Below are 115,857 nucleotides of genomic sequence, written 5' to 3'. Positions count from 1 at the left end.
GTAAAATTATCCTGATCCTTTCGATTCTCATATCAGAGCCTTCGATAATTGTATATTGATCGAAATATCAGAGCTCGACGCCATTTTGGTTCTGGTCTGGACTGAGTTAAAAAATTTTTTTGAAAAATCCAAATGTTGAATGTGTCAGGACAACTCTTAGATGATCAGGAGTGATGTGTCAAAGTTTCGGACAGTTTGGTCTAATACCCCTAAAAAAAAGTGTTGTATTCGAATCGACTGATTTTAAGGATGTTTCACTTCACCTTAAGGTGATATGAAAGTGGCATCGGAGATGTGAATTGATTTTCGAGATTTTTCCGCGATTTTGGGTTGACCGAACGTTTATAAATAAATTTAAAGAAAAGGTTAAATTTCACGAGGGTCGGGATCTTCTTTTGGGCCTCCGCGGGTAGGGGGTAAAACGTAAAGAGATGCGGTGCACCCAGTTCGGAGAAAAGTTTCGTAAACGAGACCGAAGAGTCTCTTTCGTGTCGCCATAACGTTGCGACTACTGCGGTTGGAAATAGAAATGCAGATTTGGGGGGGTTGGGGCATTTGGGGAATTTTGGGGGATTTTCGAGGGATCTTCTCCATGTCGAGGGGACAGAAGGACCCTGCATCGAGATCTTAACGACTCGACTGCGCGAGCCACGAAGAAGCGACAGTTTTACGGCTTGCCGTAAACGAGGCGGCCTCCTAATTAACGCTTGCGTTCTTTCCGCAGCGGACTGGCGAGTCTCCCCAGGTCCGCAAGTAAGTCACTTCCGCGAGGCATTTCCACGTTCCAGCGGGCCCCCGTGGCGCGGCAGCCGGACCGGCCGGATTCTGCCCGTTTCTCCGGCTTAATTGAAATGGCCCCTTTTTACGCGGTAATTAAGGAGGGTCGAGCAGGGAGCCCCCGCGAGGTGGCCGCCGCCACTTGGCAGTGGACCTGGCCCATCAGGTCCATCAGGCCCATCGGAAGACCCCCTTCATGCAAATCTCTCCCTGCTACATTTACCTCTTCTCGCGAGATGTCCGATCTCTCGGGTTAACGATGTATCGTTACATCCGTTCAAACGTCTATCGATGGCAACCGAATGTGGCATCGAATCCCGCTACACCGAAAAAAAAAAAAAAACTAGTTCATTCAACCAAAGAAATGTTCCGTTAATTCAAAGAATAATTATTTCACCCCAAATAAAATTGAATAACATTGGATATGACGTTTCCTAGGAATTGTGACTACTTATTCGAGCCATTAGTCTTTGAATTAAACGTATATTTCTTTGGTTCAATTAATGCCGTTTTCCATAGGGTATAAAACATTTCAATCGATTTTGATGCCAATTGAATCACAAATCTCGGGTGCATCCTCGTTTCCCGAGGAGCGGCCGTCGTTTCCGAGCCTTCTGCTCCACGTGTCGGGAATGAAGAGGAAGAGTGGATACCTGCACACGAGGCTCTACACCCTGCACATGCACGGTGCGCGTGCACTCGGTATTCGGTCCGAGGACCGAACCGAGGGTGCATCGTGCGGAGGAATGCATCCCGACTCCCGGGTAGCGCTCCTCCGTTCGCGGGGTTCGTGACCCGCACGTATAAGTATCCCCCGAAGCCCTCGGGATCGTCGGGATCTCACGACCCGAGCGAAGAGGGATCGCCCCCGCCCCCGCACAGCCCGCGTGCTCGAGATGAGACAAGAAGAGGAGGGGGAGCGCATCTCTTTCTCCCGATATTGACATTTCTTGATTTTCACAAATTTGACATTTTTTTTCCATTCTAACGTTTGTTGATTTTCTCAAGTTTAACATTTTTTATGTTTTGTGAGGTTAAAAGTGGGGTTTCGATTTTACGGAAATTACCTATATTTATATGACCCTGAAATTCATTTAAAGGCTATAATTAGAGATTCCGGTTAAATATTTTTACTTGAGTTTTCTATTTTTTCCATTTTTCTATTTTCCGCCTCTCGACCTGGCGTGCCGGGAATCGGGTGCATCTCCGGCTCTTCTCTCGTGCATGCACCGACGCGCTCCTTTTCCGCGATACCCTTCCTTTCCCTTTTTTTTTTTCTCCCCTTAACGAGTTCGCCAAGTTACGCACTTCTGACCGTGAAACGCCAAAGACACGCTACTTTGTGTTTATATCGCGTGAGAAGGAGCCGGATAGGTTTCAGCCTCGCGACGTTAATTAACGCGATTAACATCGCACTCTTTGACGTTCGACGCGACCACGCCTGGCTCGTCTTTGCTGCCTCGCGATGTTCTAAATTCCGGTCACGTCGGCCTTTCCCTTTTTTCTCGAATTTTCGGCTTCCAGCCTATTCGGTCTCGCGCTTATCGAAGAGGAGGATCGCCAATTTGAATTCCTATCGTGACTCTCGTGGACGAGCTCGAGGATTGGCGTGCCGAGTTCCGAATTGATCGTGCCAGGGTGTGCTTGGAATCGCTTCGAAATTCCTTCCTTAGTTTCGTTGTCCGCCATATTTCGGCGCTTTCGGCCCACTCCAAGAATTTAAATTGGCGATTTGGATTACGGAATTAGTCCACTGCACTTAAATGTCCCCTCTGGGATGATAATTTGACTATTGGAATTAATTCTTCGTGCTCGAAGAGGATTTCAAGGGTCAATTTCATCGAGGGAGTTAATTCTTTGTATTTGAATAGGGTTCCAAGTGTCAATTTGACTGACAGAATTAATTCAATGCATTTGAAGGGGATTTCGGGTGTCAATTTGACTGGCAGAATTAATTCATTGCATTTGAGGGGGGTTTCAGGTGTCAATTTGACTGGCGGAATTAATTCGTTGTACTCGAGTATCCCCTCCGAATAAACTATTCCACCAGAGGAAATGATCCTTTGCCGTGAAACGTCCCCTCTGGGATGTCAATTATACCGACGGAATTAAACCTCTGTCCTGAAACTTCCCCCCTAAGGTATCAATTCGATGAACGGAATGAAACCTTCGCCCTCGAACATCCCCTGAAGAAAAAATTCTTCCGGCTACGGCAAATGTCCAAGTGCAAGGAGGTTAGGCGACGAGTTCGCGGCCTTGCTCCGATTCGCTAAAGTCCGACGAAAGCGAGAAATGCCCGGTGCATTTATCCGGCCGTATCGGAGCCGCGAGTGCAATTGCGCCTAGGCAATTTGCGGAGGAATTCCTCGAGTTTCGCGGGCGTGTACCCGGAGCGCGCGGCCTACTTGTCGCGCACGTGGTGTACGTATTATGTACGCGGCTTGGTTACACCACCGAGTGCACTCGGCTCCTCGTAACGAGACAATGAGGTACCTACTAAGTGCGCCGCGGCCTCGCGCTCCCCTCGACGGCCCTTTGTCGCCGGCGCACTCGCGCGGGTGCGCTCGTCGCGAGGAAAAATTGCGCACCGAGTGCAAGGTATACGAGTAATCCCGAGAAAATGAAAAAAGTGTCATATCTCTCAGCGTGTCTTCAAAATATTTGTGAACCCTCGTATTTCGAGTGAAGTTGCCATTTGAATTATTTTATTCGTGTACGCGAAGTCGCAGTAATTTGCAACGGGTGCAGTCTTCCAGCATTCCCGAGCTGGCGAAATCGATTAGGTAATATCGAGTAATATCGAGAAATATTAAGAAATATCTAAAAAGAATGAAAAATATCGAAAGGTATGGAGAAATATGGAGGAATATCGAATTCGAGGGATCGAGTGTCAGTTTCGACGGACTTGGTTGCAAGGTCAAAGGGCGCGCCGGGACGTGGAAAAGAAATAGGGGTTGGCCAGGTCCCTCGGGAAAGGGTCGATTAGGGATGACCGGCGCACCCACGGGCGCGCCCTCGTCATCGGGCTCGGGCCGTGATTAGAGTCGCGGACAATGGCGCAACCTCCACGCGTAATTCAATTGCGCCGAGCCTGCGACCTCGTCCACCCTGTCTTTACCTTCGGTTCGTCCCTCCGTGTCGAGGATTCCCGAGGGACTCCCACGGCCTGGACGCGCCCGAGGTCGTGGAAGAAAATGGGGCGAGGTGTTGTGAGGTATTTCGAGATATTTTCGGTATTCTGAAGTATTTTAGGTATTTGGAAGTATCTACATATTTCGAGTTCTTTCTACGTATTTTGAGGTATTTTAAGATGTTTTGGGTATTTCGAGATATTTTAAGGTATTTCAACATATTTCGATTGAATTTCTTTTGTCTCCCCTCGGAAGGGGTCGTAAGGATACCGGGTCTCGTTTCCGAGTCCCGCGGGCTCCCGTCACCGAGTCATTGGCCGTGCGGGACGGAACGATTTCCGCGCATAATAAATTTCCCTCCCCCCTCGGGCGAATCTTTCTCCTCTTCTTTCTGCTCACGAGAGGCTCTGCTCGCCGAGGTATCGCGAAAGAATGCGAGGGCTGGACGCCGGGACCCGTTACGTCCTCTCCCGGAGGGAAGGAGGGAGCGAGAGAGCGCCATGCCCCGGAAGGCAGTCCAGAGAGAGACGAGGCGACACGCACACGCGTGTGCCCGAGAACCATGCAACGCCGAGGCTGAGATTTTCTCTCTTTCGACTCCTACGTCGAGAGGGATCCTTTCTTCTGGGGAGTCGAGACTTCGGAATCTCCTCGAGGAGCAAGAAGGATTCTTTTGAAATTTCACGTTCCGCGAATCGATGGAGAATCGCTTCCAAGGAATCGACGCCGATCTTTTCCATTTTTACCCGGGCCTTAATTAATTTCAAGGTTTATCATGGAGTTCTTTCTGAAGTCGTCCTTTTCTTCTTTTTTTTTAATTCTCCGGGAACGCTATTGTACTTGGCGAGGGGAAAGGAACATGATTAAGTAACGAAGAGAGAGGGATTTCTCTCTCTTTTTCACGGGAGATGAAACCGCGGATAATTTCGACGGAAGTCGTCCTCGATAAGGATAGAGTACTCGTTAGCTGTCTTCTCTCCTGTAAACAGGTGGAAGAAATAAAGGAGTCCTCTATCGCGTTGATTAATAATTTTTTACATATTAAAAAAAAAGTTCTTTCTTAGCGTTAAATTAGCCACGATGTATGTCGCTTCGATAGGCTGGTCATGCTGGTTAATAATATCTTACGGATTAAACAAAATTCTTTTAACGTGAAATAAGCCGCATTTCATGGCGCTTCGATGGGTGATCGGGAAGTCCTTAATTTGGGCCACTGGGTCACCGGTCCCAGGGGACCCGGAACTTGCCTCGGGAGTCCTGGAATCCCTTTCTGAATCTTTATTCCAGGTAGGGACTCATTGGTAAGGGGTATTGCCTCGGTACTTTTAAGGCGAGAAACGTTTAAGCGCCGATTGCTCGTCAAGGAGAATTCGATCTGTGCCCGGAGGGAATCAATTATCCCCGGGAAGATCACATCTTTGTTGGAAGGGGTTTCGGGAAAAACTCGGGAGCATGATCCGGTTCAAGTGCTCTCGTTACTCGCTATTACGACTTTTGTCGCCGCGATTCCTCTCGGGGTCCTCTTCTCGAGGGCGTCTTCGGGAGGTTCTCAGGACCGGCTCCGACTTTTTTCGCGGCTCCTACGGAAAGTTAATTTCGCCCGTCGACGGAAGGCAAGAGACCAGTTTCTTTCCTCCGGGCTTTATTTTCGGCGCATTCCCACGGGGCCCCCGGTAATCGTTACCGGGAACGGAGACGCGCCCTCTCCTAAGACCGGCGCCTCCACTTCGGGTTCTCACGACTCAGGGATCGAAGTCTAATCTCGGCAGAGTTTCTCTGAAATATTCGTGGATGTTCGATACCCTCTCTAAATTTCCCTGCTTACTTACTAATCGATCCATGAGTTGTGAAATATATACAGACATTTTTTGGGGGGGAACGCGCTCTCTCTTAAGACCGGCGCCTCCACTTCGCGTTCTCACGATTCGGAGATCGATCCTCAAATTTTCTCCGAAATTTCTAGAGCTGTCGGAAACCCCATCTAAAATTCCCTGCTTACTTACTAATCGACCCATGAGTTGTGAAAGATATATTAAAAAAAGTTCACGTGGAAAGTGCCGAGATAATTGTTTCTTCTTTTGCAATCATATATGATTCCGGCAACGATACATATTTGTTTCGGTTAACTAATTCTTTCTCTTAGCGTAGCTTTGCAGTCGTCACCAGTAAAGTGGGGTAAAAATGAGGCAAAAAAGATGAGGAAAAGTGCGGAGTCGCTTTCTTTCGCAGAAACGAGGGAGAGGTGTCTTCCCTCTCGTTACAGCCCGGCCTTTAACATCTCGGAAGAGTGGTCGCCTCCTTTAAGGCCATTACCTCTCGGCGAGGAGGCGCTATCGTCCGAATGTCAACGAAGGCGTCGTCGACAGCCTCGTAAAGTTGGCCTGGCTCTAACCCGGGTATAATCTGCGAGCACACGGGGACGCCCCGATTTTCCCCTCGCCATCGAGAGGGTCTCCCGTAATCGTAATCTTTACTGGCGGCCGCTTTAGAACGTCATAATTTCCCCCGGCGCTAAGCCAAGAGACATTCGACCACGGTAATGTCCTCGTTCCGAGGGATGGGGTCCCCTGCTGTTGGCCGCCGGCCCCCTCTCTTTCTCTCTACGTGCAGTAAATGCAATAATTGCGGGTTCATTGCTACCTGGGCTCTCTCGGCGGATCGTCGAAAGGTTACGCTCTCGCGAGACAAGCCGAGCGAGTCGTGCCCTGTGCAGGTGGGGCGAAAATCTAGGAAACTTTCGAGCCCGGAATTTTTTTTACAGATTTCGGATGTCCTGGCTCGATGTTAAAAACAGGGGAGTTTGGAGCCGTGGGATTTTTTTGGGGGGAAACTTTTTGGAGGTTATGTGTACGAGTGGCGTGGTAGTACTATAAATCGATTAATTTTGTTTTTATTTTGGAGGGAAGACCTTTTGCCACGGTTTTTATGGGTTTTTTTTTGAAAGCTTTAAATGGTGCCGTACATAAAAGTACAGGAAAATAAATCAAGGAATTTCTTGAGTTCGTTTCTTTTTTTTTTTTCCCCAAGACATGTCAAGTCCTTCGAGAGCTCTATTCAGGACCAACAAACAATCTCGATGGAAATTTAGAGCCGTGAGTTTTTTTCACGAGGTACTCTTTGGAGGTTGTACGGTATCGTACGGTACAGGGAGTTTATTCATTTGTTTAGATTTCGAAGGGGCAATTTTTTGGCACTCTTTTCTTCGGAGTTCCTTGAAAGGTGGAGGCGCGGGATTCGTGGCGAGTGGCTCCGAAAAATGCCGAGGAAGACCCCGGTGAACTCGCGCGGTAAAGAGAGTCACCTTCGAACTCTCTCAAAGAGGGAAAGCCGAGAGGGCAAACCGTTCATTCGTGTAGGTATATACGCGGCTTCGAGCGCCTGCTCCTGGAATTTACGAGGCAAAGTCGGAACGACGACAATCATTTTTCCACGTTCCACGCCTCGCACCTAACGCGCGTACAGTTACGTGAAAATTCTTATCCGTTCGTCGACCTTAGATTAGCCGGGTCGGCATGGCGACTCGCGGATCTGGGGAAATAATTCCGAACCACCAGATAAAGGACCGGTACTAAAGATCCGCCATTTTGAAATATCCTCCTTCAAGTTTCTCGATTTTTTCCACCCACTATTGCCTATCCTAAACGCTCCCAGGATACAGAATACAGAATTTCGAATCATGAATTTCGTTCCAGTTGACCGATGAGAATCTTAGTTTTAAAGAATGTTCATTGTCGGTGAAAACATTAATATGAAATAAAAAGGATGAACATGTATTAATAGGGGCTGTTATACTGACACTCATTTTTCTGCAAGAAGTGTGTAGCTGAGGAGGAATCATTTTTTCATCAATTTACGGAAGCCAAAGAGCGCTTTGGAGTAGTTTGTACTTCTTGCGAAGTTGAAACTCGGTTTAAATATTGCGCCATGTCGCTATCGGAGTCGGTGAAAAAATATCGGCGCATCCGACTTTCCGGGAAGGGTCGAGTAGAAGGGAAGATAAAAAAGGCGAGGAAACTCGGAATCCTTGTGCGCCGGGAACTGAAATTGCACCTATTAAGCCGTTACACACGGCGCCCGAGTGATAACGAGTCCCTCATTACGGGGAGATATATCGCGCATTGTATCTGGTTAACCACGTGGCGTGGTTTCGGAATGAAAAAGGCATACACCCGACATGCGACGGTAATGACTATTATCCACGGCCTTAACCAGTATTTGCATCATTGCCCGCGCCGCGCGCTGGGCAAGAAAAACCAGCGAAACCTATCGCGAAGCCCGGAAGCCTCCGCGTATCGAAATAAATCGATATCTTCGAAAATATTGACCCAGCGAAAAATCACTACTTACAGAAATCATAGGCAATAAAGGGAGCAATGGAACGCACCGAGCGCATTCTCCGAATTTTCAGGCGTTTAAAATTTCAGAGGGATGTTGTCATTTTTGGGGGCCGAGCAAGAAAGACCAGCGAAACCTATCGCCACGTTAGGGAGCCTCCGCGTATCGAAATAAATCGATATCTTCGAAAATATTGACGCAGCGAAAAATCACTTCTTACAGAAATTGTAGGCAATTAAGGATGCAATGGAACTCACCGCGCGCATTTTGCGAATTTTGAGGCGTTTAAGACGTGGGAGGGATATCGTCACTTTTGGGGGGATTTTGACCATGGAGTGAAGGTTGCATTTCTTTTTTCAAGGAGAACGAATGGTCTGATCGATTTATCGGGTATTATTCTCTATTTGGAGAATATCCAGGTCTCGGCCTATCCCACGGGATCGGTAGCTCGTTCCCAGGGAGTGAATCGGACCGACCTAGACTTTGCGATCGCGATCGGCCTTAAGTATAGAGGGTCGTCGTCGACCAGGAGAAAGAGCACGGGAAATCCGCGGGATTGCATTATCCGACCATATCTGAGCATGAATTATCCCCGCCTTCTTTCCTTGGGTACCCTTTGAACGTAGGCAGGGAATCGCGGGCCTCTTGCGCGGACAAATCGCGTGTCCGCCTTAGAACGCTCTCCTCGCCGCTTACGTGTCCGCCTTTAAGTCGATCCTTCCCAAGATCGACGTCCAGGCTCGACTGTCAACCTCTCGATCTGCTTCTATCCCTCTCCTCCAAGGAAACTCTACTATCGTTACGTTTACGCAGCGACCTTTCGTCGACGGCATTGCGAATAAACTGCTCGCTGAATAAAATCTTCGCAAATTTGATACAAATTAAAATTCATCTTCCGAAACAATGAATGGTAGATGTAATATTTTATATCTAAGGGTAAGGATTGAGTGCGGTCTCGAGAATTCGCAGGTTTATTTAGCGCGCATGTAACGTGAATTAAAATTCATCTTCCGAAACTAGGAGCAGTAGATATTTTCAATGAAGGGGTAAGGAGTGGCCTACAAAGCCGAGAAATCTCGGATAAGTTCTCCGTGGAATAAGTTCGTCACAAAAAAGTTCACATCTATGTGATTTGATAAAAAATTTCTTGAAATTTCTTGAAATCGAGGAGCAAATACGTAATCTACCAAGTGAGGAGTATACGCAGAAAAAATCTGGTTCATTGAACAAAGCCCGTTTAATCGCACTTGTCTAATCTCTATATCAATCATTTATTTTTTTGCGTGCATCGTTGGGTATGAATACCTTACGATTACAAATTGTTTATCGGAATATTTACAAGGAAGGCCTCGATCCAGCTAATCGGTTATTGTCTAATCTCTATATTAATCAGACATTTATATTTTTGCGTGCACCGTTGGGTATGAATACCTTCCGATTACAAATTGTTTATCGGAATATTTACAAGGAAGGCCTCGATCCAGCTAATCGGCTATTGTTTAATCTCTATATTAATCACACATTTATATTTTTGCGTGCACCGTTGGGTATGAATACCTTACGATTACAAATTGTTTATCGGAATATTTACAAGGAAGGCCTCGATCCAGCTAATCGGCTATTGTCTAATCTCTATATTAATCACACATTTATATTTTTGCGTGCACCGTTGGGTATGAATACCTTACGATTACAAATTGTTTATCGGAATATTTACAAGGAAGGCCTCGATCCAGCTAATCGGCTATTGTCTAATCTCTATATTAATCAGACATTTATATTTTTGCGTGCACCGTTGGGTATGAATACCTTCCGATTACAAATTGTGTATCGGAATATTTACAAGGAAGGCCTTGATCCAGCTAATCGGCTATCGACTCCCGATAATGGAGTCGGAAAACCTAATGGAACCGGGTAAACTTATCATTTACGCACCGCTGGTCTCTTGACAAAGACAATGGGGACGCGATAGCCGGCCGATTAGCTAACGGAAAGCGTGCAGATATATCGCGGCCGAGCGGTAACGAGACACGGCCCAATCGAGCTCGGATTTCGCGAGTGTCTCCCCTCTTCGTCCCTCTCTAGGGAGAGCGGTTACGGTGCGTCTTTTTTCCGCAGGATCTGTGGCAATTCGGCGCGGGTGTCACTTCGGCGGACGGTTTTTCGCCGCCCCCTCCACGAGCGGAATTTTCGGGGCGAAGAAGTGCACCTCACGGTACATCCAGTATTTTCCGGGATGGGGGGAGAAAAAAAGGCGACAGGTGGACGGATCGATCGGATTACGATCGCCGGCTTCTTTTTCTCCTTCCTCGAGAATAATTATGCCGCTCCTCCTTTTTCCCCTTTTCGGCGAACCGGATTCCTGCGCAACTCGCGTCTTAATTCTTGAGTCCACTTTTGCCCCCGTCGCCATCTCCCTGGCTTAATTCGTGAGAAATGGGGAGGGAGAGAAAATGAGAAGAGGAGGAAATGGATAGCTCGACTTGAAGAGGCGATGACCGGGACTCGATTATCGAGTTCAGAGGATTTTCTTCGCGTACGAATAGATTTGCACGAAAAATTTGGCATTGTTGCGTCAATTTTGATAAGCTGTTGTCAAAACTGTCAATTTTGTTTACGAGATTTGATCGTATGAACTCAAGAATCGGATCTCTGGTGTCGTCAGCGATTGTCCTGGACCAACAGGCATGATTGGATCTAGCTGTGATCGAAACGATCCTTGAAACGATCCTCCAAGGTCTTCCCAAATGGGGCGAAAAATCGAGGCCTTTGCCGAGACAGTTTTCCGAGGTCAGTCCGATTTTTCGATTGAGAAAACCCGACTCGTTGAGCTTTCTCCGCCGAGGCTCATTTGCTCTCGAAGCAGGACGACTCGACGTTCGGTAATTCCGGGGGATTTTTGTTTCTTAAAAATTATTTTCCAATTTTAATTGAAACTTCTTATGGAACGATAATAGGTATAAATTCGTAAGTTTCGATAAAGGGTCCGATCCAGAAAATAAAACGCTACATTGTCATTTTCCATTCATCTTCATGTGTTAGCATATCGAGACGATTGCGTGAACATCTTTGTTAGCACACTTCGAAAAAATATTCTTTTGACTAATACCAAAGAAGTATTTTGTCAATTCAAAGAATAATTATCTGGCTCAAATAAACTGGAATAAATTGGATGCTGCATTTCTTCGGAATGATGGCAACTTATTCGAGTTTATTTGAGTGAAATAATGATTCTTTGAATGAACAAACCATGTTCTTTGGTTCAATGAACTATTTTCTTTTTCTCATGGCATTGGTGCGTTATTCTCTCGATGGATGATTCTCATTCGAAGCGAGATGAAAATAAAAAAGGCGATTTACCTGTATAAAGGTCACGCACGTGTTTCGTTCGAGGGAACATTTCCGGAACATCGTTTTTCCGACAATTTAACGATACCTCGTTTTCTTGGGAAAGCTCTTTAACGAAGGCGCCGATCGCGAGAGGCGTTGGGTAACGCGATATTAATTCGTGTATGTATGTGCATACTTGTATATAAGTATCTGCATCTCTCTTTCTCCCCTGTTACAGATCGCTCGCGGACGACGGGGAGACGTGCGACGAGCACCAACAATATTATCGGTAAGCGATCGGCCGCACTTCCCAGACCTTCGACGAGTCATCGGCGGCTAATTAACATTTTCTCCGAGTCGATGGACGGCTGTTCGATCAGCTGATCGTGACGTAAGGCGGCGAGAAACGCGGCTCCGGAGGTTTCATCGGCCGATCGGGAAATCGGGGAGATATCTCGGGTATCGGGACGAGCATCCTCCGAGTCCTCGACTCGATCGGGATAAATCGGCCGATTTAAAAGGGGAGCTCCCTCGACGCGTGGCACGCCATTGTACGCGCGGTTCGATCGGTCCGATCGGTCCGATCGGTCCGATCGGTCCGACGTATATTATTGCTCATTGTTACACGAATAACGGTATTGGTTCCTGCTTGTCCCCGAGCGTCCTCCTCGGCACAATGCAAACCGAGCCCGGACAAAGCTCGATCCGAGCCTTACGGGATCGGCTCTTCCCGCCTTTGTGTCGCCATTTTGTTACTCCGTTTAATTCCTACGCGTCCAGTACGTGCCGATCCCGGGGCTCGGAGAAAGTAAGGGAACGTTACCCCGCGTGGGAATAACAATTAAACCATTACGCGGAGGCGCGATCGCCCGTAAATCAGGCGGTAATTTATGTGACTCAAATGGCGAAAAAAAAAAAAAAAATCGCGAATGGAAGATCCGAGGATAGAGTCGATGAATGGGGCCGCGATCCTTGAGTTGTCCGTGAGGGAATTTGGGTCGAGCTCGAGAAGGAATTTTTATCATACTTAGAATCTCCAATTGCCGACCTTAAATGGGTTTCGAGATTTTGTAAAGAAAGCGCCTGAGTAGAAATGATTAGCCTATTTAGAACCTTTAATTGTAGGCCTCGAATGGGACTTGAGATTTTATAAAGAAGGTATAGCTTCTATAGAATCGAGGTTCTACTTTGTACCTTAAGGCGATATGAAAGTGACGGCCGAGAGATCCCGTTTATGAAACTTTTCTCCGAACTGGATACACCAAATGGAAATTTTACCACTTGAATATGAATGTCTTAAACAAAGTTCCGACACCTGTAAAATTTCAGTATCTTTAAATTTGTCTACATTTTTATTTATTTATTACAAAAAGTAAATTTACATGGATAGTAGGATCCCTGTTAGGGTTTCCGTATTCACGTGGTAATAATTGAAACGACTCGATACACCCAGTTCGGAGAAAAGTATCACAAACGATCGAGCTTTCAGTCGCCACTTTCATATCGCGTTAAAAGTGGCAGATATTTCCACTTTTTCCACCTACAAATCTGGAGTGGGACTTAACTCGTATTAAACGGGACGTATAAGGTCGAAAGTAGGATTTCAAGAACTAATAGGACCAAAAGAGGAACTTGAGTTCCGCAGGTCGAAAGTAGGGCTGAAATTTCAACTCGGGTTCTACCTCTACCTTGCTGTGGGATTTTTTTTTAAAATTGTTTCAATGGTCCAATCGGTCCATTGAAATTATTCCTTTTCGGATGTACAGGTGGCGCCAAATTGTCACGGACTGTACGCCCGCTGGCGTACGTGTAGAAAGCATCGCCGATGAGAATATGACCCCGGCGTATCCGGCGAGTAAACTATAGGCGTTGTAGGGGACCCTCGGCGTGGTGGGAGTACCGCAAGGGTCAATCCTCGGTCCACCATTATATTCCTGCAGGAAGACACGAGCCTCCCGAGAGGCCGGGTTCACGGCGATCCTTAACCCTCGGGATTTTCGGTACAAGGCTCCCCGGGGAACCCCGTCTGAATAAATGGGATGCGACCTCACGTGCGTTTCCTCGGGATCCCCTCGACGTCTCCTCGACGGGTTTAACCTTTACCTCGCATTTTCCTCGCCCGTTCCCCTTTTCTCCTAGTCCTCCATATTTTCAAAGATTATCTTCGTGGAATTTTCTTCGTTAGAAATTTTGTTCGCAAACTAGACCAAAGGGGTGAAGGGGGGGTGTCTAAATTTCTGATCATCCTTGTTTCGGGGGCCATCCCACGGGGTACCTAAATTCGTGATCCAAATTATTCTCGGAACGTGGGACTTCACCTGGAGTGTCTAAATTCGTGATCTCAATAATTCTAGGTAGTTGGGGTGTTTAAGTTCCTGATCCTTATCGATCTAGTCAACAGCCTTGGAGTGCCTAAATTCGTGATTCGAATCGCTCTTATCATCAACTGGGTTGCCCAAATCGCGATCCCAATCGTTCTAGTAAAACACACCCGAGGTGTCTAAATTCACAATTCGGATCATCTTTGTTATCAGCTCGAGTTTCTAAATTCGCGGTCTTAATCGTTCCGGTTATCATAGTCGGTGTCTTAATCGATCCGGTTATCACAGCTGGTTGCCTAAATTCGTGATTCGGATCGACCTCGTCGTCACAGCCGAGGTGTCTAAATTCGTGATCGGGGTCGACCTCGTTCGTCATTCGAAGTGCCAAAATTCTCGATCCGGGTCGTTCTCGTTAAGCGGATCATCGGCTGGGGTCGCTGACGCGAGGTCGCCAATGAGGGGTCACGTCGCTCGCAGGGAACCAACGGGTACCTTTTTCCCCTCTTTCTCTCCGCGACTGGCTCGTTTAAAGGAGTGGTACACGGGGCCGATGAAGACACGCGAGTGCCGGCGTGTGTACCGTACCACGGGGAGAGTTCGCCGCATACTCGGCGATCCTTGCGTCGCGACAAGAGCGAACGGCGATTTATTGAAATTCTTAATGGCCGGGAGCGCGGCCGGGTGCATTCGTCCGACTGGTAACGTATCGCGAAGGTGTACCGTACCTCGGGTACCTTTCCGAGCGCCTTTCCTATCCTGATCCATCTTGGGTCGGGTCAGGGATGAGTCGCCCCCGCGTGTAGATTCTCGCGACATATATCTCGCCTTTCTCCGTGAGATTTAGGATTTAAAGAAAAAATCGCACACGTACCGTATAAATTATTTTTCGGTCAGGTCAGGGATGAACCGCCTCCACGTGCAGATTCTCGCGACATTTGTGTCGCCTCGTGCTCTTCTCTGTGAAAATTCGAATTTTGAAAAATAAAAAACGTACGTATACCGTATAAATTATTTTTGGATGAGGTCAGGGATGAGCCGCCTCCGTGTCCACATCCTCGCAACATTTATCTCGCCTCACACTTTTCACTTGGAAAATTCGAAATTTGAAAAAGCAAGTTTTATGAATCGTGAATTATATTTGGTAAAAATTTGAATTTTTAGGGAAAAAAGATCGTACAAATACCGTACCAATCGTACAAATACCGTTCTTGGGTCAGTTGAAGAACGAGCCGCCCCCGCGTGCAGATTCCCTCGACACTTATCTCGTCATGTCTTACCTCGTGGCTTGCGCAAGGTGAGAGACCCACTTTTCCCCGTTTTCCGTTAAAAAAAGGTTAACGAGTTTCGAGGCGGCGACTCTCGACGTCGCCGCCCAATTTAATCTGATTTTTTTTTTTCCAACCTCCTCGAACTTACGCAAGCCGTTCTCCGCGATGACTGTCCGATCGGACAGCTTTCCGCCTTCGCGGCGACGAGGCGGAAAAACGGGAAGAGGCTCGCAACTCTCATTTTTCTTGCCGCCCCCGACACCCCAGGCCGCGGACAGACTTCCGGTGAAATCCGGAGACCCTAGGAGTGATCCGGTAACCGAGATGACCCACTTCCGGTTCCTTTAGAGCTTCTTCGTCTTGCCTTGAGGCTGGTCCCCGGATTAGCAACGGCGAGGCAGCGGTCTTCATCTCGTTAACGGAAACCGTTTTAGCAACCGGCCGATGACTCGAGCCTATACATGTACAGGGGTACAGATACACCTGCGTTAACGCATGTTATCCTCGCGTATGTAGATCTCACTTTTTTTCAGCCTCGATGAAAGTTTTTGTGCACATACTTTTTTTCACCTTTTTTTTCCCTCCACTTACATTAGCCGAGACGAGCTCGCCGTTAAATTCTCCGCGAGATAGGCGATTCGAGGAGGGACCTCGTCCCGTTATCCGCGATCGTTACATCGCAGAGACAACGGTTCGACGGGCGGTAAAACACCCTCGTGATCCCTCGTAGCCGTGTCTTCTTAACGAGCCGAAATGTATCTTGTCATCTCGCGTGTTTCCGGACGAGTCCTCGTCCGAGGATGCGGTATCCTCTTCTCTACGAGACCGACGACTTCCGCGTTCGTCGCGATCGAAGTCCTCCTACGTCGTTTCGAGACAAAAAGGAGACCCGCTTTTAGATGGTATTGTTTGCGTTTGGCGGGAAAATTGAGGGAAAATTTTGGGAAAAAGGGACGAGTTGCGAGCCTTTTCTCTGGGAAATCAATTTTAGCGGTCAGAGATTCAAGGTCCTCCACCTGTTTCGCGATTTTGAGGCAGTGATCCTGCCTTTAGATGGTATCGTTCGCATTTCCGCAGGAAAATGTATGGAAAATTGTAGGAAAAAGGGACCAGTTGCGAGCCTTTTCTATGGGAAATCGATTTTAGCGGTCAGAGATTCAAGCTCCTCCACCTGTTTCACGATTTTGAGGCAGTAATCCTGCCTTTAGATGATACCGTTCGCGTTTCCGCAGGAAAATGCAGGGAAAATTTTGGTTAAAATGACGAATCGCTGATAATTAGTTACATAACCCTATCGCCTCTACGAGACAGACTCCCGCGTTCCTCGATTCGAGGTTTTCACCACCTTCTCGATTTAAGAGAAAATCCTGAATCCTCCTTTTGGCATTTTTGTAACACCACCACGCCTCGCGGGAAAATGGAGGAAAAACTAGGTGAAGAGTGCCAAATCGCGAACTAGTCAAACGGCGCTATCCTTTCTCCTATGAAACATACTTCCGGGTTTTCCGATTCGAGGTCCTCCACCTTCTCGACTTCGGTTCGAAAGGTGAATCCACCTTTCGGCGATTCCGTCTAGGCTTTCCCCGCGGGAAAACGTATAGAAAACTCGAGTCAAAATGACGAGTCGGGTAATTAGTCGTACGTGGGACACGCTCGTCCAGAGGAGGCGTGTCGAGTAACGGCGCCTCCGCTCGAAGGACTCGACGATTTCCGAAGGTCCCGTTGACTTCTCACGGAGATTCGGGATTTCGAAAAGCCGGGGATTTTTCGGGGCCCGAGGCGGCGCGATTCCGCGCCGATACGCCGGCGATTTGTCTCGTCTCGTAGCGGATTCGTCTTGGCACCATTAGTGCCCCCAAAGGGGCAGCCTTTATGGACTCTGACCGATCAGCGATCGGCACCGATTCTCCGGGGATCGACGTATCGATGGGCGCGGTGGAGGCCCTCGATCGACGCGTCGATCGCCGATCGATCGCCGGATCGGCGCCGATTTACCTGCACCCGGCGCGTCCCGTTAGCCTAATGGCTCGACACGCGTCTCACGATTTCGAAGGCTGATCGATTTCTCCCGGGGACGTTTCATCTCCTCTGCCACGAGTCAAGGCCCTTAACCCTTCCTCCCCCCATTAGTTATATATTCTCTCCCTACTTAGTATTATATTCAACATCTTTCCACACTATTTATTGCAATTATCACATCCAAAAGTCTATTTTATCAATCACTCCATAACACGCGTACTGCCTTGCGTATGTGGAATTTCCTTCTTTAGCTTAAGGGATGAAAAAGTGGCGTCAAAGAGGTCCCGTTTATGAAACTTTTCACTAAACTGGGTGTACCAAATTCTTCGAAACTTTGCAATGTGAATGTGCCGGCTGTAAAGAGGGTCTCAACACTCATGAAATTTCGCTGTTGTAATCTCTCTGATAAATAATGACATTTTTTGTATAAAGAATGGAAATAAATGATTGTCGAAACCTTCCTTAGGGCCTTCATATTCCCGTGGTAAAATTTCAAACGATTCGGTAAACTCAGTTCAGATAAAAGTTTCATAAACGATTGACCACTCCGATGCCGCTTTCACATTATCGTAATAAAAGTCCATCCCTCCTCTCTTGGCGATCGTTGCAGAATATAAAAGTAATTGAATAAGAATATAAAAAAGTGTACTATAACGATTATTAACAAAAATTCGACGCGATCGATCTCCTCGATCGCGTCGAATTTTTCGATCGCGCCTAATCATTCCTCGAATTAGTAGAATTCGGCTGCTGCAGTCGAATCCTGAGGAGGATTTCCTCCTCCTTTAAGTAGAAACCATCCTCCAGGACGCATCGACAGTCGCGACAGAAACGTTCTTGTCGATTGACCCGATCGGCGATCGATGCAGCATTAATAGAAATTCCTCGAGAATATAAAAACATGTATAATATCAAGGATTATTAATACAAATTCGACGAGATCTATCGAATCATCCGTGGAATTAGTAGAATTTGGGCTCGATGGTCGAAATCCCGAGGAGGATCTCCTCCTCCCTTAAGCAGAAACCATCCTCCAGGACGCATCGACAGTCGCGACAGAGACGTCCTTGTCGATTGACCCGATCGGCGATCGATGCAGAATTAATAGAAATTCCACGAGAATGCAAAAACATGTACAATATCAACGATTATTAATACAAATTCGACGAGATCTATCGAATCATCCGTGGAATTAATAGAATTTGGGCTCGTTGGTCGAGAATCCCGAGGAGGATCTCCTCCTCCCTTAAGTAGAAGCCATCCTCCAGGACGTATCGACAGTCGCGACAGAGACGTCCTTGTCGATCGGCTCGATCGGCGATCGATCCTCGCCGGCGACCTGGGATGACGTAATCGGCACCGATCGGCTGTAGGCAAAGAAGATCCCATTGTGATCGGAGTTGGTTCGCCTTGCCTCGGCATTGTAGCGCAGATTACATAGAATCTACGGTGTATTATACAGCCGACCGCATAGACCGTTAAACGGGCGGTCGGGGGGAGGGGCGGCGGCAGCCATGGAGTAGGCTGTACACCGCTAAAGCTCTTTAGCTACAACGCCGCCTCAGGGAACAATGGCCCTCGCCCCCGCTATAAGTGCATATACATATAATCGGAAGTAAGTCTCGTTAGCGCGACGCGTAACTGTACGCGGCGAACGGCTAATTTCGCTCGGGGCCCCTCATTAGGTATCGGCGGATTAAAATTTCAACCGCGCCCCGCCGTTACCGTTGCGACAGCCCGATAAAGGCTGCCTTGTCTCGGCACGATCGGGTAATAACGGTTGCAATGTCCGCTCGGAATTTACATTTTTTCCCTTCCTAAAGGTGATATGAAAGTGGCATCGGAAGGGTCAATTGTTCGTGAAACATTTCTATGAACCGGGTCTACCGAATCGATTAAGATTTTACAACATCAACATGAAGGCTACGAGGGAGGTTTCGCCACCCGTGACGTTTCATTTTTTATAACAAATTTTTGACATCTCTAGAAACAAATTTTTTGTTTGTAAAGTCTCTGTATTCGCCCTGTAAACGTTGAAACGATTCGGTGCATCCACTTTGGAGAAAAGTTTCATAAACGAGATTTCTTTTTACGCCACTTTCATATCATCTTAAAACTATCTATCAATGGGTTAAACTGCGTTATGAGGGTTACGAGAACGAGGATTTTTTCTCTCTCATGGTATCATAAATTGAAATTCCTCATCAGAGAAGCAGACGCCTGTAGGTGCCGGCGATGTGTCGTGGATGTTGGTCGGGTTCTCGGAGGGAATCGCCCTCACTTAGATGTATGTATTCTGTGTATGTACATGCGCGTGTAAAGTCTATTGATCTGTCTCACGTTACGCACCTCGCGCCTCGGCTTACCCGAGCCGAGTACGAGGTGGAAACTTAACGACCTCACAGTCTGCTCTCATGAGCCGATCTTCGGTGATTTTAATGCCCGCCAAGGTATACGCCCGTAGAAAAATAAATGTCCTTGAATTAATAAGATTTTTGTTGGTTCAATCATTGAATATTGTTATTAAATGGAGATACATCTGGTTGACACGACAAATTGTTTGGCTAATAAGTTTCAGTTGATCATGTGAAATATTATGGCAGATAAGAGACTATATACTCGGAAACAAGTGAAAATGGTTTCCTCCTTTGAAAATCGATGGCCTTTCATTTCAAATGATAAAGTACAATGTGATTCGGTAATGAGGGACGTTCGGTCTTAAAATCGGGATAATGTCTTGGCGGTTTCCAATAATTTCCGGGGATGTTTGCTTGCGATTTCTAGCTGATTTCCACGTGACTTCGGGCATCAAAATCCATGATTTCCTGAGTGAATAACCCCTCGGTGTTAAATCATATGAAATATTAATACATTAGTCACAGATTAGGGGAAGGGAAATGAATGAGATGGGATGATTTTTTGCGAGCTCATCTTTCGCGGTTCTGAGGAATATGAGATCGATATATTTTTTTCTTGTTGGCGAGATCGGTATTCAGAGGCGACGCGTTCTTCGGCCTTTTGCAAACCCGGGATTGGAGGAGCACCGATGTCAAGGCGGGCGTCTCTTGCGTAGCTTAGTACGTAGCGGCGTACCCGTACGTCTTGCGGGGCAGCATTGGCATTTAAATGTTACCAGCTCCGTCTGCCCCCTGATATTTCGCCGTCGAGGGATATCTGGCTCCGGCGTCTCTCGGAGCGACCGCTCTCTCGGATCCACCGCGGCGATCCGTTCGCGGACAATTTCGCAAAGTTAAATGTCAGGCCGAGAGCGACGTCTTCGGGGCCACGAGGGGCCGCGACTCCAGGGGGAGCCTAAAGTTTTACGGAGCGAAAATGAGGTAGGAGTTTCTTTCGTACACCTTCATTTCCGTGGTACAGGTAGAGAATAAGTTACACATCGTGGGTACGGGTCAGCGCTCCACCTTGCACTTGGCAATCGCGCATTCTTCCGCATCCGGAGTTCCCGCGGAATACAAGGTAGCCCCACGGGATTGCGGGTTCCGATCCGGGGGATAAATCGCGAGGAATCAGAGTCGATTCAGGAGTTATCCGAGAAACCCGGACGCCAGGGGGCAGTGTTGGGAGCCGTTTATCCCGCGGGGTATCCTCGTACGAGGGATCCTTTCGTGGGATTGCGCGGGCCCTGGGGGGAGCAGGTTGTACAATTAAACGAGACACGCACGAGCGTACAGCGTGTTAAGTTAGGAGGTAAGTCGAACCGCCCGGGAGATCCTTAGAAGGCGCGTCGTACAGGACGTAGGAGAGGAAGCGGGACTTACCTACACACGCGGCCACCCCTGCCGGTCTGGCGCGTCCTTACGCGGGTCCGCGTTTATATACCCGCGCCCGCATCTACGTGTTCGGGCGCGCGCAGCCACGTGACGCGCGACCGTGTGCGCGCGGAGCGCGCTTGTGGGGCTTATATATCGGGCCGCGCGCACGTATGCGTGCCATAAGGGACGCGGCCGTGCTAACGGTAGCTACCGAGTTAGTATGCGCGATCTGTTCCACCGACAGGAAACAGAATCCCTTCCATTACCGAGCTACTTGCATTGTTACGCGGACCCGGGGGATCGTCTTTCTCTCTCTCTCTCTTTCTCCCCTATTCTCCTCCCCGTGTCCCGACTATCTTATCGCGTCCCTAACCGCGGCCTAACCTCTGGGCCATAAAAGGCGCCACTGCGCCCGAGCGACGCGCTCCGGCCGCGGAAGTGGCGGAAGTCGAGCGTGCCTGACCGCGCGACGTGACCGGTGGAGGGAAAAATGAATGGCATTAAGAAAAAGGAAATAAAAGAAAAAAAAACCGGGCAATTCCACGACTCCGCGCTGGCGTGCTCCCTAACGGGAAGTCACCCATGTCGCGCACCCCGCGAGCCGCTTCAGACCGCTTTTACGGGCCGATTCGTAATTGAATTCTTGCGGGCGAGGAGGACGCCAGGCCATTTCCTCGCTGCCATGCAGCGTCGACGGCAATTCCGGGGCAAATGAAGTCGCGTACCGCGCACACGCTAGCGCAACCGCGCTGGACCCTCGTCGGCTATTTCGCTAAATCGAGTTCCTGCGAGTGAAACTCGCCAAAGGAACGGGAGCGCCGCGACAAACCGCGCACGCGCGCTGGCCAGAGAGAATTTCCGCGTCCGCGAGCGGAGCTTTCTTCGCGGCCGAGTCGAGTCGTTACACGGAGGCGAGAAAAAGCGACGTCTCTCTCTCGCTCTCTTCCTCGACCCCTGATACTCTTCGCGAGCGAGATTAGCCTCGAGGTGCGTACGCGCGCATGCGCGAGTGCGCTTCTCGCGCCCGGGGCTTCTTGCGAGTGCGCTTCTTGCGCTGCGGTTTTTGCCAACAATCGTGACAGCCTCCGTTCCGCCTTTCCTCGGTTCTTCCCCGCGAAAATTCAAAATCCTTAAGCAATATCTTGCAAATGTTGCGAGATATTGTCCTTCTCGATTTTACAGTCGATATGGTCGGATCGGGATTAATAAGCGTTTTCGTTTTTCTGGAATCGTGATAACCTCCGTTTGCCATTTCCTCGATTCTTCCCCGGTTCTCCGCTGCGGAAATTCGAAATCCTTGAAATCTATCTTGCAAATATCGTTCTTCTTGACTTTATTGTCGATACGGTCATTTTGCGCAGGTTTATCCTAATGATTTATCCTGTGCATCCTTGTGCCTTGCTCAACCGTTTTTCATCGTGACGAATCCCGTGTTACGCGTCTCCTCCAAGGCCGATTTAAATTCCAATCCCTTGACTAATGAAGTTTCATACGTTTTGCCAGTTTGAACAATTTTCGAGAAGCCTGAACTCGCAAATCGTAGTTCAAGAGGGGACGAAGAGAGTCATGGCGTCCGCCTCTCGTCTCAAGAGCTGTCATCGCAGCTGATCGGTCCTATCGGCTTCGCCGATCGGCGATTGCAAAACGTCGGGATCGCGCTAGCTCGCTCGCGCGATTGCGCGTTCGCGCTCGGCACATTCATAATGAAATTTGCCAATCGCGCGATGCACGCTGCACAGGGAGTCGGTGACAAAAGCGACGCCGTTACCCGAGCGCGTGGCGCAACGACCCGCCGGCATTTGCGCGTCCATCATTCTATCGAGAGCGAGAGAGAGGGCGGGAGGGGGGCCGCAGGCGAAACGAGCGAGAGGGCAGTATACGTGCCGGGAGCGCGATTTCGCCGCGTTTCGAGGGAGAGGAGAGCGAAAGAGAGGGACACCTTCAGGATGGATTATGGCATATCACGAGGCCGAGAGGGAAAGAGAGGAGCTAGTCTCTCGAAGAGGACTAGCTTTCTCCACAATGCTTCTCGCACGCGGCCTGGCCGCGCAAGTCACAAGTCACACCGCGGACCCGAGATTCATTGTCCTCATTGTCTGCCGTTGTAGTTTAGTAGGTTACTGGCGGAGGTTTCCTCTCCACGGATAATGCACGGCGCATCGCATGCTGGATGCACTGGATGCGTTGGATGCGCGTGTATGGGCACCCATGCATCGGGGGTAGTCGGGCCTATTATCTCGGAGGTGTTCTTCCATTCTCAACGACGCCTTCGTTCGACACGGTCTGGCGTTCCATATGGCGATGTCATTGGAAATCGCCACGAGACGATGACAATAATTTTCGACATTTTTCAAAGTTTCTGGGAATTTTTAGGAATTTTTCGGGAGATTTGTGGTCCCCTAAATAATCCGGGAAAATGATCATTGCCACGGTGAGAAGAAAGAAAATTAGTTGACTGAAACAAATATAAATTGTTGACTGAATAATACATAGTTGCATGAAAGAATTACCTTGTCGAGGAGCAAAATTGATGTCGATTTAAACGAAATTTCTTTACTCGATGTGACGTTTCTTTGGACGTATCTGATCGCTGGATTTTGTTGTCGCAATACTTCTTTCAGTCAACCAAATTTCTCTTTTTTCACTGCAGTATCAGATGTGAAATATACGCCAGTAGTTAATGGAAAATGATGTGTAAATGCAGAAAAGAAGAATATGTAATTATAAATGATCACTTCATAAATTGGTAAAAGTTATTTCTCCATTGAAGGTGTACATCGTACGATGAGAAACAAAATGTCATCGAATCCGAGAAATATTTCATTGAACAGTACCGAAGAAATATACCGTTAATTCAAAGAGTAATTATTCTACTCGAATAATTTGGATGCAACGTTTCTTCAGAATTACGACAATTTATATGGGTTCATTCGAGTCAAATAATTATTCTTCGAATAAACAAAAGGTTTCTTTGGTTCAACTAATTTTGTTTCTCGGTGTAATATATGAACCCTGTCATTTAGAAATACTATATCCCTTTCAGGGACCGACATTTGTTTCACAGTTTATAGTGGCGACGTCTACCGCCATTTTGACCAGAAAGTAATCTCGATGGTTCCTCATTGACATGCCGGTCGTCTCCTGCGATTCCCCGGGATCGATCTCGAGGATCAGCGGGTCGATTCGAGATATCGAGGCGGCCTTAATCGTGGCTCGCGAGCGGCGCACGACTGTACGGAGACTGCACGGAGACTGTACGAGGGACTGCACAGGGACGTTTAACGAAACCGTGGTGGTCTCTCGTGGCTCGCGATGTTATGCAAGCAGATCCCGATCCCAGATCTGGTCTGATCGCTGTTTACGAGCATCGTTTATGCCGCTTGGGTTTATCGATATCTCGGCCGGACGCGCCGGACTATCCGTATAACCCGGAAACCGGCGGAATATATCGCCAGAAAAATCGAAAGATCATCGTGATCCGAGATTACAATGGATGGTCCAAGATCGGCTCCAGATCGGGCACAGATCGGCCCGTGTATACACCAACGGGATAGCCTTTGACGCGTCGACCGATTGCATTTCCGCGATGCACTTCGGCGCTCGGATAATTAGGAGGGGATCTCGTGGCTGGGTTATAATGGGATCGATCGTGATCGAATCGATCGGGATTCGTAATTATCGGCAGAACGAGCCAGCGAAGTTCAATGGGAGGCACGGTGGAACTCCGTGAAGTTCTTCGCTTTTTTCTTTTTTTTTTCTATATTTTGTTCAAAAATGGTACGTCGAAAGAGTTCATACATTTCCGTTGTCATTTGTCAAGACTTTTATGGATGGATCGATGATTTATCGCGACTCGAGATCACAATGACCGCGATAAGGTCCGATCGAACGTGTATATCCGCGAGCGGCGGAACGGCGCTCGATGCGTCGACTAAAAGCGATTGCATTTCCGTGATGCACGCCGATCTATGTAATTAGGGTACATTACAGGGTATTTTGTGGCCACGGTAATAAGATCCACCATGGTTGAATCAATTGGGAAGTACGACCGTTAAATGGAGAAACAAGTCCAAGGGGAGGCAGCCCGGGTACGTACGTACCTGCGATCGCTCCGTGCGGCCGTAGTTTATTTTTCGAAAATCTGTACCTTTCTTGTTCTTTATTTTTCAACCTGTAAAATGGAAAAACTGTGAGAAAGAGAGATATATCGAAATTTCAAGTCGCGTTGCAATCCACTGGGAGGCAGCCCGGGTACGTTTTTACCTGAGATCGCTCCGTGCGACCGTAGTTTTGTAAAAACTCCGCCCCTTTCTAATCTTTTCATTTTTTTCAACCTATAAATCGTAAAAGCACCGTAAAAAAGAGAAGTTAGACGAAATTCGAGGTGGGATGATTACGAGGGGATTGAAAAGAAGGTCGGGATTAGAAAATTAATCCTGGTACCGGTGCAGCGAGATTCAATCATGCCCCGGTAGAAGCTGTAAAGTTTAATCGCCGCCCGTGATCGATGCCTGGAAATTTCGCTGGCAATCGTTAATCGTTGGGTTAATTAAATTTCACCGGGGGCCCAGCCTTTTACAAGGCGCCGGGGCACACCATACGGTATAACAGGTGCGAGTGTCGGCACTTAGACTTGAGCGTTGTCATTACGCCGAAGTATCCGAGCGCACGGGAAGTGATATTACCCGGATAGTATCGGGCGTACTCGCGTATTCACAACGCATGGTGAGTGCGCGTGCGCGCAGGGCGTAATTTTCCATGAATATGATAAATTTTATCGCGACGACAGTATAATGCCGAGATATTGCACGCGGTGCCGTGGACCTTACGGTACCCCGGCGCAGACGTTTCCGCCGCGTTTATCTCCCGCCGAATAATTCAACCTCTCGCCGGGACACCGCCGGTTAATAAAATTATATATCTATATACAGCCGGTATACGCCGGGGTTTTTACGAGCGAGCCATCGCGGCGAAACCGGCCGCAATATGCGGCATTGTCCCGCAGCGGTTTATGGCTCGTTATAGGCAACATACGTCACGCGGTCTCGCGGTACATTTATGATCGAGGGCCTCGCTGAGGTATCGGCCGTCGATAGGAGAAATCGGAGTGGATTCGATTATTTCCATCCTCCCTTGTCCGAATTTCAGTGCCTATTGAGCGGAGAGAAAGTTGCGTATTACCGGTTGGTTCATATTTTATTTTCCTAGGAAGGATACTAATTATTTTCCGCCCGCGTAAAGGAGACTACGAAAGGCTTTACCTCCTGAGGGAGGAAAGTAGTTACTTTCCGTTCGCATAAAGTGGACTACGTCACGCTTTACCTCCCGAGGGAGGAAAGTAGTCACTTTCCGCCCGCATAAAAGTGGAGTTCCTGGGAGGAAAAACATCGTTAGTCAGTCGGTGGTATATCGATCTCTTGGGATCGATGGGAAGGTGAGTGGGGCGTTTTTATTAACAAATGTATAGTACAACTAAATGGCATATAATTGTTTATAACAATTTTGTAATTAATTTAGAAATAAATTTTCATTTTTCGGTTCCTCCGCGATATTGTCAGCCCTTTCCATCACTCGACAGGCATTTAAAATCCGGACTTCCGGTTTGCGGGGAGGATGGAAAATAATATACCTATTTCTACTCGTAATTAGTACTCGTAGCTCCCTTGCTTATGTGGCAAATTCACCCTCGTCCGAAATCCCTTACTTTCCTCCCCGTTACGTAGTGCACTATTTCATCGGGGAAATTAAAGACAGAGTTTCCCTTGGAAAAAAAACCGCGATCCGCGAGGTTTTGGGCCGCAAAGTCCGAGAGAAGTCGCGAAAAGTGTACGGGAACTCGAGGATCGTTAATGGCCCCTCCGAGGAGTTCCCTCTAGCGCGAAGGTGCGGCCGGGCACGGAGGCGGTGCCTATATCCCCAGGGTGGTTATCCGCGGGCCGTCCGGCCGCATCCGGCGCGTCCGGTGCGTCCGGTGCGCCGCGCATCCGTCCGCGATATGCCCCCAGGCCCTTGCAAATCTAACGACCAAATCTCTGGCAACTCGGTGTAAAATGCAAAGTGACTTCCCCGAAGGATTCCACGATGCGTGGCGACCAAGGTGGAGGTCGGCCGCTCCGTCAATGCCCTCCTCTCCGTCCCCCGGCCTCTCCCGCTCCTCGTCCTGCCTCGACTCGCACGGCTCAACTCGCGAGTGTGCGTGAACCCGAGCGCCGCAGAAGCGAATGAACTCGCTCGCTTTGGACGTTTCCTTTTTCCCCTTTCCCTCTCTTTCCTCCTTTTCCTCCTTTTCCCCTTTTCCTTCCCTATCTCGTCTGCTCGACGCGCGGCTCCCTCGCCCGCCGCGCCGCCCGAACTGAGCCCGCATGACCCGGTCAGCTGCTTTTGACAGCTGATGCGGGCGCCCACGTGACCGACCACGTGGCCCCCAGACCGAGTGGTGGGAAATGAGGGTATTTAAACCCACCGCGTGGCCAGTTTCGGACAATTCGCACCCGCAGGTCGCCCTGTGCGGAGGTCCCTCTTTCCTTGTGCATTGTAACCTGCCTCCGAGTGCCCGGTTTCCTTCAGGGGAGTTCGCGGTTCGCCTTTCCTGCGAGCGATCGCGGTCGCCGGACTTCCGACGAGGTCGCGGCCGCCTCGATGGGCGCGTGTCGCGCCTCGAGTCTAATCGAGTCGCGCGCCGCCCGGACCGGCGCGGAACCATTACGAGCCATTATTGTCGTGCTGGTAATTGCCACTTAAGGCGCTCGTACGAGCCGTCTCTCGTACTGTTTCTCTGCCCCCCTTCCCCCTCCTCCTCCTCCCCCCTCCTCCTCCTCTTATTTCCTCCTCTCTCCTCGATGCGTCTGCTTCTGCCGAGAGCTCGATCCGCACTGAATCTCGGATGAGTTCGGATCATTATTATTATCTGGCTTATCGCTACCGGTCATACGTATTCCAAGGTTTAAACGTAGCGGGGCGGCGTAATGCGCCGTCGATCGCTGCGGCTGTCCAGTTTTTCCGCAGACCCCGTTAACGGAGACCCGCGCCACCCGTCGACTCACGGCCGCGGCCGTTCTCAGCCGAACTCCCCACTCGCAATCGACGAACCGCGCGGCACGCGTGACGTGATAAGCTATCGGCGCGAGGCGGACGCGTGGGAACCGCCGCGTGGTGATGCGCACCGGTGGCTGCGCGCGGAAATATCGACCGGAGTGCGTTTTACCGGTTACGCCGGATTTTTTGAGGTTCAGTTTTCGAACGATTTATTGCTTCTAATATAATACGCTGCGGAATATCGCGGCGGACTCTGCGTAATCGCTGGTCGTTGGTTGCCAGGTGCGATTGCTGGTTAGAGGAGTTTTAAGGGGATGTGAAAGGGGTGATCTGCAGGGCCAATGAAACTTTTCTATGAACTGGGTGTACCAAATCGTATGAAATTAAACAACAAGAATGTGGAGGCTATACGGAAGGTCCTGACACCCATGAAATTTCAATTTCGATAGATAATTGTTAAAGTGTTAAGGAACAAATATGGAAAAAAATTGAAATTTAATGAGTGTCAGGACCTTCCTTATAGCCTCCATATTCATATTGTGAAATTTAAAACGATGCGATACACCCGGTTCGGAGAAGAGTTCCATAAACGAGACCTCTTTGACGCCACTTTCACATCGCCTTAATGGCGCTTCGAGAGATCCAAAGTACTCCACGGTGGGAAGAGAGACCTTGTCGAGATTTCTTGCGAAAATTGTTTTATCCCTCCACATTGTCGAAAATGTTGTTCTTTTTTCGGGCACCCGGCTTGTTCAAGTACTTGACGACGTCGCGACGTCGCGCGTGGAATTGATAGCGCCGCCATTAGACGCATAAATCGCGTCCTGCTTTTAGTCCGACGTCTCCATAAAATGACAATGTAGTACGAGCAGCGAGACACGTAAAACGTTTAGATCCACGGCAGAAGATAACCTAACCTTCGTCATAGCTTACCGAGCACAACGCCGGTTCCCCTTGGCGCACATCCGCCTCGCGGAAACGTCGCCTCTTGGGCGTGAAATCCTCGCGGAAAATTCCTGAAAAATCGTTGAAAAATGCCTGGAAAATTCTTGGAGAACTGCACAATTTTGCCCGCGCAAGTGCCGGTACGGACGCGCCGGGAAAAATTATGGCCGCAAGTTTTCCCCCGAGGGAATATTCACTCGGAAATCAGTGAAACCGATTGCCTTTCATTTCATATGATAAACAACAGAGTAATTTATCAAATCGATAACAAGGGCCCTTCGGCTTTAAAATTGTGACAATCTATCGGTGATTTCCAACTATTTACTGCGATTTCCTGCTGATTGTCACGTGATTTCGAGCATTAAGGCTACATGAAAGTGCACAAAAAAAGCTTCGTTTATGAAAGTTTTCCCCGAACTGGGTGCACCGCAGCGTATAAAACTTTACAACCTGAACGTAGAGGCTATAAGGAAAGCCCTGACATCAATGAAATTTCAATTTTCTTTTTACTTTAAACTTTTGGAATTTATAATTTGAAATATGAAATTAGATTTTATAGAATTAAACAAAAAATGAAATTTCATGGGTGGCAGAACCTCCCTTATATCCTCCATATCTACGTAGTCAAATTTGAAACGATTCGGTGCGCCCAGTTCGGAGAAAAGTTTCATGAACGATTGACCCTTCGGATGCCACTTTCCCATCCCATTAAAACCCATGATTTCCTCAGTGAGTAACCCCTCATTTTCTTATCTTCGAGGGACGAATTGCGTGAGTTCTCTGCGATAAACAGAAAAATGCGATCGCTTATCGGCGTGCGTCTAAGGTAATATCGGGCAATTAATATCGTCCGGTTTCGATACAATATTCGTAATTGCACCGATTCGAGAACCAACCCCGGTAAGGACGCGCTCGTTAACGACACTTATTAATACCGGGGTTATTAACGAGCCCTCCCCCTATCGCGATCCGTAGGGGCAAAGAGACCACCTCCGCCATTAAACGTGATTAATCGAGGTGGGGGATTTTTCAATCGCCATCGAGCTCGCCGTAACGAGAAACGCGACCGAAACCGCGATGCACTCTTGGTGCACTATCTTGGGTGCATACCCGAGTATGCAAATCCACCGCAGACACGTCAGTTTTCGTATGTATGTAAATTCGGAGTCGGCGAATATTTTGCTGGAGCCGCGAAAGTCTGCGACAATTCTTCGATTTCTTTTTCCTCGGGGGGATTGACGTTCGCCTGTGAATTTGCAAATCTCGTAGATTTACAGTGTGTAAACATTTTTCACGGGAAACTACGCCCCTCGTAAACGGCGCAGCCGAGCGCTCAGGTTTACGAGTCGGTCGAGCATTGTTCGTCGTTTAGCTCGTTTACTCGGTTCCCGGCTTACTGGAACGCGGATTAATCGCCGTGCGAGCTGGTTTTTGGGACCGTAGGAGGAAAGAAGGAAGGGAAGAAGAGAAGGAACGCGCATAAATCGCCGGCTTCCTCCGCGCTGAGTAACGGAAAATCCGTTTCCGGGGATTTCGAGGCGGCATTTCGTAATTGGCGCGCGTTAATTGCAACGCCGTTGTATGCGCAACCCTCGAAGAGGGGCTAAAAGAAGACCGCCAAGACTCGCGGGGCCATTTTGCAGTTAACGACCGTTTCCCCATGAGATTTATGTTCTCACGACTGCGTCCGTACGCGGGAGGCCAAACCGCAGTGGCTTCTTAATTAGATTCTAAATTACACGGCGAACGATGATGTACTTAAATTGTAGCGCTCGTAACGCCTCTAACTGCAGCTAAGGGCCTGCATGACCCGTGCAAGCGAGTGCACCTAAGGGGTGCCGAAGTCCCCGTTTAAACTCGGCAATTCCTCCAAATTCTTCAACTTTACGCCCGAAAGATGATTACACCTTGTAATCAGTCTATGTAAACGTATCTGCGCATATTTAACTGACGGGTGGTTTGTGTATAAACGACTTTTAAGGCGACGTGAAAGGAGCATACAAATGGTTTCGTTAATACAAATTTCCTCTGAACCGAGCGTACCGAATCGCTTGAAATTTTACCTTGTGAATGCGGGCGCTTTAAGTAAGGTCCAGTGAAACTTGATATTTAAGAAGATGTTCATTATCACCGGTTGGTCAATTTGTATGCATAAGTTAAATTTCACCCATTTCGGGGGAAAGTGTCGAGAAGGATCCCCCTCGGACGCCCCCTTTCGCGAGACCTCATCTGCGCGGATTACATATCCGTCCCTTTTATCGGGGCCTGCAATGGGATATAAAGTCCATGAATTTCGCCAATTTAAATTGACCCGGGTTATCGAGACCCGGATGTAACTTGCATCTCGGATTATTCGAGAATTTGGAGAACTCGTAAATCGGCGACGTCGCTTCGGTCGAGGCGGAGGGCTCGGTTCGACAGTACGTCCATCAGGTGGTAACGCAGCCTCCCTGTAGGTGCGTCTGGCGAGCGAGAGAAAGAGAAGGAGGCAGCGATCCGAGGACTACGTGGCAAAGAGAGAGGGGAGTAGAGGAGACGAGTTCGTGCCACGGACGAGTAATCCTCTTAACCGCGACACCCGATTCCTCGGCATGCAAGGAGCATCGCTCCCCGCCAGTTCATGAACCGTCCTTCCGTGGGGCCGGGCTAAGAGAGGCGCGCCGGAGATGCACCGAAGATGCACCGAAGATGCACCGAGGATGTATCGGGCGCGTAGGTTCCGAGTGCCGGCTGAAATCGAGGACAATTCGCCCCCAAATCGAATGCATCTCGTATTGAAATTCAAATTCGAATTCAGGGCAAACGATCAAAGTCTAGCGCGACGGGTGACGCGAAGTCCATGGGGAGTGATGTCACAAAAATGGATGCAGTTTTGCGATTTTTTATATCTTTTATATCATCTATCCATGCACAACTGCGCTGAGAAAAAAAAGTGGAATTAAATAAAGAAATATTGTGCCGATTCAAAGAAGTGACTTAAACTCAAATTGGATGGAACATTTATTCGGAATCATGACAATTCATTCGAGTCAAATAATTATTCTTCGAATTAAAGCATTTTTTTTTTCTCAGTGGGCGCGGCAAATCGCGGATAGTTTGGCATGTAAAAGGCACGTCGCCAGGCGATGGTTCATGGACCGTCCTTTCGTGAGGCTGGGCTAAGAGAGGCGCGTCGAAGATGCACCAAGGATGCATCGAGCGCATAGGTCCCGAGTGCCGGCTAAAATCGAGGGCATCTCAAATTGAAATTAAAATTCGAATTCAGGGAAAGCGACCAAAGTCTAACGCAACGGTTGACGGGAGGTCCACGAGGACGTAACAAAAATGAATGCAGTTTTGCAACTTTTGCATAGCTTATGTATTTTATCCATGCACAACTACATACGTGGACTCGGGAATGCGCGGATAATTTGGCATGCAAGAGGCGTCGCCCGGCGATGGTTCATGGACCGTCCTTCCATGAGGCTGGGTTAAAAAAGATACAACGGACTGGTGGCCCGGGAGAAGAGATGCGAGTGCATCGGGTTCTCGATGGCGATGTCGGGTTCAAGGCTGGCCGAAAACGACGAAGGAAGAGGAAGGGAGTCGCACCGGTCCCCATTGCTTATATCATATGCTCGCTCGTGCATGGACGCCAAAATGACGTGCCACTCCGTAAGATTGTCCAAATACATCCCTCGACTTCCCTTTCTCTCCGAGTCCGTGAGGTGTGTCACCGCGAGTGCCATGGAATTCGAGGAGGAGGTATTTTTATTTCACATTTTCACTTTCATTATTTCTACTTTCTTTTTACGTGGAAAGTTCAGAGCGCGCATACGCAAATAAAGAATTCACAGTCGTAACGGAAAATTTTACCTGCACGTTCTTCTATAGCTACAGGAAATTGTAAATCACTCATTCGTTTGAACACGGGCAACAATATTTTATTGGCTCTTGCCAACGAATTCATTTGTTAATTTACCAAGCATTTTTTCTAAAGGAAGCACTCCATGGTTATATCCACGATTCGGTATAATTGGAAACATTTTTCTTGTCGGTACGATTGTTTCTACAGTAAGAAGAAGATTTTATCAACAATGCTGTCCTTTGCTGAAAGCGCGAATTTCCTATTTTTTTTTCTCTTTTCCAGGAAGAAAAAAGAAATTTCGCTAGGAATAGCGCGCTATCTTCGGGGCGAATTCCGGACCTCGATGTCGGTTGATGGTTTCTTACAATTTGTATGTCTTTTAAACTCTTTTGGGATTTCCTTTCGTCGTTGGCGGGGTCGAGGAGCCGCTCTTACACGTCTCGCGCCTAATTCTCAATAATTTCCTCCCGCCGCGGACGTCAAGCCGATGATTTTCGCGTCGCGGTAACCACTAGTCTCCTTACGACCGCCAGCGTCCCCGCGACTGGCGATTTTTCCGAGTCGACCAATTTGCCGGCCGGCGACTTTGTGCCAATCCCCGGCCCTTTAAAGATTAAAGCGCGGACACTCATCCACCTTCGAATCATTTTAATCGCCAGATGAACACACGGCTCTTTGCCGACCCGCGAGTGAGCCCCTCTGAAAACGTACGCCGCGATCCCGCGTGTGCAAATTACGTGGGGCGGTCTTCGGGGCCAGGGGACCAGGGTTGATAAAAATCATAATTTCTTGAACCAAAAAAAAAAATAAAAAGTTGCTGTTTTATACTCATGGTTCAAATCACGATTTTTTTCAATATTGACAACAATATCATTTAAAAAATAAAAAAAATGCGAATTTTTGTTACATCCCGGCTATAAACATGATTGTTTTAAATATTAAATGAAATTATAACTTTCAGAAAAAAAAAAATTGCTGATTTTTTTTATCGCGATAAAAATGACCATTTTTTTTACATTATCTTAATTTTTTAAATAAATTCATGTAAATGATTAGGTTAAATCGAAGTTACTCAAAGATCGTCGTAAGGAAAGTCAAAAGGAAAGATGGTACATTTCAATTTAATTTATGATTATCCGGTACTACGAAATTTTCGCGATTCACGAAATTCTTCCGTGTGTTTCTACAGGTTGGGGAAAAAGGATCCCTTTAAAACGGTTTAGGATCAAGAAACTCGATAGAGTTTCGCGCCAAGTACATGTATAAGCTCCCGTTCTGGTTTATAAAAGTTACCAACCAAGAGGAGAATTTTCTGTATTTTGTCTATGATAATTGATCTCTGTCGTTCTTTGACTATGTATTTAGAGAAGGTTATTTATATGCGATAAACCGAACTTTGTACGTGGACTTTTCTCCACCCTGTATAAGTTGGGCCTTACAGGCGTTATGCCGGTGACGTTATCGACTGGACATCGGCGATAGGCAGGGGTCTTTCGTTAGTTTTGGGGCCGGTTTCGCAGGCCCTTCGGTCCCCGCTCGATTCCTTTTTTTTTCGCGAGCGGGCGCGAGGGAGGGGACCGGTCGGATCGGACCCCGGATCGGGCCCCGCGATTTGGGGAGCGAGACCCGCCGAGGGGCCCGGGCCCTCGGGTTTCGGTAGCCCGCGGCCATTGGCGCGAGCAAAGCATTCGGCGAGGCGTCGTTTCTTGTCTATGTGGATTGCCGGGCCCATTCGAGTGGGCCTTAGGGCCCCGGATCAAAGGACGCGAGGACACGTCGAAGATCTCGAAGGTCTCGGGCGCACGTCTTGCGCAGCGAGGTCGTCAGACCGTGGATAAATGTACGTTTGCTCGTGCAATTTCGTTGTGCGGCCCCTGCCCCCCCGTCGACCATGTCGGGCCCCGCACTGGGAGGACGGCATATTAGAATCTCGAGATGGAAGAAGGCCCAGCAAGGTCCTTTCTCTTGTCTCCTCGTGCGAAAATTGGCGAGCCTAAACAAGGAAACACGAAAAACGTGAAAAATGGGGGGAGCAAGTGGGTCCAATGGCTTCACCGTCCCGCGATATCGGGGCCCAATGGGCGAGCGACTCGGTATTCCGGATTTCGAATCCGAGACAATAAGTTCCGCCCGAGTCTGGTCGAAGGATGCCCATCCGGGAGGGAAGGAAATCCCCCGGCTCGATCTCGGGGGCCCGACCGGGCCCATCGGGCCCTACGCCGCTGGTCGCGGCGGCGCACGAAAAAGAGTTGCCATCAGCGAACACTTTCCAACCGAGTTCCACGACCGCGTTTCGGGACAACAGCACGGCGGTACCGCTGGCGTCCTTGGTCCGTGTCAGTGGCATAGACCATACAGGGCCCGTTCAAGGTCGAGCCGAGCCCGCCCGACGGGGTCCGGAGCCGGCCGAGTCCGCCCGACCGAGCGGGCCCCGGACGAGGGGCCGGCGGGCACTGCCCCTCCCCCACCTCCGCCGCCGCCGCCGCCGCCGCCGCCGCTCCGGCCGCCCCCNCCCTCCCCTCCCCTCCCCATCCCATCCCATCGGCCACTGCCTGCCCGACGCCCCCTCCTGTCATCCTATACCCGTGGGCCCGCCGAGCTATTTCGCTTCTTCTTAACGCACATTAATACCGCGTTATGTACACATTGTACCGACCGCTCTTTCGCGGTTTTCGCTCCGCGCGATTTTTGCCGCGACGGGCTGCGGTCGCGTTTCGATTTCTGCCTCGCTGCCCAGGAACGGACGCTCCGCCGCGGCGGGTCCAGGAAGGGGCCCTCCCCTCGACCCGGCTTTCGGAGCTCAACGGGCCCCGACCGGGTGGTCGCCTCCGCTCATCTCGGAATTTCGTTAGACCGCGGATCGAGTGGGCCTGGCGACGGGACGGGGTGAGGCCCGAACCCCCAACGCGACAAGGCCCACTTGCCAGGCCCCATTTTTCACTTGAAACCCCTTAAGTCAGCGTCAGCTCGAAAGGGAAAAGTCACGAAAAGTACAGATGAAACTTTTCTACGTTTGTTATTATCGTTTACATTTAGTTTACTTTGTTAGTATTGGGCCCATTTGCGTATACGTCTGAGTATCGACATTTCTAGGGAGATGGAAATAAAGGAAGGAGTGTAACTTTTACGCTTTCGATTTTTACCGATACCGCGTGTCGAGCGACTTTTCGAATTTCTGACTTTTTTCAATTGGGCCCACCAAGGCAGCCCACTTCTAACGAGTCGTGCGCACGTCGGGCCCGACATTGTTCCGCGGGTTTCAGGCCAATTACGCGGCCCCCGTTAAGTTTTAAGCCCTGCATAAATTTCGGATCAACCGATCGGGCCCCGGGCCTGGCGGAGTTTAACCGCAACCGAGAGGCAAGTCTGCGAGTGGGCCCTAAACAGGCCCCGAGAGGTACGCTTACGCGTTACTTGGGGATGACAAAGGACGCGTCGAAGCCGCGAGGCTGATTTACGGGCCGCTTATGCGTGCGTGCGCATAAAAGAGGCTCAGTTTTGCTGCACGCATCCGGGCATGCGCTGCGCCGTGCGCGACCGAAGGAGACGAACAGGTGCCGGATCGCGACACGATTATTCTCGAGTTTGGCGGTGGCGGAAGATTTTTCAAAGGAATCCTCGAGCCACGATGGAGACGATACGGCTTTCTGCTGACGTATGGACGAACGAATAGAGATGTCCCCGACGAATATCAGCGACGTCTCTTTAGGGTCTCCAGAGCGAGCAATGAGCGAGCAATGACGAAAGAAATACCGTGAGCACCGGCGAATTATCACGACTGACTACACTGAGAAAAAGAAAATCATGGAAGCAAAGGGATATTCCTTTGAATGATACCAAGGAAATGTTTCGTTAATTCATGGGATAATTATCTGACCTAAATAAACTTGAACAAATTATCGTAATACCGAAGATACGATGCATCCAATTTATTCCAGTTAATTTGAGTTAAGTAATTATTCTTCGTATTAGGAAAAGATTCCTTTGGTACTGTTCAAAGAAATGTTTATCTGGTTCAATGAATCGTTTTCTAGGCGTACGCATCGCGAAATACTCCCTCGAATTATTCATTAATTGCCCCCGCAATTGTATTTAAATTTGAGTTCATCGCAACGGGTCGCACGACCTTCGACCGTCGAGATGCGTTATGCGGATAATGTTGCATAACGGCGCTCGACCGGGCGATAATGTTTATTTATAGTTATCAGTTTTGTCGGAAATTACTTGATGCACGTCGCGAGCGCGAAATCGGAGCGACGCGTCATGGGAGCGGATAATCGTTTGGTGCTAATTGCACCAATTGTTGAGCTCCGGCTGCTACTTTGAGTGGGCCCGATTGGGTCTGCTGGGATCGCGAATGACGTAACTTCGATCTTCGATCTGCTCGATCTGGTCGATCTCGATGGTTCAAGGACCCCGATCGTATCAGGCCCGGCGCGATCAAAGCGGACAATGCGCGGTTTCCGAGCTCGCGATATAGCGGGATTAGAGCGAATTGGGCTTTAGAATCAGGATTTGATTTACTCTCGCTGAAAGTCGATCCAGTGACTCCACGGGGTCAAGTTCGGGCCTTTATACGACGAATATGGGCGAGGGAGATGACGGAGCGCCGAACGATTCGCGGATATCGGAATGTCGCTCCGATTACCACTTTGATCGGCTCGACTCAGGACCTGATTAAGGGGGTTGACTCGCGGGCCCATTATGTAGATCGATTTGCCGTGACTCGGGATAACTCTCTGGAAACGAATGTCACGGTGGCTGGGCCTTGAAATTTGACTCACTTTCGCCAGGCCTGGAATCTAACGATTCCGCCGCTGCGGAATGACTCGATGGATCTCGGCGACAATGGACGCCGTTAGAATTGACTCACTTTTAAATCAGACCAATTTGACCAATTTAACCGATTTCCCGTGACTCGTGGAAGTCATACCATGGGTGGACTCCTTTGTATCGAAATCCGGCGTAGGACTTCGGGCTCGAGCGGCCTGTAAAGTCCCTTTTTAGAGGCAAAATGCGATCCTGTCGATGAGTGGATTGATTCGGAGCAGAGAGGAGTGACATCTCTCGGGGTCCGTTTGGGGCCTCCACCGGATGGGTTCGGGTTTTTATTGGGCCCCCAAGACGGAGGCCGTGTTCGCGCGTCCAAACTCGGACGCCGATCGCGCCGATATCGCGCGGGGCCTTAAGGCCCTTTCGAATTCCCGAGGGGAAATAAATTGACCGGCGAGCGTGCCGGCGCCTTAATTGCTATAATTGCCGCAATTGCAGCAATTGTCGCGTCCGCGGTGACAGGAAGCCGAGGCATTCGGGACTCAAGGCCCGCTGAAATTGCCGGCCCTTTTCTTCGGGGGGAAACTGGCTTAATGAATGTCAAGAGTGCTCTCCATGGAGTTAATAATTCATATACAAATATGTTGGAGGTCGCAAACGTCTTCCCGTCAATATGGCGCCGGCGTAATGCACGTATGGAGGCATTCCGTTCTGAAAAAAAAGTTGAGCAAAAAATTCGCAAAAATTCCGCAAGCTCGCCTCCACCTACCTCCGAGCAGCCTTGAATTTCCACCGCGGTAGGTACTTTGTGCTCGTTACGCTTTTCCTCTGACGAGGGCCCGGGCATAATTTCCCCATTAATTAGGAAACGGGAGAATCGACCGCCAGGCGAGTTAATACGTCCAAGGCCTCGAAAAGGTGATAATTTCATCGCAAACAGTCGTCCTTGCCCCGAAGAGCGCCGTTACTCCCGCGTTGATGAACCGCCATTTTTCCCTCTCGGTGCTGTGCCTTCGTTATGATTTTCACTGCTTTTCCCTCCTTTAGCTCGCAGCCGACCGGTAGTCGTGGAGGAGTCTCAGAATCCGCTACGGAATCGACCGCCAGGTGAATTAATACATTTGAGGCCTCGAAAAGGTGATCATTTCGCCGCAAACAGTCGTCCTTGCCCCGAAGAGTGTCGTTACTCCCGCAATTATGAACCGCAATTTTTCCCTCTCGATGTTTCGCCTTCTTTCCTGCCTTTCCTCCTTCCGTTCCCTTCAGCCGGATGAAAGTCGCGGAGACGTTGCGAACTCGACCGCCAGATCAATCAATTCAAGGACTCGAAAAGGCGATAATTGCTCCTAAGGACGCCGTTACTCCCGTGTTGATGAACCGCCATCTATTCCTCTCGGTGCTTTGCTTTCGTTACGATTTTCCCTCATTTTCCCACCTTTCGCTAGTAGCCGGCCGATAACCGCGGAGGAATCGCAGAATTCGCAGCGGAATCGACCACCAGGTGAATTAATATACGTTCAAGGACTCGAAAAGGCGATAATTGCTCCTAAGGACGCCGTTAACCCCGCGTTGATGAACCGTCATTTTTTTTTCCCAATGTTTTACCTTCCTTCTTGCTTTTCCTAAATTCGCCCCCATCAGCCGGATGAAAGTTGCGGAGACGTTGCGAAATCGACCGCCAGATGTATTAATATACGTTCAAGGACCGAAAAGGCGATAATTGCTCCTAAGGACGCCGTTAACCCCGCGTTGATGAACTGCCATTTTTCTTTCCCGATGTTTTGCCTTCGTTATGACTTTCCTCTCTTTCGCTCGTAGCTGGCCGAAAGTCGCGGAGAGGCCGCGGAATCCGCCGCGGCCACGGCCTCGACTCGCGTCTACAACGCGGACTGGCATTAATATTAATGGGATTTAGCGAATTAATAAGTGCGCTTTTTAAGATTCGTGTGAACATGACCTCGCGGAGCGTGCCGCTACCCGGCGCTCGTGCGGACGGGTCGCGGATTACGCGCGGCGGAATCGTCCGCGGGAAAAACTCGGATCGACGGGCTCGGACTGGAGGTAGCGGTACACCCGGCGCGGAACCGACGCGCGGGGAGTCATCGCGGCGGGTGCCATCGGAGTTCCATGGGATTCCTTACGCGGAACCGCAGGGAGTCCGCTTTAATTTCCACGTAACGACGGGCATGATGTACGCGATGCACCGCGTGTACGAGATGCGTGCGGTCTGCGTGCCCGTGGAAAAGTGCACGTGGCGTCGAGTGATTGAATTTAAACAACGCCGGCGGAAATTCGCGCAATGCCGAGTTCCCCTCTTAAGCGAAAACCATTCCTTAAGACTTTTTTTTTATTCCCGCCAGTTTATCAAAATTAATATCAAGCGCCCTCGGTTTCAATGAGACAGGTAGCTTGCGATCTTACCAACTCGCTTGGAAAAACTTCCCCCGATTACGTTAAATCAATTTGTATAAATAAATTCACTGGCGCTTTCCGTAACATTAAGCCTTAATCGAGCGTCACGGAGCGTCACCAAGCGTCACGAACCATCACGGAACGTCGCGTCATAACTCACGATAATTAATTTTCTTAAATTATCATAACGTTGCGACAAGTTGCCCGAATGTGAAACGATCCCCAAATGAACGAGAGGAACCGAATGCGATTTAACCTATCGGTATTGTCCGATGATCCAAATTTGTTTACACGGAGGAAATAAACGGAGGAAAGTTAATTTTCAAATTGCACAGGTCTCTCGGTAGCCCGAACGAGATACGTTCCCCAGAATGAATGAAACGAGCCCAATGCGATTTAACCGATCGGTCTTGTTCGACGAACTAAATTCTTTTTCCTCACGGAAGGAGTAAAAGGGGGAGAGTTCATTTTCACTTTTCGAACTGGACACGTTTTTCTGGGTCCTGTCTAGAAAAGGAGCGACTTGGGTCCGACGAGTCGTCTTGAAGATTTCGGACATTTCGAGGTCCTCTTAGAGCGCACAGCGTACGAGGCCCCCGGGAGTCCCTCGGCGTGCAAGGTCCTTGCAGAGTTTCTCGACGCGCAACCTCACTCGGAACCCATGGGATCCTGCATACGCAATCGGATTATAATCCTCGTAAGCCGAGTCGCCGGTTTTGGTCGCGGCGAGTCGCGCGCGGAAGTGCCGAGCCGCGCGTTGAATGATTCAGCGGGTGCGATTCCGCGCGTTCCCGCGCACTCTCCCTAATGGTATTGTAAACGAGCCGTTACCCCGAGGTTACAAGTGTTCGCGCGAGTTGTCGACCCCGCCGATCCACCGAACGCGTAGAATCGCGATAATTCACCGGAGGAAGGGGGAAGGAAGAAGTGGCGTTTTTATCGCGCGAGCTCGACGGGCATATCGTCTCAAGGAGCCAGGAACCAGAAGCCGAGGATTGATCGTCCTTCATACGGTTTTCGACGGTTACGCCGCCGCTCGTAAACCTGAGATTGCGTAATCCGTTAGCCAATCTCGAGCCGCAAAAGGGCGGTTCGTCATTCCGCTCGAAATCGCGTCCCCTGCGAGGTTTATCGCGAGATTATATCCCGGAGATATGGAACGGTCTCTCGATTGACATCAGTCTATAAAGACGAGCAACGAATTCTGAATATGAGCTTGGATTTTTCCTTGCACATCCAGTTAGATCGGTAGCGTTACTTACGATATAGCTTAAGGGGTTACACCACTCTGACCTACCCCACCCAAACATTACGGTTTTTCAAGAAGTTTTTTTTAAGAATTAAAACGTTTTTATCCAAATTAAAGTACAGTACGGTATTATACTACTATTAAACAACAAAATATTTTGTTTGTATTTTTTTATTTACAAAAATGGCGGCTGGAAAGGCGATTTACCGAAGCGCTGCGAAAATCCATTATCGTGCGGTGGGCACGATAACTCGGTCCAGGTTTAAGCTAGATCAATGAACGAAAAAGAATTAGTTTCTGTAGCCCAAAAGCTAGCGAAATACGTAACCGTTTTCAAAAATATGCATTTTTCACAAAATGGCATCGATTTGAAAGGAAAGATACGTATTTTGCCCTGAATTTTGTTAATTAATGTTGCATAAAAAACGCGAATATCAATACATTGAGAAACCCATACGTATTTCGCTAGATAAACGTATCACGAATAAAATAAAAAAGAATCAAGACAATTGATAGAAAATTGGCGGAGCTAGAGTGCCCACCGATTTTTAAAATGTAGTTTAAAAAAAAAACGCGTAAAATAAACGCGTAAAAATTTTTTTGATTTTTAGAAAATTTCAAAGTGGTATAACCCCTCAAGTTAGATAAGGATAGCCATATGGACGTAGTTACGTTATTTCGCGTTTAACCCCTTGCCTTCCGATTTAAATTCCAATAGCGCGTGCCATAAACAACAAAAATGTCGGTCATACATCGGGCATACATACATCGGGCCATTTCACGGTTTGGCTGAACGTTCAGTCTCACGCGTCTCTCATACGTTTTGTTTACGTTTGGCCCGATTGACATACCACGTCTCTCACACGTTTTGTTCACGTTTGGCCCAATTGATATGCCACGTCTCTCACGCGATATTGTAAGTGAAGGGATTAATAACAGCGCCTTTAACGCGACGCCGTGTAAAACGTGACGTCGAGTCGACGTACTCGTAATTCATGCTGTACAATATAAATCTATCCATCTGCATTCAGTACTAGGATTCGGAGTAAATACTCGACTCCCGTTTTCGCAACCTGTCTTTCCAGACCTGTCATTTCTATATCCTTCCATCTCGTTTCTCACTTTCTGCGTGCGTTTCCGTTATTGTACTTTATATATCCCCTGCCTCGCCCATGTGGAGTGTCACGTTCTCGGGCTACCTACAATATCTCGTAAATCCGAATGAATAAAATTCAATGAAATAACTAATGCAAAGGGTATTTCAAGTCATTGCGATAATATCTGAGAAATTTCAACGAATATAATTCAATACGAAGAATAATACAAAGAGTACTTCAAGTCGTCGCAATACCTGATATAAATGTAAATGAATAAAATTGAATAAAAACGATACAGCAAAGAGGAGTTCAACTTATTGAGATAATTGCGGGAGGTTTAACTTCAGCCGTGGGCGAGGAAGAGGATAGAAGGAGAAGCAGATCGAAAGGGTTGCATCTTGTCTCGTCGCGGTTAAGATGGCGGCGAGGACGGCGCCTCTGGTGGAGGAGCGAGGAGCGGGAAGTAGGCCAGGGGGTAGGAACAAAGGGTCCGGGTCCTCACCCTTTGACGCGGCGCCGCAAAGCGCGAAGGCGACCGCGCCGGGCCTCCGGCTTTACGGTGCCCGCGGCCGTTCCGCGGCGGCCGTCTCGCGGCCGTCTCACGGCCTCGCCTCGGCTCGCGCGCCATGTGGCAAAGGGGCCATAACTAAATCCCTCCGCGGTTCAGACTCTCCAAGGCCTCGGCGCGCTCGGCTCGTCTGCCACACATTTATTACGAGAGGAGCCCACGTGCATCACCGTCCGTGGATAATCGATTCGATCGTAAAATACGCTTCTTAGGGCTCCTTACCGTCCGATCGCGCGGCTGGTCCTTCTAAGCGTCGCTGGTCCCACTTTCCGTCTCGCTCTCGCTCCCTGCTGGTCGCCGCGCTCCGTCTCTCTCGCCGAGAGCGCCGCCCCAATCCCGGAACTCGCGTTTCGGTTCCCGGTCGCTCTACACCCCGATATACGGCGATATATATCCGGAGGTTCCAACGCGACGAAGGACGGCTCCTCCCCCGATGATCCGGGGATATAGCGCGAGTGGATGATATTCTGGAGTTGGACTTATCGTTAGAGGAGATTCTTTCTCGTCGACGACCAGGGACGACGGTTACTTCTATTCCCCTCTCTCTCGCGCACCCTCCTGGTCGCCGCGCTCCGTCTTTCTCGTCGAGAGCGCCGCCCCAATCACGGAACTAGCGTTCTTGGTTCCCAGTCGCTCTACATCCCGATATACGGCGATATATGTCCGAAGGTTCTAACGCGACGGAGGATGGCTCTTCCTCCACAGTTCCGGGAATATAGCGCGGGTGGATGATGCCCTGGGGTTGAATTTATCGTTGAAGGCGGTTCTTTCTCGCCGGGGACAAGGGTTGGCGGTGACTTCTATTCCCCTCTCTCTCGCGTACGCTTCTGGTCACTGCGCTCCGTCTTTCTCTCTCGAGGTTTCGATGCGAATCCGAGGATCTAGAGATCTAGCCTAGACGAAAGATGTCTGGCGGCTACATTTACGCGAAGTCTTTTGTTTCACTCCCCAGGGAACCATATATCCTGATATACGGTCTTCCGAAGGTTCTAACGTGACGGAGGCGATCCGGGGATGCAGCCTAGGCGGAAGATGTCCCGGAGTTATATTTAGATGTGGTCCTCTGGCTCACTCCTGGCGACTCGGGATAGCCAGGACTTCCTTGCCTTCTTTCTCCCTTTTTCTCTCGATATAGCCTCCCTCCATCTCCTGCTTTCTCTCTCTTGCTCGCTACATCCTTGCGCGGTCTCTCTCCCTTCCACGGCGATGCGGCGCGTCGCGGCGCACCGGCTCTCCGATATCGGCGCCGATCACGGGCCGCCCTAGACGGGACCTAGCGTCTCGGTTCGGCTCGTCTCGGCTCGGCTCGTCTCTGCTCATCTCGTCTCTGCTCATCTCCCGGTCTCGCGACCTCCCCTCTGTCCACGCCTCTCCGCGCCACCGTTCCCACGAGCGCGTCGCCTCTCCTCCGGTTCCGTTGCCGATGTCGATTAATGCCGCGCGCCTAATTAGCCCGCCGATCCTTACGCGACCGGTTGCGTAAGGGATCGGCGCCTCCGCTTCCTCCTTTTTGCTCATCCCTTCTCTGAGAGGGTCTCCTCTCTCGAGAAAAATTATTCCTCGCTAAATCGATGCCGATATCGCGTTGTACCCTGAGAAAAATATTCATCGAACCAATGAAATTTTGAATAGTATCTAAGACATATTTCGTTGATTCAAAGAATAATTATTTCACCGGAGAGAAAATTAGAGTAGCCAGGCCCCCTATTTCGTAACTATTGCGCGGTGCTGCCCTCGCGATAGCTGAGGCATCAAAAGGAGCGATACGTCGGTAAACGTAGAGTCCAGTCTGGTTTTGTTGAGCTAGCGCAGAGCCGAGAAGCAGTTACCTACTGACATTTTCCGACAGAAAGTCGTTACACACTAGATACAATCATACTCTAAAATACCGATTAGCACTGTAATTGAACGCAGATGCGGAGCGTTGGGCATGGCGGTGTCACGTACGGAATCTACGTGCAGCGAATTTGTGTGAGTGCGATCGCTCCTAGAAATATTCGAAATATTCGAAATATTCTCAACCAGCCAAGCGCCAAGCTACGATTCGAAGCGTGAGCATGCATGTATTCGACCCTCGCGCTCATAGCGAGCATGCGTGAGAGTCGAATGCTGCGAAAATCTCCCGACGCTTACCTAGTCGCGGATGTAAGCCAAGCCATGTCGCGTTTGATTTTACTTTTCCTTAGATAAGAATAAACAGATATTTCTTTTAGCATTTCATTTGGATGCATCTGTTGACAGTAGAGCAAATTTATTTTACCAATAGTTAAACAAATTATGAAGTATTAATAAAAAAACATCGTTTATAATATCAACTTCATGCCGTGACGTGCTGTGAGGTTCCGTAACGTACCGTGGGGTGCTGTAACGTTCCGTGGGGTGGTGAACGTGCCGTGACGTGCCGTGACGTGCCTTTGAGACGACGGGATCACCATTGGTGTTGCCTCAAAGGCACGTCACGGCACGTCGCGGCACGCTACGACACGTCATGGCACGTTACACCACCCCACTGAACGTTACAGCACCCCACGGTACTTTAGGGAACGTCACGGCACGTCATGGCACGTCACGGCACATCACGGCACGTTATGATACGCCACGGCCCGTTACGGCACGCCACGGCACGTCATGGCACACCATGGCACGTTACTGCACGTTACGACACGTCATGGCACACCACGACACGTCACGGCACGCTATGCCACGCCACGGAATGTTACAGCACCCCACTGTACGTTATGGCACGTCACGGCACGTCACGGCACGTCACGGCACGTTACGGCACGTTGTGGCACGTTACGGCACGTTACGGCACGTCACGGCACGTTACGGCACGTTACGGCACGCCACGGCTCGGCTCGGCGGGCTCTGCTCCTTGGGCGATCGAAATTCCGGGCTGTTCCCGCAGCTAGTACGCCGCGCGGCCGGAGAGGGCAGTAGGTCCGCGAGATAACCATCGATGGATGGCAGTGTACACTGCGCGCGTCGGGAGCGATTTTCGATCAAGCAACTCCTTCCTAGTTAAAAATGCATGCAAATTATGTCGTTGAATTTTTTTTTTTATACGGAAGTGATCAGTTATCAAATATCGTTTCCATATAAACACACGACATTTTTTCTTTAAATCGAGCCCTTGTTGAACGCGATCCATTGATAAATACGCTCGAAATCGTTGTCCTCGTGAGGCCCTGCAAAATCGACAGAGTGGTGAGCTTCTGCCTAAATCTACTGTTCTCCAATTTTATAGGAAAAATGTCACTTTCCAACGAATTGTACGATGGTAACTTTGATCGATGTCTTGGGTTTGTTACGGGGGGTTTTTCGAAAAATAATAAGGATCGATATAGTTTTTGTTTTAAATCGTAAAATCCGAAAGCCCGATAAACATTGGGAATTTCAATTAAAGAACATTAACCTGGGCAGATATACAATCTGAAAAATAAAGTATCCTTTTTTTAGCGTCGGTTGTTAGAGAGGTTAGATCATCGGCGCTGAGGGGTTATTCACCCTGTTGAAAATATTCATATACATTTAGTACATCAGGTTGCAATAAAATTATAAATTTGATGTCTTATTAGTGAATTAGTATACATTTATTATACAATTCTAAGTTCATTCATGATTTTATAACATCGTGTTGTAATTTTGTGAAAATGTCTAGAAAAATTATAAATTTGATATTTGAAAGTCATTTAATACGTGTTGTTTGCATATTTTTTAGATGAGTTTTTAATTTTATGATCGTTTGCATATGTTTATTTTTAAACAAAAATTTAATGGAAAGATGACAAGCTACTCTATTAATTTGCTACTGAGCTAAATTAATTTGGGCAGATAATATGCCAAAAGGATACTAACATCTCAATTCTTCGTGAAAAATGAAGTTAAAAGTTGAAAAAAAATAGTAAACGGTGACAAGATTTGAACACACGCCCCAGCAAGTACACAGTTGTTGTTCTAACTACTGTACCATCCTAGGTTAATGAATGCCATTTACTTTTAAGATACGTATGGTTCATATTGGATATCTATGAATTGAAAATGTTGACAATTCAAGCTATAAGGCCCGTTCGAACGAATGCTCGGACACGAGTCTTGTTATTTTGGCCTTAGATTAATATGTTTAAAGCTCATTAAAATTCCCAAACCGTTTGAAGTGACCTCCCCGGTGCTGTTGTCTTAATATATTGTGCTATTATTGACATGTTATAAATGGAATTATAGTCTATTTAGAGTATTAGTTACGGAATTTTCTTTTTACAAATATATTTTATTTCTGTAGGCGCCGTGGCGGTCTTGCTGCATCCCTAAATTAACGCTTCAAACTCTTAATACAATTCAAAGATGAGGCTACGGTTCGGTACTTCAGGTACTTGGTATAACTGGCAGATGGCGACGTATCACTTGTCTAATTCGATGCCTCAAGTAACCGGTTTGAAGCAGAGATGGCGCTTTAACCTTCGTCCTATTTTTTAAACGGTGCCTCGGGTACCAGAGGCATCCGCAGGAATAACGGCGCTCGTGTCGCAAAAATTTTATAGCTGTGTCCCCTTGAGCCTGGCTACTCTCATCTTCTCTCTGATTTCACTCAAATGAAAAGTTGTAGTAATTGCGAAGAAATGATGCATCCGATTTATTCGAGTTTATTCGAGTCAAATAATTCCTTGGATTATCAAAATATTTCTTTGGTACTACTCAAAGAAATCTTCCTCTGGGTCCATGACATTTTTTTTTCCCAGTGTTTCAATACGTAGTTGAGAATTTTTCTATTAATCGGAATCACGTCTCGGGTTATAGGATTAATCTCCCGTTCTTCCTTATGAATAATAAATTCTCCTTAAATCGGGACCTGATATTAGGTCGCAATATTAATCCCTTCCTTTTTTCTAAGAGAATTATTTTTCTTTAAATCGGGATATCAAGTTGCGGTATTAATTCCTCTCTTCTTAGTAGTGGAGACAAATTTCTCTCTGAATCGAGATCGGATGACAAATCGAAGTCCTTCTCTTTTTTTTTTAGGGGAGAAAAAATTCTCGATGTCAAGTCGAAGCACTGATATTTTTCCTCGAGGGAACAAAATTTCTCCGCAAATCGGCGGCGGTTATCGTAACCGATAACCTCGAGAAGAGAGGAATTCCTTCGCTGGAAGATCCTGGGACTCCCTCTCGGCAAAACTCCTGAAGGAATCCGACCGGTCGCGTTCCCGCGACATTGTGTCGGTGACGACCGCGCCGCGGTGCGTGCCGGTTCTTTTTCTTTTTTTTTTTTTCTTCCGCGGCGGAATTATGCGGCGCTTCGCTCCGCTCAATTAGACGACCGCGACGCGGAGGATCCGCGCGATTAACGAGCGGCGCCGGCCGAGTCGCCGCGGAAAACTTCCGACGTAGGCCGTCGAGATCTCCACCTCGCGAGGACTCGTACCAAAGTCATTTTAAATTCGATGACACATTTCATACCTGTTCCGGTATTATGAAAGGCTCATTCTATATATGTATATATCAAAACATCAAAATATTTATAAAACTTTTCTCCAAATTGAGTGCACCGAATCCTTTGAAACTTCAGCCATTTATGCGTGATTATTCCTACTCTAAGAAATAACGCGATGCTAGTGAAATTTCATTTTTCCAAAAAAAGAAAATATGTGTCCTTGGAACTAGTCTGGGATAATTGAAAAAATGTTTTAAAAATGAAATTTCACGAGCACTTCTTAGGGCCTTTATAATGACGTGCCGAAGTTCCACATGAGTCGGTGTACCTAGGATGAAGAAATGTTTGACACATATTTTGACGTTTCGATACATATAGAACGACCCTTTCATAACACCTTAATCTCGAATGAACGACAAATCGAATGAAATAAACAATCCCGACAATAATTCCTATTTAATTTCCCTAGTATTTCCGACCGATTAAATTTATCTCCGCCTAATCCTGCGGCGTAATAACACCTGCGGTACATAACCTCACATTTTCTCGCGTGAATTAACCGCGCCGTGTATTACACTCCAAACACGTCAATCGTAAACATTGGATATTTCTTATTGGCCCGCGAAAGTTCCCAGGGCGACCTCGCGGTGAAACTGGGTTTCTCCGGGTGCGGATTTCGAGTGAGCGCGGTTTCCCCACCGGAAGTTCGTCCGACCGGGCCGAATCTCTGCCGCCATCTTTTATGCGCCATCGGACGTCAAGTTTCCCGATCTCTAATCAACTTTTTTTTTTTCCGCAGGGCCGTTTATCCGGTGAGTCACGGTGGCCGCTCTAAAAATCGCCTAAGTGACCGGATGACATTTTTTTTTTCCCTCTCCCGTGGCTCCATTCCGTCGATAAAGCTCCGTTTGCTTAATTCAACCGCGACGAGTTTGGCTGGTCTAGCCGGAGTTTTTTGTCGCTCGTCTTCAAGTCCGCGCGTCGCGGTTATCGCCGATAGCGGAACAGCGTTTTCCACTCAGTAGCGGAACGCCTGCTGACGGTTTCGGCCGGTCCTCTCTCCTCAGTTCTGCGGACAAGTTTGTAAATTGAATTTCTGCCCGACAGCGGAAGGGCCGCTCCGTATTCCCGCCCGCAACGGCGTTCGCCGGTTTTTTGTGGCGCGACCGCAACGTCCGAGATGCAGTTATACAGCGAGGCTCTGCGGCTTTGTTATGAAATAGGACTTGAAAGCGAAATGCTCTCTCTGCTTACCGTCAGTTATCCCCTCCTCCCGTTAGTGATTAGCTTTTCTATCGCCTAATCAACACCGCAGGGACGTAAATTTCGATCGTAATCGTTTCTTGGAGCGATCGCTGCACCGTCATGCAGTCGCTGCTTGCAGCGGGAATTCTGTCGAGGATGAAGAAAATTTCCGATGGGTCACTTTTCCTCTGTATTAAGGTGGTACAAAAGTGGCAATCGACGGGTCGTTGGTTATCCAACTTTCCTCCGAACTGGGTGTACCGAATAGTTAGACATTTCTCCACGCGAATATGGGAGCCTTAATGAAGATCCTGACCCCCATGAAATTTCTAATTTTATGAGATATAACTATGTATACTTAAATTATAAATAATATGTAGACCTTAATGACGGTCCTGACCATCATGAAATTTCAATTTCTATAAAGAAATTTACAATGTCGTTTGTGAACTAGTTTAATAAATGTGAAATTTCATGTCTGGTCCTTCCTCAGGGCCCACATATTCAGGTGGTCAAATTTCTGACGTTTCGGTGCAGCCAGGAGAAAAGTTTCACGATTTCGCTTTCATGTCGCCTTAAATATGGATATGGAGAACGGTATTTTAGGGTGGAGGGGAGAGTATGGGAGTCGAGGTTTATCGCGAGGATTCTTTTTCGATGCAGTTTAGCCTCTAACTGCATCAGGTGCACCTCTGGCCGTGTCCCTCCCACTTGCGGGCCTGGCCGTGCAATTACATATTGCCGGGGTTATCGCGGGGATAATTTAGCCCGAGGCGAGTCGTGAGGCCGCGACGGAATGAATAGCGCGCGATTATCGTTTAGCCCGATAACGATAAGCGACGCATTAAGCCAAGCCCCTCGAAGACATACCCAGACCTGGCCGGTATCAAAGGAATTGCCTAGACCGGCAACAGGACTGTCCCCAGATAAAACGAACGCTGAGTCGACGAGTGGCGTTTGATTAAATAATTAAATAACTAATTAATTAATTAATTAAATCGCGACGCGAATGGCGTGAATTAAAGGCTTGTACTGTAACAAAATGGCCGAATTTATGGGGCGGCTCGCCATTTTGGATGGACCTTTGATAGGGCCCCGGTACGCGGAGGAAACGCCGCGGTCGGGCTGCATCTCGATTCCGCGGCGAGCCGGAGATCCCTTCGAGATTGCCGTCGTTAGATGCGAAAACGGAGCGAGACCGACTCGTACGCTCGATTTCACGTACTCACAGGGAGAGTGCCCTGGATTCGATCGGAATCCGATCGCACCTTGTCTTGGTGGAGGTGCTCACCTGGCGCGCAAGGCACTAAACTTTATTAGACATAAAAAAAATCAGTTAGGCAGAAAAGTTATTGGAAAGACTCGTAAACCGCAAGAAATGTATCCAGGGTTCATTTTTACTGCCAAATCTAATTGTTGAGTCTTGCCATAGTGGAGGTGCTTACATTGCGCTTAAAGCTTTTCGAGTTTTCAAATATTCCCGGTAAAAAAAGATTATTTGCAAAGAAAAGTTGTTAGAAAGACCTGTAAACCGCGAAAAATGTATGCAAGTCTCACTTTTACTGCCAAATCTGATCGTCGAGTCTTGCCTTGCCTTACTTGGCGCCACATACAAAAAGAAAAGTAAAACTAGAGACATGGAATCTTTTCATAATTCTTTAATTAACCACCCCTTAAAAATAGTCCTCAAACATGTCAACACAGTTCAAGCAACAATTTCTCGACACATCCGAAGTTAATCTCGAAAGCGTGTCTCACCTCGTTATCCGATACACGCTTATCCGTAACATCGCGAAGAGTAGCAGTAAGATAAACGGCGTGTAATCCAGATAGAATTTCACGTATACATAAAATTTTGTCCAAGGTCTTGACTCCGCGATTCGTTATGACACTAAGTCAATGGGGTGAGGACGAGGGGCGTTAATAATCCCCGTATCCTCGTTACTCAGCCGGCAACGAGAGGAAGACATCTTCCGAGGCAACGAGTCCTAGAGATATTCTAGATCATAATTTCTCGGCGGTGGAGGGGCGATAATCCGAAAGTTAGGAGAGGGTTTACGAGTGAAACCGGCTTTAAGGTCCGCCATGGCGCTCTCTAGGTGACGTCCGTGGCCGAGCTTTACGTTCTCATTAACGATCTCGTCCATGGGGACGTTTAGCGTGCTAATTAAGACCGGCGAGAGGAAGAGGGAATGCGGCATGCAAGATTTTCCCTCTTCCCTGGTTTTTGCCCTCGCGTTTACGCCTTTTTTTACCGCTCGACTCAGAGGCGGCCATTTTGTCGTTAATATAGATAAAGCTTGGGAACAAAGACCGTTGGGGGGCTCCTTTGGGAAAAATGGCCAGAATTCGAATTCCTGACCCGAGGCTGCTGGCAAAGCGTGTCCGGCGCGTGCATAGCAATGCGCGTTGCATAAAGTGCGGCGAGTGAGCGGCTGCAGTGGCGCCGGCTGCAACTTCGGGGCGCCTCGTAAATACTGTCATTATAATTCAATTTGATATTAATTCGCACCGGGACGAGCGGTGCTCATCGCGGCCTGGGTAATTCGAGACTCCGAGGAGTTTGTTCTTAATTCCCTGGGAGGTTTCCGGCATTTCGCAAATTTGTGGGGACTCGCGCATTTTCGGCCGCTTCTTGCACGTTTTTGAAAGGCTTGCCAATTTTTTGCCAACTCTTGCTAATTTTCAGCCGCTTGGGAACTTTCGAGGGATTTCCGAATTTTCGGACGGCTCTTGGGAATTTTCCGGCGCCTCTTGCACATTTTTAGAAGGTTCCCTGCGTTCCTCCGTGTACCATCTTTGTCTCTTTCGATTTCGTCCTTTCAACGTGCACTGTTAAAAATATTCATAAAATTCGTATGCCTTTAGTATATAAGGTTGTGATCAAATAATATGAAAGAAAGAAATGAATTAGTATACATTAAGGATAAACTTTGAAATGAACTTGTAATATCGTATTATAATTCTATGAAAGTGGGTAGAAAAACGAGTACATTAATATACCTGAATTAATAACATGTTAGAATAGTGGTTTGGGAATGCTGGAAAAAATATCGTTTTTCAAAACTGTTATTTTTGTTAAACGATATTTTTTTTTTTTAACAGGGTGCGGACGAAATTCATGGGTCCTTCTCGTATACAGTACAAAGATTCAATTAAGTCCGCCGGTGGACTCGACTGAGACCACCAAATGCTGAATACGTACATTGAGATAAAAATATCATTAAACCAAAGGAGCACTTCATTGAATAGTACCAAAGAAATATTTTGTTAATTCAATGAACAATTATTTGACTCAAATGAACCGAAATAAAGTGCCATAATTCCGAAGAAACGTTCCATCCAAATTCATTCGAGTCAAATTATTCTTTGAGTCGACAAAATATTTCTTTCATTGATTGACATTTTTATCTCAGTGTTGCACGATTAGAAAGGGGCGAAGAGACTGTAATAGTAAGAGAATTTATTTTCTCTTTTTCGAGAAAGAGAGAGTATTCCGGATTGAGTGATGCCTATCTCGAGGGAGTTCCCGTTGCAACAAAGGCGCCTCCACCGCTCGCGCTTTCTCCGGCTCCGAGGATCCGATCGATCGTCGATCGATCACATACGTGCCACCCGGGAGGGGGAGGGCCATTATTCCCTCTCGCTATCGAGCCGAGTCGCTAACTGCCCTCCGGAGGTTCCCGCGTGATAGCACCGATGGCATAACCCCGGGAGCCTCCCACTTGCCACCTCTTTCTGGAGATCATCGGCGATACTACCTAACCTAGGCGAGTCTGCGCGTAAGGGCGGGAGAAAGCGCTATCGGCATCCGATCGTCGATTTCAGGGTCGATATCGAGCCGCGTGTGTCCACCTACGAGCCGACAAACTGGTGGCGCAACCGATTTTGCCCAGTGATTTATAGATCGCGGCCAACGCCGGTCGAGGGGGCATATTATGCAGTCGGCTTTCACCGTGCGCTCGCGACCAACGGGGAATAACGGAGACAGTTTATTAGCTGCTCCTTAGAGGGATGAGAGGGGGCAAGAAGAAGAGTGGAGGGGGAGAAAGAACCTTATCGCGCGCCACTGTACGGTAGTCCTCCCCGCGACCTTATGAAAGCGTGCACCTGAAAGATCATTCGTAAGTGAAGCTTTCCTCCGAACTGGGTATACCGAATCGTTTTGAGCTTTACAACGCGAATATGGAGGCCGTAATTAAAGTACTGATACCCATATAAATTCAATTTTTTTTTTTTTCAAAATTTCTTCACAGTTTTTAAATGTTTTCATTAAACGTAAAATTGTATGGGTGTCAGAACCTTCCTTAGAGTCTTCGCATTCACGTTGTAAAGTTTGAAACGATTCGGTACGATCTATTCGGAGGAAAGTTTCACAAACGAGAGTTCTTTGATGCCACTTTCATGTCACCTTAAAGGTCGCCGTGGTGCGCAAAGTGGACGTCGACTCCGTAATTTTGTACCAATTCACGTGTTTCATCGCTCATTTTAAATAGGACCAAATTATCTGGGTACGTACCTGTTCCGAATCTTAGATTTCAGTGTTGGCTTCATGTTACGGCTATTCAATGTTGTTACACTTATGTATAACTGTAGCATCGAAGCAAACCTGAAAATCGAGTATTCGGGAGCGCTGCAGACTTGGATAATGTTGGTCCCTTTAAATTTGGCGGTTAAAAAGGGAAATCTGAGTAATATTAAGATTCTTAATATATTATTTCGTGAATTTGTAAGGAGTGGGCAAGCTCCTTAAGGCCAGGAGTTCTCAGACCCATGTTACGTGACGTGACGTCACTTGACGCTTTTTTAAGACGTTGGTCCTTGCCCTTTTATCCCTTTTTTTTAGGATCCATCGAGACCACGGATGTCTCGATGTCCCGGGGGCGCAAGGGAGCAAAAAGCCGGTAAAAATCGAGCCACGTAATCGAGAAACCGCGCGATCGAGAAACCGGCGAGAGTCGAACAATGGAGAGTCGAAGAGACCGGCGATCGTCGCCGGGACGAAGACCGATCGAGAAAGTGCATCTCGAGACCCGCCGACTCGCTCGCCGTTCCCGGGCCCATGGGCCATGCCCATCATAGGCCGACGTGGGAAACCACCGGGCTCGAGAATATAAATCGGGAAATTTATTACCCCGGCCCAGCGCACAGCTGGACATTTGAAATTCCGATCGCGAGCGAGGCCTCCGGGAAGCAACAGGTGGAACTCGAGGGGTCACCGCCTTCGGAGAGGCTGGACTCCTCGCATTTTCGGGAATTTCGCAAACCCTCGTTTATCACCCGAGGGGTTATTCGTTCACGCAATCATGGATTTTAAATCACGAAATCGTGTGGAAATCAGCTCGAAATCGCGAGCAGAAATCGCAGGAAATAGTTGATAATCTCCAAAACGTTGTCACGATTTTACGGCCGAACGTCCCCGTTACTTAATCGCATTGTTGTTTATCATGTGAAGTCAAAGGCAATCGATTCTCAAAGAAGGAAATCGGCTTCATTGATTTCCGAATGAACGGTTCCTCGAGTCACTCGGGCAATCGTGCATTCTAATGCTCGAAATCACCTGGACATCGCAAGCGGAAACGAATTTTCAAATGAAGTGCATAACATATGTTATAAATTTGGTACACAAGTACGTGAAATTGACAATTTTACTAGAACCTTCCGTGCTAAAAATGAATTTGCCGAATTTTTCTAACAGGGCATCCCACGGTGCCAAACCAGTACCGGTGCCCCTAATTGGTCTTGCCAGGAGTGACTCGCTTTTGCTCTCGGGAGCGGCGAAAGAAGTAATTAGCGAAAATAAAAGTGTCCGCGAAAACGTCCGGGCCCGGAGGAAAGCGACGATGGACTAGGATGACGGAAAGGATCCCCGGAGAGGCGAGTCCTTTCTCGTTACGCCGGGCTTTCGTCGTGTACCGATAACCTCCGTTGGTTGCACAACTTCGTCCTCCCCTTGCGCCTCTCTCTCTCTTTCTCGCTCCATTCTGGCCTCGATCTCGCGGCGGAACGAAAGCGCCATTAACGAAGAAACATAGACGTTGTAATTGCAGTTCACCCGATCCAAATCGTAACGCGTTCTTGCTACGGCGGCGTCGTGCCCCCGGGATATGAAAGTCCTCGTAGTTTAGAGTCGACTACGAACTCGGCGACGTTTCTAAAACCCAATTTCCACCTCGAGTTCGCGCCTTGTCGAAAACGATTGGCCGCTCGAAATAGAGCGGCGTAAAAGCTACTCAATGTTTTTCTATTTTTATTCGGACGAAAGGGGTGGAGCATACGTCGGCTTAGAAGAAAGATTTTTAGCTCGGTTTATGCAAATATCCCGTACAGGGTTCTCCGTGAAGGTAGTAAAAAGGTAGAAATACATTCGCAAATATCAAATATTTTTCCTTAATTTTATTCAAACATGAGGGTGAAATATGGATCGGTCTGAAATGACGGATCTTCGGGAAATTGTCGGCACGTGAAGATATTAATGACTCCGCGATCGGAGATCATTAATAGATAAGTCATTTCCCACGAGCGCTTACTAAATTCCTGAATATCAAATAAAATCATTTTTATTTCAACCCGTGCTAAGATGCAAAAAGTGAAGTACGCGTTGGTACATGCCGAATGATTTCCTGAAATCATCCGTAGATATATTTTCCTCGGGTGCGCATTAAATTCGTGAATATGAAAATTCGTAATTTTTTCGCAACCCTTATCAACCCTTTGCACTTCAAGCAATTTGGCTATACGCAGGTAGTCAACTCAAAGATCTGACTTTAGGACTGCAAAGGGTTAATATAGAAAAATTAAAGTACGAGTCGGGACAAACTTACCGATTTCCTGAAATCTCCGTACCACGAGGAGGTAGGAGTGGGTCCGCGATCGGAGGTCAGGAGTAGGTGAGGCATTTCCCTCGAGTGGAGTCCTCGGGTGCAATTTGCGGAGTGCGAGGGGGCAGCGGGGCGCATAAATAAGGGGGGACGGGGGCAGAGCGGCCTCGGCCCTTCCTCGTAGAGGCGCGCGCGCGCATCGTGGGTCTCCACGTGTACCCGCGTGTACTCGCGGGTACCCACGGGGACGCACGGGGACGCACGACACACGAGTGGCGCGCTCCGCACCGGGATCGCTTCTCTCTGTGCCGTTACGCGTGCGCGGCGCCCGCGAGGGGGAGAGAGAGGGCGCGCGCGGCGGCGCCCCGAGGGCGAGGGAGACGGCGCGAGGGAGAGAGGTCGCCACCGGGACCGGGAGAGCGGTGTGTCGAATGACTTCCTAGAGGCGCGCCTGTCACGACGCCTCGGGTCATTGGTCACCCGGTGCTTATCTCGGACCGACTGCGGGCCATCTCTCAGGGAGCTGCTACGGCGCCGAGACACAATGCGCCGCTTCCGTGGGTCGCGATCCGTCCGATCGGCCCCCTCCATCGTGATCTCTTTCCAGGCGAGAGGAATGAATTTCCCAAGGGTCACCCCCGATCTATTCCAGCCTCCCAAATCTTAGCGTCTTACAAATGTTTGGACATCTTGGAATTTTCACGCGGCCTTAGCGAATTTTTGAACGCCTTTGAACATTTTTGGGGCATTTGCGATATCGTGGGCGCCTCTGGTATATTTTTGGATTTGCGACTTTTCGGGCAACTCTTGTGGTTTCTTGGGTGTCTCTCGTGAGGTTTCGCCCTCGTTGCGAGAGCCGAGTCGGGATCCAGGTACTGACTCAGTTCGGCGTTCGGTTTCAGATGGGGCAGAGGAGAGGCCGGTCGTGGCATCCGTAGTCGGGAGGAGGAGATGGCCGCGACGGACGGGCAGATCGTGGTGGCGGCGGCGCGCTGGGCCGAGGAGGCGGCCTACCTGCGCGAGTTCGTCTCCAAGTGCCGGCTGCCGGCGGTGATCAAGATCACGAAGGGCCAGTACGGAGGACTGGGGGTGCCGACGCTACCGGCGCCGAGTCTGCAGAGCACGGCGCTGCTGGTCTCGGCGGGCCGTCGGCGGAAGATCGTCGCGCAGGCGGTGAAGATCAAGGAGGGTCGGCGAGTAGTAGGGGTGGGTCCTCGACTGGCGATCCCGGACACCTACGCGGGCTACTTCGAGATCCTGAGCGAGGAGGGGCGGGCGGTCCGAGGCATCGAGTCGGTCGGCGAGCTATCTCGGCGGTGCCCGGAAGAGGGGGCGTTGGTGCGCGAAACTCTGCGCGGCATCGCCTGCAAGGTCGAGGACTCGGGCCTGGTGGTGCCCGAGGGTACCCGCACCCTGGCCGCCGGGGAGACGATCAGCACCGCAGGGGAGGTGACGCTCCCGGGGCGCGGCAGGTTCCTGCGCTGTCTGGACTGCCGAGGGGACAGCGTGCTGCTAGCGCTGGAGCAGCGCGCCCGGTTCAGCGCGCTAGCGAGGGAGGATAACATCAGCGGCGCCCACACCGCCCGGGCGCTGCTCAGCAAGCGGCTGCCCCTGACCGTCCGCCTCGTCCATGGGCAGCCACCGCGTGGCCTCAAGTCCTCCTCGCACTTCCTCCCCGAGCTGCGTCTTCTGTCGACTTTCGAGGAGGAGCACGTGTTCGCGCTGCCCCTGCAGCGCGAGGCGGCCGCCGTGGCGCTGCCCCTTGCCGCGCCGCTTAAGCTCGTGCGGGCGCGCAACGAGGAGGCGCTGCGCGTGCTGCCGGAGTTCGCGCGGCTCGTCGAGCGCGCCTCGCGACTCGTGGCGGACGTGGCCGACCGGGCGCACGTGCTGGACGGGCGGCTGGGCGAGGGCAAGCCGCGCGCTGCCCGCGCCGGTCCCGCCGCGCCCGCGGCCGCCCCGGCCGGCTTCCTCCGGCGGTCGGCCAGCTCGGATGGCGCCGCCGCCTCCGCCTCGCCGAACGGCCACCACCGCCACGGCCACCACCACCACCACCATCACCACCACCACCACCACCAGCAGCCGGCGGCACCTCAGCACTACCACCACGGCCACTACCCCCGGGACGAGAACCGCGTGCCTCCTTCCTACACCGAGGTTTACGACGAGATCGACCAGATCTACGACTACGTCAGAGGATTTGCGCCCCTGCCCAAGAGCGCCCGCTCGCCCTATGAGCCCGCGCCCGCCGCCACCGCGCCCGTCTCCCAGCCGAGCCCACCCCTCACGCCCGCCGCCGTCCCGAGCGGGCCGCCTCTCGACGACCGACCCGAGCCTCCGCCCATCGAGACCATCCCCACCAAGAAGATCCAGGCCGAAAAGAGGACCCGCCGCGCCGTCAAGGAGGCTCCCCTGCCCAGGCTCGAGAAACCCCCACCTCTCGCCAAGCTTTACGTCAAGAACAGCGGCACTCAGCGAGGTCGCCCCCTCCTCAGGCAGAAGAGCGCCTCCCCTCTCAAGGAGACCCCGCCGGGATTCAAGGGCGGCTCGCCCCTCTTCAACATCCGGTACAAGAGCCTCACCAACCTGCAGCAGGCCATGGAACTGGATGGCACCCTCGATTCCAGCCATTCGGGGGGCAGGACCTCCGGGGACTCCGGGGCTGGCGCCAAGCTCCCGGAAAAGAGGTACGTCCACTTGCTCGGCCATTTAGGGGGAGGGTTAACCTTTTGCATTCTAGAGGCCACTCTTAGTCGGCACAGGTGACTCGAATGGCAGATGCACCGACTGCAAGGGGTCGAGATGATATGAAAGTGTCATATATATATATATAAAAGTCAAAATAATTGTACAACTTTTCTCCAGACGATCATGATCCTTTTGAAGGGCTCGATTTTTCCAAACAAATTTTGTTTATTCATCGCGGACAACTAAAAAAAAAATTAAATTTCTCGAGTTTCAAGACCTTTGTTAGGATCTCCATTGTCACGTATTAAAGTTTAAAATTATCTCCGGTTCGGAGAAAAGTTTTATAAATATTTGGACGTTTTGATATATAGGTATATATACATATATGTGACCCTTTCGTATTACCTTAAGGGCGTTAAATACCCTTAGGCTACATGACCGTCTCATACGGCGCAAGGGTAACAAGCTTGTAGTCAATTTTGCTGCACCGTAAGAATTGTTTGGAAAATACCACACGGTTTATTTAAATTGATATGAAGGTGGGCTTGATGGTGCCGGAGAATGTATTGTCGAGTAATGGTTCGTTTTGTCGATAAAGGTAAATTTTCGAACCTTTGTGATGTTCGTACTTACGTTCAATTTTTAGGGGATGATCCGATGTCGGTGAAACTTTGTCTTTTCAACAGATCTCGCCGACTCAGCAGACCACGCTCTCTTACGAACTTGGTGTGGGAGCTACGGGGCGGAAGCGGAGTCGGCTGTTCCGGGCCGGAAACGCCGCCCGCGTCTTCCGCGACGCCCCTGCCCCCTGCCAAGTGCGGGCCCCGCCTCGCCGTGACCGTTGTGGCGCCCAGACGCGTCGGGACGCTCTACCTCTGACTCGTAAGTAAGAAATTCGAGTTATTTCCGTGAACATATGAAGATATATACCTCAAATATCTATACCATTTATTTGAAATTCATTGCATGTAATTTCAATTTTTTTTTTTTAATTTCTTTGTACACGTAATATTTTCATATCACCTTAAGGTGATTACAACCTCAAATTTTAATTTCTAAAAAAATTTGTTCACAGACATATTTTAATTTTGTATAAAAAAAATGAAATTACACGGGGATCAGAACCTCCCTTAGAGTCTAGGCATTTACTTGGTAAAGTTTGAAACGATTCGGTTAACTCAGTTCGGAGAAAAGTTTCAGGAACGTTTGACTCTTCAGATGCTACTTTGGTGTCACCTTAAGGGCCGATTGTCCCAACGTTCAAGTAAAAAACCCTTAATCATGGATTATTTAACGCGTGATTAGAGTTAATCACCCGACATCGGATGGTTACCAAACAATGGATTTTAATCTTAGGTTAGCCTAATTTTCGTTGGTTTAACATGAATTGCAGTAATTCAATATTAATTAATCATAGTTAAGGAACTTCATCTTAATCACGGTTGGTGCAATCAACTTTAAGTGTTCATTATCTACGCGTTGTCGCGACGCGCTCCGTGCGACACCCGCCCTCGGTGGGACTCCGACCTTAATCGTGGATGAAATGGCGACTCGCTGGTGATTCGAGGCTTGAAAATAGCTGAGGATACCTGAGGATACCCTCAGGTATCGTAAGGCTCAGCGACACCCGCGGACCGGATCGGGCTCGGAGACTCGAGATCGGCCGTAAACGCGGACTCGTCTAGGACTCCCCGCATCGGGAGAAACCTCGGCCTCTCTTTCGCTCGCTCGGTATTATACGAGCCTGGTGGAAGGACGAGTTTGTCGAGTTATCGTCCTAGCAGGGTCCTTAACCTCCTCTCGCACCTTTCTTCGTTACCGCTCATTGGCTCGCGCCCGATGATCGACCGTTAACCCGACGCACCCACGCTCGCTCCCGGACTCTGGTGCAACTTCCAAAGTCGAGGCTGGGCATTGCAGCGAGGTGGATTCCTGAAAGTTGAAATTTCAGAACGTAGAGGTTCGTGCCGTGTTCTGGGAGCTGGTGGTTAGAAGGAGGTCCTGGCGAGTCGGGACTTGGAAGGACTCCCAGGCTCCAGGGTCTTGATCCTGACGGCCGATCCTTGCTCCTGCAGTTGCCAGAGAAAGGAGGCAGAGAGTCCATCCCTTGATTAGGCTTATTAGGGCCTTGTGTCGAACCAACGATCCCGACCACCTTCCCCGAGGTGGATCCTCGGGGAAAAAATGGCCGGCTCGACTCGTTCCCAGGCTGCGGAAATTAGTGAGGTCCGCGTAGGTTAACCCGTCCGGCCTAACCCCGGATCGTTTAAACCCGAGCGCATCGAACGCTCTGCCCTTGGGGGCATTATGACCCTAAAACGTCATCCTTACTGCTCGTCGAGTTAATAGCCCCGATCGCCCGGTGCCTTGACCCAGAAGAGAGGCCTGCGAAGTACGATCCTTTGCCAGGAACGGGGGAACTTCTTCTGGTGGGAGAATGCGAGATCAGGAACGGGCCTACCGGGGTTTCGTAATTTTGCAAGATCAAGAACGACATCGATTTTTTGCTCATCGCTATCTGGTGATAAGCAAATGCAAGACCGGGAATATCATCGTCTTGCACTTTTTGCAAGAGTCGATTTTGCCCGTCACTACTTCGTCGTGATGGGCAAATGCAAGACCGAGACAAAGATCTCCATGGTCTTGATCTTGAGAGGGTGGTCAGGTATTGCTCTTGTATTTTTTATGTGGTCTTGCACTTTTTGCAAATCAAGACAAACTTTGCACGTCAGTCCTTCTTGATGATGGGCAAATGCAAGACCGGGACCAAGACTATCGTGGTCTTGGTCTTGATTCTGCATACTCGAGTCTTGGTTTTGGTTTTGCGAGTTTGGCTAGGTATTGGTCCTGTACTTTTTGCAAGATCGACAAAGACCGATTTCGGTCATCACTAGGAATCTCCTTGGACCGATTTAACTAACTTTCGTTCCCTCGATCGAGACTCTTCCCGATGCATCTCGATGTGTGACAACATCGCGTTGTCGCCGATCGCTCTCCTTGGGACCGGCGAACTTTCTATCGAGGTCCTTGGACGTAGGCTGCCGATTACAAGCAAACCATTGCAATTCGATCTGGAACTAACCGATCCCCGGTGGCGAACTCTCGTCGCTGACCTCGAGGAACCCGGCACATCCTTCGGTACGAGAGGATGTACGCGGGAAGCTGCAAGGATCCCCATACTTCGCTTTATAACGGACCAAAATTTAAAAAAAAATTATATTATAACATAATCTCAAACTCATACGGTGCACTCATCGGTTTCACTCATGATAAAAATACCAGTTATATAACATATTCTCATATTCTTACGATTTACTCATCTTCCTTCTAAAGACTGTCACGTATTAATTAGCCCCTTCACTTGCAGGATTTCTGCAAAATTGCTCCTAATAAGATACTCCAATAGGTCAGAAATGTGCAAATAACCATCGCGGATGACGCAGAAAGAAACGCGAGTCAATGACGTCTGCTGCGTTTAATTTCTCAGCAATGCGGTAAGTGGAAAGGGTACACTTTCCCCATTTACGCGAGATTTCCGCGAGGGCGTTTACATTTACACCGATAAAAAAGTAAAACCTTTACTGAACCGAAGGAATATTTCTTGAAACAGTACCAAAGAGATATTTGGTTTATTCGGAGAACAATTCTTTGACACGGATGAACTCAAATAAATTCTCATAACTCCGAAGATAGAAGGATTCCGTTGCATCCAATTTATTCGAGATTAAGTAAAGTAATTATTCTTTGAATTGACAGTTTATTTCTTTGGTTGAATGAAATCTTTCCCTCGGTACGGGATGTGACCGGGAAGCTCCCGTGAATTTTGTAGGTGCGGCCGAGGTTTGAACCCAGTCTAAGTGCAACTCTTGGTTGCATCCAGTCTCGACTTTCCTTGTCCCCCCGTGACTTTTCCCCCTTCTCTAATCGCATATTAATGCTCCCTCTGGCCTTTCGTCGCGCTGCCGGGAGAAAGGGAGAGTCCGCGAATTTCTCCTCGCGGCTCGCGAGTGGGCCCGCGCGTTTTCGACCTCGCCCCTGTCTTGCCCCGAAAAGATCGCATATTTGCCGCATTAATCGGCGTCATTGCATGTAAATCGACGAGCCCGTCTCTTCTAGTCGGCGTTACATTGTCGCCGAGTCCGCTCCATTGTCTGCCTACATCCTCCCGGGCGCGGCGGGCTCGCTATGTCGTCCTGACTCACTGGGGCCATTTTTTAACCCATTTACGAGCTAAACCCATGTACGTGCACGATGTACACACGAGGAAGAGGCCCATTCAGGCCGGCTCTTTTTTTCATGGGACCTTTTACGGAAACGCCCACGATGCTCGGACGTGTAACTCCTGCGCGGACGCGGATAAAGGGCCCCTCTATCCGGGCCCGAGGCGGGCTCTTTTGAGGCCCTTTAAGTCCCTCCGTCGCGGTCTTTCCGCCGCGGTTTACCGTAAGAGTGCCGACGCGACTCGCCTCTCTCGGTTCCTCGAACTACCTCGAAGAGGACGGCTCCTTTTCTTTTTTATTCGTATTTCTTGACCGATCGGTTGTTGATTTTAAGGCCCAAGAGCGACGTGGGTCTTAGTTTTGATTAGGCTAGTGATTAAGACGGAATGGAACCGCCAATCTCGCGCAGGTTCTCAGGATCTCGGTGCCGATGTTTAATACGCTAGATTTGGTACACCGAGAATAGAAAATTTCGATGAACCAGAGATACATTTCATTTAATGGCAACGATGAAATATTTTGTTAATTCTAAGAATAATTATTCTACTCGAGTAAGCTGAAATAAATTATCATAATTCCGTATAAATAAGACATACAGTTTGAGTTTATTCGAGTGATATAATTATTCTTTGAATTTGCAAAATGTCTCTTTGGTTCGATTAACTTTCCTTCTTTCTTTGTGTAGCTCGTTCCTTCCTAGTCAAACGAATCCATACTTTTCTGGTACGATCCGTTTGACGTAGTCAGATATTTCTGTAAACGTCATCCGAAGGAGGCTGCGCGAGGCGTACCCCTCCTCGCGTTGTTTCGCAAGGGCTCCGCGCGCTGCCGAAGAGTCCCCTCTGGGGGGGCCGGAATCGGGGATTGCGAAACGACAGAAATCTCTTCCCGGAACCCGGGAGATGGGAGAAGGTTCGTTCCAGGGGCCGATTCGTATCGTCGCCCACGTCCTCTGATAGTCATCGATACGGGGAACGAGGCTGCTCGTCGAGGACTTGTCTCGCGTCGTCCCGCGTAGGAATATAATTGCCTCCAGCCGGCGAAGATCACGGCTAATCGCAGCCGGCCAGCGGAAATCGCCGGCAAATCGGGCCAATTCGCCCGCGTGGGATTCGCAAATCGAAATTAGAGCCGATCGTCGTAGGTAAGGACGACGGCGAGCGGAATCGTTCCCGCAAAGAGCGGAATGGTTCTCGCAAAGAGCGGAATCCTCCTTGCAAGGAGCGGAATCATTCCCGCAAAGAGCGGAATGGTTCTCGCAAAGAGCGGAATCCTCCTTGCAAGGAGCCGAATCGTTCTCGCAAAGTCCGGAATCGCTCCAGCAATGAGTGGAATCTTTCTCACAAAGAGCGGAATCTTTCCCGCAAAGAGCGGAGCGAGGGCATTGCATCAGAGACCGACGACGTGCCCTGGTTTTCGCATGCACCGGTACCCGCCCAAACGATGGAGTCACGAACCTCCATCGACCCATCCATTAGTATGTACCAAGAGAAGGTATCGTGTGTTCCCAGATGACGGGAACTTCGCGGCACGCTCGCGGGTTCTCCTCATCCGACGTCACGCTGACGTTCCCAGGGGTCGGCGACGACGCTTCGGATCGTCGTCTACTTTCCTCCCGATTTTTCAAACGCGACCAAAGATAGATCATGTATCGTCGCATATTGTCCCCAGATTTTTCGAGCGAGATTTCCCTACACTGGGAAGAAACATTTCATCGAACCAAAGATACATTTCTTTGAATAGTACCAAGGTTATATTTTAATTCAAATAATAATCATTTCACCCGAATGAACTCAAATATATTGGATACATTTCTTCGGAATTATGATCATTTATTTCAGCTTCTTCGAGTCAAATAGTTATTCTCTGAATTAGCAAAATACTTCTTTCATCCTATTCGAAGAAATACTTCCTCGGTTCCATGAATTTTTCTTCTCAGTGTACGGTTACTTCAGCCGGTCTCCAAGGCAACGCGTCACTCGGAGTTCGTCACGATATGAAACACTACTGAGAAAGTTAATGTTAAAACGCAGCGCCGTACAGTAAAAAATTAGATTTAACAATTAATAACGGCCTGACCGTATGCTCTAGAATTGTACAGGCAGTTGTATAACTGTCGAAAACTTATGTATTTATTGACCATTATACTTTAGCAATAAATCTCTTTTTTCCATTTTTCGATATCGAGGAAATAAATTTTCCATTTCACGCGTCGGCTTCGTCAGAGGAATAATTTCACATTCCGATGTCGAGAAGTTATTTGTTTTTCGACAATGCATTGCATTTTTTTCTCGATGACTTTGATGCTGGCTGATGCGACGTGCGCCGAGGCCGGTCTCGCGCACGCGTGTGCGTCGGTCGCTTTAATCGCGAGTGCCCCGCCCGGTCGTGCACACGGACGCGCATGCGCGTGAGCGACTACGCACGCATGCGCTCACGTACGCGCGTGCGTGGGCGGAGACCAGTAGCCGGTCGGCCACACGGCCGGTTGATCGGCCTGTTGGACCGTGACGTGCAACCACTACCACTTTATTATTACTACTGGCGTAGTACTCCGCTCCTCCACTACTTCGGGCCTGGAGGTTTATTGCACTCGGCCGATCAAACGGTGCACGTCGGTAGCGCCTCTTCAGGGTGTCCTTCGTGGGTCCAGGTCTTTCTATGCATCGCCACGAAGAAAACTTGATGTTTTTTTATTGAACATCGGTAGCGTTCCTTCAGGGTCGCCCTGGTCGATCTAAGTCTTTCTAGGCATCGAGACGCTGAAAATTTTATGATTTTTATTGCATTCGGCCGATCAAAGGGTCCACGTCGGTAGCACTTCTTCAGGGTGTCCTTCGTGGGTCCAGGTCTTTCTACGCATCGCCACGAAGAAAACTTGATGTTTTTTTATTGAACATCGGTAGCGTTTCTTCAGGGTCTCCCTGGTCGAATTAGGTCTCTCTAGGCATCGAGACGCTGAAAATTTTATGATTTTTATTACATTCGGCCGATCAAAGGGTCCACGTCGGTAGCGCTTCTTCAGGGTGTCCTTCGTGGGTCCAGGTCTTTCTATACATCGTCACGAAGAAAACGTGATGTTTCTTTATTGCACATCGGTAGCGTTTCTTCAGGATCTCCCTGGTCGATCTAGGTCTTTCTAGGCATCGAGACCCTGAAAATTTGATGATTTTTATTGCTCTCGGCCGATCAAACGGTGCACATCAATAATACCTTTTCAGGGTGTCCTTCGTGGGTCTTGGACTTTCCCTGCATCGCGTCACTGAAAATTTGACGTTTTACTGCACTCGGCAAATGAAGCGGTGCGTATCGGAAGCGCTTCGGATTTTTTCACGCATCGCGACGTGAATGTTGTAATTTGATGTTTCGGCGCGTAGAGTAAGGACTATAATCTGGTAAAAATAGGACGTCTAAGAGAGCGTTGGGTGGAGTTTATCTGGAAGACGAGAGTCGAATTCTCCAGCGGGAGGACGTTCGAATGCATAACGATTGGGTCGCGTGACGTAAGAGGCGAGGAGAGTCCCCTTTCGTTCGGAATGACGTGAATAAAGGATTCGGCTTGCCTTCTCATGTTCTTCCGTCCCTTTCTTTCTCTTTTCTTGCCCTTTAGTTTCGACGACCCCGCGGTTTCTACTGCGGTCCTGGCTCGCCCGATTCTTCCGACATTTAGGAAATTCTCCGGCCACATAACGCATGAAAATTTCGCACATAATGCACTGACTTTTCCACGCGATTCCACATGATTATAACTCACCGATGTAACTAATCTTTTTGACAACGATCAGTTAATCTCAGATTAGTCGGATCCAGTTCGCTCCGTTAAAAGTTAGGTTAGATTAAAATCCGCAGTTAGGTTTGACGATCGTCTCTAACCGCGCGTTTAGTAATCATCTATCGACCCTCAGAAAAGAAATTCATAGAACCAAAGAAACATCTTGTTCATTGAAGGAATTATTTTACTCGAATAAAGTCGAATAATATCGTCGTCATTCCGAATAAATTTTGCCTCCAATTTGTTCGAGTTTTAGTCAATTATCGTTTGAATTAACAAAATATTTCTTTGGTACTGTTCTACTCAGTTTGGTACTGCTTTGGTACTGTTTTACTCAGCGAATTTAACTCGAATGTTGATGCCAGCGACTCGATGGGTCTTATAAATGCTTTCAACGGTGCGCCTGGTTCGCCGGTCACGTTGGTTCCTACGGTTCCTTCGGGTTATCCGGTTCCTCCGGTACCGACGTGGTACCATGGGTTTGCCGGCCACGATCAGATGGATGGCTCGTGGGTCTCCACTCGTCGGTGTTACTCGCGAGCGATACCATCGCGTCTCGGCAGCCCCCGCTCGAGTCCCCTCGAACTTTATCATCGGCCAGCACACCCACTGCCCGACCGAGACCTTAAGGACCATCCGGGACAAGTCCCGGTCCGCTCAGATGGGACGCGACGATGCTCCTTAGCGACCCTCGCGAACATCCTCGGCGACATGCACTAGGAAGTCGCTCGATCGGATCGATTCCCATGTGCAGATCTCCAGAATGGTTCCGTAGGGCCTCGTCCGATGCATCTCCCGGTTGTCTTTCCTCTCACGCTCTGTGGTCTCTTTATATTTCCTTTATATTTTCACTTTTTCGTTTGCTTTTTATTTTGGCCATTTAAATTTACTTTTCATTATTACTTTCAACATCATCCAAATAAAGCTTCTAACGGTGAAAGGGTTTCGTCTTTGAGAGCAACGCGTTTCTTCATTTCTTGTCGTTAATTACTATTCATCTTTGTCCTAAGGATCAATGCTTCCCGTAAAATTATTTTCAAAGTTCGTTACTCTCCGCTAATCGACATTTAAACTGGAATGACAATAAGACAAACGGAAAGTAAAAGTAATCAGGCCTAAAGTCAGCAGTACCGAACGTGTAATGGGCATTGTTCCTTTTTAGGAGAATTATGTTGCTTACGTAGCAGCGATATTATTCGCGTGAAAAAATATCGCCGGGGTTGGTACCGATTGCTTGGTGTCGCACCTTTGGGCTTATCCTTATCTTTCCTCGGCATGAATCCCAGATCGCGGTAAACGACTAAGGACACTTCTCACGTTTCCCAAAAATCGCGGAAAAATGTCCCACCTGTCGCTTGGTAAGCAGACCCCATGGATATCTCTTCAGTATCCTCTTTACGACTCCTCGTGAACTTGACTCGCCGCGATGTTTGCGCAGTGCTCGCACGCTCCTCACCTCGAGAACGTTCCGTTCTCACACTCTCGTTAAAGGCGAGCAGAGGCGCTTCGTTAAACGGCCGGCGAGAGTCGTAACTGCACCCAGTGCAAATTTACCGAGCAAATATAGGAAGAAGCTGCGGATCGACCGGGTCCCCCTGGCGCGCCCTCCCTCTGGAAAAAGCGCATCGAGCCTCCGTCGACGCCATTTCGATCGAGAGCGCACAAAGGGTCTTTGACTCCAAAAAGTCTCTGCAGGATATTAAATTAAAATGTCACGATAACCAATAGAAAATTGCACGCGGAAGAGAAATTCGTTTAACCGAAGAAATATTTCTACGAAAACAGTCCCAATGAAATATTTCGTCAATTCGAAGAATAATTCTTTCGCTCAAATGAACTCAAATAAATTGTCATCTCTCCGAAGAGACGTTGCATCCAATTTATATTTGTGTTTATTTGCGCGAAGTCATTATTTTCTTGAATCAACAAAATATTTCGTTGGGACTGTTCAAAGGAATATTTCCTTGAGTCAGTTTGAGTCAAGGAGTCAAGGTGTCGAGGAACCACGCGAGGGGCCATTTACTGATTTCCGAGGGAATACCCCCTTTGATTTCATATGACACACAATAACGTGACTCGGTAACAACTGACGTTAGATTTTAAAATTGCAACAATGTTTCGGTGATTTCCAACGATTCCCAGTGCGATTTGAACGCGATTTCGGGCATTCAAGATCCATCATTTCCTGAATGAATTTCCCCTCGGAACCGTGTCTACAGGGACCCTCTGGACGGCAAAAATCTTGGAGACTCCTATCCCTCCCCCCGTAAAATGCATATCACGCAACTGCGCTGCATGCGTATGGTAATTCTCCATTTATATTCTTTTTCCCGACGTAATCAACTCCGAGGAACTTAACGACTATCCGGGGAGTTCGTCCGTTCCGGGGACGATAATTCTTCCGAGAGATGGCTGAGCGTTCCGGATGTCGCAGAAAACCTCCCCGCGTTGATGAACCATCCCTTTGCCGGCCGCGGCGGAAACCGCGTCTCCGAGTTCCCGCGGAATGCGCGGGCCAATTTGCCCGCCGTAAATCAAGATTCCCGCGAGATGGCCGGCGAGGATCGACTTTATCGCCTTCGTCGATTTTCCCGATAAGCGGCGATAACTGGCGGGACCAGTTTGGGTAAGCGGGCGCGAGTTGGCATTGATCCGGGAATTTTGTCTTTTTTTTTTCTTTCTTTCTTTGGATCGTTGGCTATCTCGTGAAAGTTCCAGCTCGTCCAGTGGGAGCCTGGGAGAGCGGTTTACGCAACGGGAAACGCAGCTCGCGGACCCTGATCGATCGGTACCGCCCGTGGGATCCACCGATTAAAACCGCCGCTGAACGTCGGCACTTCTCGAGGAAGTGCAGCGGACTAAGCGCCTGAGCCGTGCGCTCGTCTTGGCCGCGTTAACCCATCCTGGCCGGTGTCCAAAGTCAACGTCCAGGTCCTGGGATCGCGTCCTCGGCAAACGAATGCAAACTGATCTCCGCATTCTTCCGTTGGGCTGGCTATTTTTCTGCCCGAAGTGGCAGTACCACCTTTCCTCCAGGATCTCTTCTCAAGTGGGGATGTAACGAAGTGGACGAGATCCACCTGGACTTGGAAGGGTCCTTGGAATTTAATTCCTACGAATTGAGGTCCTTCGAGGATTTCTTCTCAAGTGGGGATGCCGTACCGAAATGGACGATATCCTGGTGGAGTTGGACCGATCCTTTGAAGTTAGCTCCTTCGAATTAAGGTCTTTCCAGGATCTCTTCTCGGATGGAGGCGTCGCACTAAAGTGGACGATTTTTCGTGGTGAACTTTGACGAGTCCTTTGAATCGAGGGTCTCTCCTCAGATGGGAATGTCGTACCGAAACGAACGATGTCCCGATGGACTCGGACGTATACTTCGAATTCCTCTCATTCGCGTTCAATCCGTCTTTTAACCCATGGAGTCAAAGGTGCGCGTCTCCACGAGGTCTTATGCAACGGGTACACTCGGGCTCGCTCGGTGACGGACGGGGAGCGTCTCTTGCGAAACGCAAGTCGAATGGTTCCGAGAAGTGTGGCTGGTGGGTGGTCTCCATATTCAAAGATGTTTATGGTTGCGTTGCGGCAAAATGGCTGCGAGGCTAACCCGCGCCATCAACGGTGCACTCCGTCCCCAGGGGTCGAGGACCCTGGCGAGTCGAGTCCCTCTTCAAGTTCCCACGGGGATCCTGGCCACGTCTCGAACCACCTTCTGAAATTCTTGAAATCTCGAATTAATTAACCGACTCGGGGACTTTTGACATTCACGACCATTCGTGTATTACCGATGGTCGAGAGAGATTTCGAAATCCGGCATCCGTACCCTGAAGCGTATCCCGGAGACTATTTTAAAGAGCTCCTTGAGGAGTATCTCGAAGAATTCCCTGAACGGTATCTTGATCGATACCCTGAAGAGTATCTCGAAGAGCACCCTAAAGAGTACCTTGAAGAAAACCACCGGGCAGGCCGCGGCCTTGACTCGTCTTCCTCGGCGACCTTGACTCGGTCCACGGCTTCCTCTGACGCAGCTTCCTTCCCGGGCTCGTAGGAAACGATTCTGGGTTGTCACCTCGGTCGCAGTCATTAGCACGGTTCGTTCAATTACGTTTACCGCGGCTGTAAATTGTCGTGGAAGCCGCTGTAACGAACCAGTAACGGCCTGGTAATTCCATTAACCGTAACGACACCACCGCCGGATGCCAGCTCCCTGGGAAGGGGAGTACCGGGCTCCAGGTGATGTTATACTCCGATACACCGATATACTCCACTGCTCTAATACTCCAGTACGCCGATATACTCCGCCACGGCGGTGCGCCTTCGATCGACATTTTTGCCCCGACCCTTCCGATTACAACAATTTGCGACCTGATCTCGAATCATCGTTTCATTTAATAAACTATACGACCAGGCAAACCCTGCCACAAGAAACGTACTCGTTAATTCAATTCCGTATTTAGGGAAGACAAATTGTCCACGCAAAATGTCGAAGAAATCTCGTAATCGTGGCTGACGAGATACGCGAATCTTCGTCGTTCCTCCATCCGAGGCGGAGGAAAATACGTAAAACACGTAATACTTATAATACCCATACGGAAGCGTCAAGATCGCGCGCGATTACAGGAAATCCGTAATTAACCATATGGGCCAAGTGATCGACACGAGGCCCTAGGATCTTTCCTCCTTGGAGACTGGCCGTCAGGTGCGCCAACCTGTCGCCCCCATCTTCATAAATTTATATTTCTTCCTCTTAACATTTTGTCCTTTTTACGTGCCAACTCGATTTTCGAAAAAGACAACGTTGATTTTTTCCGCGGAAGTGCTTATCACTCGCAAAGCGGCGTACCGACACTTTAAAATGTCTATCGTTATATACTAAATAAAAGCTAGTGAACGTTATCAACTAATTATGGGATAATTCAGAAAAGTGTGTTACGGTTATAGGTGTAATTTTTCCTTGTAAACGTGGTTCCCGTCGCTCTAATAAATATCGTTAACCATTTAGTAACGATGATTCACGAGGCAGTCGTATTGCTGTAAAATGTCGTTCAAGAAAAACAATCAAGAATTATCCTTGCAACTTATAATTAGCCCTCGAATAAGAATATGCAAAATATAAAAAAGTACAAAATGTAAAGACGTAAAAATATGGATTTTTTTAAAGATGGAGCATCCACCTCCGTCTCCTCTCGCGTACGTTTACTGGATCGATCTCGCGACTTCCGGTCCCACGATGAGCGACCGGGGAATCGCGCCGTAAAAAGAGAGATGCGCGCGCGGTCGATTCGCGTAAATCGTCGTAATTAACGGGAAACCGGTGGACAGTGGTCGGGTAACGATGCTAATCGGCCATTCATTACGTTTCATACCTTAAACGTATGAAAGCGTTAATGAGTATTGCGAAATTACGTCTATATCGGAATTAACGAACATGTTTAAAGGTCTAGTTTGACCGCAACGGGCCGTTCCTACTCAACTAAAAAATCTGAACTTTTTTCGAGGTTCAAGGAGAGCAGTCAATTGTTCGTGTCAGTGGGTCGTTCGTAGACCTCCTTACGTCCACATGCGAGACTCAAAGGACCGTCGATATATTAAATATATCAGGGTGTCAATGACAATTTTTTCTCAGGGTAGTATACGGACTGTTTAAAAATTGCAGTTTTCAATTATATGTATGTATGTTGATTAAAATCGGGATTTTAATGAAACTATTTAAATCAGTTTAGGGCGGTTTGTTGCGAGTATATTGTTTGCGTCGATGAGTCGTTCGTAGACCTCCCTACGTCCACACTCAAGAGACTCAGAGGGGGACCGTCGATATATTAGTTATGCTCGAAGCGAAGCGAACTCACTGCCAAGGCGCAAGGCGTGGTCTGTCCCTTTACTTTGCCTTTGCCTTTGCCTTTGCTCGCCTACCTCCTTTCCGCCGTTCCGTTCCTCCCCTCTTCCGACTGGTTCACCTCCGCTCCGCGGCTGGTAACAACTAACAAGCAGCTGTCGGTAAGGGGCTTGGCGACAATAACCCATGCATTTTATATGTTCTGCATGGCAATAGTCCTTAAGGGTTCGTGCACAACGTGCCCTCTAGCCTCGTTCGCGAGAAGGTTCCGCGAAACCCTTTCTAGGAACTCTGCGTCAATCTGGACAAAGTGGAACCGAGTGGAAACGCCATGAAACCATAGACCGGAAGTGGTTCCTTATTCTCCGTGGAAGTTCGGCCAGACCTGAGAAAATGGAGGATTTTCACCTATTTCCTATACTGAGAAGAATCGATGGAAATTTACACACATTTTTACATACCACATAACTGAAGTTTCACGTGGAGAAACGTTAAACGGAGAAATTATAAATTAGTAAATCTATAAATTCAAGTGACCCCGTCTAGAACCGATTGTCTTTGATTTCATATGATCATCATATGACAAACAATGCGATTTGGTAATAAGTAACGTCCGGCCTTAAAATTGCGATAACGTTTCAGTGATTTCCAGAGATTTCCAACTGATTTCCACATGATTTCTAGCATTAAGATCCACAATATCCTGAGTAAATTAATCCTCAGCAATGATTGAGTATGTAAATTTACATGGCAATTTTGTCGGCGTATTTTCCCTCCATTTCTTGGGTACTCCATAAGGGGATAAAAAGAAGCGTCCGCGCCTTGAAGAGGGTTGAGACCTTGACGAGGGTTCCTTGTCCTTGATCTGGACCCAGGGATGCTGCATCTCCTCCATCTTGAATCTCAATCCTCGGCACCGAGGATCGAGCCAGGGCTCGATGGCGCCGTGGATACTTTCTGAAAATAATCAGAACGATTACGAACTATCGATAACTGCTGCGGGTTTATCGATAGCTTCTCATCGCGGATCTCGAGGCGTCGTCGAGCGGGTGCAAGTCCGATAAGAGAGGAACCGTTACAGGGCGACATTTCTAGAAGAGTAACGAGTCCGTATTGGAATTTCGATTAGCCCTCGCCGAGGTATCGATTGACGATAATTCTGACACCAGGGCCGCGATAAGCCGCGAGATGACCGGGCACTTTTAATATCAAAGTGATAAATAAATGATTAAATAAAAAGTCGAGCCCCTGCGAGGAAGCGATCCTTCTCGAGGACGTCTCGTCGAGATCTCCGATCGAGACGATTGTCACGACGAAAATTCTTTACCAACTCAATCGATGATGGCGCGACTTGCCATTGCTCTGGATACAGAAAATTCCCAGATGACCGGGAACTTTTAATATCAAAATGATAAATAAATAATTAAATAAAAAGCCGAGCCCCTGCGACAAGCGATCCTTCTCGAGATCTCCGATCGAGACGATTGTCACGGCGAAAATTCTTTACCAACTCAATCGACGATGGCGTAACTTGCCATGGCTCCGGATACAGAAAATTCCGTTATCGCGAGATAACAGGAAAAAACTGGTTCATCGATACCGACCAGCCGAGTATGGCTCTTGGTGATCCTTCATCAGCGTCCGTAATCGTGGCTAGTTAGTTATGTGCCCGTTTAATATGGACCGATGGGCCCTAAAAAAGAGACGTGTAAGGCTGGGTCCACTTGAGGGTCAAAACCAGTAATTTTTTACACGCATCGATATTTTATATCCATAACGTCTATCGTAGAAGTGTATTAATCATAACTTACTGTACTGGATTCCCAACGTGCGTTGTCTTCGACGCACGTTGCGACGCACGTTGCTCGTGTGTATAAACATTGTACAGTTGAATTGAACATTTGTAAAGAAATGCAAGGCCAGGTCTACTTGAGTATCAAAACCGGTAACTTTTATTTATAACATCTATTATAGAAGCGTATTCATTATGAACTATTATATTGCACGCACGTCGAAGATAACGGACATCGCTTGTTTATCCGGCATAATAAGTTAAGATTAATATTCGAAGTCGTGTGTACGAAAATTGTGATGTTTGTCACAATGTCCGGCATTTTTAACACATGCAGAAGAGAACGGACGTCGAAACGACGCCTATGACCCCTAAATATATCCATAGGTAGATTTCAAGATCGAGGAAATCGACGTCGATTGCCAGAGGGGTGGATCTTCCAGAAATTGATGTCCCTGCACTAAGGAACCGCTTATTCCGAGGTAGTGCAGCGATTATGGTACTTGACGTCGCCGGTGCCTTTTCAAGTACTCCAGCTCGCTTCCGGTGGTGACACTCCCAATGTGGTCCGCAACCGGTTCGCATCGGTGCGACGGAAAAATGGAGAATAGTGCCCGACGCACTTAAGCCCTACGAGCATAGTCATTCTGTACCGTAACGGTATCACAATTGAACCACTTAATTGCACGATCGATTCCACCTTCCAATAGGGATCGGCGAAACGGTCCCAGCGATCCAGTCCTCGCGCATGCCGGCCTTGGCCGATTTCACACCCGGCGAGCGCAATTACCGGGGTTTTATTCCAAGTTTATGGGGTCTTGGGTATTTCCTGGATATGTGGAAAATCGAGAAGTCCTCAAAGCGCCAAAAGGGTTTCATCGAGAGGCTCTTCGCTCATCAAATCACGGATTTTAATGCTCGAAATAACTTGGAAATCACCGACGCGTCATCAGAATTTTAAGGGGTTACACCACTTTGACCCACCCAAAAATTACGGTTTTTCAAGAATTTTTTTTTTTTAAGAATTAAAACGTTTTTATCCAATTTAAAGTACAGTAAGGTATTATACTACTATTAAACAACAAAATATTTTTTTTATTTACAAAAATGGCGGCTTGAAAGGCGATTTACCGAAGCGCTGCGAAAATCGATGATCGTGCGGTGGGCACGATAACTCAGTCCAGGTTTAAGCTAGATCAATGAACCAAAAAGAATTAGTTTCTGTAGCCCAAAAGCTATCGAAATACGTAGCCGTTTTCAAAAATATACATTTTTCACAAAATGGCATCGATTTGACAGAAAAGATACGTATTTTGCCCTAAATTTCGTTAATTAATGTTGCATAAAAAACGCAAATATCAATACATTGAAAAAACCATACGTATTTCGTTAGATAAACATATCACGAATAAAATAAAAAAAAAGAATCAAGGCAATTGATTGAAAATTGGCGGAGCTAGAGTGCCTACCGATTTTTAAAATGCAGTTAACAAAAAAGCGCGTTTAAAGCATAAACGCGAAAATTTTTTGGATTTTTTGAAAATTTCAAAGTGGTATAACCTCTTAAGGCCGAACTTCCCTTGTTACCGAATTACAATGTTGTTTGTCACATGACATCGAAGGCAATTGGTTCTCAAAGAAAGAAATTGCTCTCAAGGAGTTCCGAGGGGAGCAGGTTCCACGTTGAACCCAGCTCGACCTCTGACCCACATTTATCAATTAATTTATTTAGGTCAGCCGATTTGGATCAGGACGCGGAAAGTGCTTTGCTGATCGGTTGAATCGATCGATCCGCTTTCAGGAAGCCAGAGTCGCAGGACGCCGCGGCCGGCGAGATGCACTTCCGGTCGGGGCGGGTCGCGACCCTCGACCTCGAGGTCGAGTTCGTTTAACGGCTCCGATCGGTGATTCCCTCTCGAAACACTTAAGAGGCCCCGATCTATTTCAGTCCGTGTCTAATAAAGTTAATCGCCTCCGTGCAGCGATGCACAATGTTGCGCCGACGCCGGGCTCCGGCATTCGTGGCGAAACGCGGTTAAGCCACGGCGTGTTTGCTGCAATTCGAGCAAAACCCATAGGAGAGAGCGAGAGCGCTACCCTTACAAGTACGCCGGACTTCCACCAGTAATGGCCGCGAGTTGGGCACGAGCGCGAACAAGTTCATACCACCCCAGAGATCCGATTCTTGGGTTCGTCCGGATTCTTTCCCCATACGAATAGGATACGCATGAAATATATCGCACTATTACGAAGTCACGTCTTTGATCAACGTATGAAAGTCCTACACGAAATTATCAATTCCGCATTGAAAAGTTGATCTAATGAACTCGAAAATAGAGTCCCTGGTCTCCTATTCTTGAATTCATATGAATTGCTTCCCCCGTACGAGTAGATACGCATAAAAGAAATTTCGCATTGTTGCGAAGTCGCGTCATTGGTCAACATTTGAAAGTCGTACACGAAATTGTCAATTCCGCGTCCGAAAGTTGATCGAATTAACTCGAGAATAGGGTCCTATTCTTTAATTCAAACGGATTTCTTCCCACACGAATAGATTCGCGTGGAAAAATGTCGCATTGCTGCGAACTCGTGTCAGGGATAATTACCCTCAAGTTATTTTTTTACCATTTTCTTCCTCTCTTTCTCTCTCTTTTTTTTTGTCATGGCGCCAGAACAAGAGGGAGCCGGGCGCGTTTCTATCCCTCGCTGCGCCAGGATTCAGCCAACAGCACGCTTTCTTCCCCATATTAATCTGGGCTTGTTGAGCGCGCTTCTTATCCCCGCTGGATTTTTCCGAGTTTTTGCGGTGGCTTCGTGCAACGGGCAGTTTATCCTTGCGCTGCGTGGCGCGCTGCCGCGATGATCCTCGGCCGACTCGCTCTCTCTCGCCCTTTGATGTCGCGATCTACAGAGCTCGCTTCGACTCGTACGAGGACGATCCGTTCCTTTTTCCCCCCGTAGTTTGTAGGCATTAAGGTGGTACGAAAGTGGCATCTGAGGGGTCAATCGTCTTATGAGACATTTCCCTAAACCTGGTGTACCGAGTTACCTGAAATCTCACTAGATGACCACGAAAACCTTCAGAAAGGTCCCATCAGCCGTAACATTTAATTTACAAGAATTAAAAAATGTTTATAAACGAATTGCAAATAAAATGTCATGAGTGTCAGGATCCTAAGGGCTGTATATTCACATGGTAAAATTTTGGACAATTCGGTACACTCAGTTCATAGAAAAGTCATAAACGTGACCCCTCGTAACGACTACTTTTGTGTCGCCTTAAGATAATATGAGAGTCGCGTCAAAGAGGTCTCCTTCGTGAAACTTTTCTTCGAATTCGGTGTGCCGAATCGTTTGAAACTGAACAACGTAATTATGGAGAATATGGAAAAGATCCCGACACCCACGAAATTTTGAGTATGTAAAAGCTTTATTTACATTTCAAACAGTTTTTATCAAAATTTATATCTCTTAGGTGTCAGGACCTTCTTTAAAGACCCCATATTTACGTTGGCAAGTACGTGGCGAGTACGATTGACCTCTCAAATGCCACTTTTGTGTCACTTTAACGGCATCGTTCTTTTTTTTTTTTTTTTTTTTCAACCCTTTACTCTTCGTGGCACGCACTTCGAGGTGTACCTCGGGGAGCTCCGAAATGCGGAAACTTTCGCCGCAATTGCAATTGTCTCGGCTGATCGAGGCCGACCTTCGCTGCAGCGTAAGGTGAAGTGTATTGCGCTGCACCGGCATTGTCCTCTCGACACACAATGAGAGTCGCTTCTTATTCTTTGCGCCTTGGGACTCGCTGGATGCGAAGGACGAACCGCGGGATCTCTTCCGCGAGTGGGGAAAGCCCTGGTGAAGGAGTCCTCGGCCCTGATAATGAAACGAAACGCAATCAGATTTGAATTTGGACGTTTAAAACCTTACACCGTGAATATGGAGGCTATAAGGAAAGTCCCGACCCCCATGAAAATTCTCTTTTCATACAAAATGTTGAGAATACCTATGAAGAAATTGTTTAAAAATTGAAATTTCATGAGTGTCAGGACCTTTCTTATGACCTCCGCATTCAATTTATAAAGTATCAAACGATTCCGTACACCCAGTTCGGAGAAAAATGCCACGAACTATTGACTTATCAGACGCCGCTTACATATCAAAACATAAACATTATTTATAACATTTTTCTCCAAACTGAGTTCACCGAATCATTTGAAACTTCAGCACGTGATCATGGAGGCCCTAAGGAAGAACGCGATGGTCATGAAATTTCATTATTCAATAAAAAGTTTTTTTATTTATCCCGGCCTAGAACCAAGAACGCATTTTTTTTTTTCTAATGGAATTTCATGAGCATCGCCTTCTTTCTTAGCGCCTCCATAATCACGTTCTGATGTTTTGCACCCTGTTTGGAGAAAGGTTGTATAAATATTTTCACGTTTTGATCTGTACAGGATGACCCTTTCATATCGTCTTAACGATTCGAGCTTGCGGTACTGAAATATATGGAAATTTCTGTGGGGTCGCCGATAAATCGTTTTCCTTGCTCGGGATTTTTCTCATCGAGTAGAAAGTGTCAGGGATGTAAGTGACGTAACTCGGATTTAAATTCGAGCGATCCCTAGGTACGCGTGGGCGAAGGAAAGCCAATATGTCGCAGCATCGTGTACCGTGTCACGGTGCCCTCGCAGTCCTCGGTACATGACACAAAGCGCATTGTTGCAATCGGCCGACCCAGATCACATGCCGCCGTCGGGTTGGCTGCCTTGCCTTGCCACTCTGTTCGCTTGCTTGCCACTCGTCTGGCTCGCTTAGTTAGGCACTACTTACCACTACTTACGCGTCTCGGCGTACTCGTTTGGGTATGCAACTCGGACGCGTACCTAAGTGGCTCTGTGCAAGGAAGATGCCTCTCGAAAGCGACACGTGGGAGGCATCCCGGGAAAGGGTTAGCGCCGCGCCTGGTTCGATCAAGAGGTCGACGCTCTCCGACAGCCTCCCTTGAAAAGAGAAGTAAAAGACTGACTGAATAAGAAGAGGAATTATTTACGATGTCTTTCTCGCCGATCTGAAGGTGATATGAAAGTGTCGTACATATATACCAAAACGTCAAAATATTTACGAAACTTTATCCCAAACAGGGTGCACCGAATACTTTGCAACTTCAGCGATGTGATCACGGAGGTCCTAATAAAAGTGTCGAAACTCGCGGAAATTTCGTTTTCGAATGAAATTGTTTATTTATCCCGGACAAGAGGCAAAAATTAAATGTTTTTGCGAAAAGTAAAATTTCCTGAGTTTCAAGACCTCCATTAGGACCTCCGTGATCTCGTGTTAAGGTTTCAAACTATTCGGTGCACCCAATTGGGGAGTTTTATAAATATGTCATATACATATACATATGTAAGGTATGTCAAAGGTATTAAAATCTATGGTAAATTCCTGAACTTGGATCAATTTAACCGGTCGCTCTCCCAGACTCTGAGATCTCTCTGCGATGTCACGACTTTAATTTCGTGACCATTAGAAATGGATGAGTTAGGTAATGAGGTGTTGCACCTCGAGCGTTGGAACACGCCTAAGAGTCGGAGGGAGGGAACGCGAAAAAGGGAGAGAGGAAGGGAGAAAGAGAGATCGCCGGTGACGACCGGTGCTCTCCTTTCGGTGGACTCGGTGAAAAATCGCGGAAAGGAGCAGGGAATTGCTCGCTCATGCGCAAGTCGGGTAATCACCGGTACGATGCACCGGAGGAGGATCTTGTAATCACGGTGACGCAATGGAAACGTGCACATCGGAGGGCGCTCCTTTTCTCTCTTTCTCTCTCGTTTTATCTCCGTCTCTCTTTGCTGGATATCCGAGGACGAAAGAAAGGCTTTTCTCGGTCCCGCCGACTCGATGGCTCCGATGGATATATGGTAAACGAGGAGTCGCATACGCGGACGCTCTCCTTTTAAGGCGTCCATTATTCGAGGATTTCTCTGGCCAAATGTGCATCCTACCCGATGCAGGATCCTTACGAGTCGCGACCCTGGACACTTAACTTTCCCTAGGTAAGCGATCAGCCGACTTTTCGAGCCTACAAGATTTCTTCCCCGTTAAGGAGCTGGCGACGTCAAGTCGGCCATTTTGAATTTCAACGGCACAACGAAAAGATCGCACGTAAATATTCCAAGTGCATACCACCAAACGAATAACAATTGCGTGATTATCTACGTTTCAGTAATTACGTGAAGAATGTAGCCGAATACCAATTGGAGATTTCCCGCGACTTTCCCCCTTCTGGGTCGCGAAATTCAATACGATCGATCTAGCTTTACTGGACCCTTAACCGTTTCATTGCTAATGGCGCCTATACTCTGAGAAAAAAATTGAATGATAAAAATATTTCCTTAAATGTTACCAAAGAAATATATACTTTAATGCAAATAATGATTTGCCTCAAATGAGTTGTCATAATTCCGAAGAAACGTCGCATCCAATTCATCCGATTCTATTTCAGTCAAATAATTTATTCTTTAGGCTAACAAAATATATCTTCGGTACCGTTCAAAACAAAATTTCTCTAGCCCAATGAACATTTTTTCCCCAGCGTACGCGCTCGGAAAATTTCCTTGTAGAGTACTATCGATGCCTCGGTAATTGGCATCATCTACAACGCTGCTTAGAAATGATCAACGACAATCAATAATACCCGCAGAAAAATTCCGCCATTCACCGTATGTTCAATATTTACTCTCTACTACGTGTATAGGATATACAATAGCGAAAGGGTTAAGACCCTTGCAAAATTCTTCAACAATGGGACGATTTCATTGTCGGTGAATCCGCGGATAGGCGCATTGTTTTTCTCTTTCTCTCTCCATCTCTTGCCTCCTGTCCATTCGACTTTACTCCTCCTGCTGATCTACCATTGACATTCGGTTCTTGCTACCGAGCCACCCGAGGGCTGCACCTCGAGAGGAGCTCATTGAATAGGCTACCCGATCATTTGCCGATCACGAGGATAACGAGGAATCGGCCTCCCGAGGCGGCGGAGAGACCGCAGCGGATCGCCACTTAGAAGCGGCCGAGCGCGGGAAATGAGTTCCTCGAAAGTGTTGCCGGCGCGTTTCGAGACGTCGTCCCTTTCTTTGCGCCATCGAGTGGCGTGCAGCACGCAGTGACAGTCGAATGCAACGGATCGGTGCAATCCTATGGCACGGCGTGGAGCAATGGAGGTATTTCCGATAAGCGCAGGCATTCCTCCGAGACCCTGCCGATAATTCAATATGGAAGCCGAGCATCGATGGCATCGAATCGGCGCCTAATGGAGGCTGGGAGAGAAACTGAGCCGAAATATCGCTATTCGGATTCCTTCGATATTCGACTTTGAATGCTCGGTCAGGGACCGATAAGCCAGCGGGATGTCGGGAAAAAAAAAATCTAACCGCACTCTCGTAGGCTCGTCTGCAGTTAACGCCTGGAGATAACATCCGCCGGCCCATCCGGCTGGGTCGGTGACCTGACCGAGTTCGTGACCCGGGCACCCGAAAATGGCCGGGAGTCACGATGGATTCTGGAATTTTAAGTTTCGAGATTAGTGAAACTTGCAGGTTCGAGTTGTGGGATGTACGAGGAATTCACCCTTGTCGGCGGGTTGGTCTCGACGAAGACGTGCCGTCTTTGACTTTTATGGAACCCCGATAAATGGACGACGGATTTTAGAGATACAAATTTCGAGATAAATTAAGTACGAATGGTTTGAGTTATTCCAGGAACTCACCCTTGGCGGTTCGTTCCCGGGGAAGACGTGGAGTGCTTGAATTTGGAGGTATTTAAACGCAACATGTCCGAGCCTCGGGGAATACAAAGGAATATGTCGTCTTCGATGATCTAAGATTTGGGGATAATCAAAATCGAAGCAGCCAATCCTCGAGTGTAGAAGGAATCGTCGAGTTGACGAGCCATTCCCTCGGAAGACTGGAGCGCCCGATTTCCACGGTCGACCTGGCGAGGTTCCTGCGGAGATGCTGCGGTTCGAAATTTCGCGAGCGGCCTGAGCGCGGCGAGCCCGAGGAGGAAAGTAACAGTGCATAAAGTACGGTTTATTGCTTTCGTGCGTGTGCTCGCCGCGCCGTTCTCCAGGGCGAAGAGGAAACCTCCGACGCGGGAGGAAGAGCGAGAGACAGAAAGAGAGAGAGGACGAGTGCAGTGACCCTGACGTGGCCGGTGCATCCGTCGGTGCATCCGTCGGTGCATCCGTCGGCGCATCCGTCGGCGCATCCGTCGGCCTCGGTCTCTCCGGCCTCCGAGTTTCGGTAATGAACCCATTGTTGCACCTGCCACCGTATTTTATACGAAAGGCGTACATAAAAGTCCCTCGCGAGGGGCCCTGCAATCTGCTCGCCACGCGCTCCCACTTTTTCCCGGACCCGCCCGCGAACCCTGAGGAAAAGAGAACAGACGGGTCGAGCCAAAAGGACGATTTCGGAGGTGCCAGCAATCGCGTTTGCTCCATCCGATTTGGAGACAAGCCCGCAGGACTCTGAGGACTCAATCATCAAAGAAGGTATCGGGATCGTTCATCCCGTCGAGCTACACTCTTAAAGAATTTTGTGTCGGAGCTTTTGAGCGGTCGCTTTACATCGCGGACGAGCCAGCGGTCGCGTTTGCTCTTTCCGATTTTAAGAGACCTCCCATGACTGGGGGACGTCAAAGAATGCATTAGGGTCTTCGGTTTCATATTTTAAAGATTTCTTGCCAGAACTCTTTTGAGCGGAGAACGGAGCAACGCCTGAGCGTCGGCCGCACATTTTACATTTCGAACGTGCCTGCAGTCGCATTTGCTCTTGTCGATTTAAAGAAAGGTCCTCGAGACTCTTTGTGATGAAAAAACGCGTCAAGATCGTTGCTCCAACTTTTTCGAAAATTCCTTGCTAGAGCTTTCGACCGGAGAACGGCGCGACGTCTTGCGCCGACTGCACGCTTTAAATTGCGGACGCTTCTCTGAATGCATTATCCGCCGTTCATGCTCGGTGCTTGCGAGACGTGCGCCCAGGGGAGCGCCGATAAATCGCACTTTCTATTCTATTCTACTCGGGAATAGCACGGATCCCGTGTACCGAACATCGTGGGAAAAACAGCAGCCGAATCGACGACCTCGCCGAGCCTCCCCGCCGCGGAAGTCTCTCCCCAGCCTCGAGACAACCCCTCGAAGGAGTGCCCCGTTATCCGTTATAACTTTAATACACGTCTTTACAAATCTTTGCCGACTTCCGGTGGCACGCTCGCGTGGGTCCTTTGGACACTCGCCTTGCGGGTCACGTATAAATCCGATAAGCACCCGTTTCGAAAGGCGACGTGCCCATCGCATCCTGGACATCGCCCGCCGCGACGACAGATTTCGCGAAACCGCAGGGCCGAAAGAGTCGCCGCGATCGGGACGACGATCGTACCTCGTAAACTCGCCTTTTACGAGGGGCTTCCTCCCATGAATGACAGAAAATCGGACGCGAAAGAAATCACCAGAGCCAAACTCTGCGCCGGATTTTGGTCGAATTTTCCAACTCTATCCTTTTCTGGACCACTTTCCAAAATTATTAAAGATCGTTTTCAAGTCATTTAAGGCAATAAAAAAGTGGCATGTGAGGGGTCAATCGTTTACGAAACTTTTCTGCAAACTAGAGGCTCCAAGGAAGGTCTCGACACCCATGAAACTTCATTTTTCCAGAATTTTGTTTAAATACCTCTTATTTTTTAAATGAAAAATTGAAATCTCACGACAGTCAAGACCTTCCCCGGGGTCTCTATATCCACGTGGGAGAATTTCAAACGTTTCGACACGTCCACGAGAAAGAAAAGTGTCATAAATGATTAACCTCCCGGTCTAACTTTCATGTCGCCTTAACGATACCATGGAAAGGGGCACTCTATGGATTCTCTTGATCGATGGGATGCATCTAGGTGGAAGTAAACGACATATCGACGACGGATCGCGGACATATCGGTCACATATCGACGATAAATCAATGATAGATACTTGCCTAGCGAATAATGGCGCCGATCGTTCGCGACGAGATGGAAAACCGATAGGGCCGGTGCGTTTTCGCGTGACCGCGTTCCGGATGTTCCGCTCTATTCCCACGAGGATTCCGGCCTTCCCTGAAGGACGTCCCTCCGAAGGATGCTCTTCCACTGGACGCGCACTCCAATTAAGGCGGCCCTGTCCCGATCGAAGGTCGGGTCGCGCGGTGTGCGCGTAGCCTTAAGCGGGACGGAAATACCCATCGTCGTCCTGGTCCACCGGTGCCCTTAGGTTCACATATGGATACGAATATGACGGTGCCCACAGCGTGGGTCGCTTTGTTCCTCCTCGTGGCTCCGTCTTCCCCTCGCAGGGCCGTGTTCTTCAGGCGCCGGGCACCCACGGATGATCGTGTCCTCCTTTTTTTCGTTTTCCGCCGCAACGAGCGCTCCTTTCTCCGCATAAATGTTTCATTAGATCCTCATAAGCCGCGCCGGGTCTCCAGAATGATTTCTCGCTCGGCTTGAACCCGTTCGAGGTGGCGTGTGAACGGAACCTGGCGACGTTCTCGAGCAGAATCGCCGTTTAGTCGGCACAACCCGTTGCCGTTTAACCTATACACGGTAATCGGGCCATTTTAACTGAATACCGTCACATCAAATCATAATTCTGCCCCCTGCATATCCTATCTGGCGCTCTGCGCCATATTCTCGTGTAGATAATCACGATCAATAGCAAAGGGAAATAAAAAATGTGGATCTATTTCTCGAGGAGAAAGGTTTATCATTTTCTTAAATTTGTAGCGGCTTTCAGGAATAACCCCCGTCCGTTGTCGCCAATGACGCGACATTTAGGCTTCCTTTCCTGCCTCGATTTTTTCCCACTGTTGCGAAGTCGCATCACTGGTCAAGGCTTGAAAGTCGTATACGAGAGTGTCAATGAACATCGATGAACTCGAGAATCGGGTCTCCGATCTGATCTGCATTCGACACCTGAATGGGACAAAATCTCGTTACACATCGTAGATAAAGTTGTCTGTATGAGTTTCCTGTTCAACAATGTATTTGGCTCGAAACTCTACCGAGTTTCTTGATCTTCAAACCTAGGCTTACCTTAAAATAAAGAGATGGCTGGATGTCGATCGAAATATCGGACTCCCCTGAACCCTGATGGGGCCCCGGCCCCTACAGGGAGGGTCGCTAGTCACGTCAGTGGGCAGCTCGCTCGCGATAATAAGTATGCATGCGCATCGCCATTGTACCTTGGCTCGGCTCGGCTCGGCCTGGGCTTATTGTTTCGGAGAAAGGTGTGCAGGGGTCCCGAAGGCGCACCGCGTCGCCCTGTTGCCTTCAAAGCGACTCTTCTAAAAGCGAAAATGAAATTGGACTCGGTGGGAAGAAAAGTGACTTTCTCACGTGTCTATCGCCGACTCGACCGATTGACGTTTCAGGTGCCCGCCGTCTCTCAGGGTCGATGAGAAGATTCTCATCTGAACTTCTGCAGTGAAAAATCCAGGCTGGGGGCCTGTTCCATAACTCGTAACGGCAGATATCGCTATCATTATCCCATGTTATCCCAATGGGCTAACAATAACGATATCTGTCATTAAGAGTTAGAGAATAGAACCTCTGAAGGGCCATTCGTCGATTTGGAAATTATACCAAGGAATTAGTGATGAATTTGGGCATTGATTCCATAACTCGTAACGGCAGATATCGTTATCGTTATCCCATGTTATCCCAATGGGCTAACAATAACGATATCTGTCATTAAGAGTTAGAGAATAGAACCTCTGAAGGGGCCATTCGTCGATTTGGAAATTATATCAAGGAATTAGTGATGAATTTGGGCACTGGAAGGGTTGATATGATGGACAATCGCGAAAACCGGAGATTATCGAGGAATTAATGATAAATCTGGGCACTAAAAATGTTATTTTCTGGCCCTCCAAGATGAATCGCGAGAGCCGAGGCTGAAAAGAAAAGTAACTTCTTTACGTGTCTATCGTCTACTTGGCTGGCCGACCTTTTAGGTGGCCACCGTCTTTCAGGGTCGATGGGATAATTCTAATCTCAACTTCTGCAGTCAATAATCAGGACTAGAAGGGCCATTCGTCGACCTGGAAATTACCAAGGAATTAGTGATAAATTCGGGCACTAAAAAAGTCGATTTCGAGGGCCTCCAAGGTGGGTCGCGAGAGCCGAGGCTGACTCAAGGAAGGGCTTTGTCTCGACGGCGCCCCGCCCTTTGCGGGGCCGGGTGCCCTTGACCCTGGAGCCCCAGCCTGGGTCCTCTTCAACCTCTTCTTTTCCATTCCCCCTCCCCTTGCACCGCAGGAGGAAAGGTTGAGTCTCGCGCGGCAGTTCTCGCAATCGCCTACGAGGAGTTAAGGCCTTTTTTACAAACGTTTCTACGATTAAATTGATCCGAGTAAGTGCCCGGGGTAAAGGCCGAGAGGAGGCTCGTTTAAGTGGGAGCCCCGAAGAGGGAGGATTCCATCATCGACGCGTCCGCCTTATCGGTTCCCCCTAAGTCGACAGGCAGTAATTTGTACTTTCTCTAATATATCTCCGGTTACTGCCCGATGGTCTCAAGAAAGAGAGAGAGTGGGTACCCATCGATGGTCAAATTGCCCGATTCCGTGGATGGATTGCTTCGTCTTTTCCAATCCGGGGTTCTAAGCAACAAGTTGCATCGACAAGTGCATCTCCCACGTCCGCTACGTGCAGTTGCATAGGTGCCCACAGGAGCGACCGTTTCGGAAATTCAATCCCACTTAACGAGCTGATCTATATAAGTCGTGATCGTTAAAGCTCTTAAGGCGTTATGGAAGGGTCATGCTGTATACATCAAAACGTGAAAAAAATGTATACATCTTTTCTCCAAACTGCAAGATGCCCAAAATCATTTGAATCTTTATCACGTGATTATGAAGGATGTAAGTAAGAACGATGACGCTCGTGAAATGTCATTTCTTCTAATTGAGCGGACCGGATCGCTTCAAATTTCAAAACGGGAATATGGAAGTTTTAAGGATGACCCATGAAATTTCAAGTTTTAAAAAACTTGTTTATAGACGTTTTAACAATTTGTTGATAAACTATGAAATTCCATGGGTGCCGGAACCTTCCTTACAGCCTCTATAGTCACATTGTAAAGTTTGAAAAGATTCGGTATACTCAGTTTAAAGAAAAGTTTAATTTGAACGATTGACCCCTTAGTTGTCACTTTCACGTCCCCTTAATCTCTAACGTCAACATCTGCCATTACTACACAGATCGCTCGAATCCCCGAACAAATCGCTTTGTCTTTCCCAATTGAAAATCTAGAAACCGTGTAAAGCTTCCAGCAACGAGTAACATTAAGGTGAAGTGAAACATCCTTCAAATCAGTCGATTCGAATACAACACTTTTTTTTTAGGGGTATTAGACCAAACTGTCCGAAACTTTGACACATCACTCCTGATCATCTAAGAGTTGTCCTGACACATTCAACATTTGGATTTTTCAAAAAAAATTTTTAACTCAGTCCAGACCAGAACCAAAATGGCGTCGAGCTCTGATATTTCGATCAATATACAATTATCGAAGGCTCTGATATGAGAATCGAAAGGATCAGGATAATTTTACGACAATTTAGAACACTCTGGTAATCGATAAACTCGCATTTGAACGGGATAAAGGCAAAAAAAGTGTTGTATGCGCTTCTATGCCAAAACGATGGTAATACGAGGTCTCGGAGTGAAAATTTAATTGACCTGGAAATCACAGATGGCGCAGGGGGTCCCTCCACAGTCAATTAGGGCCCCAGAAGGCATGAATCCAGAGGATTTCTGGAGTTTTACTTCGATTTCTTTATAATTATTGTACGAAAACGACAGGTGGAGTACGCCATTTGGTACAATACCCAATATAATTCGATATAGCTGTCAATATAAAAACGAACGTCGGCAACGTAGGCATTTAGAAAAATCTTCTTTATCGACGTTGATCAAGTTCCTCGACGTGTTTCACTTCACCTTAAGTGCCCATGACCATTTGGGAACAAGCAGAGTTTAGAGAAGCGATCGCACGAACCAAGCGGATCTAAATCGAGGTTTCGGTCCCCAGTTTCCGGTGGCAGCGCGTCCCGATCCGTCAAGGCTCTGGCTCGTTAGGGGCCGTCGACGTCGCCGATTTACATCGAGAGGCGTAATGTCGGGCGCCTCGGCGGGCAGTGGCTATCATCATTTGCCGGGCTCACGGCGGGACAGCGATACGATCGCGAAATCGTCGGTAATAACGGCCGTGCCAATCGCGGCTACCAGAAGTCGGCGGGGACGCGCCCCCGGTGCGTTTATTAAATTACGCGAAATTATCGGCCGGCCCGGCTTAGCGCCGCTTCTTTCGCCGGCAGGCGCGATCTCGTCGTTGCCGCTCCTGGTCGCCCCGTCCAGTAATTGGGCCGGGTTCGGGATCGCGTGCTTACATATCCCCGACGCCCCCGGTGTCGCAAATCGCTCATGTCGCGACCGCACTTCTGCTTGCAGGTTCGCGAGCCGAACAGCTGACGAAGGGAAGGAGCGCGGCGACGTCGGCCGACGTCTTCGCAGATAATCAAAATTGGCTAGCCGGAGGAGAGGGAGAGTTCGACCCTCTGGAGGCCGCAGAGGGAGTCGCAGCTCGCGCGTCCCGAGGCGCAGCGGCTCCTCGGGGTGCGCGAAGTCTACGCACGCGATGTCTCGCCGATGGGAAGATACCCGCTTCGCCGTCTCGGACCCGTTCCCGCCGGATGAGAGGTGGCACACCTCTTGCACTCCTCGATTTTACAGAAGTTAAATTTAAGGAAACTCACGGTAATTGAAGGGGGGAAAAAAAAGAAGAGAGAATCAATGATAGCGGGGCAACGACTAGGGCGAAGTGTCCCATCGGCTGGACCAGGATGCCCCCAAGGCCCGAAGATGCACTTTGTGTATAGCAAGGTGCGTCGACGTTACAAGGTGGTGATCGCATCGCCGGAAAAACGAGGAAAAAGCCGCTCTAATCTCTGGGACAGGAGAAAGAGCGATGCGTCGCATGGAGCGCAGGTTCAGGACACGAATGCCATAATGATGACCAAGTTTCTCGTGGTTGTACTTAAGTCATACGTTATTTTAGCGCTTAAGACGGTTAGCCTTATTATCGATTCGCATTCCATTATCAGAGTGTCTTATTTTAATTATTAGTACGTTTATCATAGTTACTCTCAAACGGTCCCTGTCACCCCCTCCCTTACTTCCCGGGGCCAGTTCCTCCGTTCCCGCCCTTTGGAGAAATCAGTTCGTACTTGTCAGAGGAAGAGCTTAGCGAGAGGATCGGATGCGACTGGGAAGATGTCGAGCGCTCGATCGTATCGCTTAATTAATAGGAATCGTTTCTTCGATCGCTATCGCGTTTATGAGATCGATTAGCCACGAGCGTGTGCCTAGTGACACGAGAAATGCGCGAACGCTTGTCCTGCCCGTTTCCCTTATTTCCGTTGTCCGTTTTTCCTTTCGCAAAGGATGATAGAGAGCGACCAAACGGGACATCGCGAGTTTCAACGTTATCCTTACTTCGTGACCGTGTCTTATTCCAAGTTCTCTGCATAGTATTCCGGCGAAAGTCCGAATTTCAAGTCGGGATCTCTGTCGTAGCCTTCAGCTTGGGTCCTGACCGGAGGTCGGACTCGAGGTCGCCTTCCGACTCCCCCGCGGTCCCGAGCCTTGGTTCGGGCTTTGGTCTCATTATTGTGATTACTACATAGAATACACGTAAACCTAAAGTAGCGTAGGTTAGGCTTTTTGCAATTGTGTGTATGGAGTAGCGAGTGGCCGTGTATTTCGCGAATCGATTAGCGACCGATCGGAGCTCGAACGAGTGCGCCTAGCATCGGGGATGACGAGTCCGAGTACGTTGAGTTTCAGCGAAACCAGGGGATCGATTCTGTTTCTTTGGTGGGAGCGGTTATTTTTCGCTGTCATCTCACGTGAGTTCATTTACCTGACTCTGCATCCCCCGAGCGAAAATTTTAAATCCCTAGACCGAAAGAAGTAGTAGACCCGAAATCTCACGTGAGATTGGCCGAGTAGTCTCACGCGACATATCTCACATTTTTACCGTAGTGAAAGTTACGGAATCGACCCCCTGGAAACAGAAGTGCCGAAACAAGTCTCTTTCTTTCTTCCTATCTTTGTCTCCTTCCTCTTCCTCGAAAATTTTCAAGTGGCCTTATAAGAAGACTTCGAAACGGCCTCGAACTTGAACCTTGCGTAGACTCTGGAAAAAAAAAAAAAAATGAAAGAAGTCGGTAAAAAAGGAAGAACGCGCCCGTTCAAAGAACTCGAAGTCAAGTTTGGATTAACAGTCCCGAAAAAAGAAGTCCCTTGTCCACCTTCACTCGAAAAGAGAAATTAAATCGTTGCCTTTACACCGCCGACTGCGGCGGGACGAATCGGGCCTTATACTTGTATGTCTTGTTAAGAAAAAGAAAAGAAGAGAAAAAAAAAAAAGAGAAAAATCCTGAAATCCCCGCGATAGACCCGCCTTCACCGAGATCTCGCCCGAGCTCGTCACTGTGCTCAGGAAATCGATTCGACATTCGACAATACACGAACGACGATGTGACAACGAAACGCGATCCGATACATTCCAACCCCTGACATTCTCAGGCCAGGTGAGAAGCTCGCGATCGGGAATAGATATGTTAAAATCACGTGAGGAGCTAGCGATTAAGTGTGTATCATAAGTTTTAAGATAACGTTTAGCTGCGTAGACTACACATTATATATGACGGCATACATTGCATCGTCTGTAATTTTCATAGTTTTTTTTTTTTTTTTTCTAGGGAAGGCACACGGTCCCCTTTACGATCGAACTCGGTGCGTCGTAGTTATTCCCTGCGAATAAGTATCTCGCACACAGACGTTCTCAAGTAGCACGATTTTGCCACGATGACGGACAGCTTACGAGAGTCCCTGAATGCATTCCTTGTGATTCCTGGTTAAGACGATACCGTTTCACCTTTTTATTTTCCAAGAGTCTGGTTCACCGGCACGAGGACATCCTTTCCGGAATGTCGAAAACTGTGATGCTCCTGACCGGATGAATACTTCCTAACCTTTTATCTGCGCCGTTCGTTTCTGTTCATCGATATTCTGTAATAATGGACACAGGTTAAATGAGGAACAGCCGCGGAATGTGAATTGAAACGCTGTTTTCCCAGAAGGTACATATAGATAAGTCAAACGTACCATCTCGTAGAGGTTATATACCGGTAAACTGGAATAGCGCGGCTAAAGGGTTAACTCTTATTTACCTTTCTTTACCCTTTCCCCTGTATCGATGAACCTGATAATCGATCGCGTTTTCGCGGCGAAGTGCTCACACGTAAGGGTCGAGGATCGTTGTGCCTTCATACGCTCGTCAAGTTTGTTCGACGACGGCGAGAGGGGCGGACATACATTTGTGATTCCATAAGCAGTTGTTCAATTTTTTTTTTTTTTAATACTTTCTGTAATGCTTATATAGACTAGCCTGTATACCCTAAAGAGTGTTTCAATAAATGACATGTGAAATCAGACAGGTTTCGTCACTGCCCATTCTTTCCACCGGAATACCAGTATTCATATTACAGGTGGACTTTTCAAATCCTAACAAACCGATTCGATCGAGCCAATCATCGATTGAATCGGTCACGTGTTCCCTGACCACGTGCTCATACCGCCAAAGGTCAAACGAATCTAGCGCCACCCGTGGACCACGGCAGAACTATTCAACACTTTACCACGAACAGAGGGCAGCACTTATCGAGAGCAGAAAATGTAAAATAAAAATTCAATCGCGCTCCCAACATATGGTTGACCGGTTACGAGTTAACTCGTGCCGGAACGACCAGCGTTCTAAAATTGCCGGCCAACATGGTGTTAATTGCAAAATAAACTACCGATGTCGTCATCTCGTACGTCATCTCTAATCGAATCTGGAAATGAATTTAAATGTTTCATATATCGAGCGGTAAAAAATCGCCGCAAAAGTATCTTAAATTAATTCTAGTAAAAATCGGTCAAGCTAGAGAAATATTTCCCGATTCTCTGAATGCTCCACTCCAAAGGGTCTTTCAAGGAAATTTGTGCGAGGACGAATGGCCAGGGTTGGGTAATTTCACGATTTTCAATGTTTTTGACGTATATTACGTAAATCAAGTAGTTTACCATAGAAAACGTAGAAAACCAGAAGAAAACGTATCAAATATGGCGGACAAGACAGCCGTAGGGCATGCGGTATCCGCTAGGTTATAAACATCCATCTTGTCCATTTGTTTAATTACATCATTTACTTTTTGATCTCCGACCTTTACACATTTTCATACAAATATTGGTTACGAATCTTAGGACTTCAAATAGCCGTTACAAACAAACGTCAAATGCACATATATGCATACATTTCAAATTTCCAAGGCTGATTTCGAATGTGCGCGGATTTGTGGATGCGTAAAGCGCAATCCCCTTAATAGCCAATGAGAATCTCTCTTGGAGGTAAATAGGTGGACTCTCATTGGTTATTGACAATATTGCGCATGTGCTTTGCACATTTAGTTTGGAGTAATATACTTCGTGCCTGCGTAGAAAACTAGGGTCTTATTGTACGTTGTAATATACGTGTAGGAAACCACGTATATTACTTGACGTATTATACTTACCCAACTCTGATTACGACTTATAAAAATGAGCTAATGCGTTTCAAAGATGGGCCTTGACGGTTATTACGAGCGACGCTGCCGCCATCTGGCGACACTCCGTCCGTACATAAAGACGTCACGTGATAAGGCTTTATCGCTAGGCAACGTGATCGAGTTTTGGAGCTTAATCAAAGGATCATCGAACCAGGGAATTATTTACTTCCTCGTCATGGGTAGATATAACGTCAAGGTATGTATGAAATATTACGAAAAACACGGTTGTGGCTGTTATGGGAGGAACTCGCCGATTGTCAATGAGCGCGACCACCTGTTCGAGGTGTGACAAGCAAACAAACGATAGATGGAAATATCATGTACGTTTCGGATACTATCGAGAGTAAAAGCGACTAGGCAATGTTACTAGACGCCCAGAAAATGTCAATGATCTCTTCCTAGCCAGATTAAGACATGAAATGCGACGCAGGTATTGATTCTCAACGTGTTATTAATTAGTCAGATACTATCGAGAGTAAAAGCGACTAGGCAATGTTACTAGACGCCCAGAAAATGTCAATGATCTCTTCCTAGCCAGATTAAGACATGAAATGCGACGCAGGTATTGATTCTCAACGTGTTATTAATTAGTCATATACGAATTTTATTGAATTATTAGATGGGAATAATTGGAGGCTCCGGTCTGGACGACCCGGCCAACCAAATCATGAAAAGTCGGTCGAAAGTAAAGCGAGAGGACGCCAAGAACGAGTTTGGTCTGCCAACGAGCGATCTCTACCAAGGAACCATCTCTGGCGTGGATGTAGTACTATTATCTAGGTAAAAAGGACCGTCAAAGAAGATGGACGAGTATGCTGATACGCTCTATTAGGTTCTATATTAAGCTACTCGAGACGCAGGCATACATATTCTATGATAGACGGTTTATCAGCAGAAAATTCCAGGATACCGTACGAATATTTCTGTTAGGCTACGGATTTAATTCCCGGGTTTACGGCGCGGACGTAAAACCCGACCGTAAATTCCCGGCGTTGGCTTGCCCTTATTTCGGTGGAATTTTAAAACAGGCATGGAGTAGGTCATAAAATAGGCCCCAGTGAGGTGAATTATCGCGCAAATATGGAGGCATTACGTGTGCTGGGGTGCACGCATGTGTTGGCATCCACAGCTTGTGGGTCCTTGGTCGAAACCATCGACCGGGGACAATTGGTCGTTCCGGATAGTTTTTTGGACAGAACTGTGAAAAGAGCCGGCACTTTCTACGACGGTACTTCGAAGAAATATGCAGGTAAATTGGTAAATAAGTAGTTGAAAATGTACCCAACGCTTTCCCTAAATATGGTGGTTGTCAGTCAGAGTTGGATAAAACGGTTCTTGATATTTATTTCAAATGGGAAGCGTAAAATGTATATTTGAAGTGGGCAAGTAAAAGATGGAAAATTAATTTTTAAGATTTTATTGAAAACTCGTGTATTTCAGTACGAGCTTGCATTTAAAATTTCAGGTAAAAAATGTAATTTAGTCAGCTTTCGCGGAAGTGGTCGTTTTTAATCATGTGTGTTGTTTAACTATTTCACGAGTGGACTTCACTGATAGGAACAACCTTTTAATCGCTTCTTTTCTTTTCTAATATACTCATTTGCATACACATTACATTGAGTTGCATAAATACGTGTCTACAATTCAGTCTTACATGTATTTAACTTTAAATGGAAACAGGTTCAAAGTCTATTTGGAATAGGAAACGCAAAGTACATCTGGTTCTCATTTAAAATACAAAATAAAAAGTGGCATTTCACATTTTAGATACGTATTTCAAATGAATTTAATTGTAATAGTTACCCAGCTCTGGATTGTCGATGAGATATGTACACTTTTAACATTGTAATGTACAAACAGGTGTGTGTCACTTACCAATGGAGCCGGCATTCGACCCGAAGACTTCTCAGGTGTTGGTGAGGGCTGCGAAAGAATTAGGGTTATCCATCAAAAACGGAGGGACGGTAGTCACGATCGAAGGGCCACGTTTCTCGTCAAAAGCTGAGAGTAACGCGCTCCGGTTATGGGGAGGTCATTTGGTGAACATGACGACGTGTCCTGAGGTAGGGTAATAAAACTTGTAATCGTTTTCTGAGAGCATGATCAAGGAAGGGAGGACGTCCTTTAAATATTTATGGCCGTCTAGGTATTCCTGGCAAAAGAAGCTGGACTTCTTTACGCCGCGGTTGCGATGGCGACGGACTACGATTGCTGGAGGGATTGCGATGAAAAAGTCCACGCCGCGGATGTGATCGCAATATTTAAACAAAATGTCAGCAAAGTTACAGACCTCCTCATCAAGGCCATAGAGTTGGTTGGGGAAGAAAATTGGGAGCAAGATATCGACGATCTTAAGGTTCGCCTAGCCTAATCCTATATTAATCATTCCAATTTCGATATCGTTGAATAACGACAATTCGATCTGGTTTTAAACTAGACTTTGGTGGCCACCAGCAACGTGTCGGCGAAAGATTGAGTGCTGTCAACATAAAATAACGGAATTACTTTAACGCAACAATCCTTGTGAAGCTAATAAACGTCAATGTCAGTGCCAACGTTTCTTTTAATGGGTCCCTCACGGATTTGTTTCAGATTTTTTTTTTTTCCGGTAAAACCGTAAAAGACAAGTAAGCTAAGTCAAAAGAAATCGCACGCGACCGTAGAAACGGCGAGCGTCGTATAACGGAACATGATATTTATTTATAATTATAACATAGTATATAATATAGAGCTGAACGACTCGGCAGTCGTTCCTTTGAATTTATCTACAAATTACAACAGTTTGCATTTGCGGCCCCCTTCTCGCGTGTGTTTATATAAACTATAACACATTTGTAGAAGTAGTAAGCAGATGCCAATACCATATTGTCACTTGCTCGATTGGGTAATTGTGTATATAACGAAACAGTGACCGCGACCACCGTACGAGAGTTCTATCGAAACATTTCTAACAACGACGAGGTGCACAAACGTACTACGCGACATTCGATCTCAGACCAGGACCTGTTCTAAGGACAGATTTAATAACGCGATTTCCGCATTTAATAAACATTAATCATTCTCTTCCTGCCTCGTGAATCATGGATCGCGATGTATGAATATAAACGAGCTCGACGTCCTTTGCCTCCATAATCCTCCATACATGATAGAACCAATCTGATCAATTATAGGCAAACGATAGATTAAAATCAATATTAAGATACAACGGTAATAAGATCGACATCATCCTAGAGCGTAAAACTAAAGCCAATGGGCAATTAAAATGCGATCTGGGTCCTCGTTACAGCACCTGGCCTAGCACAACCACGGTTAAAAATCCACCTCGGCAGAATAAAAACCCAACAAAGTGTGGTAAATGTAAAAAGAGGATAGTTCCCTTCAACAAACGGTTTGTGAATAAATAACTGCCGAAACCCGTATTTTTTTACAAACGAACGAGGTCGTTCAAGCACCTAATTTCGAGGGGGGGAAGGAGAATGTCTGTACAAAGATCCATGAGAAATACTAAATAGAATACTCAAGATGACCTAATGCTCTAGATCTCGGAACTCTCCTGAAATGTTCGAAATAGGTGTCTCTCTCTCACTTTTTGAAACTCACCGCAGGACAGGTGTAATACTTTACAAGGATATATAATTACTCGTCATCGCAAGACTCGCGTGTACTCGATAACGGATTCGCGCACTCGTACATTCGTGATGGCGAGGTGAAAATATATCGTAATTCTGGATAGGTAATTCACTGGCGTACGTAGGCAAAAACATCCCAACAGACCGTCTTCTGGATGAAGATTTAACGCCAAGTTGCAAAGTACGGAAGCATTTGTATCCATAGACATCACGAAGTCCAAGCCAGCGCGAATCGTCACCCGAATCATTCGCCATCGAAACGACCTTCCTCCCCGTTAATTAATTTTTTTTTTTTTAATTATCTAAAATTCCCTCCCACCTTGCCAGACACATAAAAGCTACGGAGACACACATTCGCTAGATTTACAGAGTTCCTCCGAGAGGTTTGGAAGTCACATCCAAAGGCAGAAGGCATTTCCCCCGGAATTAAGATCGTTTCTCAAGACGGCGATTCATTCGAGATGGAAAGTCCACAAGCCACTTATACAATTAATTACACTTATTCACTTAAGTATAGTTTCCTCCGGGTCACACCGACCGAGACTGGAATCATCGGTGCGACACGCCATCGTGCGGACCAAACTAGTACTTAACTAGTCGTCCCGTTCTAGGTTCACGCAAATTATTTACAAATGTACCATTTATATTATGCCCAGTTTAGCCTGCACTGACGCCCGAGTTTGTCGGTGATCCTGGACGTTCGATAGGATCGACTACGAGAACATTGACTTTATTTATATTGGTTTCTTCCTCCTCGCGAAACATCCCATCCCCGCCACCTTGCCGAGAATACGAATAAGTGGTCCGCCTGTTGTATCGTTACCCCAAAATAATCGGATTTCGGCCAACAATGTCCCGATGTACGGCGTGACCAATCGCCAGCTTCCTCTTGCTCGAGCCAGATAAATAGAGGATTTCATTTCTCTTCAAATTTAACATCATAGGTAGAGCTCAGGTAGCCCGGTTAAACGCGACAGCATTGATCACACCGAGACACACGGGTACGAGGTTTCCCCAGCTCCTATTGGAATTTTCATTGAATTTATGCATCTGCAATTCGACGATTACGCGACAATGACGGACTCGCAATCGGGCGAGCAACAGAGATGTGTAGTGTGCGCTGAACCGGCGAATCGACGTGGTCGACTAGACTTTATTGTCCACCATGTCGACGTTAATTTTGTAATAGACGTACGGAAAGTAGTCGTTTTGGCCGAAGCCCAAGCCTGGTATGTCCACGCTCTGTTATGACAGAATAATCACACGTGTCGATTAAAAGGATCACTTTGAGGTTCGTCTTAAAAAATACACTAGTTCATATCGCGTCACACGAATTAAGGTGATATGAAAGGGTATCGTTTGAATGTCGATCGTTCCTGAAACTTATCTCCAAACAGGATGTTCTGAACTGTTTCAAATGTTACCACGGAAATGTGGAGGCTACAAATGTTAGAAAGTATATATAAACAAATTAAAAAGAAAAAATGAAATTTCATGGGTACCAGGACCTTTATTCAAGTTGTAAAGTTTGAAACGATTCGGTACACCCTATCCGGAGAAAAGTTTCATAAATTCGATTCCTTTAACGCCACTTTCACACGACCGTAAGAGGCTAATCTCCATCTAGTATGAAGAAATACAATGAAAATAATACAATTGACTTACATCTTGGTTACCAGATTGTCCACCGGCGGATGTGGCGGAAGAATCGAGATGAGCGTAAAGCTGGTTCAGAACGTCCCGTAGTCGCTTGGTGCACTTCTTATGAGGGTGCAGCAAAATTGCCTGGAAGTTCACCGGTAATCCGTACCTGAGGAAAGGGTGTAATTTAGTAGAAATGCGAGAGTCGGCTACGGTAGGGGGCGTTGCAGAAATTTTCGGGGAAATGATCACCTAAGAACAGACTCGACAAAAACCCTGAGAGCCTTCACGTGTATCCAGGCGCAGAAGCACTCGCTGAAGTTGACTTTCAGCCAGCGGACGAGGGGCCCGAACTGCTTCTTCTTGTCGGTAACCAACTTTGTAATCTCGTTTTTGCCTGTAAAGGGGCCCAGAGTGTTTCGGCTCGTAAAAAAAGTGGCCGTCTAGACAGAGAAAGAGTCATAAGCGGCTAAAAAGGCGGCCCATACGAACCGGCAGCAAGCTCCTCCTCGTTGTACGTAAAGTCGCGAACGATGAACTTCTTCTCCCGGGCATGGAGTTTGAACTCCTCTATCACCTTCTTGAAGAGGGTGACAGTGAAGAGGCCGTATTCGGAATCTTGGGTAATAAGTACCGTGCTGCGGGGCACGATCATGTCGGTCAGCTTCTCATAGACTGCATACCATTCTTGGAAGCTCGACCTGCAAGGTACGTCAAAAAAAAGTATATAAACTGTTCATGTACCCCCTCCCCCCCCCCAAAAAAAAAACAATGCAATACACTGATAAAAACCGATGGTAATTTACATACACTTTTGCACAACTTATAACTGAAGTTTCACGTTGAATAACGTAACATGGAAAAGTTACAAATTAAAAGATGTGTAAATGCATCTAACATTGTCTATTAACCGTATTCTTGCATTTATACTCGGATAGAAACGCAACACTACGATTTTCTTAAACTTAATTTAGATACCGAATGTGACATTACAGAGACAATGTAATTTTACTGCAATTCACTGTGTCATCGAAATAACCAACGATCGAGTATGTAAATTTACATGGGCATATCTATTGGCGTAGAGAGTGTAACAAAACCCCATCGACTAACTTGGGCACGATGACCAGCAACGTGGATAAATACTCGCTATCGAGAATGAAATGTTCCTTCTTCACCAAGTCGGCCAGGTTACGAGTCAATAAGCTCCCCCTGTAAGATAAGTCATAATTACAATAAAACATGAATTACAAAAGGCAGTTAACGATGTAATCGCACGTCACCAAGTCAGCGAGTCCGAAGATGTACACTCACGTTTGCTTTTTCTCAAGGTTTTGCAAACTACCCTTCAGATTGTTGTAGGTCGTCGATTTGGTCTTGAGGTCGGCGTCGATCTGACCAACCTGTTTGCTGATGATGTCCGCGATATTCCTCAGTGATTGTTTAATCGGATATTTAGCCATGTCCCATTGGAACCGGGTAATGTACGACGGCAGGTCACCTAACGCCATAAATACATTAAAGTTGCGATAACAACGAGCATTAACTAGAATGGTCTTTTTCACGGTGAGCTTCGAAAGGAGACGCTTTCCCGGTTTAACATCCCCCTGGCGTCCTTCATTTCCATTTCATCGTTAAATAAAAAGTTCCCCGAGTCCCCTTTCCTCTCGACTTATGAACTTTATTCGCCGTTTTATCGCTCCGTTCGAGGCTGAGCTGCTCGTGAAACCCAAAACAGGGATGGCGCAACATCGTAACGTATTTCCGAGCACACCGTGAACGTAAATCGAAGCCAAAGGGTTCTAAATAGAGAGCTGAGCTTCCTTTCGACGGTGAGCTCCCCCGGAACCCTTGAGAGCACATCTCGAGAGGGAATGAGGGACGTGTTTATTCGACGCTAGAAACTGCATGCAATCAACGACACACGAGAATTCATTTTCACATTGTGAAACGAGGAGACCCGGCACGAGGACCAGGCAAAGCCAAGGTTGCAGCTACATCGAAAGGACGTACAGTGATTTATTCACTCCGTTAAACGTACGTGGAGGGTTCGGGTAAACATCAAGTGCGTCGGTGCAAAGTCGTGAATGTCAGCGCTAGGCTATGGCGCGCGGCAAAGGGAGAAACAGAAAATAGGGATAAAATAAACTCGAACGTAAAGACTCCTCATCGGCAAGTGTCATAAACGTAGGGATAAAAAGGGGGACAAGCCATTCCCGAAGAGATTGTAACGCAATTCTCTCTAAGACGCTCCAACGCGGGGGTGAAAAATTAATAAGAAATCTGGACATCCTCCACCTTCTACGTACAAGCTTTCTTTTCAACTTTTCAATGACAACGATAACACTAATCATTTTTCACACGTCAGATCTCTTTTATAAAAATTCATCTTCTTGTTCAAACGAAATAATTCTTTTCTTTTTTTTTTTTTCAAGCGTCAGATCTCTTTCCTAAAAAATGTATATATTTTTTTCTTCCAACACTAGTTCAAAAGATTTCAGCCCCTAAGTGGAGCCACTTTTCAAAGCACTGGCTGAAGCTCTCAAAAAATTGTCCACCCCCGTTTATTAGAATTTAAAATCGGCACAAATGCAAGTTGCATCTCGCAGGGTCGGTATAGAAACGAGACCGTGCCTTGCATATATGTATGTAAACGCCAAGCAAAGCGGACAAAGAGTGTCAAAAGCGATATATATATATTCGTGTTAGCTCGGGGTGTGGGTACGGGGCAGGGATAACTCGTCGTCCTAATTTGGATTGTACCGACAAACAGTGAGTGGGGTGCAGTCCATCGAACAATCGATCTGTCGGCGAGACGCGAGGGTTGATCTCTTCGTGCAGCATTCACTTAAAAAAAGAAAGAAAGAAAAAAAAACAGCAGTCCACAACAGCCGGGATCGATCATGCGGTTAGCGATCAAAAAATCGATCCGCGTATTGATCGACGTGCGTTCGCTCGTTGACACGATCCACGTGTACGCATTGTTGTCTGTAGAGTTAATGTGTATAGACCGAGTCGACATCTGACCAAGTTACGAGGTTCCCTTGTGCATGTATCGTTTGTACAGTATTGTCTCTCTGTGGAAATCATATGATAACGTGTAGAAAGCAACATTAACGTTCGACCCCATTCGCACTTTTAATCTCTTCCTCTCTTAAGGGGGGAAACGAACGACCGTCCTGCCGAACGTGAAGACGGGGGAGGAAGGGACGTCTATGGACACTCCACCGAACGCCACGTTCGACGATGTACAGTGGCGGACATAAATGCCACCCCCTACAGGCATGGAATCGCAAATCCATGACGGGAAGGCATTTACGTGCACCAGTGTACACATATGCGACGTCTTCTCGACATCCGAGAGAGTAGTCTTTCGATTTTGCGCGAGTTATCCTATTTTTTGTACACTCCTCGGTTACCTTCATTAAGGTGATGTAAAAGTGGCGTCAAAGAGGTCTCATTTATGAAACTTCTCTCCGAACCGGGTGTACCGAATCGTTTTAAAATTTACAATGTGAACGCGGAGGCTATGAGGAAGGTCCTGACACCCATGAAATTTCAATTTTCTCTAAACTTGTTTATAGATATTTTTACAATTTTTTAGAGAGAATGAAAATTCACGGGTGTCGAGACCTTCTTTAGGGCCTCCACAGCCACACGGTGAAATTCTCAGGCGATTCGGTGCATTCAGTTAGGAGAAAAGTTTCATAAATGGACATCCGATATGCCACTTTCATACCGCCTTAAGGTGATATGAAAGGGTAATTTATATATATATATATATATATATATAACGTCAAAATATGTCTAAAACTTTTCTCCAAACTGGGTGCGCCGAATTATCTGAAACTTTAACACGTTATTATGGAAGCCCCAAGGAAGAACATGGTGCTCGCGAAATTTCATTTTTCGAAAAAGAATTTCTTTTTTTGGTTCTTGTCGGAGATAAACACAAACTTTTTTTTTTTTTCGAAAAATGAGATGTCACGAGCATCGCGTCTTTCTTATAGTCTCAATAATCTCGTAATGAAGTTCCAAATGATTCTGTACACCTAATTAGGAGAAGAGTTTTATAAACATTTTGACTTTTTGGTATGTTTATGGTATGTATATACACTTTCATATCACCTTAAGTTACAGAAGGCGTATTTTAACATTTACCGTGAGTTCATCCGTGAAATCGGCGTTTTCGGGGTCACTGTCCGTTGTCACTGTACAAATTCAAAGCAGTTATTGGTTACCAATAATTAAATTCCAGAAGATCACCCTCTCGGATGGATCGTAGGAAAGACGTGGTGACGCGCTGGCGAGTGAACAAGTGCCGCCGAAAGAAACGCCGAAGTTGCACAGGGTGAATGCGAGCCGAAAACAAGAGTCTAATCCAGCAACGTAAGGAGAAGGTAACCAGAAGAAGAATATATATATATATAGAAAAATGAGAAAAAAAAATATGGAGAACACAAAGGTGTACTGGCATACGAGGGACCAACCAAGGAAATAAGCGAAAGCACGAGGAAAAGGTGGACAACGTCAATCGGGACCGTGCACTGTAAAATCGCTCGTATGTTCCGACTCGGACATATCCGGCCTTTCCCTGTCTAGAGCTTTTCCCTCGACCGATCAAGCCCAGAATAAAGGCAAACTCTCTAGAAACTGATCGAGGTCGTCTAGAACCCAAGAGTACCGGCCATGAAAATAAAAACCGCGCCTCGAGTCGAGTACACCAAAAGCAAAGTTCGACTAAAAGCGACCGACATGATTTTCGAATATTAATCCAGGGTTCCTATTCTCGTATCAATACGGATATATTTTTCGCGTACGAATAGATACGCATTAAAAATGTCGCATTGTCGCGAAGTCGCGTCATTGGTTAACGTTGGAACGTCGTATACGAAACTGTCAATTAGGCGGGTGAAATTTAATAGTACGAACTCGAGAATCGGATATCCTAGGTCAAGATCAGGTAGTCCAGACAGCGATGACGATATTTGGTGTCTAATATTCGACGCCTTGTTTAGAAATAAATTAATTATCCTGAATTATCCCTGCAAGACCACGTAATAAACCCTCCTAAAGCGCAGACCTGGCTCTAAATCCCGACAGTAACACCTCGTTCTGAACATTAATTTTCAATTTCTCTTTCATCGCGCCATTGGTTGCAGGTCCTCCAGAATGTTCTTCATCTCGAGGGTTCCCGTTTCCATAGTTCCTTCGAAACATCCCGAGCTTCTAAATCTTCCTATGGTCCACTTTGAATCACCTCCACCTTCAACTAGTCCAAATAAAACAGAAAGGGACATTTAAACTACAATGAATGAGACAGAGTAATATCGATCGTCGTCTGCGCCTTGAAACGGTACATAACGCGGACATAATGGAAACCCATCCCCTCGAAATCAAAGCGTCGAGTCATAAACACCAATCAATAAATGATTTAACAATTTGTCTAGCCTGGTCGGGAAATTCGAGGGAAGAGCCCGAACAGGGTCGCCGAATTCCAGGATCGAGCGAATCTTCGAAAAAGCCAAAACCCCTGACAAGAATCCCAGGCTTGCCCTTCGGCAGGTGAAACGTGTATCTTTCCAAAGTGCCGGGGGCAAAGCAGCCCTTCTCTCCACCGGGAGAGAAAATCCCCGTGAAATGGTCAACCGAATCGGCCGGGTACAACCAAACCACCAAGGGGGTATTCATTCAGGAAATCACGGATTTCAATGCTCAAAATCGCCGGTTAATCAGCTAAAAATCGTTCTAACTCGTTAGAAATCACCGAAACATTGTCACGATTTTAACCCCCAGGGTGTACACGCCCAAATTGTATTCCAACTTGAAAAGCGTCAAGCGAGAAGCGCCCACCGATTGTACGGCCTTGAAGTTCAATCAATTTGTTACAAAGGACTTAATTACTGTTCCATTAAACTGCACAGTTGCCCGAGATATTCGAAATAAAAATTCACTTGGGGGTGAATTTGACCCCACGCACTGAGAAAAAGAGAAGTTGGTTGACTAAACGAAATACGCACTGTGACCAGAAAGTCCTGCTCATCAAATACGTTCAAAGAAATGTCAAATTGAGACAACAAAATTAGTTTGAATCAACAACGATTCGTTTAAACCAACAATATTAATTTTTCTTTTCAACGATATGTATTGGTTTTAATGAACTACCTTTTTTCTTTTTCTTTTTTTCAGCGGGTGCACTTAAAGATTCGCCACGAAGGTGTGCATCCTAAGGGTTAAGGTCGAGTGTCACTAGATACCGAGTCGTATTTTCGCTTGTCACGCGAGATCAAAGGCAATCTGTTCTGAAAGAAGGAAATCCCCCCCCCNGGGTGGGTGGATCGGGCCCCTTACCGCGGCGGGCCATTTCCTGGGCCCCGCTTCATAGGTCAGGCCGAAGCCCGTGGCCAGGCCAGAAAGACTGAGTCCTCGATAAAAATCCGCATAAAAAAAAAAGAAACCGCAAAAAATGCAGTACAACATAGTTCGCGTCGCCAAAGTAGTTCGAACGCGCCCCAGGGTGCCATATGTAGGAGATGACAGGATGATTTCAGGATGCGTCGCTCCTCTCCAAGCAGTTCGGTTTAAATCGACGCCCGTCCTTCTGGCGTGGCCGCGAACTCCCCTGGCACCGGTCCTCCCTTCGGGGGATCAGCTGGGGGGTCAGCTGGGGGACTCGAGAAAAGGTGCCGCAGCGGTGTCCGTCTCGCCGGTAGGCGTCGTGGGGGGAGAGGCTCGAGGGTGGTGGTGGGACGGGTACCTGGGCTGGGCAAGTCGCCGCGACGGTCTCGGTCGTCGGGGTCGAGGTCTCGGTCCTCAGGGTCGTCGGCGTCGTCGGTCTCGAAGCGCTTCCGGGGTCGGGCCGGCCGGGCGAGCCGGGCCAGCCGGGCCAGCCGGTGGCAGCTGGCCTCCCCGTCGCTGCTGCCCTCCGACGACGAGGGGGAGGGGCTCGGGCTCGGAGGGGTCGGGCTGGGGGAACGGGTCGGCGGACCGGAAGCGGCGCACCAGTGCCCGCGGTAGCACGAGGAGGAGGAGCCGTCGCTCGGGCGGGCCTCGGGCTGGGGGGCCTCGGCCTCGGGGGGCCAGGGGCCCGACCTCGCCTCGCAGCCGGCGCCCGGGGGATGGTCGCGCCGCTGGTGATGATGGCGATGGTGGTGGTGGTGGTGGTGATGGCGGTGATGCGGGTAGCTATGGCGGTCCTCGCGGCGCTTAGGGTGCCGTTGGCGGTGCTGACCTAGGCTGGCTGCCGGTTCCGGCTCGGACCTCTCCGAGTCCCTTCGCGACGCCTTCCGGTGTTCTCTAGGGTAGTCCCTCGGGTGGTCCCTCGGGTGGTCCCTCGGGTGGTCCCTCGGGTGGTCCCTCGGGTGATCCCTCGGGTGATCTCGCGGCCGATCCCGCGAGCGATCCCCGGGGTGCTCCCTGGCCGTCTTCCAGGACGGAGTCACGGGCGTGTTCGGCGGGGTGTCCGGACCCCCTTCGGGGCTCGAGTTCTCCCCGTCCATCGAGGTCTGACCTAGCCAGTACAACCCAGTCCCGATCTCTGGCCCCGACAACCCTCTACGAGAGCTTCGTCCGAGAGGGAGGGAGAGAGAGATGGGGAGGGGCGAGCCCCCTAAGGACTGACGCTTCCTCTCTCACTCCTACGCAAACCAAGGCCTAACGGCGACGCCGACGAAACCAAATCATAACCGACGGGGCCGACCTGACGGCGCAACGAGTATCTAACACCCTGGCCGCCCCGGCGAGGGTGGCCACTTTCTGGATGACTTTTCCCCCTCCTACGAGATAACCTACTTCCTCTATCTGACTTCCTGGGCGAACGATCCGTTCTCATCGCGTCCTATATTCAAATTCTATGATAAAGTCCATCGTTTCCGACGCATGGTTGCGGTAGGATTGTAAATTTTGACGTCTCAAAAGTAAATTTAACGCACGTTATATGTTTCTATATCAGTCTATAATGAATTTAAAGGAATAACGTCATGTTGTGATCTTGAGACGTTGTGTTGGATAATTAATACACATGTATATTAAATTTTTATTAATCATCATACCCTGTTTCCGACACAAGGTTGCAGTAAAACTATGAACTTGCCGTCTCAAAAGTAAATCTAACGTACATTATACGTATTTCAATCAGCCTATAATGAATTTATAATAATAACGTCACGCCACGATTCCGTGGAATAACACTGAATAATGAATACACGTGTGTATGAAGTTTATAATCTATATTGAAATTATATTACACGATCAGGACGCCGTATCTGAGTAAAACCGACAAAAGTGTTACAGGATTACAATATTATCTTTTCTACAGTCCACAGATCGTCACGGCGAAGAATTCCTTTTCCAACTCAGCGTGCAAACATCAACGGACTAATAGCAGTGTTTTATCATTCTGCCTTCTTTAATTCTATGAACTTTTACAGGAGTCTCGTAACCCCCCGGGGATACCTCAACGATCCCGGAGCGTGGCCACCCTAAAATTCGCGAAATCGCGACCGACGTCGAGGATCCTCTCCAGGATCGCCATCGCCGGGGCCCGCGTGTTAAATACTCCGAGATGCGACGTAGGAAATCAACCAGAAACGGGAAATAAAAGCAAACCAAGGTAAACGACGCAACGGACAAACCAAATCAGACTAACGTAAACGAGTACTCAAAGAGAAACGAGCACAAAGACTGCAATGATATTCGCGTAAATATATATTCATATATCAAGGTATAAGGTATACATTTACGTGAATACGACGATATAGTACGGTGCAACGAAAAGAGCCAATAATGTACCAGGAAACGAAACGATACGTCTGGATAAATAAACGATAATGAACCCTATGCAGTGGCTAATTGGAGAGCTCGATGAGACCACACTAACCCAAGCAAGTCCCCGATTGGTCAGATTGGTGATTCGACTGATTCGATTGATTAGATCGGCTCGAGTGGTCCCAATGGCGAATCGACCGGGTTCGTTCCTTCGTCCCTTCCGCGCGTTCACAGCTTTTTCGGGATTCTTGCATCTCCTCTCGTCGGCCTCTTAGAACGGTGTCATACGAGATTGTAAAGGCAGTGCACGTGTATATATNATATATATATGAGCGTTCATTGATAAAAAACAAGAAGAAAGGCAGGGGGAGAAGGGTTAATGTGGTCCAAAAGAAATCGAAGCAAGCCAAGCGACATCGCAAATACAAATCGTAAATTATAGTCGGTCAAAAGTAAACGGTTAACCAAGGACAACAAGCATTCTACGTATATGGAAGATCTGCATCATCTATTGTAGAACGTGGGGTGTGTGTGTGTGTGGGTCTGTGTTGAAAGTCGATCCTTTTTGTGAATCGATAAGCCGCGTACCGGAAACGAGCTCCTGGTCGATAACTGGTTAGAAAGCGTTAAGTCATTCAGAGCAATGTCCGTGGACGAGATTATTAGTTTCGCGGGGAATAACGGGACGATCTTGTTAGTCGAGTCGTTCCGGTAATGGAGGCCGATCGATCTCAAAAGGAATCGTGGAACGTTAATACACACTGCGTCGATAATCGTGTCGTTCATTGCTAAACGCCTTAGCGGTGAGAATTTTGCCTGTGCACGAGATAAGTTAAGTGCAAGATTTCGTTGCACAAGAACTCCGCGACTTCGGTGATTCAATAACGCAGGCAAAATTGTAACGATTTCTAAAACAAAAAAACAAAAAAGAGAGAAGACAAAAAAAAACACCTCGTAGGGTATACAGGAATGTTGGGGCAATACTTGGCAGTACTATGTGTCGAACTCATTACCTCTGGTAAAGTAATTAAAATAACCTGGGTACATTAACTGATATATGTAGCAGAGACTACCGGTAAAGAAAACCAATTTCAATTAGTGTGCATGTTTTGTGTCGTGTTAAGAATTCATATATCGATGCCATTTTCTAGACGGTCGACCGATAATGTGAACCTGTAGGAACACAATATGTGGGAGGGGTCATCGATCGCCACCTGTCTTCAAGGGTCCAAAAGGGGATCGGTAGTAAGTAACGGATGCAAAACTTTTTACTTCTCTAATAAGTCGTAATGAAGAGTATACTTCGGTAGGGCAAGAACACTATGTATGATGCATCGGTCTCAAAGCCATAACTTCTTCGTGCTTCAACAAGGATTCAAACTGAACTAGATATGAAAGTAATCATTCAAACATCCCAAAAGTGTAGAAGTATGAATATAAAGGTAAATATCCCTTCTTGTAGTACTTTTTGGACCCCTGCTCATTCGGTAGCCCACCAAAGTAGTGGACGGAATGGATAAATATAAGGATAGAACAAGACGGTGTACCGAAATACTCAAGCATGGACTCACTGTTATTGGCCATCAGATTTTCGTGCAGCTTGTCTCTCTGATCTTCCAGTACCTCGCCAAGGTACGTCGCCACCTTACGAGTAACCTGCTCGACGAATGCATCTAGCTTCCCGAGATCGTCCGATAATCCCACCAGCTGATCCAAAGTTCCAACCTTGAGGTCTGGAATGTGGAACTTGTAGTTTACCGACAGGGAGTTCTGCTTTGACGTCAGATTGTTCATGGTCTCCCATGTCTGTTGGCAGGTCTTATCTCCTGGGGCGGATATCAGCCAATACTCCGTCATGGTGAGGCAGACAAGTTTCTTTCTCCGTTCCTAAAAGAAAAAAGTCCAATCGAGTTATCGATCTCTATGAAACATACAGTTCTGTGCTTTGTTAAATCGTACAAATAGAATCAATTCATCCGCAACCCTTTAACGTTCCTCTACCGGTATTTGAAACCAAAAAACTCATTCTTTCAAGGGCGAATGACTCGGAGCCACTTCGTCTGTATCGGTATTGCTGCACTTAAACTCGGTGCCAAGCTCCGGACCACTCCGATGTCTCCTCCGTCAAAACAGAGAAGGGGGTGTGGCACACCGTCTCTCTCTCCCTCTCTCTCTCTTCCTCTGTTATTACGTAATTGGACACGCTTTCCACGTGACGAAGCTCGCAATAAATGGGCGGCGCGCGTAAGTCGCACTGTGATCAATATAGAGACGAAGCGGCAGACGCATCGTAGCTGCGAGATGCGAGAAACGGCTTCGGCCTTGACTCGGTACACCAGACGAGAACTTATAGAACCAGCGACGTCCGTCTAACTCGATGGCGCTTCGCGTCTGCCTTCGAAAATCAATAACGCGTCCCGACCCGCGACAGCGACGCGACCTGTTACAATTTCTTGCGGTATGATAACGTGCCCCAGGAATGCAATACCCCGGGTCTTTTTGCGTATAAAACACGGAATTACAGACAGCTGAAGGGCGCGGGCGTTATTCGCTTCCCGATAAGTGGGGTGGTGACTTCTCTCAACTAAGTGGTTTTAGGTTAGTTTTCGCAGGACCGTTAAGTACGCTCCATACCACACTCACCTGCTACCTTTTTCCAGTCCCTCGAGAGCAGAGCTGGACGCAGAGGCTACTCAATTGTGGCCCCAAAGTTTCAGGGTCCCTGCCTACTCGTTCAGCGCGGAAGCCATGCTCTCACGTGACGGGGTGCTGCTGTCTCGCGACCCGCCCGACAACTAGCCGCGAAACAGCTGGCCATTACGCCGATCACTGCTACCAACTTATCGCCACTCGCGGCACCACTGTCGCTTCGCGCCACTCAATTCAAATTCCCTTGTTTGAAGTTCACCAAATATTTCAATTTTTCTACTATTGTGTAACTGACATTTGTTTAATCACGTGAAACCTCGTTGGAAAAGTTTCTCTACGTCACTCCACGTATCAAATTCGTCAAACTGATAACTATTCTTTGAATATATTGGAAAATGTCCCTGATATGGAGTACGATTGTGGCAAGTTTCCGCAACTCTAATTAGACTTAAAAATGTAATATGATGTAATATTTAATGAGACAAGTGTTCCCTTCGCAGAGGAGGCCTGCGAAATATTTTCAGCGCAAGGCCTTGCTATATCCATCGTCAGAAATGTTCTATTTTACACGTCTCGTAACTTCGGCAAGTATGAAAAAAATTAAGGCGAAACAGGCGGCTTTCCAAGTAAATTATTGAACAATTTATGATTTAAATTTTTAAACAAGGCATGAGAATTAGATTAAAATTAATGTTTCGTATTCACAGCGCGATGACGGAGTGCCAGTATATTTGAAAGGCGGAACCTCGGATAAAGTACTTCTCAACATTTCAGTAATTCTGTTATTAATAGGGTTGTTTAACAGCGTAAGGGCAATATATCATTTTACGAAAGGACCAGAATCTACCGAACAATAACGATATGCGTATTACAACCTTTTAAATTAATATCGAGTTGATTTGTATCTGTGGGTAACTCTTGATTAATAAAAAGTCGCATTATTATTTAAATCGTACATTTTACTTGTAAAATAACAACGCATAACATTATTTTTTTTTTTGCACATCCACACCTCTGTCTCACTGTACATTGCAAGGGATTAAGATGTATCCTTAAGGCACTTTTAACCTGGTCTTGACAAGTACCAACATTGAAGTTTGAAAATATTCGATTAAACACTAAAAATCTTTAACAGCTGTAAAGAATGGAGTGCCATTAATTTCTGAATTTTGTTAGTAGAGTTCAAATACAAATTGGGAACTAGATAATGAAAAAGTAATGTTATTGTAGTAAACGATGGAAAAGAGAAAATGCAAGCTAGACATAAAACTATTAATTGTTATAGGCTATTTAGTATTGTTGATGGATGCTAATTTTCATAACCATCTTTCTATATTGGTACATTGCAAGTTACAGGTGAAAATCGTAAGGTTGGTATCACAGAGAGAAATGTATTTACATTATTACTACAAATATGTTACAGTAATCTACTGCAGACAAATCCGCAGTCTATAATATTAAATACACTTATGTGTTTGTACTGTTTTGACTGCTGTCAACAGTATAATTTTCCCGAATGATATTTTCACTTGTAGTGCCATTCGAAACGACATTCACCGATTTTTTTAAATTCTTACCCCTCTCGGAAGGAACTTTGTTTAACATGTCCCCTTCGTCTTCTGGCAGTTTGAAATCGTCAGACTGTTGCTCAGTACTTTGGGCTTTTGGAAGTTTTGTGGCTCTGATACTATCTTCAGTAAGTTTTGATTTTTTAGTTAATTGTACAGTTGTATAAGAGTTAGCAGATGAAGTATTTGCTTTCGAAGTATTCTGTGAAGCTTGATCGTCAGTGAAGTTAGTTTTTAACTTACTTTCACGGGCTTTAGAGCGTCTCCGCGTGACGAGATTTTTTAGAGCGTCACTAAAGCGCATCAAAGTCTCAGAAATAGGTCTGTTCATATATCCAGTACCGATTTCATCGAACTCATCATCTTCTTCTGAAGTTAATTCGGTTTTAAGTTCATTAAATTGATTAATAATTTCCTTTAACGTATCTCGGGCATCTTTCAGAATTTTAGGGTCTTCTTCCTCTGTAAAATCTTTCACATTATCACCTTCATTTTCCAAAGAAATCGCCTCAACTTCCTCTGGATTATCTTCCCCAAAATCGTCATTAATTTCATCATCGAGCCACTTCTCTGAGGAATCCTCCTCGTCTAATGTTAAGTCCTTTTCAAACTCTTTAAATTGATATATTATATTCTTAATACTTTCCTTTACATTAAGGACTTTTTGTTCACTAGGTTTGGATTTTTGCTTCGGCAATTCCGTTACCTTGGAACTTTTTATTTCAGTTACTTTGCTTCTGATCTTATCTGCGACAATTTTCTTTTGCATTTTGATGTGTTTCCCCTTGTCTTGTTCACTTGGTTCTTCTGATATATTCTTTTTTGATTGGATTTCTTCTGTTCTTTCTTGGATTAGTTTCTTTACCGTTTCCTTGACGCTGACAGGGTCTTGTTGAAGTAAATTGTCTTTCACCACTACATCCTCGGGTTCTTCGATGTCATTTTCAAAATCGACTTGATGTTCCAAAAATTTAGATGACTTGTAGGATAATATTTCATTTTCTACACTATCAGTTACTTGTAGAACGTCTGGCTTCTCTTCTTGTTCCATACTCACGTTTTCCGTTTCTGTTTCATTTATTATTGTCTCCAAATCGAATATTTCTTCATCTTTATACATAGAAATCTCATCAACGTTCTTTTCCATGGACAGATCATTTAATTCTGCCCTTTCAGTATTTCCCACACTTGCATCGATACTTCTCATTGGCTCGTCCATACTTTCTAAAGGTTTTTCAAAGATCTCCAATGACTCCACAATGTCATCGAATATTGGTTCCGTAATTTCCAACTGATGTTCCTCAGTAATTTCCAATTGTACTTCTTCAACACTATAACGTTGATCGAATTCATTAAGTGTTAACTTAGTTTTCTTCGCTTTTCTAGGATCGTAAAGAATATTAGGCTTTCTTTTCATTATAAATATTGTGGGTTTCGTTTTTATTCTAATCGGGGGTATCATGTTGTACTTCAAGGTGATATGCGAGAAACCGTCGACTGAATCTAACACATCATGCGTCTTAAGACGTGGCCTCAAGTTTGGAGAGTATTTGCTCTTAGCTTCTACCAGCAGATGTGTAAATCGCAGCATCTCTGGATCGTTTAATGTCAAGTTTTCGTCTTTCGAATAGCTGTAATACGATAAATGTAAAGAGATTTATGGATGGATCTTAAATAAGAATTTTCATAATGGAGAACATAGCACACTCACATCCACGTTGGATTGGCTTGTGTGAATCGCGAAACTCCAGTTTGGGCTGTCAATGTATCAATGTGAACATGTACCAGTTCAGTACTATCTTTTTCCAGTCTATGTAATCTTGCAATGGCAAAACCACCAGGATAATTAGTGCCCGCCACGCAAAGTAGAAACATCGAAAACAGTACATTTAGTACCAAATGCCCTACAATTGTTAGAGCGAAGAGTCCATTCCATAGAGACTTTTCCCTGTTCTCCCATCTTTCATGGAAAGAAGACAAAAATTCTATTATTAAATAACAAAAGAACGAAAATAGCGAAATTAATTTAGTTTTATATCAATATGTTTGTGAATAATATTGCTTATTCTATTAGTTACGGTGACTTACATTCTATGGCAAGCAGCTGCAGCAGCAATGTTCAATAGAGGGAAAACATACATAATAAATCTCAATTCTTTATGAGGTAAAAACGAGAAGAGAAAGACAAACATGATCGCAGGAACAACAAGGACACGAACCCTAGCATCCCAAAATAGTCCTAAAGGTATCAGCAAATAGGAAAGCGCTAGTCCACGTGGCAGTGCTGAGTAAAAATACCATAGAAACGGTGATGTCTTTTGCTGATGTTAAGGCAAAATAAACTTTTCTCATAGCAGTAATTATTTTATAGACAACATTGACAAAGGATACTCCCCATTCATTGCTTTTGTTCAGTATTGTATTGAAATAAAAAACTTCTCCTTCTGGCCACAAAATTCTCCTCCAAAAAATAGAGTCCACTCCAATTGTCAGAGCTAAAAGAAGTATACCGGCTGGTACTGCAATTTTAAGTAATCTAAAAAAATATGAAATGCATAAATATGTCTGTTTAAATATTCAATAAATATTCAATAAATATTAGAATTAAATGATACCTTGGTATCGTTAGCTTTGCAGTTGCAATGTCATATAAGAGAAATAATCCCAATAGAATAGCTAATTCTGCTCTAAATATTATTATCGCTGCAGCAGATGACCAGATGAATATTACATGACTGTGTCTGAGCCAACCATACAAGGCAAGTAACACTAGAAATGAACTGTCGTCAATTAGAAAAGAAACTGTGTATCATTTCTTTTATACTTCATATCCTAATTACCTAACGGCATTGCCATAATATTTGGTAATGGTCTACTAAGGTAGTACATGAAATGATACTGTGTCACTGTAATAGCAACAAACCATTTTGTAAATTGTTTGCCAAAAACTGCTTGTAAAGCTTTTCTGTACAATTGTAGAGTAGATATAACCAATAATCCCAACACGGCTCGTACTGAAAGGTGAATGCGATCGATAAATTTATAATCTATAGAGAAACTTAAAAGTAGTAGAATAGGAGAATAAATTAGATATATACCAATATACTGGGCACAGAATTTATTAAGATTGAAGTACTTAACGAAGGCTACCAAAGGTGCGGAGATGCCTGATATTAAAATTGGTCCCAAAAATGTTCTTGGCACGACTCCAGGGAACTCATGATGGTCGTACTGCGGAAAACATGGAACTAAGAAACAAAACTTTGGATTCCTTTTAAATATAATTTACAAAGTTTAATCCAACGTCAGTACATGTAATATGCTTCAGAATATTCTCTGTATGCCGATGGCAAATACTTTACATGACCCAACTAAAATACATCGAAAAGTTAATAAATTAAGGGAACTATTAATATCTCAACATTTGGCAAGAAACATAAGCTGTAAGAACATCAAACGTTGTAGTGGGTGAGCACGATCACCGGGAAGAGTAGTACATTTTTCAAGGTAGTGTGTCAATAGAGAGAACCAACTGAAATATACTCAAGTGCAATTAAATTAGAATGAAAGACGCTATATTAGCTGATCCTGGGGATATAAATACATCGAATTCTAAATTTATAACCCTGCCTTTGAGTAACGTCTATTTTCCTTGGTGTCGGCAACCTGTCAACCGAAACAAATCGCACACATCGATAGAGGCATGAGAGATCGGCACTTCGTCCTCGCGCAATCTCGATTAATTTTAACATTAATTACCTCGTCCAAATTAGAACCGTGATACAAGATGTCATGCATAGCCTGCAAATTGAAGCTCTCCTCGACTTTAGTAAAGGGGCAGTACAGAAGGTGGAAAGCTGCTACCAGAATTACTAGATGATCCATTGTCGTGGTCTACATTTAACCCGGTCCCCGACGAAAACACGGATGCTTAATTTTATTCATATCACTTTCGATAACGCGAAAAAGGCTGCAAGTAAAAATAAACCACATCTACAAAACTCTACGACCCGTCCGAGCCGATCCGGCCCACGTCGTCTGCTATGTTTCCGTGCTCCGACCAATCACAGAATCGCAAAGTCCCTAGTGGTAGGGACGTTCATACAGAGAAGAGTTGGGAGATTGTTCACTGGATTCCATCGATGGCTTGCACCAGAGATGAGTTGGGAGATTGCTCACGGGCAGG

At 47.3% G+C, this 115,857-nt stretch overlaps 5 protein-coding genes across 6 annotated transcripts; 3 read left to right on the top strand and 2 right to left on the bottom strand.

Annotated features, from left to right (window-relative positions):
* The first annotated feature begins 11,816 nt into the window (after positions 1-11,816).
* LOC105697177 lies at positions 11,817-91,198 on the top strand. Its single transcript, XM_023432378.1, has 4 exons — positions 11,817-11,862; positions 57,279-59,060; positions 59,748-59,943; positions 89,217-91,198. Exons 2-3 carry the CDS (start codon positions 57,328-57,330, stop codon positions 59,938-59,940), a joined length of 1,926 nt encoding a protein of 641 aa, XP_023288146.1. The 5' UTR covers positions 11,817-11,862; positions 57,279-57,327; the 3' UTR covers positions 59,941-59,943; positions 89,217-91,198.
* A 2,266-nt stretch (positions 91,199-93,464) lies between these two features.
* On the top strand, positions 93,465-95,973 carry LOC105697167 (S-methyl-5'-thioadenosine phosphorylase). Its single transcript, XM_012420246.1, has 6 exons — positions 93,465-93,614; positions 94,038-94,198; positions 94,447-94,667; positions 95,279-95,481; positions 95,565-95,774; positions 95,856-95,973. Exons 1-6 carry the CDS (start codon positions 93,594-93,596, stop codon positions 95,892-95,894), a joined length of 855 nt encoding a protein of 284 aa, XP_012275669.1. The 5' UTR covers positions 93,465-93,593; the 3' UTR covers positions 95,895-95,973.
* A 125-nt stretch (positions 95,974-96,098) lies between these two features.
* LOC105697166 (V-type proton ATPase subunit C) lies at positions 96,099-110,249 on the bottom strand. Of its 2 annotated transcripts, none has more exons than XM_012420243.2 (8): positions 110,098-110,249; positions 109,026-109,341; positions 100,003-100,189; positions 99,802-99,900; positions 99,181-99,389; positions 98,941-99,085; positions 98,713-98,857; positions 96,099-98,289 (listed from the first exon to the last, which is right to left on the bottom strand). In XM_012420243.2, exons 2-8 carry the CDS (start codon positions 109,309-109,311, stop codon positions 98,194-98,196), a joined length of 1,167 nt encoding a protein of 388 aa, XP_012275666.1. In that variant the 5' UTR covers positions 109,312-109,341; positions 110,098-110,249; the 3' UTR covers positions 96,099-98,193. The 2 variants fall into 2 exon arrangements, with proteins under 2 accessions (XP_012275666.1, XP_012275667.1); XM_012420244.2 differs by lacking the exon at positions 110,098-110,249 and adding an exon at positions 109,414-109,537.
* Positions 110,250-110,402: 153 nt separating this feature from the next.
* On the top strand, positions 110,403-111,053 carry LOC105697168 (cytochrome c oxidase subunit 7A1, mitochondrial-like). The gene is made up of 3 exons (XM_012420247.2): positions 110,403-110,525; positions 110,604-110,729; positions 110,811-111,053. The coding sequence occupies exons 1-3, from the start codon at positions 110,499-110,501 to the stop codon at positions 110,958-110,960; spliced, it is 303 nt and encodes a 100-aa protein (XP_012275670.1). The 5' UTR covers positions 110,403-110,498; the 3' UTR covers positions 110,961-111,053.
* LOC105697164 (probable Dol-P-Man:Man(7)GlcNAc(2)-PP-Dol alpha-1,6-mannosyltransferase) lies at positions 111,026-115,694 on the bottom strand. Its single transcript, XM_012420241.1, has 8 exons — positions 115,431-115,694; positions 114,770-114,902; positions 114,512-114,685; positions 114,287-114,440; positions 114,063-114,207; positions 113,760-113,986; positions 113,383-113,631; positions 111,026-113,302 (listed from the first exon to the last, which is right to left on the bottom strand). Exons 1-8 carry the CDS (start codon positions 115,554-115,556, stop codon positions 111,571-111,573), a joined length of 2,940 nt encoding a protein of 979 aa, XP_012275664.1. The 5' UTR covers positions 115,557-115,694; the 3' UTR covers positions 111,026-111,570.
* Between the last annotated feature and the right edge of the window lie 163 nt (positions 115,695-115,857).

The sequence above is a fragment of the Orussus abietinus genome, unplaced genomic scaffold (genome assembly GCF_000612105.2).
Source record: "Orussus abietinus isolate OABI.00-Male unplaced genomic scaffold, Oabi_2.0 scaffold295, whole genome shotgun sequence".
In the NCBI taxonomy this organism is placed as follows: Eukaryota; Metazoa; Arthropoda; class Insecta; order Hymenoptera; family Orussidae; genus Orussus; species Orussus abietinus.
This window is presented reverse-complemented; position numbering and strand designations above follow the sequence as displayed.

Coding starts and splice junctions, on each gene's coding strand:
- LOC105697164 (XM_012420241.1), bottom strand. CDS start 115,556: ATGGATCATCTAGTAATTCTGGTAGCAGCTTTCCACCTTCTGTACTGC. Junction 114,686..114,769: donor ATTCTGTGCCCAGTATATTG/GTATATATCTAA, acceptor TTCACCTTTCAG/TACGAGCCGTGTTGGGATTA. Junction 113,987..114,062: donor ACAAAAGCAATGAATGGGGA/GTATCCTTTGTC, acceptor CATCAGCAAAAG/ACATCACCGTTTCTATGGTA.
- LOC105697177 (XM_023432378.1), top strand. CDS start 57,328: ATGGCCGCGACGGACGGGCAGATCGTGGTGGCGGCGGCGCGCTGGGCC. Junction 59,061..59,747: donor GCCAAGCTCCCGGAAAAGAG/GTACGTCCACTT, acceptor TCTTTTCAACAG/ATCTCGCCGACTCAGCAGAC.
- LOC105697166 (XM_012420243.2), bottom strand. CDS start 109,311: ATGACGGAGTATTGGCTGATATCCGCCCCAGGAGATAAGACCTGCCAA. Junction 99,901..100,002: donor AACCTTGAGAAAAAGCAAAC/GTGAGTGTACAT, acceptor CTTATCTTACAG/GGGGAGCTTATTGACTCGTA. Junction 98,290..98,712: donor GACAATCTGGTAACCAAGAT/GTAAGTCAATTG, acceptor CTGTCATAACAG/AGCGTGGACATACCAGGCTT.
- LOC105697168 (XM_012420247.2), top strand. CDS start 110,499: ATGTCCCTGATATGGAGTACGATTGTG. Junction 110,526..110,603: donor TGATATGGAGTACGATTGTG/GCAAGTTTCCGC, acceptor TTCCCTTCGCAG/AGGAGGCCTGCGAAATATTT. Junction 110,730..110,810: donor CGAAACAGGCGGCTTTCCAA/GTAAATTATTGA, acceptor TCGTATTCACAG/CGCGATGACGGAGTGCCAGT.
- LOC105697167 (XM_012420246.1), top strand. CDS start 93,594: ATGGGTAGATATAACGTCAAG. Junction 94,199..94,446: donor GATGTAGTACTATTATCTAG/GTAAAAAGGACC, acceptor ATTTTAAAACAG/GCATGGAGTAGGTCATAAAA. Junction 95,775..95,855: donor AAGATATCGACGATCTTAAG/GTTCGCCTAGCC, acceptor GTTTTAAACTAG/ACTTTGGTGGCCACCAGCAA.